The 144,179-nt window shown below is 43.8% G+C and overlaps 2 protein-coding genes across 3 annotated transcripts; both read right to left on the bottom strand.

The window, feature by feature from the left end:
* Positions 1 to 40,984: 40,984 nt before the first annotated feature.
* On the bottom strand, positions 40,985 to 61,511 carry ROPN1L (rhophilin associated tail protein 1 like). The gene is made up of 6 exons (XM_079916297.1): positions 61,444 to 61,511; positions 60,960 to 61,134; positions 56,759 to 56,882; positions 55,411 to 55,572; positions 45,010 to 45,185; positions 40,985 to 41,096 (listed from the first exon to the last, which is right to left on the bottom strand). Exons 2-6 carry the CDS (start codon positions 61,088 to 61,090, stop codon positions 41,000 to 41,002), a joined length of 690 nt encoding a protein of 229 aa, XP_079772423.1. The 5' UTR covers positions 61,091 to 61,134; positions 61,444 to 61,511; the 3' UTR covers positions 40,985 to 40,999.
* Positions 61,512 to 66,186: 4,675 nt separating this feature from the next.
* Positions 66,187 to 142,510, bottom strand: MARCHF6 (membrane associated ring-CH-type finger 6). 2 transcript variants are annotated; one of them, XM_079917105.1, is made up of 27 exons: positions 142,275 to 142,510; positions 123,621 to 123,717; positions 122,725 to 122,798; positions 119,571 to 119,714; positions 115,203 to 115,275; positions 111,041 to 111,209; positions 109,345 to 109,534; positions 107,675 to 107,736; positions 107,023 to 107,055; positions 104,043 to 104,094; positions 99,531 to 99,589; positions 98,162 to 98,242; positions 97,644 to 97,712; positions 97,491 to 97,565; positions 96,037 to 96,171; positions 93,945 to 94,064; positions 93,357 to 93,446; positions 93,085 to 93,185; positions 90,510 to 90,647; positions 88,757 to 88,961; positions 86,520 to 86,589; positions 83,005 to 83,186; positions 81,373 to 81,507; positions 75,964 to 76,053; positions 73,900 to 74,032; positions 72,782 to 72,917; positions 66,187 to 69,992 (listed from the first exon to the last, which is right to left on the bottom strand). In XM_079917105.1, exons 1-27 carry the CDS (start codon positions 142,291 to 142,293, stop codon positions 69,902 to 69,904), a joined length of 2,823 nt encoding a protein of 940 aa, XP_079773231.1. In that variant the 5' UTR covers positions 142,294 to 142,510; the 3' UTR covers positions 66,187 to 69,901. The 2 variants fall into 2 exon arrangements, with proteins under 2 accessions (XP_079773231.1, XP_079773232.1); XM_079917106.1 differs by lacking the exon at positions 93,357 to 93,446.
* Between the last annotated feature and the right edge of the window lie 1,669 nt (positions 142,511 to 144,179).

The raw sequence follows: 144,179 nt of genomic DNA, 5'->3' as shown, positions 1-144,179 counted from the left end.
GAACTCCTCTATTTCATTCACTCAATAATCATGTGAGATGTGGTGTGTGCCTAGCCTTTTGGCACCGGTTGGCGATGCAGAAAGGATGAAATATGGTCTTTATTTGAGTGAAGACTTTTGGCTGAATGTAAAAGAAACCTGAGGGAAGGCTTATGTCACCCATGGAAGGCATAGGGCCTCCGAGGTGTCTGGGACTAAGCTGACTCTCTCCAGGGTTGATCTCAGCCTCTGACTTCACTTTCTCCTACCCCAAGGCAGGCTCTTCCTCCAGCAAGGATGCTGGATGCTCACCACCAGAGGGTGACTGCATCTGCTGCTCCCTCCCAAGTTCAGGAATCTCAGGGAAGGGCTCTGATTGGCCCAGCTGGGTCGGGTGCCCAACTCCAACCAATCAGTGGTGGTCATGTGGGTGGGGTCTGTAAGATCATGGCACCTTGTGGTTATAGTGGAGAGAAAGCACACATCCCAGAAGAAGGTTGGATCCTACCCTCAGCAGACCAAGAGCAATGCCCACCAGAGCCCTGCGCCAGGAACCTCTCAGCCTACCTGGGGAGAGAGTTGGATGCAATGCGAGGAGTGCCATGACAGCCACGTGCACAAGGCCCTCTGTTGATGGGAAGCATGAGCGCTTCTCTCTCCCGAGTGGCTACCCAGAAGGTTTCATCCAGGATTTGACTTCCCAGCTGAGTACTGAAGAGAGATGAAGAGCTGGTCCTCCAAGAAGAGCCTGGGGAAGTGGGGGTACTAGCTTGTAGGAAGATTTGGTGTGTGTGAGAGGGGTGGGATGGGGGCTACTGAAGACCGTTTTATCCTGGTCAAGCACCCATCCCTTCTCCAGAATATTCAGGACATGAACACCTCCAAGCCTATGGAGCTAACCCTCTACTGTGCAGGGGAAAAACCAGGTGAAATTCAAATAAGTCTGTAGCTTAGCTAATAGTCTTGTACCAAGGTTGATTTCCTTGGAGTTGAGCACTGTACCATAGTATGTAAACTAACATTACATGAAGTAGTGAAGGGTATTATTTTTTGCAAATTTCACTGTCTAAAATTATTTTGAAATAAAATGTTAAAAATATCCATGGGAGGCTTCCCTGGTGGCGCAGTGGTTGCGAGTCCGCCTGCCGATGCAGGGGACACGGGTTCGTGCCCCGGTCTGGGAAGATCCCACATGCCGCGGAGCGGCTAGGTCCGTGAGCCATGGCCGCTGAGCCTGCGCGTCTGGAGCCTGTGCTCCGCAGCGGGAGGGGCCGTGACGGTGAGAGGCCCGCGTACCGCAAAAAAAAAAAAAAAAAAAAAAAAAAAAAATATATATATATATATATATCCATGGGAATGTAGATTTCTTGGCACAAATAATGAAAGAAATCAGAAAATATGTTACCTGTGTGTATCCAGCTCTTTCACCTCATATTCCCATGCAGAGGGACCCAACCAATTATTGATACCAACTCAGGTGTTTACAGCATAATTCAGCATTTATTGTGCATCTGTTGTATATTGAGGACTCTGATGGCTTTCTTGAGGAACCGCTAAATAAGCAGACAACCAAACAATCAGGTACTCTTTCTGAGCCTCGGTTTCCCCTTCTTACAAATGGGAATGAAGACTTTTTTTTTAATAAATTTATTTATTTATTATTTATTTATTTTTGGCTGCATTGGGTCTTCACTGCTGCTTCAACGCAGCAGTGCCAGGAGTGAAGTCTTCTTGGTTGCTGAAGGCCTGAACTGGTGAAAGATGTGCTGCTGCCGTACATCCTGATTTAAACGCATGTGCCATGTAGCATGCGACGGAGTTCGGACATTTTACCCAAAAGACAACCCAAGAGCCTTTGGGAGCCACTTGGAAGTTACTTTCCTCTCATTATGGACTGAATTGTGTGCCCCCAAAATTCATGTGTTGAAGCCCTAAAACCAATGGGACTGCATTTGAAGATGGGGCCTTTAAAGAAGTAATTAAGATTAAATGCGGTCTTAAAGATGGGGCCCTAATCCAACATGACTGGAATCTTTTTAAGAAGAGGAAGAGACACCAGGGGTACACATGCACAGTGGAAAGGTCACTGGAGGACACAGAGAGAAGGTGGCCATCTGCAAGTGAAGGAGAGAGTCCTTTGGAGAAACCAACCCTGCCGACACCTTGACCTTGGACTTCCAGCCTCCAGACTGTGCGAAATAAATTTCTGTTGTTTAAACGCCCCAGTCTACGGTATTCTGTTTTGGCAGCCCAAGCAAACTAAAATGCCTCCTGAAATGGATAGAAAGACAGTTCCCAACTATCACTTGGCCCCGTAGCCTCACTCTTTGCTCTCCTCCTGCTCCGTGAGGATCTAGGGACCTGGCTTTGCAGCAACGCTGCCCACAGGATGTGAGAAGCCATCTGCATCCAGACACGGGGCCTCCTGTTGCACAGGCTTCTCAGGAAGTGAGGTCATGGGCAGAGTTCTTTGCACTCAGGCTCTGCTCCCATCTGAGGGTAGATGAGGCTGAGGCTGGGGGACAGTCACAGCCAGAACGGGGGTGTCACCCCCAGTGAGCAGTCAGGGAGAGCTGATTCCCCTGCAACCTCAGCCCAGTCTGGGCCCCTCTGACCTGCCCACTCCCCTCAGAGACAAGTGTGTCCACTGACGCCCCACATTCTGGGGACTCTGGACCCCAAACCCACCCACGAGCTCTGGAGCTGTGGTTCTGCTGCAGCTGAGTCCAGCTGGGCCCTTGGGCTAGGAGAAAACCTGCTCCGGCTGGGGTGGGGAGAAGATGGGGGCCCAGGGTCCAGCACCTTGGAGCATCCCTTCCCTGGCATGCAGGCTCAGGGCGCATGCAGGAGGGTCCTTGATTTCTCCTCCTCTGACCCAGCCTCTGCCCCCACCTGCCCTGAGGACCAGAGTGTAATCTTTGCGGTGATACTCTTTCCAGGTCAACTGGGGAGGCAGCCCTCTCAAGACAGGAGTACCCCCTGGGGTGTTTCCACGGGTACAACAGGGAGCAGAAGAAAGTTCTCTAACTAGCTCCGACCTTATTATTTTTATTATTACATAATTGCGTATGTTATTAAAGTTATCTTTTTATCCCATGTTCATTTCATGCCCAGTATGTGTCGGGCACTGTGCAAGGGGTAAATGATTGCGTTTTGTGGATGAAATCAAAACAAGTCATGGGGTCTATAATGGATATGGGTAATTCCTATGCAAAGTGCTGTGCTAAAATACGGCATGAGCACCTTCTGTCATTAAGATGATGTAGAAGGATGGTTTGGTGCAAGCCTGTGTTGGACCAGGGCCAGGAGGGGCCAGTCTGAGTGGAAGCATCTCTCTGGGCAAGGCTTCTTCCCGACCGCCACCAGTAACCGTGGATGAAGCATTTCCACTCCAACTTAATACACCCTGCTTGTGTGTTCAGAGCAAATGTTCCAGCGCCCCCAGGGCGGTGTGATGCAACCCTCTGCTTGCTCTCTGTTTACAGATTCTGAGAAACAAAGATGTAATTGCCTCTTGCAGTTTGGTCTAATGACTTGTCTGACTCCTGTGGAGGGACTCAACTCTCCTGTCCCCTGGAGGGGCAGGGGGTGGCCATGTGGGTGGGAGGCGGGGTCTTCTGCAGCTGCGTTTGTGTCATAATCTTTTTCTTAGAGGCAGTGTGGATTTCAGGTGATGGGTACGGAGTAGAGCTGGGGATTCCTGGGTCTCTAATCTTTCAAAGCCTGTAATAAAGTGTTTATTGGCAACCATGCTCATCATTATCTTTCCTTCTAGGAGTCACTGCTGAGTCTTCCCCTAAGGGGCAGAAGGGAGGCCCCCCTCCTCCCAATTCTCCATCCGGTTCCTCTGATGATGAAAAGTCAGGTTTCCCAACAGGGCGGCAGGGACCCTCTGCCCTCCTGCCCCAGCAGCCGTAGTTTCAAATGCCTCACGGCGAGGGAGGTCTAACCTCACACCTCCAGGGCCCTCTTAGAGTGGCTTTCTGGCAGTTTCTAGCCAGTATCTCACACTGTCTTCCACCAGCTTGTCCATCTGACTATATTTAAGGATGCCTTAAAGCATTTAGAACAAAATTAACAGTAAGATAATTAAAATTTGTTCATTACCACGTGCCAACCACTGTATCAGGCATTTTTATGTACGGCAACTCATTCGGGCAAGGTGCTTGGCCTGTCTGTGCCGCAGTTTCCTTGTCTGCACCAGTAGACCTCACTGAACTAGTACTTAATCAGAGGACAGTTGTACAGAAGGGCTGAGGTTACACACGTAAGATGCCCAGAACAAGGCCTGGGACGGGAAGCACTCAATAGACGGGAGCAGTTATTTCACCACCTCCCCCTCCTCATTGAGGTAGTTATTTAGCCCATTTTACAGATGAGAAGATGGAGACTCGGGGAAATGAAGTAACCTTCACAAGCACCTCTGGGGGGGGCGCGGTCCTGCCACAATTCAGACTAGGCCAGGCTCTTCCTTCACATCACGCCACCCCTCCTGCCGGGCCACACAAAGCATTTCTAAAGTCTACAAAATCATTATTACATCCCTGGTGTGTGTTTTCATCATCTACTTTCAAATTCTTCTACACAGACCCCGGGCTTTCAAATGGTTTTGATTGCAACACCTGGTAAGAAATGTTTTACATCACGACCTGGAACGGATATGTATAGAAGTTTCCTGAAACAATGCTTTCTTGTACTATGTTCTATGCACCCTAGTATTTTTCTATTCGGTTCTATTTTGTTCCATTTTTTTTTTTTTTTTTTTTGTGGTACACAGGCCTCTCACTGCTGCGGCCTCTCCCGCTGCGGAGCACAGGCTCCGGACACGCAGGCTCAGCAGCTGTGGCTCACGGGCCCAGCCGCTCTGCGGCATGTGGGATCCTCCCGGACCGGGTCACGAACCCGTGTCCCCGGCATCGGCAGGCGGACTCTCAACCACTGCGCCACCAGGGAAGCCCCTGTTTTGTTCCATTTTTAAGGGCTGGTTGCACCTTGGCCTTGCGTGGCAGTTTGAAGTCCACCAGCAAGGCAAGTGAGAGAGTGAGTTTACTCAGAGCAGCCGTGCCCAGGTGTGGCCCCGAGCACTCTGTCTGGGTTACCTGGGCCCCGGCTCCCTCACACCAGCTTCTCCCTGAAACACCGGAGGCGCAGGGTCCTGGAACTCCCAGTGGGCACTGGTGGCAGAGTTACCATGAAGCACATGAAGCTCTCCAGGCCCACAGGTGCCTGCTGGTCCGGGCTGTCCAGAGCCACTCAGGCCGTGTCCAGAACACGTTCCTTTAGGGTTTGATCCATTCAGAGCCCCCTTTACAAGGGAGGTGCTCCTTTGCTCTTTGCACGTTGGTGTCCGAGGGGCTAGTACCACAGAGTAGGGAGACTCGAACTCTGACTAGAGACCAGCCGGTGCTTCAAAAAACGGAGAGAAGAACGAAGAAGCGGAAGGAGAATTCCGTCTGGGAGGACCTGCCCTCAGGAGCCACCCTGAGTTGCCAGTCCAGCTGTGGTCCTCCCCTGCACTCCCCTCCTCCTCACAGCCCATGGCCACATGACACTTCCCGGCTTCCTTTGCTCCTCCGTGTGGCCTGTGCCCGCAGGATGGGCAGGGACGTGGTGGGCAACGCGCCCAGGCCTGGCCCAGTGTAACAGCCCCCATGTCCCCATGCCCTTCCCTCCGCGGCTGGAAGCAGACGAGCAAGGGGACCTTGGAACCGAAGTGGAAACGGAAGGACCTGGGGTCCCCAAATCCTTCTCAGGCAGACACCACCTGTTCATCAGGGTCATTCATTCTGAACTTCACATGAGTGAGAAATAGACTCACATGACGTAAAGCCACTAGCAGACAGCGGTCACTCTGATACGCAAATGTTCTCTGAATTTCTAAACTATCCAAGTTCAAGGCACTGGAGCAAGAGATTCCTAAATGTAGCAGATATAGGGAATTCCCTTGGTGCTTTCACTGTGGCCCGGGTTCAACCCCTGGTCAGGGAACTGAAAGATTCTGCAAGCCGTGTGGTTTGGCCATAAAAAAAAAAAGCACATTTAACAGAGCAAAAAGTTTACTTCAAAGCAGGGAGTATTCTGTGTACAGGGTTGAATGGTGTCTCCCCAGATTCAGGCCTACTCGGAACCTTGAATGGGACCTTATTTGGAAATAGGGTCTTTGCAGATGGGATCCAGTTAGTTGATGTCATCCTGGGTGAGGGTGGTGTCCTTATGAAAAGAGGAAAAATTTGGACACAGAGACACACACACAGAGGAGAAGGCCTTGTGAAAACAAAAGCAGAGATTGCAGTGATGTGGCTTAAATCAAGGAGCACCAAGGACTGCTGGCAGCCACCAGGATTCGCAGAGGGAAGGGAGGACCCTTCCCAGGAGACTGCAGAGGGAGTGTGTCTCTGTCAGTTTGGGACTTCTCACCTCCAGAACTGTGTCAGAAAAAAAAACGTCTGCTGTTTTAAGACCCCCAGACTGTGGCACTTCGTTACGGCAGCCACAGGAAACTAACACACCCTGTAATCACAGGGTTGCGTGATTTTAAGAAATTGCACTATTTTTAGCTCAGTTCTGGGCCATGCACTCTGAGGAAGAGAGCATCCCAAGTCTGTGCTTCCAGAGGGAGGATGTGAGCTCGGACCCCAGGGAAGAGATCCCTCCTCCTCTCAACCTTCCAGAGAAACCCCCCTGGGGTCAGGTTGCTGGGAGACTTCAGGGCAGACAAGCTCTCCGCTAAGGGAAAACACGGCTACCAGCCGAGGCCTAATCACCCTTGAAGATGGCCATCCTCCGAGGGGTCTGTGCCGAGGGGTGAGAGGGAGAAGGCGGCCTGGTAGATGAGCACCCTGAAAGGCCAGACACACTCATCTGCTAATCCTAGAGCCTGGCCCAGAGGGTGGGTGCCCACTTATCAGCCCAGGCCACGTGTATCGAGGCTTGCTGACCAGAATCAGCTCACTTTCCATTATCATCCTAGTCATGTCTTACATTCACTTCAAGCATTCAGAAATATAACAAATTATGCATTACATGGCTTCCTGAATCAAATTAAAAGGCAAAACATATTGTAAGCACAATAGCTAATCAGGCTACCTCAAGGAGGCTGTGATGAGCATTCTTTACCAAACAGGCATCTTTCTAAAAGGGACTAATCACTCCATGTACTAGTTTGCTAGGGCTGCAGTAATAAAGTACTATAGACTGAGTGGCTGAAACAACAGAAATTTAGTGTCTCACAGTTCTTGAGGCTAGAAGGCCAAGATCAAGGTGTCGGCGGTGTTGATTCCTCCTGAGAATCTGCTCCAGGCCTCTCTTCTGGCTTCGGGGGGTTTACTGGCGATCTTTGGCGTTCCTGGGCTTGTGGATGCATCACCCCAAACTTCTCATGGCCTGGGTACCTGTGTCCAAGTTTCCACTTTGTATAAGGACACCAGCCGTATTGCATTAAGGCCCACTCTATCCAGTGTGAACTCAGATTCACTCATTACATCTGCAGCGACCCTATTGATTACGCCACACTCTGAGGTACTGGGGGTTAGGATTTCAACATATGAATTCGGCAGCAAGGTGGAGGGAACACAGTGCAACCCAAAGCACCCCACATGAATTATTTTTGTTAAAACCTGTACCTTAACATATTGGGTTTGCATTGAGGGGGTGTAATATAGGTAACGGTAAAACGTTATAAAAGTATAACGGTATAAAAGTATACTTGGTACCATTTTGGAAAACTGTTTTGAAAGTTTTTAAAAGGCTAAATACAGACTCACTCTGTGATTCCCAAACCCACTCCAAGATCATGCTGAACAGAAATGTGTGCGTGTGTTCACCAGACACAGGTGCCGGGGTTTAGACAGCAGCACTATTGCTAATTGCCAAGACTTGACAACATCCCCAGTAACCACCAGTGGGGGTGGGTGACTAAATGGTGGTGGCCTCAATCCATGGAATTCTCAGCAGTAAAAAGCAGTACACACCAGCCTCACACAGCAATACAGAGAGACCTCATGAACTTAATGTCAGCAGGAAAACTCAGACACCGAAGAGAACATACAGTTTCATTCCATTTATATACAGTTCAAAGCCAGGCAAAGGTGTCAGGGTCAGGAGAGTGGTTACCCTTGGTGGGAGCGCCAGGGGCCCGTGGGACTGGGGGAGCTATTTCTGTTTCTGATGATGTTCTGTTTCTCCGTCTCGGTGCTGGTTGCAAGGGTGTGGTCAGTTTGTGAAATTCATTGAGCTGAATTCACAAGATACACACTTTTCTAAAGACATACATTTTTTGTAAAAATATTATGCTCCACGGAAAGTTTAATTAAGCAAAATGTACCCCATCTCTATTAACTACTAGCACAATTATTTAGGGACAAACATCTCTGAGCTCTGGTTTCTTTTCACTTGCAGAATGAAATTATCGGAGTTACTCTCACTCTGATAGAATCAATGTGAGAACCAGTATAAGTATAGTTCCTGGCTCATAGTAATTGCTCAATAAATAACAGCATTTTTTTAAACTTGACAAATGAATCTTTGATGGTGGATGGATAGCTGTCACCTTTGTTGGGTTATAACCGCGGTGGGGCATGGGGGGGCTCTGGGGGGCAGGTGATGGATGTAGCTGAGCGGTGGTTTCACAGGCATGTGCTCACTTTGTAATAATTCTTCCAGCTGTGCACTTGATTGTGTTTTTCGTGCAGACATTATACTTTAATTTTTTTTAAAGTTTGCCAAAAATGAAAATAAATGTATCCATTTCGGGGATGGTAGGGATTAGATGAGAGAGGACGTATAAAGCGTTTAGCACGGTGCTCCCACAATCTGAGCGCTCAGAATATATCTGCTGTTACAGTTGTACAATCTCTTACCCAACGATGTACTTTGGGGTTTTTGGCATTCACTTTGGGGGGCCTCAGGTAGATGGGGCATACCCTGAACCTCATTTATCACCCTCAGAGGGATGGGATCATGCCTGACGATAAACAGGTGGCACTATTCACACCACAGGGGATAAAGAAAAGCTAAACGTAACCCCACACTGGTTCAGATCAGTTTTGCCTCCAAATATGGGTTGTGTCTCCAAACTCACCAAAAACATCTTTTTAGGGCTTTGTGGATTTCAGAATGGTGGACAAGTGATTAGACACCTGTGTCATCACCATCATGTGTCTTTTTCTGCAGCTGGAAATCAGATCGTTTGTGTTCCAGGCTTGTCCTCTTCAGGATGAAGCCATGTTTCCCATTCGACAGAGACTGGAAAACTGGAAGGGAAATAGCAAGCACCTCCCAGCCCTGAACTAAACAGATGCTGTGGTTCCCACCAGACCACAGGCCACTCCCGCGCCTGTGGCTTCAGTGGGCAGACCTGACACAGCTGCTATGCCAGGGCCCCCGGCGACTGCCCAGCCACCAGCCGCTCGTCCAGGCACCATTCTTCCCTCTTGCCTTGTTGGCGTGTCTGGGGCTTGGGCAGCCTGGCGGGGAGGCCTTGTGGGTAAGGCGGGTGGAGGAGATTTAGCAGCGAGAAATACAGGACGCCCTGTTAAACGGGAATTTCAGATCAACAATGAATAACTTTTGTGTATGCCCCATACAATATTTGAGATATACTTATATTAAGCATAATATCGTTTATCTAGAATTCAAATTTGACTGGATGTCCTGTACTCTATCTAGCAACCTTCCGGTGGGTGTGTCTTCAAGACGGGGGCATCAGTTAACAAAATCAACCTTCACCGATCTGCTTAGACAAAGAGGGGAGAACGCCGGCCTGGAGCAGGATGCAGGACCATCTCCTGACCTGCTGGGTTGGACTGACAGGCAGAGGCTGTCATCATGGAGGCATCCTTCTCTTTCTCTCTCCCTCTCTCTCTCTCTCTCTGTCGCACACGTACTCTGAGCGCAGATTCACCTCCACTTCCTGTCCACCTGTGACTTGTTTCCAAGTCCCTCCTCCATCTCTGGAGTCACCTGCCGTTCCAGTTTCCCGGGCACCCTGGGAAGGACACACTCTGCTGCTCCCCCCCCCACTGCTTGCTCAGCGGGAGCCCCACAGGCCCCGTCCTGCACCTCACTTCCCCCGCCAACAAGGCCTCCTGGGGCTCCTCTGAGCTGGTCCGTTTGGAGCAGCCTCCTTGTCTTGAATGCTTAGGGGGACAGCGTTGGGCAGGAGGGGGTGGGAGAGCCTAGAGCTTGTTCGAACCCTAATCAAAGAAACTTCTAATATTTTCCTTCTATACCATGACTGTTGCCCAGCCTCTAGGGTGTGTGCACCCTTTCTGAAGACCACTGCCTGAGAGCACGAGCTGTTGGTCACCCAGGGCATTGCTGGGGCCCTCCCACGTGGTCAGTCGACATCCCCGTGCATCTCTGTTAAGCTTTCACGGGCCTGTGGAGTCTCAGAGATCCGTCCTGACTGAATAATTCCTGACTGAATGGCTACAAGAGCAGATATAAACAAACAAATATAAGCACTTTGCCCTGGGTCTAAAGTAGGGTTCTCAGCACTGTCGACCTTTTGGGCTGGAAAATGCTTCGCGGTGGGGCTGTCCTGTGCCTTGTAGCATCCCTGCCTCCACCCACCACCTGCCAGTACTGCTTCTCCTTCCAGTGAGGCAACCAGAAATGTCTCCAGACAAACCCACATCACCCGGGTTGAGTACCACTGCCCTCAAAGTTTCCAGACTCGTCTCGCTCAGTAGCTCTATAACATAGTAAGGAAAGCATTCACTGTGGACCCGCAAAGGTTTTGCTTGGAAACAGTGGTTATAACACCAGAAATTAAACTCTTCAAAAAAAAAAAAAGATGCTATAGGTTGACGCAGTCTTCTGAATTAAGACACTCCCATCCTCAAAGTTCATTCCCATGATTAATGTGTTTGCTGCTGGGACTCAATCTAGCCCTTGTTTCTCTCTCAGAAAAATGGTTTCAGCAAACCTTGTTTCCTGCCAGGACACCTGCTTCCGGTGCTCTGAAGCCAGAACAAGTCTAAAGCAGTGATGGGGACTGAAGGAAGCAGATATTCCTAAGGACCTACTATCCGCTCAGTCCCTCCCCCGCAAAGCCATGAGGTTGGCATTATTCACAAGGACACTGACTCTTGCTGGGTTGATGTGACATACTCAGGACCACTTAACTCGTCATCATCTGAGCTGTGAATCCCACCTGGATTCCAGAGCCCACTTGCCCCAGTCTGCCCTCCTTCATTCTGCAATTAGAGACAATAAAATGCGGACGCCCCAGAAGAGAGAAAACTACTGACTTACTTTCACTCTGGTGTAAATAAATAGATGATGTGAGAGCCTCTCCTTCTAGGGGGTTTCATGAGGTCAGGCTGGAGCACAGGGTAAGGGTTCCTGGACCCCTGAAGGTTGAAGGGAAGCACAGACAGAGGAAACGGGGGAGTTTGAGTGCATGTGTATCTCATTATGCTGCCAAGGGTTGGCCCTTTATCTGCTATCAGCCAGGTCGCATTTTGAGGGAGCCGGGACAATTCAGGAGCAGCTTCCCATAGACACTTCTGCGCTGCTCAGGTGCCTTTCCTGGCCTCATGTGGCTCAGCAGAATCACTTGAATAAAATCGATGGCATCGTGGTTGGAACCTAAGGACTTTCCAATCCAGTGGTCCTCAAGCAGTACTGTGCATCAGAGTCACCTGGGAGCTGGGACAGTTCCTGATGACCAGGCCACTCCCACCAATTAAATCAGGACCCCAGGATTTTCAGCGATGCCCGTGTGCAGCCAGCTCCCCGCTCTGAGATGAAGCACAGTGCCCCACGTTCGCATGTGCATTCAGATGGTCCAGGGATCTGGGGGAAATGCAAGTTCTGAGTCAGGAGGTTGGGGTGTGCCTGAGATTCTGCATATTCGGCAAGTTCCAGGGCTTGGAGCAAAGTGTGGTCCTTGGATGGTTATGCCCTGGGAGCCGGTTAGACCTTCAGAATCTCGGGCCCCGCCCGGGACCTATGAATCAGAATCTGCATTTTAACCAGGCCCAGGTGAGTCAAGTACATGTTCAAGTTTGAGACTGTTTGCTCCAACCTAAAGCCTTTATTTGCTGATGGGGAAATGAGGTCCAGAGAGGACAGGGGCAGGACACAGGAACTTAATACAAAAAGTCCTAGGAACTCGTGCTGGGCTGCCATCCAAATGTCTTCTTTCCATCATTTGATGACCTCAGTAAAGACCATTTATTTATTTTTTTCATTTATTATGATTTCAGGCAACGTATAAAATGTCCCTGTCCTCTTACACTTAATTCAGGTACAAAACCCAACAAAACCCAACAATGGAGAAAGAAGAGAGCAGAAGTAGGGATTAGTAAAATACAAAAATAGGACAGAAACAGGCGCATTTTTCACCGGCTCTTTGATGAAAAAGATCTAATAACTGGGCGCCTGCAGGTGTGGCGACTCAAGAAACACAGCGGAGGGGAAGCTCGGTGGGAAAGTTTGGATCATTTCTGCTGGAAGAAGAACCAGGAATTTAGCCCATGCCTGGGGATAAAACTTCCTTTCCTCTCTCAGGATGAGCTACTTTCAGGTGAGACCATAAAATAAGAGAAAGGCATTAACCAAAAGGAAATGCCATTTCCTCCATTTCTAAGCCGCAGACTGCGCAGGACAAAGCTGGTAAGTCAGAAGCGGTAGCCCTGAGGTGAGCCATCAGGGGAATGTGACTGCTGTCTACACGTCTTCATAAAGGAAAGCCTTCACCTTCCCAGTCTGGAGTTGATTTTTGGAAACAGCCAAAAGTCAATCAGAACCGAGTCAGGTGATTGAGGTGGTGACCAAACTCAGTTGCATTTTAGGAGGTAAATCCACACTGTGGCCACCACGTGACATTCCTGGCTTCCTCGTGCGCATTGCCGCATGGTTCTAAGACAGCTCCTTAGGTCGGTCCCAGCACAGGTTCAAGCAAGGACAGCAGCACAGGGGAGAGCCTGGAGCTGCTCCAAAGTGCTTCTGTCAGACCTACTGAATGGGAGAAAATACTTGCGAATGAAATGACCCGTAAGTGGTTAAAATCCAAAATATATAAATAGCTCTTACAATTCAACATAAAAAAAAAACCCAACCTGATTAAAGGATGGGCAGAAGAACTAAATAGATATTCTTCCAAAGAAGACATACAGATGGCCAACAGGCACATGAAAAGATGTTCAGCATTGCTAATCATCAGGGGAATGCAAATCAAAACCACAATGGGACATCATCTCACACCTGTCAGAATGGCCATTATCAAAAAGACCACAGATAACAAATGCTGGTGAGGATGTAGAGAAAGGAAACACTCCTACACCATTGGTGGGAAAGTAACTGGTGCAGCCACTGTGGAAAACAGTATGGAGGGTGCTCAAAAAACTAAAAACAGAACTACCATATGATCCAGCAATTTCACTCCCAGGTATTTATCTGAAAAAAACAAAAACACTAATTTGAAAAGATATATGCACCCCAATAGTCATAGCAGCATTATCTACAATTTCCAAAATATGGAAGCAACCTATGTGTTCATCAATAGATGAATGGATAAAGAAGATGTGGGGGCTTCCCTGGTGGCACGGTGGTTGAGAGTCCGTCTGCCGATGCAGGGGACACGGGTTCGTGCCCCAGTCCGGGAAGATACCACATGCCGCAGAGCGGCTGGGCCCATGAGCCGTGGCCACTGAGCCTGCGCGTCTGGAGCCTGTGCTCCGCAACGGGAGAGGCCACAACAGTGAGAGGCCTGCGTACCGCAAAAAAAAAAAAAAAAAAAAAAAAAAAAAGAAGATGTGGTATATAGATATGCAATGGAATATTACTCAGCCATGAAAAAAGGAAATTTCACCATTTGAAACAACATGGATGGACTTGGGGGGGTATTATGCGTAGTGACATAAAACAGACAGAGAAAGACAAACACTATATGATATCACTTACATGTGGAATCTACAAAATACAACAAACTAATGAATATAACAAAAAGAAGCAGACTCACAGATATAGAGAACAAACTAGGGGTTACCAGTGGGGAGGGCAAGATAGGGGTAGGGGATTAAGAGGTACGAACTATTATGTATCAAATAAATAAGCTATAAGGATACATTGTATTATATTGTATTCTGTATATATTGCACAGCACTGGGAATATAGCCGATATTTTTTAATAACTATAACTGGAGTATAACTTTTGAAAATTATGAATCACTATGTTGTACACCTGAAACATATAATATTGTAAATCAACTATACCTCCATAAAATCAAATAATAAAATCAAAAGCTTCATGCAAAAAAATAGTGGTTCTGTCAAAAAGCAGGTTCCTAGTCACCACGTTCCCTTTGTCTAATGCCTGCCTTCACCTCATTTCCAACAGTGGTCACCCATTTTCAGACACAGGATAGGAAGGGTGTTGTGAGTGTCAAGGATGAAAGAGCGTCACCACCTGGGGGCCTGGCCATGGCAGATGACAGGTGGCAGAGGGCCAGGCCAACAGGAAGCAGGGGGCCACCTGAAGCTGGAGCAGGCAAGGACAGGCTCTCCCCCAGAGCCTCTGGAGAGAGATCGGCCCGCGGACACTTTATTTCAGATTTCTGGCCTCCAGAACAGTGAGAGAACTTGTATCTGCTGTCATGAGCCACCCAGTTTGTGGTGTTGGTGCAGCAGCCGTGGGAAATGAACACAGCCTCCCTGGGGCTGGTAAAGCCCTCCCTCCTCTCCGCCACCGTCTCTTCCGAGCCAAGGCTCACCTTCATGCTGTTGGGAAGAGGCTCTGGGGTGTCCTGACTTGTGGCTGGACAGGGGGTTCCCCCCGAGGCTCTACTCCTCCTTCCCTGCTGGCTCTCCCAAGTTCTCCGTCTGTCCAGGAGCGGGTCTGAGTGGCCCGGGGAGCTCAGACTGGTGCAGGCAGAGAAGGTCAGTCCATCCGCATGGCCGCAGCACCTCAACTCTGCCTGTCTGAGATGAGCCACCAGCTGGCCGGCTTGGTGGTTTCCATGACAGCCTGCTCACAGCTTCATCCAATTCTCATCCCGTCCCGAAGAGTCTACGCTTTTGGTCCTCACGGCTCTAAGCGGGGTGTGGGAGCCAGAGCATCACCATCACCTGGGAGCTCGTTGGAGAAGCAGGATCTCGGTCCCTGCCCCAGACCTCCTGGATCAGAATCTGCATTTTAACGTGATCCCCAGGGGATTCCTGGGCTCATTACGGTGAGAGAAGCACGGGTCTAAACACCTTTGGGATGGTCCCTTCTCACCAACACAAAAGCTCGTCCCCATTCAAGTTCCTGCCTTTTCCTTCCTAGCAGGACAGTGTGGCTGCCTGACTCCCTAGGGAAGGGGAGTGGCTGGGAAGCAAAACAGTGGGCACTTGGTTTATTTATCTTCCTGAGAATCTATTTTGAATTTCAAATAACATCCTACAGCTTGGCTTGGGTTGTTATTCTTTTTAAATTTATTTATTTATTTATTTATGGCTGTGTTGGGTCTTCGTTCCTGTGCGAGGGCTTTCTCTAGTTGTGGCGAGCGGGGGGCCACTCTTCATCGCGGTGCGCGGGCCTCTCACTATCGCAGCCTCTCTTGCTGCGGAGCACAGGCTCCAGACGCGCAGGCTCAGTAGTTGTGGCTCACGGGTCTAGTTGCTCCATGGCATGTGGGATCCTCCCAGACCAGGGCTCGAACCCGTGTCCCCTGCATTGGCAGGCAGATTCTCAACCACTGCGCCACCAGGGAAGCCCGGGTTGTTATTCTTATAGAGAGGTGGGGCAGGTGCTCTTGTGTTTAACCAAGCTGAAAGACACTTCTCCTGACGAGCCCACATCCAGGCTCTCAGAGCAGCAGGCTCCACCTCCCCATGGCCACGTGCCCAGTAATCTCTAAAACCAATCAGATTCAGGACCTGCCTGCCGAGAACATCTGTTGTCTGTCCACCAGCATCTTCTCCCTTTCCTTCAGCAAAGGTCTCCTCCTGTGGCAGAGGGCAGCCAATCATGGCAGGCTCACTTCCCTCCCTTCACGTGTCACATGACCCAAGTTAAATGGTAATCACATGACTCATATCTGCCTCCGTAAAGTACTCTGTGCCTCTGGCCACAAGGATTGGTCCAATGTTGGTCATGTGACTGAAACTAGACCAGACCTGAGTTCTTCCCAGGGGCTTTTCATACTGAAGCTGGGAAACAGTCTCTCTCTGTTCTTGAGGGATTTCTAAACTGGAATGACGTCAGTGAGTACGACTGCACCAGGATACTTCCTTACAGCTCGCTGCCACGCGGAGGTACAGTCATCCCTCTGTATCCGCAGGGGACTGGTTCCAGGACCCACAGCAGATACCGACATCAGGGGATGCTCAAGTCCTTCGTATAAAATGATGTAGTATTTGCATGTAGCCTACACACATCCTCCTGTATACTTTAAATCCCCTCTAGATTACTTATAACACTTAACTCAATGTACATGCTATGAATTGACAAATAGTTGCCAGTGCACAGCAAATTCAAGTTTTGCTTTTTGGAACTTTCTGGAATTAAAAAAAAATATTTTGGGGGGTCTTCCCTGGTGGCGCAGTGGTTGAGAGTCCGCCTGCTGATGCAGGGGACACGGGTTCGTGCCCCGGTCCAGGAAGATCCCACATGCCACGGAGCGGCTGGGCCCGTGAGCCATGGCCACTGAGCCTGCGCGCCCGGAGCCTGTGCTCCGCAACAGGAGAGGCCACAACAGTGAGAGGCCCACGTACCGCAAAAAAAAAAAAAAATATATATATATATGTATATATATATATACATATATATATATTTTTTTCTTTTTTGGGAGGGGACTTACCTGGCGGTCCAGTGGTTAGGACTCGGTGCTTTCACTGCTGGGGGCCCGAGTTCAATCCCTGGTCAGGGAACTAAGATCCTGCAAGCTGCGCAGCATCGCCAAAACCAAATTAATTAATTAATTAAAAAATAATTTTAAAAAGTTTTTGATCCAAGGTTGGCTGAATCCGTGGATGCAGAACCCATGTATACAGAGGGCTGACTGTACCTGTCGCATGACGCAACCACATGGATACACCTGCCTCGTGGTGCCCTGCCCTACAGAGGTTCCCTGCCACGTGGAGAATGTCCATCCGCAGTGGAAGGAATTGCGCCAGGCACAGAGAAGCCTAGATCAGAGTCAAACTGAAGAGGGGTTCCTGGCTCCACGCCAAAGCCCCCTTCTAGTTCTGAGGACATTAGAGCCATGTCCCCCTGGTTCCTTTTCCCACCTAAACTAGTTTGAATTTGGTTTCTGTCCTTTGCAGCTGAAAAGTCCTAACTAGTGCATTCCCATCCTGAAAGCTTTCCATGGCTGCCATGCCAGGGGACAGGGTCGCACACCTCACGTTGGCATGGAGAGACCCTCCCCGTCTAATCCGGGTCTGTCACTCACTCCCATAGATACTCAGCCCCTGCACTCGGACCTCTTCAAAGGTGTGGGCACCTGCAGGGAAATTCCAGGCCCTTTGCTTCCTCCCAATATTTCCGTTGTCTGCACCTGGACAACAGCAGCATCCCATTGCACTACAATAATTTGCATCTGTGTTTCCCCTCGTTAGGCTGTGAGCATCCTAGAGGTACACTCGGCCTTGCAGGCCTGGGGTAAGTGGATTCCAGAATCATAGAACATACTTAGCAAGTACTGTGGACAGACATCCAAACTCCACTCCACTCCATGTGGCTTTTCGACTCTGTGTCAGTGAACGTTCATAAACAGAGTTAGTTCCCCCTTAGCCGAGGTTTCACTTTTCATAGTTTCAGTTACCTGTGGTCAACCACAGTCCAAAAACATTAAATATAAAATTCCAGAAATAATCAATTCATAAGTTTTAAACTGTGAGCCAACCTGAGTAGCATGTTGAAATCTCGAGCCATCCCACTCTGTCCTGCCCGGAACATGAAGTGCCCCTTTGTCCACTGTGTCCCGCCTGTTAGTCACTTAGTAGCCGTCTCAGTTATCAGATCAACTGTCGTGGTATCGCAGTGCTTGTGTTCAGAGTAGCCCTTATTTGACTTCATAATGGCCCCAGAGTACAAGGGTAGTGATGCTGCCATTTGGATAAGCCAAAGAGACGCCATAAAGTGCTTCCTTTAAGTGAAAAGGTGAAAGTTCTTGACTTAATTAGGAAAGAAAAAATATCATATGCTGAGGTTGCTGAGATCTATGATAAGAGCGTATCTTCCATCTGTGAAATTGTGAAGGAAAAAAAAAAATTCCTGCTAGTTTTGCTGTGGAATCTCAAGCTACAAAAGTTACAGCCACAGTGCAACATAAATGCTTAGTTAATGTGGAAAAAGCATTAAATCTGTATGATCAGGTATTTTGAGAGAGAGGGAGAGAAGGAAAAACCATATTCACATAACTTTCACTATAGCATATTATTTTAATTGTTCTATTTTATTATTACTTGTTGTTGTTAATCTCTTACTGTGCCTAATTTACAAATTAAACTCTATGATAGATACATATGTATAGGAAAAAACTTAGTACCTATAGGATTTGGGATTGTCCACAGTTTCAGGCATCCACTGGGGGTCTTGGAACTTACCCCGGTGGATAAGGGGACACAACCGTACAGTCAGAAAGGCCACAAACCCCCTCTGTGCTGCAGACTCCGCATCTGTAAAAAGGAGTAAATCATGGCTCCTACATCATGGGCCTGTCAGGAGCTCCTATATCCTGGTGCCCATGAAGCATTTAGGATGGTGTCTGGCCTCCAGGAAGCATCTCAGAGGATTAAATTGTGTTATTTACATCTTCTCCCCAACCACTTCCTCTTCCTTTCTCTCACCTCTCCTCGTCTTCTCCTGTCATTTCTTCACCCCCTGTTCCCTGTCTCTCAGCAGAGGGGTTACTGGGTACCACTGGCACCCACCCCTGACATGGGAAATGCCTGGGGCTGGCTGTCCAGCAGCTGAGATCTGCTGAGATGTCCCCTAAATAGAAAAAAGTACCCCTCTGACTCCATTCTGTTTGCTTCATTCCATCCGCCCTCACCACCCCCAATTTAGAGCCTACTTCCGGCCAGGTGACCCAGGGCACCGAAGTCCTCATTCTCCAGACATAATCCTCGGTTTATCTCCTGGGCTCAGCAGGCCTAAGACCTGCGGCAGTCGCGATGTCCAAAGCCATCGGCATTGGTTCCAGGATGCTCTCCCGGCCCCAGAGGAAGATCCTTTGAAAAGTGAAAAGATGCATTTTCTTCTGCACAATAACTTTTCTCTCCGATGATTGTATCCCTCAAGCCAGAGTCACTTAGTAAATTTAACGTCTGAGTAGTCAGTGTCGACCATCTGGCTTTACTCTCTGAGAGGCCAGGCAGATCATTAAATTGTCATCTGAGTGGACAGCGCTGGACCCCAGAATCAGTGCATCAGACAGGGAGGGGGCCTTCCCTGGTGGACCCCCGAAGTCAGCAACAGACAGCACATCTAGAATGTTGCTTCTTCACAGCTGGGTCATTCAGCCGAATCCCGCCGCACTGAGCACACTCAAAACCACACCCTGTGCTGTCACTCCTGGATGAAAGAGCTGCCATCAGGAGGGACACAGTGGCAGAGAGGCAGAGGACCTCTGGGTCGCACGTGTCTGTTATTTTTGCCTGTCTGTATCCCTCTCTGCACCCCAACTTCCTTGGGGAGGCCCCCTGTTCCTGTGTGGGTCCAAGGGTTGAGTGGGACCCCGGCCTGGGCACTCAGAAGGCCCACCTCCCCGCTGCTGTGATCAGCCTGGATGGGCAGGTCCCCTGAGCTTGCCAAAATCTCCAGCCAAGTCAAGAGATGGAGAAAGGAAGGTTCTAGGTGACTTTTTCTGAATGACCCGATCCAGCCGCTTCTGAAGCTGACACCTGCTGGTTGTTTCAAGTACAGGAACCAATAAATTCTTTTTTCTTGCACAACGGGTTAGGCTGGAATTTCCTAACAAGGAGACCGTAACTACATCCCTTCCCCTCTTCATTCCTTCCTATTCCCCCAGGATCCCAGCCTGCCTACGTGTCTGTGTTAGCCTCCTAGGGCTGCATAGCAGCCGGTGGCTTAAAACAGCAGGAATCTATTCTCTCACAGTTCTGGAGGCCAGAAGTGCAAAATCCAAGTGTCGGCAGGGCCACGCTCCCTCTGAAGGCTCCAGGGAGGATCCTTCCTGCCTCTTCCTGGTGGCTCCAGGCGTTCCTTGGCTTGTGACCACATCACTCCAATCTCTGTGTCTGTCTTCACATCACCTTCTCCCCTGTGTGTCTCTCTGTGTTCTCTCCTCTTCTTAGAGGAACATGAGTTCAAATCCAGATCCTTCACTAATTATATCTGCAAAGACCCTATTTCCAAATAATGGCACATTCACAGCTTCCAGGTGAACCTGAATTCTGAGGGGAAACAATTCAAACCACTACAATGCCCCATTCCTTCCTGTGCCCTCCTGGACCCACCGTCCCCAGCCTTTTTCATGCCCTGAGGGCCCCGGCAGTCAAACTGGTAAGGTCCAGGGCCCCTGTGCTTCAAAAATCTTATCTCCTATTCCAAGGGCTCCTATAAACTACTTAAAAATTCCCAGAGTTTATGGGAAAGAGGTGTACATAATGCTGATATTATCCAAAGGTCCAGGAAGTGACACCTGCTGCTTTTTTTTTCCCCTTTGAAGCGGGTCTTTAATGTAGCAGAAAGAGTAACTGTTTATAGTAAAGAAAAGAAGCATTTGAAAAGGTCTGCCTTTTAGGGGGTTTGTTTTGTTTTGATTTTTAATTGTGGTAAAATACTCATAAAATTGACCATTTTAACCATTTTTAAGTGTCCAGTTTACGCAGTAGCATTAAGTCTACTCACACTGCTTTACAGCCATCACCACTATCCAAAACCGAAATTGGTTTTCATCATCCCAAACCGAAATTCTATACCCATTAAACAATAACTTCCCATTCCCCCAACCCCGCCCAACCTCTGGCAACCATATTATATTTTCTGTTTCTATGAACTCCTCTAGGGGGCCTTATGTAAGTAGAACCATGTCTCATTTGCCCTTTTGTCACTGGCTCATTTCACTTAGTATAATGTCCTCAAGGTTCATCCATGTTGTACCCTGTGTCAAAATGTCCTTTTTTTTTTTTTTTTTTAAGGCTGACATTCCATCGTATGGAGAGACCACATTTTGTTTAACCATTCATCCATTGATGGACACTTGGGTTGTTTCCACCTGCTGGCTGTCGTGAATAACGCTGCAAAGAACATGGGTGCATAAATATCTCTTTGAGATCCTGCTTTCTGTATTTCTGGGTATATACCCAGATGTGGGGCTGCTGGATCATATAGTAATTCTATGTTTGTTTTTTTGAGAAACAACGAAACTATTTTCCACGGTGGTTGCACCATTTTACATTCCCACCAATAGTGCCCAAGGATTCCAATTTCTCTACATGCTCGTCATCACTTATTTTCTGCTTTTTTCACAGTGGTCATCTTCACAGGTGTGAGGGGCACCCACTTCTTCTGTGTGCCTCGAGCTCTGGGGATGCCAGCACGGTGAATCCTGCACCCCAAGCTCCAGGTCCGCATGGGGCAGCCTGCACTGAGAACAAACTGGTCTCTGGGTGCCCTGGGGAGCTGGCAGTGACCTCTCACCAGGATTCAGGGAAGGTGGCATTTCACAGAACCCACAGGGAACTGAGCGTTTGGACATGCAGGTACATGAGAGGATGGTCCCCCTGAGCAGAGGTTTAAGTAACAGACAACCCCAGGAAGTCAGGGCTGCCCAGTCGTGGAGCCAGGAGACCAGCACCTGGGAGGAGGACATCATGATGGGGGCGGGGAACCACAGCCACTATTCACCAGCCGCTGCTGGGTGGCAGGTTCTGCGGAGCCCCCATTATCTAGTCAGTCCTCACAACAACCCTGTAGCAGGTATTCCTATTTCTCTGTTTTGTAGACATAGGAACAGCATTCAGAGAATTAAACCGTGAATTCTCGCCAGGATCCTGGATTCACATCCAGCTCTAACCTTCTAAAACCTGTGCTCTTGACTACCACACCAGGCTGACCTTCGTGGGCAGGGAATTCTAGAACTTTTAATTTTAATATCTAAAGGAAAGGTGAAGCATCAGTTTCAAATCTTACAAAAGGAAAAAACCCCTACACATAGCAAATGTGCAATTTACAGAATGACTGGCAAAAGCAATGAAGGAGACGTTGAAAGGCAAAACTTCGACTGACTTCAGGGGTAACTGGAAGCTCACGGGAAGAGCTCTTAAGCCTTTTTTGGTGCAGAAGAGTCGACAGCTGCGAGCAGTGCTCGTTTCCACGGGAGGCTGTCGAGCACAGGAGGAGTCTGGGTGCCGCGTGGCCCTGGTGGGTCCCCGGCCAGAACCACAGCAGGCTGGACAGGCCAGCCACCCATGCCCCTGCGCTTCCGGTGAAGCCCAGCTTTCTGGAGGAAAGGGAGGCCCCGTCTCCCCCGAGCAGAGCCCAAGAACTGCTGAATGAGCAGACAAAATATTTTTGGCAACCAAGTCTTTCCGGAACTGTGCAAACGTTGAGCACAATCTCAGTTTTGTGTCAGTTTACCACAAGGATGAATAACACAACTTTCATCGCTGGCGTTTCTGTTCGCCTCCCCCAGCGCCCTCCGACCCACGCTCCCGGGGGGCCTCAGTGACCCCCGCCTCCTTGCTCTGACTCTCTGCTTCTACATCTAAAGACCGAGGAGGCGCTGGATGTGCTTGAAACCCACCTGCTAGTTCTGCGGGGGTGAGGTCTACTCTGAGGGCTCAGAACGGAGGGACGGTTCCTTTCATCTTGGAAGGAGGGACCAGAAGTGTGATGAAGAGGCGTGGCTCCAAATACACTTCCTCGTCCGCGGAGCAGGGACACTGCCAGACGGCGCTTTCTGGCCAGGTGCTGCATTTCCCAGCAACCCTTGCAGAGGGGTGGGGCCTGTGGAATGCGGGCGGAAGTGACGTGGGTCCCCCCTCAGGGAGGAAGTGGGTATCCCTGTTCTTCCATCCCTACCCTCACTCCCCTAGAGGACTCCAAGGCCCAGGACAGGGGACAGCAAACTTTTTCTGTAAAGATAGCAAATATTTTTGGCTGCCAGAACCATACCATTTCTGTCACAGCCACTGCAGGAAAGCCGCCAGAGGACGATGTGAATGAGTGGCTGTGACTGTGTGTCAATAAAACTTTATTCATAACAGCAGATGGTGGGCAGGATTTGGTCCTCCTGCCCCAGAGAGCAGGGGTTGGTACTCGGCCCTCAACTCACCCACGTTCGCTGTGTTCACCTGGAGACTCAGAGCGTCTGAATTGCTCACGGATGAAGGATGTGGGCGTCACAGGGAGGATGAAACATTCATTTGTTCCTGTATCAAATCTGAGGGGCTGACTTGTGTGCTGGAGACATCTGACACACCCTGTCGGAGACGGCCAATGAGATAGTACTTGGGAAGTACACAGGCAAGCCTGAGGCCTGGCAACTGATGCACAGGGTACAGGCAGGACAGTCATGTGGACAGTGCCTGGGGGGCGGTGGGGTCCAAGGTAGATGGGGTCGGGGTGGGCCTCTCTGGGAGAGACATTTGAGCTGAAGCCCAAAGGGTCGGAAAGATCTGGCTGCAGAGACGGAGCATCCCTGGGGGGGAGTGACGGCAGAGGCTGAGGCATACTTCCTGGAGCACAGGAAGGGCCAGCCCAGCAGGAAGGAGGCCTGAAGGGTGGGCAGGAGCCAGAGCGGGTCAGGCCTGGCCGCCGGCTCAATGAGGCCTTTAAACCGTCCCCAGGCTGCTGTGTGGAGGAAGGCTCGTATCAGTGGTTCTCAACTTGAGCGCGAACCGCAATGCCTGGAGGGCATGTAAACACAGAGCGCTGGCCTCACCCCCAGAGCCTCCCATTCAGTAGGTCTGGGGCAGCCCAGGAACTTACCTTTTGAGAGTATTTCCAGGTGATGCCAATGCTGCGGGTCCAGGGACCACTCTCTGAGAATCCTTGGACTTCAGGAAAGCTCGCAGTCACCAGCGAGGCCTTCCCCACCACCCAATCTAGACTGTACCCCCGACCACTCCATCCCATCACCCGTCATGTTTCCTTCACAGCACGAATCACTCTCCGCATGCTCTGTGTCTCCTGTTCACTTGTTTCCCTCATCTTCCTTCACGTAAACCCCTGAGAGCAGAGACCTCATCTGTCTTGTCAACAACAGTGTTTCCAACAGTAAGAAAGCGCACCGCATACCGTAGGTGCTCAGTGGGTATTTCCTGACAAGAAATGAACTGAAGGAGGGTGAGAGCATAAGCTGATAGAGGGTATTTCTCACGTACCTGCATTCTGTGAGCAGAGGCACAAACTGCTTTTTTGTTGCAGGCTATCCGTCAAGGATGTTTGTACAGCAAACGGCCTTGCAGGAGGGGTAGGAGGATGGAGGCGTCTCCCTGCAGAAGAAAGGGTGGCTTGGTTATTGTCTGGTAAAATAATGTCACCCCTGGGGCACAGGCTGGGTGTGTTTCTTTACTGCCGATTATAAAACATGCACGTTCCCTGAGCACAGGGCCCCCAGCTGTGGTGCAGACCCACTGCATGGCAGCATCCCCTGAGCCCTCCATGTCGCCCCTGTGGGACCCACGAAGAACCAGTGCCACACTAAGCTTGTACTAACGGTGCCTTATATTTTCAGGAGTCTGATGCTTTGACATCTGGGGCCTTGCTGACCCCGGAGGGACTGTGTCCTCCCAGGCAGAGCCAATTCCTAGATGTGGTAAGTGACTGTCCTGTGAGTGTGGTTTTCGAATACAAACCAACCAATCCAGAATCCACACCCTGACCACCTCTTTTATGGGACCCTCACGCACCAGGCCACTGTCCCCTGCCCTAATCACCCAGGCCCAGGCACCAGACCACTAGGGTCACCCCTACACCCAGAGCCCATGGAAGTTATTCAAGCCAGCCAATCCTAAGCTGCTGCCTTGCCTCACTCGTTCCTGCCTCTGGAGGAAAGGCTTCTGCCCATGTTCCTCTCACTCCCTCTGCCCCAATCAACCCTGGTGCCTCCCCGTGTGGCCCCCAAGGTGTGGTGTGTGCCCCCTCCTCTTGGGAACTGTACGTAACAGTCTTTTCAATGGCCGTGGTTTCCCCATCGGTGGGCCTTGCTCTGTCTCAGATATTCTATGAATACCCTCTATTTTTCAATCTCGTGCTCCTTGCTACGCGACGAGTAATAAAGGCCTCTGTCCCTGACGCAGGAATCTTGTGTCATCTGGCATCTGTCATCTGGCAGCCTCCATGAAACTGACAGGCTGCCTTGTGAGCCTGGAAGCAGGCAAAATCTCAGACCCTTCACAGTCCTGACAAGACCCAGGCCTGCACTGCGTGCGATGGGTTTCCTAAGAGCTGTGGTGTTGGAAGGAAGAACTAGAAGATCTGGAGGCAAAGGAGACGGCTTCTGCAGCTCCTCCAGAAGGTGGAGGGAGGTTTGAGGCCAGAGGGGATTTGCCAGTCCCAGCTGTGGAGTTCCAGAGCAAGTCCTCTCAGGCTCTAATCCCCCAGGGGGCTTGTGACAATGCAGCTCTGGTCCCAGAGGTCTGGGCAAAGGCACGAGATTCTGCAAGCTCCCAGGGATGCCAAGGCTGGGACCACACTTGGAGGCAAGGCTGTACGGACACACCCAACACGAAGACCACGTTTACAGGTGCGCCTGGAGGATGCGGCGCGGAGGACTTTCTCAGGCCCACCGCCTACACCACCCTGTCCCATGTTGAGTCCTGCTATCCCCCAGCCCACCTCAGCACACACAGTCTCAATTCCAAAGTGTGAATTAGTTCAGCAACCACAGTGGGGTGCTGGAGGCTGGGACTCCCAGAGGATCTTAGGAATTTTCTGGAACAGAGGAGGGGGTTCTCAGCATGGCCCTGACCTCCATCCTCTCCTAACGTCCCCAGGAGGATTTGCCTCAGGCAACCTCCAACCTCTCAGAAATCCGGCTGCTGCATCACCCTGCACATAGATGGGGTCCAAGAAATGTTTTTTGAATTAATGAAAACAAACCTATCAATCTGTGTTTGTGTAGCTCCAGGGAACAATTGAAAGAAAAGAAAACTTCCGGCAGAAATAACCATATTTGTTTATGGCCTATTTATTCATTGATCTGCTCTTCAGGAAGCTAGGAATTTCCTATTTTTAGCACCTCCCGGGCACAAGCGTGGATTTTTCTTTTTCCCTAGAGCTCTCTTAAAAAGTTGACAGCTCTCAGCCTGTAAACTGCAGAGTCATGGCTTGCATTCAACAGGGGGAAACAGTGGGGCAGCAGCTCAGGATGAGGTCCACCCCAGCCCCCAGGAAATATTCACAAGGCATCTGAAAACTGTAAAGCACTGTAGAATTTAAAGAAGCTTTCATTCAATTAAAAAAAAAAAATTTAAACCATTCACAAGGCAAGAAAGGCGGGCAAAATGGCCGGGAAGTGTCACAGGGCTGTCCCCAAAGCAGCCTTCCAGCAAAAGTGCCTGCTCCTCTGCCTTTGTGGACTCTCTGCTCTCTGAAGCTTCCAGGGAGTCAGGTATGAAGGGCCCTCCTCCGCCCCGCCTGTTCTCTTCCGCTTCCAGAGAGAAGGTGTTAATTCTGGAGGCTCCTCCCTGCATTTGCATCTCTGCCAAGCGCACTGGACCGAATGGCTGTTTAGAAGCCACTCCCTGAAAAATTTGGGGCGTGTGAGCCGCGGTGAACCCCCATTCTTTTTCTAATACTTTTTTAATTCCTTTTTTTTTTAACTTTTCTCCTGTTTATTTTCTTCTATTTATTTATTTTTTTGGCCACACCACGCAGCATGCGGGATCTTAGTTCCTCAACCAATGCCCCCTGCATTGGGAGCGTGGAGTCTTAACCACTGGACCACCAGGGAAGTCCCTGAACCCCCATTCTACGCCTATAAAAATATTTGAAAGAGGATGGTCATTGCAACGGGGGTGCTGGGCTCCAGAGTTGTCTAACACTGACCACGCCAAGGACTTGGGCAAGTCTTTGAACTCTGTGGGTCTCGATTTCTCTGTGAATGACATGGGAGTAACAATTATAGATCCCTCACCACCACCCAGTTATACTCCTGGAACTTGGAAGAGCTACTGCATAGTCCAAGTGACTAATGTATAGCTTAATCATTCGTGATATCTTTCTAAAATATCCAAACCGGTTACCATAATTACAGCAGCCGCCTCAAAAATGGGAACAGTGGGATAATCATAATAATAACAGTAATAATACAGCACTAGAACACAGGAGCTTTCCAAGGCATTCATCTTCTTAACGCCTCTGTGAGGACGGGAGGCTGCTAATATATGAAAACATCATCACCGCCATCATCACACATCTTTCCAATGCACTGCATATTCTTTCCAAAATTGACAGTCATTTTACCATCTTTCCTCACTCCTGCGAGAAGGGGAAAAACTATTCTTATTTTCTCCAACTAATACTTTTTTTAGACATGAGAATCTAGCAATATGGGGGTAAGGAAATGTAGTGAATTGAATAATGTCCCCTCCCAAAATGCATGTCCAGCCAGAACCTCTGAATGTGACCTTATTTGGAAATAGGGTCTTGGCAGAAATGATTAGTTAAGATGAGGTCATCCTTGAGTAGAGTGACCAATGACTGCTGTCCTAACGAGAACAGAAGGAGACACACTAATACACACGGAGGGGAAGGCCGTGTGCAGAGGGGTGCACAGCCACAAAGCCAGTGAACCCTAGGGACTGCCAGCAGCCACCAGACCCTGGAAGAGACAAAGAAAGATTCTTCCCTAGAGTCTTGGGAGCACAAGATTGATTAGAACTTCCTGCCTCCAGAACCGTGAGAAAACACATTTTGTTTGTATTTGTACATTTGCTTGTATTTGTTTTAAGCCCTCCAGACTGTGGTACTGGTTACATCAGCCCTAGGAAACTAATAAGGAAGGGGGACCAGGACCTGGGAGCCAGAAAGCCCAGAAGGGAGCTCATGGAGGCTTCGAGGATGCTCTGGGGCTGCCACTCAGGCACCTGGAGGAGGCTCAGGGCCCCTCTGGTCCCCGCTGATCCATCTAGGAAACAAATGCTATGGGGACCAAGACAAGGCAGCCACGAAGCCAGCTTGATGCCCGTCCTCTCTGCCGGCCCATCCCGTCCGGCCAGCCCACCCTCGCACACACATCTCTGCTTGTACCTGTGGCAGGAGGAGCTTCATCTGAGCAGTCAGTGAAAGGCCCATGTGTCCTCCAGCGCTCACGTCAGACCACCGCCTCCTTCAGCTGTACCTTCCTCCCATGGGAGATGATGGAGACGATTAGGCACGTGTCCCTTCTGCCCATTCTTCTGCATGTATGCTCTCCCTTTCCTCCCATTCCAACAAGACTGATGAAGAGAACTTTTCACCATTGTTTTCAGATCCTGTGAGTGCCTTGATTGCCAGTCCAAGCCCTTCCTGCCGCTCCGTGACCAGGTCTCCATGCTGGTCCTCAGAGGCTTCGCATCCTCTTCTGCCTTATCTAGGGACTCTTCGCCTTCTTCATGTATAAAGTATGAAAGACGGTAATGGGTCCTTCCTCACTGCTGCCCTGAAGGCAGCAAGTTCGTGGAACAGGGCACAGAAAGCCCTTTGCGCAGTGCCTGGCGCTGCCAGCACTCGGGAAATGCTTCACGTCTTTACGATTCAGTGGGTCAAGGTCAATTGCACGGGCCAGTGGGGGGCAAAACAGCGCCTGAGCTAAGAATCCTTGCTACATTTATAAATAGCTGAAAGCAAATTAAAGAAGAAGAATATTTCGTGACATGTGAAAATTACATGAAATTCAACAGTGTCCGCAGGTGAATTCTTATTGGAACACGGCCACGCTTATGTGTCTCTACGTGTCTGGGGCAGCTTTCACTCGTCAGCAGCAGACTTGAGTAGTTGTGACAGAGACCACGTGACTGGCAGGGCTTAAAATATTTACTAGCTGGGGGCTTCCCCGGTGGCGCAGTGGTTGAGAGTCCGCCTGCCGATGCAGGGGACACAGGTTCGTGCCCCGGTCCGGGAAGATCCCACATGCCGCGGAGCGGCTGGGCCCGTGAGCCGTGGCCGCTGGGCCTGCACGTCCGGAGCCTGTGCTCCACAACGGGAGAGGCCACAACACTGAGAGGCCCGCGTACCGCAAAAAAAAAAAAAAAATTTAGTAGCTGATGCTTTACAGAAGAAGTTTGCTGGTCCCTGGCATGGACTCTGGAGCCAAATTATCTAACTTTAAATCCTAGCTCCACTGTTTCCTAGCTGTGTGATTTGGGGCGAGTTATTTCTCCTCTCTCTGCGCTCATTTCCAAATCTCTAAAATGGGCAACAAGTTCTCATTTCAAAATATTATTGTGAGGATTAGATGAACTATCACTCTAAGGTCTTAGAACAGTGCCTGGCACAGAGAAGTGCTAGAGATGGGTTAAGTTACTTTCAGGTCTCCATTTTAACCCTCAGTCTCCCTAAATCCTATACCATCCTACCCCAGAGTAAAATGAATAAAAATTCCCAAGCCTTCGTTTTACTTGACACACGGGGGTTCTTTAAGCTCATCATTTTCTTCCCTTTTCTTCATTTCCTTCACTTTTCATTATTGCTCCATATGCAGACAGATCCAGGAAGCCTTAGCTCAGACTTCTCAAATACCAGCTGGGTTCTAATTTGTTACATTGGAGGAAAAAAGTCAGTATTCCCCAGCAGACGCACGGGAGTGTTTCGTTAGGCACACCTGCCACTTCCTTACTCTTCAGTAGCAAAGGACATTCTTGCAGTCTCTACAGATCTTGACTTTATTAGCAACACAGGATGATGAGACATGGATTTCCCGTGTGGACAGGATGTTTTCCCTCTTTCACTGTCAGTGGCTGGGTGACATGTGGAGGAGTCTGGAAGAGCTGGAACAGAGGAGGTGGGCATTGATGGTCATCCCCCATCTTCCATGTAATCGGGCTGTGGCTGGACCCACGGCCGCTCCATTGGAAAGCTCCACTTCCCAACCTCCTGTGCAGGTCAGCATGGTCATGTGAGCGAGCACACCCCACTGGGATGCAAAGGGAGGTGACAGCACACTTCTGAGTCTGCTCCCCCACGCTCTCCACCATCCCAGGAACTGCACACACGCAGATGAGGATGGTTCCCTAAGTGATGATGAAGCAACAAGATGGACAGAACCCAAGTTCCTGAGCAGCTCTACTCCCGTGGAGCAGAGCAGCCCTATCACCCTGGACCCCTCATGGAAGGACTTATTTGAGAGAGAATAAATGTCTGCGTTCTTTAAGTCGCTTTGTCACGGCAGCTTAGCTTTTACCCTAACACAGAGGCCCTGCAGCCCACTACCTTCAGGCCACAGAGACAGAGGAGGAAACTGAGAGATTGGATGATTCCCCACCTTCTCCAATCCCACACTTAGCTGCAGAGCCAGGTCTGGAACCAATCTCTTAATTTGTAGCCCTGTGCTCTGTCCACTTAACACGGGCATTAGGTTTGCTCTTTGGAGACAGGACCATGTCACCTCAGGCCTCTGAATTAATCCACCCAGTTGTTAGCACATGGTGCCCACGTGCTGCTGGGGGACGGTGCGTCAGTCTGGGTCCAATCAGGAGAGAGAAACGACAGGGTCAGTCAATGTAAGAATCTACAAACTACAGGTAAACTGCAATGTAAGAATCAGGCACTATGACAGGGTTGGGTATGAGCAACTGGCTGGAGAGAAGTAAAGAGAACTCCAAAGAATATGTGAATAGCAAGTGTAAGGAGCATTCGTGACCCCCAGCACTGGGACGGGGCGCTCAAGGACAAGCGTTCCCCTTCCCACCGCCAGGGCTGAGATCGGGTCTCGGCGGCTGGGGCTGATGGAATGGCAGAAAAGTGGCTGCGGTTCTGTGCTGGAAGAACCTGCCAGAAACGAGCCGTCTGGGGAATCGGGGAAAGCTGTTCATGGGAGACATCTCCCTGCTCTGAAACCACCCGAGGGGTTTTGCGGGAAGCTGCCGGCCACACAGAGGGTGATGAGCAGGCAACTGCCGTGGACATTTCGAGCACATTTATGAGTAAGCAAGGATCATCTTCTGCTCATCTTTTTTCTGTTTTCTTTAGAGACTTTCAATTTTTTTTTTAACGAATGTGTGATTCATCTATAAATACAGCTTAAAAATATACATCCATTTTTAATATGGGATCATTTAAAAAACCCACAAAATCAAGGCTCAGCAGCGTTCATTCATTTATAATTGGGAGGAACTTTGGTCAGGAACTGCATTCGTTTTCTATTGCGCATCACCCATGGTGGCAAAGTCGTGGCTTCAAACGGTCCACGTTCATTATCTTGCTGGTTTCGAGGGTGGGGAGTCCCAGCACAGGCTGGCTGAGTCTCTGCTCACCTGGCAGAGACACCTCGTCGAGGTGTGGGCTGAGGCCGCTGTCTCGTCTGACGCGCGGGGCTCCCTTCGGGGCTCACTTCCAAACCATCAGGGTCATTGACAGAATTCAGTTCCTTGCGGTCATAGGGCTGAGGTCCCCAGTTCTTTACTGGCTGTCAACAGGAGGTCGCTCTCAACTCCCAGAGGCCACCCTCAGGTCCTGAACACCTGGTCCTCTCGTAATGACAGCTAACATCTGAAAGCCAGCAGGGGAATCTCTCTCTAGTCAGCTACCTCTGAGTCTTATATAATGTAAGAGAACCAAGGGAATAAGTATCCGATTGTATTCACAGGTCTACCCACACTCAAGGACATGAGACTATACAGAGATTATAGATTATACGGCGAGTACATACGGGGGTGGGGGTGGGAATCTTGGAAGCCGTCTCAGAATTCTGCCTGCCATGGAGACTCATAGAAAGTCTGAGAAAATCAGAAAATTATCTAGAGCAAATCTAGCTTCTCCCCATTCTAGAAACCTCTCTGATCTTCTAAATGAGCCAAGATTCCCTCACTACTCTTCAACTTCCCTTATCCTCAACCCCTCCCCACCTCTGGAATCCTTAAAGGGCTTTCTTCAGCAGAAAAAAAGGGGTCTACTGACCGCTTTCTTCAGGGGTCAGTAGAAAACCAAATCCAGATCTCGCTTTGGACCATTCCAGAGCTCTGCTCCATTTCTGACACCCCCTCTGGACACAGTTGGCAAGAAAAGAGGTCATGGGGCACATTAGCTTCCCAAGGCTGTTGTATCAAATAACCGTACCCTGGGGGGCTTAATACAACAATAACTTATTCTCTCACAGTTCTGGAAGCTGGAGGTCTACAGTTAAAGTGCTGGCAGGACCGTGCTCCCTCTAAAGGCTCTGGGGGGGTTCCTTCCTCACCTCTCCCAGCTCCTGGTGGCCCCAGGCGTTCTTGGCTTGTGGCTGCATCACTCCAGTCTCTGCCTCCACCTTCACAGGTCTTTCTCTCCTGTGTCTCAAATCTCCCTCTGTCTTTCTCTTATAAAAACCCCAGTCATTGGATTTAGGGCCCACCCTAAACCGGGGATGATCTCATCTCAAGATTCTTAGCTACATGTGCAAAGGCCCTTTTGCCAAACAAGGCCACATTCACACCTTCCAGGGTTAAGACATGCACATATCTTTTTGGAGGGCCACTATTCAACCGATTGCATGGGGAAACTGATTTAGAAGTCCGGCTATGTCAATTGCAAAGACCAGATATCCCCCTTGGTCTTGCTGGAGCATGGCAGGTGCCTTGATTGGTGAGTTTAATGGAGCTGAGAGCCTAGCCGAGGTGGTGTGCCCCTGGAGAGGCATAGGGCCAGGATCCGAACCGCTTGGGACGCTGCCGCTCTGCCTGTCCTCTGCACCCCAGCCCCCAGTGCAGAGAGGCTCCTCCACACTGGGGCCCGGCAGAGAAGCACCAGAGTCCTCTGCAGCCTCGCACGAACTGTCCAGCCTCTCTCCTCCTCAGCCGTCGCACCCATAGGAGGAGGTTAATAACGGTAACACCCACTTTATGCGGGTGTTGTTATGAAGATTAAATGAGTCAGTGTAGGTAAAGTGGGCAGAATTCTAATCGGCTCCAAAATTCCCACTATGCTGGTGAACCTGCCCTGCAGAGCCCCCTCTCCTGAAGGGCCTGGCGTGTACTAGTTTAAACTAGCTGAAACTGCCATTCGGGGATGAAAAATGGAGTCTATCATCTGTAACTTGCAGGTTTCAACGGAATGTAAGTATCATGTAACTGTTAGCTACTATTACCACCTACAGCTCTAGAACCACCTCCTGATGACTCTGCAACCACAGGAAAGGAAAAGGACCTCTCCCGCCCAGCTCCAGGATGAAAAGCTCATGGGAGGCTCTGATTGGCTGAGCTTGGGTCATGTGCCAACGCCTTCCACGAGTCACCGTAGCCTGGTGAGGTGTTATGATTGGTCTAGCATAGGTCCAGGCATGCCCTTACTGGCTGCATCCCAAGCCCCAAAACATCAATTCTTGTTAATGATTGGTGGATGGATGGATTGAATATATAATACACACACGGGATAAAAACCAAACCGTACATAAAGTTACACCATGGAAAGTAGGCCACTTCTTCTCAGAAGTTGCTACCAATGCCTTTTGTGTGTGTTAACATTCCAAAAATAATTCATGCATCTATAAGCAAGCATATGAATGCATAGAGACATAGATACAAGTCTCTCGCATCTGCTTTTCACACGAATGATCGTGTGCTGGATGTTTTCCACTTCTTCGACCCTGCGCATTCCTCTCCTCGCTTTGCCCTTTTCCGGAGCCAGAGACACTGATTTCTGTGGCCTGGGGCCTTTCTTGCCCCTGCTTCTGGTTGTGCTTGGCCAACTTAAGGCCCTGGCAGAAGATCAGAGGGTGGGAGGCAAATAGAGAAGGGGATATGTATTCCCCCAGCTGCCCCTCTACCACATAAAGCCGCCACCATGGCTGGCCCAGGGCCCTGCACCCTTCCCTGTGGGTTCCCCTAAACCCTCCCCGCACTGGTAAACAGTCTTCTGTGAAGCCTTCCTCTCCAGCCCTCTTTGCGTGACCCTATCAGATGACACGCTCTACACACTTTTCCAATAGAAAATCAAGAAACGAATTCTCCCCCCATTACTGTCCCCTCCCCAAGAGCCACATTCCCCTTCACCTTTTATTTAGAGTAGGGGCTCCCCAGACTCTGAAGTCAGACTGCCAGGGTTTAGCCACAGCTCTGCCACTTTCTACCTGAGTCACCCTGGGCAAGGTACTGTCCTCACCTGTAAAACACGGGCAATGGTAAGTACCCACTTCCTGCAGCTGGTGTGAGAATTCACTGAGCTGTGAAAACAACCCGTTAGCACAGTGTCCAGCACTTAGTAGGTGCTGGTTAAATGCTTTCTCATCTAAGCCAGGTTTTACCCCAACTCAAATGTCCCTGAGGCCCCACTGGACAACATTTGCCAGGGTTCTTCATGTCCTGTCTGGCCATCCTGGTCACGTTGATTCAAACCCGGGTTGGGTTTGGGATGGTAACTGAGTGGAACGTGTGCCCAGAGGGGAGACATTCTCCATCCCGGGTCAGTGCGTCCATCTCAGCGCAGGAAAGTAAGGGACCCCTGCCCCATCTCAATGGGGTTACATACCAGCTGTCCACGAGGCTTCTGGGAGGACCCAACCATTCTGGGGAAAACTTTTCAGTTACTTTTCCTGTTGGGTCTTCTGACCTCATGGAAAGCCAGCACCAGAGAAATGGGGCAGATATTAGAAATGCTGGCTGATGTGGGAAAAGTTGAGAGAGACAGGGGCCTGAGAGAGAGGGACAGGAGGAGGACCTGGGATGACCCTGGCCTCTGAGTCCTAGGGCTCAGTCCCCTAGAAAAGGGGTTATTTAAGTTTTTGCAGCCCACCTCATGGGCTTCTGGAGAGAATCCACTTTGATCGCCAAGGGGAATGAATTCTGCAGAGTGACATAATGGAGTTGGGATGTTCCTTAGGGAGTGTCTGAACCGCTTTCATTCCAGACGCTGAGGCACAGAGCCTCAGGTAACCAGGGTTTCAAGGACCTTTGAAAACATTTAAGTCTTGAGAAAAGTTAGAGGCTGCAATTATGGAAATAGAAAAATCAAACTCAGCAAATGATTAATTTATATATTCACTCTTCATTAATTGTTAAATTGAGTATACATCAAATTCTCGCTACATTTGAAAACCATTTGTAAAGCTAGATCTTCTCACGTTACAAGAATTCACAAGTATGTCAGTGACTGCCAGGAAGTAAACAGCTAATCTTAAGTAAGTTAAATGAGTGAGCTGTAGTTAAATCTTTTTTTTGGCCACGCTGCACAGCTTGCAGAATCTCAGTTCTGAGACCAGGGATTGAACCCAGGCCATGGCAGTGAAAGCCCAGAGTCCTAACCACTAGGCAACCAGGGAACTCCTGAAGCTAAATCATTTTAAGAACAAAATCACTGGTCCTGCCCAACAGCCTGGAAACTCCGTCCTGCCAGGTGATGGCCTATTTCCAGAATCATCTCTACTTCCACCTTTTCTCTTTCTTATACATCATGAATACCACCCGAAAGAAAACCAAACCAAAGCAAACCCAGTTTCTTTAAAGGTGAAAAATACAGAAGCCGACAAATAGATTGAAAACCAAGTGGTTCGCCGGTTGCACTACAGGGACATGCACTGCAGTGGGACACTTTGGAAGTCCTAAGGCCAGAGTCACCTTGGGCTGATTTGAATCTGAGGCTTTTCCAATCCTGTTTTCCCCCAAGCCACTCCGTTGAAATCCAGGGAGAGCAGATTTTTTGCAAACCCACAGCTCACAAATGCCAGGGATTGTTGTTCTTTTCTGAATGCTGCGTCTCCATCATTGTCAAAGTCTCTTTTCTAAGTGACTTTAATTGGAAACATCTTCTCTGTCTCTCGAGGGGCTGAATGCAGGCGGGGCCATCTGCCTCCTCAGCCCTCAGCCCTCAGCCCTCAGGATCCGGGCCCTCCTGGACCCCAGCCCAGGCTCCTTCTCTGTCTAGAGCTCCTTAGTTCAGAAATTGCAGTCGCTTGAAGAGTTAATTGTATCCAACACGTAAGGGTACTTGCAACGAAGCTTGTGGTTATTAATTAAACCATCTGAGTGAACCCTCCAAAGACTGTTAACAATCTGATTGAAAGCCAACCTTCCTATGGCTGTTTTAAAAAAAGAAATAACTGCAGGGCATGAAGGAGAATAACGCTGATTCAGCTGTACCATAGTTAAGAGTCCACATGAGCTGAGGCCTGCCGTCTGGACTCCAGGAAGCTGGGCGCCGAGGAGTAGACCGTCCAGAGTGGATGCCCAGCAGCACGTGGCTGGATGAGGTGCTGGAACGTGGTACTTGAGGCTCTCAGCAAAAATGGGACAGAAAAGTGGCTTCCCCTTATGCTTTGTTAATGGCAAAGTTAGTTCACCCTCCACCTTGATGGGGCCCAGCCTTTCTGGGCACTTGGGACCCCAGCGGCGGCAGGCAACCGAGGGGCCCAGCCTCTGAGGGGCTGGAGCCAGGCTGAGAGTGACCCAGAGGAAGACCCTACAGCCTGATGGCGGAGGGACAGGGACACAGCACCATCGTCCGGGTGTGGGATCGGCTTCAGTATCCTCTGCTGGGACATCCTATGGACCATCGTTAGAGGGATATCCACCTTCAACTCTGCTGATCCAGAGTCAACTCTAAAGAACATTCTGGAAACCCAGCTTGGGTCTGGCTATTGAGACGTGCCTTTACCCTCAGAAACAGAACTTGCATTTTGGTCGCAAACCCCCCCCCCAACCCCTGCCCCCAGCAGATGACCTATGTGTTCAGGTGGCATCAACTAGACAAAGGCAAGTTCATATTTCTGGGTCAAGTTCTTTTTGTTTGAACTTTAGGGCCCTGACAGAGCCTTAACTGACCAAAACGATTTCGGGGACTGAAAATTTTTTGAGGGAACGCCATTTCCAGTTCCACGACAAAGTCATTCTTAAGAAAGATCTGCTTTTTAAGACCAGGGACAAACCCCAGAGCCTGTTCGCCAGCAGGATGGTTTATGGGCACCCACGCTGCAGCAGGAGTCAGTACTTCATTCCGTGTGCGCCCTGCACAGACGCACGCCTCCTCCACCACTGACGTCCCCACCAAGGTCCGTTTGTTCCACTGACACATCCTTATCTCCCAGAGGCTACAGCTTACCTTAGAGCCAGTCTTGGTGGTGTACAGTCTATGTCTATAGTAACATACAGAGGATTCTCACTGCCCTACAAATCCTCTGTGCTCCACCGGTTCATCGCCGCCCCCCTGCTCCCCGCCCCGCCGGCAGCCACTGATGTTTTGTGTCTCCGTAGTTTGCCTCTTCCAGAATGTCCCACATACAGCATGCAGCCTTTGCAGATAGGCTTCTCTCACTTAGTGATATGCACTTAATGTTCCTTCATGTCTTTTCATGGCTTAATAGCTCATTTCTTTTTAGAGCTGAATAATATTCCATTGTCTGGATGTACCATAGTTTATCCATTTACCCACTTCATTCTCTTTCATTACTGAAACACATGATTTTTTTTTTAACATCTTTATTGGAGTATAATTGCTTTACAGTGTTGTGTTAACACGTGATTTTTTGGTAAGGTGAAACAGTATCCCCTGATTTATGTCTTTTGAGTTCAGATGTCCCCATTAGCAAGTTTATTTACGGCAATATTCATCTATTCTCAGTCTTATAAAATTCCACCCAAATGTATCTTCTTGACCTAAGCCAGTTTGGCTGGTCAGCAATCTGATGAGGCTCTCTTGGTGAAGGGGGGTGGCCTCCAGCGACAAGAGGAGGTACAGGCTCTATGCCCCCCCATAGCCCCCCCCGACTAGACAGTTACAGTGAAAGCAAGTCTCACCCCCAATTCTGCCCAATGGACAGACACTTGTTAGCAAACAGGCCCCAAAGTAGTCATGGGCCCTGCCCCTGTAAGCTTGGGAGGGGGCCGCTCTTGGTCCTCAGGCCCCTAGAAGAGCACCTTGTTTAAGCAGCTCTGAGAGGCCAACTTGGTGACTTTCTGATGGCTGAGCACCTGCCTTCCCGCTGGGCCAGGCGGCAGGGTCCTCTGGGAAGCAGCAGGCCTGGCTCCTGGGGAGCGACCGCACAGGAGGGGCCCTCTCCTCTCTGACGTGGAGTCTGTTTAGAGATTCATGGCCCACTCCAGAGAGCACATTTTTAGAGGGAAATGGAGAAAACGGTGTAACCCCGGGGGGCCAGCCAGAGTGGCAAGGAATCTTCTGTATTGCTGGAGGACGGTCATAGCGGTGGATCCCTGAAGAGCTGGGCAAGCGGAAGTTCATTCAACCTGACTTTTGACACGAACCCGAAAGTCCATTACAGCTTGTTGCTAGTACGACACTTTGTTCTGGGCCTCACCTTGAACATTCCCTACCCAAGACCCGGATCAGTTCTGCTTCAAGGAGCCCCAGCTCCTTTCCATGGATAGAGGGATTTAAGGACCACACCTGGCTGTTAGGTGTACTCCCCGATGACTGGATGCATCGCTGCTTCTAGGCCTTTCCAGTGGACAGGGATGGTGATTTCATACAGATGCTCCAGTTCTAACTCAGGACCACAGGATTTTGACTTAACCTTATCTTTCTTTCTTCATTCCTCCATTCCTGGACAAAAATCTGGGTTCTTACTGACACCGAAATACTCACTTATCTCATTACTACCAACGCTGATCACTGAAAACAATTTGGGATTTTTAACTGTTTTGTAACTTTTGTTTGTTACTGTATATCCCACTAGGAAGGTTCAAGTGACTTGTCGTAAAGTCACTTGGAATAGTTCCTGTGGTTACACCACCGACTTGATACACAGCCAAGTTCATCGGTTTCAATTTTCAGGGATTTTTTAAAATGTAATTTTGTTTTATAATTATGTAAAATACGTACAGGATTCCAAAATCAACAAAAAGGGACTTTCAGAGAAGACTAGCTTCCAGCCTCCTCCATCTGTTCCCTCCCAGCCTCCCTCCTAGACGTAAACATTTTTTATTTTTTGGTTCAGCTTTCAGAGGTTCTCTCTTTTTACCTACCCACCTGTCTATTTATACTGGTGTTTAAGAAGGCTTGTATTTCTGCTGTAATGATTACCGTACGTATCTCTAGATAATATCCTTAGTCTTTTCTTTTCAGGCTATGTGTGTTGGTTCTCTACAATAATCAGTATTGAAATTGGCTAGAAAACTCTTCTTCCCTCTCCATCCCCCAGATATCTGATATGAATGTTGGTTTACTTCTGGTTAATAATTATATGACAATCAGACAGTAAGCTGATTCTTGTCATATAGACCCCCCAGTCTCCGATATTCGATAGATGTTATGTCCCTGTGTTGTCAGCACGCACAGCCATTATACACGATAGCACATCCTTTATCACCATCATTTAGTCTCCGTTCTATGGAGAAATATACATTCCGCATACACTGGTCCTTACGTTGACCTCCCCAATCTCTTTGTCTGAAACTCTCTAGCAGCTTCCTCAGAAAGGGTTCATTGGAACAATATTCCCTGAGGATGCTACTTTGTGGCCTTTATACCTCAACGTTCCTTGTCAGTTCCACACCCAACTTGGACGGCAGTCTAGCAGTCTGTTCACCCAGGTACCCTGCCGACCTCCAGTGGGTCCAGTGATACTCCAGGCAGCTCAGTCCCTGCAAACCCCGCAGGCAGGTCACTCTCCAGAGCCGCCCCCCGCCCCCAGTTCGGGTGGGGAGCCTCTCCCAAGTCCTCCCTCCGTTCGTGGTGCCCTCTGAAGAGCGGCTATGAATCCATCCATCATATTAAGTTGTCCCTTTTCTGTCCCCTGATAGCAGGCCAACATCTCTTCTCTTTGTCACATGCAAGTGTCCTGTGCTCTCTGCCTCACATGTGCCTCCTGAGGTGGTTGACTGTCTGGCTTAAAAAAACACAAAACCCTCTGTGCCTTTGTCGGGTCTGTGTCAGGTGCACGGGATGGCCAAGTACCGTTTCTGTGTCTTCCTTTGCACACCCCTTCCTGCTGCAGTGCTTCCCCTGCACACATCTGGTCACTCCACATGACTTACCACTGCACTCATACAAAACCTAAGGTGTCTTTCCACTTACCCACGTGCATGGAGGCTTTATGATTAGAAGGAGAAAAATACTTAAATTCTTTGGGGAAATCAAACTTTGAGAAGGTTTAAAGCAACTCAAAAATTGCAAAAGCTCTTAAAACTCCAACTCTGAAAAGTTTCTTGTAATTTTATGAATAGTCTCTCTATATCATCTGTTCACTGCAAGGGTGACTGTAAGTCCAGGAAAACGATCATCTCAAATACAGTAGCTTAGTGTCCAGATGAAAAATATACTTCACACCTTTCAGTGCAAAAAATGACACACTTCTTTAGATAACAACTGCATCTCCTAACTTTGGGTTTTCACAAGTCTTTGAACACCGATAAAATTTACTAGCATGGTAACAAATCTGCAGAGAGAAAACATTCCCAAGTTCTCAGAAAACTAACCTGAGATGTATTCATTGACACTGTCATTTTGAGGACTTGGTATCAAGAGAGCAAATAAAGGATCTCAAGGCTTATCTCTGTCCAGTGGACCAAGTGCTGGTCCAAGTTGATGGTCCAGTTTGCTTCCCAGCCACGGATGCGCTTCCAGCCAGTGAGTCCTTCAGGCCCTCCTGTCACAGAGAAGACCCAGCTTCAGCGGAAGACTTTTCTCCCAGGGAGCCTTAGGTGTGGCTGCCAGGGAGCAGGGGGCATCTGCCTTCCTGACGCTCAGGAGTTTTGAAAGAAGAAGAGATACAGCTGATTTTAAACTGCCCATTCCCCTTCCTACTCTGCAGCATCCAAACATTGTTTTACTCAGATCATTTCACTGCTGTGAATGTTTTGCATTAAGGTTCTTAGGAGAACACGGTGAAGAATAATCATTAAATAGGGCCCCATGATGCACTGGTCACATTCCATTAAAAGAAAAACTCACACTACATATGCATGTGGTTAATGACAAGTTGTATTTGATGCCAAGATTTTAAAAAACACTATTTTGACATTAAAATGTGTTCTTCTCTGTATTAATGGCCTATGTCTTCTGAGTTTTCTTTTCGAGGTTTTCTACATTTTCCTTTTTAGAACGAAGAAAATCTGAAAGTCCTATCATGCCATCCTTTCTAGAGTCTCTAAATTGGAAACAGATAAAGACACTTATTAGTAATTTCTTACTGCACACAATACAATTTTTATGGAATACAGTATAATTTATAAGTTTTACCTTAAAAAATTGATAATTTATGGTCTCAAATCAGTAATTCTTACCTCTAAAAATAAAGCACTCTATTCTCTTTTACAAAAAACGCACATATCTTTCTAGGTGAAAAACTCAGTACTATGTTTGCAGTTTTTTCTTTATTGACAACTCAAATTTTAGTCACTAGTATAACAAAAGTATCTTTCTATTTTAAGCATTGGTCCAGTAAAACTCAAAGGACTGTCTTAAGTCTATGAAACTTTGGCACTGATGAGTATATCTTCTGATTTTTTATCTATAGATAAAAGATGGTGAACATTAGTAAATTTCTACTAGCAACTTAGTAGATGTAAAAACACTGAACTGTAACAATGCTGATTTCCCACATCAGTGGGAAAATTAGAGCTGTCTTGAGGGCTCATATTTAAAAGTAAAAGGAACACAAGTTAGCGGTTCTAAAATATATTTTACCATAAAAAGGAACCATCTCTTACGGGCCCAGGGGAACCACACCTGTGGGAGAGCCTCCCACTGTGGCCACTTGGCAACGGGCCGAGAGGATGGGGATTGGACCATCCTCTGCTCCGGAGCAGGGGAATCCCGTTATTGTCTGTATTTCAAACACCAGGTTATAAACCCCGACCTCCCAGCCGGCAGTTAAATGCCCTTCTTTTTACCTTCAGCCCCTCCCTGTGGAGGTCAAGCCTACCTCCCCGTTCCTGGGAGTGTGAGCTGTACCCGCGTGGGTAGCTGGAGGCCACACTTCAGCTCCTCTGTCCCCATCACTCCTCGGAAATCACCGGTGCCAGGGGCACAGTGACCTCTGTGGCCAGCGTAAGGGACAGCTTTGGGGTCTGCCGCTCTGGACAAGGCCCCTCACTGCCCGCCCCCTCCCCCAAGCCCTTCCTGGCGTCACTTCCCCCGCTTCACTCTTCCTGCTTCAGGTCCTCCTTACTCACTGCCCCCACCTCAAAAAGGCTGGACTCCCGCTGCCCCACCCTTGGTGCTCTCCTCATACTGGGATGCCCGGCGTCCCCCTGGGAGGATCCCAGCCTGGGTCTGAGCTCCCTGACACGTCCTGCAGCACCCCCCGCCCCGACCCCGCCACAGGCCCATCAACTCACAAGTACTGCCGCCCCCAGGTCCTTCCTGGGAGAGACACAAACATCCACCCGGGCGGGAGCCACTTGGGCATCCTGGAAGGCTCTCTCCCCTCACTCCTCACCTCCAGTCAGCCACCCAAATCCAAGCAGCACTAAAAAGCCTCTCGCTTCTTTGTCAGCTCTTTTCCAGACCTTCGCAGAAACCTCCTAGCTAGTCCCCTACATCTGCTGCTCAAGGGGTCTTCTAACCAAAATTCACCACCACGCTCCCTAAGACCTTCTGTGGATCCCTAGTGCCACCAGACATAACCCGAACTCCTTAGAGGCTCCCGTGTCCCGCCATCTCCACCACCCGTGGGGTGCATTCACCGATGTCCCCCCAGCACCGCTCCGCGTGCAGACGCCACCCCAGGCTGCTGAACCCGCCGCATGGCTGTGCTCCACGAACAGCACGGAAGACGGCTTCACGGTGGGACCCAGGGCGGAAGGTGCTGCCTCATGGGCAGAGCCCCTTAGGGGAGGCCTTGCTGAGCTGAGGACCCTCGGCAGCTGTGCAGATGGGCGGGGTGTCTGAGGCCAGGGCAGAGGCCTGGAGTCGGGGCAAGCTTTGTCTTCTCCAAACCCAGGGCGGCGTGTGGCTGAAGCGCCGCGGGCGGGAGAGACGCACAGGCAGCGCTCACCAGGCAAACGGTGGCGGGTCGGGCAGGAATCAGCCCCTGGGCGCGAGAGGCCGGGAAGGCGTGGCGGGGACGTGACTCGAGTCATCATTCCCGGGGACGGTGGCCGCCGTGTGGGGAACGGCCGAGCTGGGGAGGTGCAGGCGGGAGAACCGGTGGGGCCAGAACCAGGGGCAGCGGCGGGTCCCGGGGGGAGGGGTCGGGGGGAAGGGGCTTCCGTCGAGAGTCACCCACGTCTTGTCCTGACCTAGTGGGGGGACGGTGACGCGGTCCACAAGCGGGGAAGCAGAACTGCGGAGGGGAAGGTCCGGGGGATATGGAGTTCTGTTGGGACGTGTTAATAAGCCTGACGTGTGCACCGGACCCACCTACACGGCCGAGGAGAGGGCGAGCGGGCGCTGTGACATCCGAGTGCGGAGGTCAGCGGCCAGACAGGGGCCGCGTGCCAGGAGGGGCTGGGGTCCCCGCGGGAGGGGACAGGAGAGGGGAACGGAGGGCCGGGCTCGGAGGCTGGCCACAGGGAGGGGGACAGGAGGGCTCTGGTCAGTGCGTGAGTGTGAGCCGCTCTGGGGCCTGGTCGGGGACGGCAGCAGGGGCAGGGGGCGGTCCCCAGGTCAGACGGCTTTAGCAGGACGCCAGGCCCCCCCTCGGGCTCGTCCTCGGTGAGCGGGCGGCACGAGCGGGCGGCACGGGGCGGCGGGGCTCAGGAAAGAGGAGGATCAGGGAGGGGCGACCGCTGGCAGCGGGCAGATTCCCCTGGGACGCGCGAGGAGAGGGCCAGGGAGTCGTGGTGTCTGGGGAGACGGGGAGGCCCAGGAGGATGAAGGAACCGCGGCCGCCAGACGGAGGTCTGAGAGGTCAGAGTGCGGGGCCGGCCGCAGGTGTGTGGAGAGGCGGAGAGAGACCGAGGCGCCGCAGCTTCGAGGGGGAGGGGAGAGGTTGCCACGTCGGTGGATGACGGACCAGAGGGAGGAAAAATGGGAGGACGGGGTCTGGAGGCCCAGTCCGGTGGCGGGTCCTCAAGGGGGTGCGCTTCTGAAGGGAGGAGGGGAGGAAGGGACAGGGAGGGCTGAGAGGTCAGCTCCGGGGCACCCCAGACGTGGGCGGTTGGGGACGGTGGAGGGCACCGAGCCTGGGAGGTTGTGATGGGCCTGCCGGGCGTGGGCTCTCAGGGGCCAGGCGGCGGAGCTGTCACCGTCACCAGCTCCCAGCGCTGGCTCTCTCGTGATCTGAACCCCCGACTACATCCCGGCACAGAGGCGGCACTGGGAGGCCTGGCGGCACTGGGAGGCCTGGCAGCCTGGGGCGCTGCCCTTTCATCACAGGGCCTCCTCCTCCCTCTTGGCTTGCCTGAAGCAGCACCGTCACCACCCTTAGAGGGGCGGCCCTCCCCCCGCGTCCCCCCCCCCGTTAGAGGGGCGGCTCTTCCCCCGCCCAGAGGGATGGCCCTCCCCCCGCGTCCCCCCCCCCCGTTAGAGGGGCGGCCCTTCCCCCGCCCAGAGGGGCGGCCCTCCCCCCGCGTCTCCCCCATTAGAGGGGCGGCCCTTTCCCCTGCGTCGCCCCCCTTAGAGGGGAGGCCCTCCCCCCGAGTCCCCCCGCCGTAGAGGGGTGGCCCTTCCCCCGCGTCCCCCTCCCCCACACACAGGCAGCACAGCACGGGGCGGGGGAGGGCAGAGGGCACGGGGTCTCTCCTCACTCACGCCCTCCACCTGCAGGGACCCATTCGGTGTTTCATTGTTGAGAAATGTATTTACTTTTGAACATGCCCCGGTTTTAAACCATGTGACATCCCGTGTTTAAGAATCAAGATGCGTTTTGGATACATGTTTCTTAAGGACGAGATAAGTTGTCTCCCTCTGAAGTCTGCAGAGACCGGCACAGCCTCCCGAGGCCCGGGTATCCTCAGCATCACTGAGTGACACCTCGGGGCACAGCGTGTGCCGCCTTCCCTTCTACAAAAGGCCGGATTCGCGGGTACCACGTTATCTGAGAGCAGAGAAGAATGGGAAGAAAGAAGTCGTCCCGCCACCGAGGCACCTGCGTTCCTGGGCCCTCGAGCACTTACATGCTGTTCTTCAGAGAGGAGAGGTAGGACTCCGTGTCTGATGCAGATATATCCCAGTCGAGTCCCGACAGGTAACGGTAGACGTAGGAGAAAGTCTCAAAGGGAATGCGCGCAGGCCCCCCCTCGGGGTCAGCAGTCAGGATCTCACACAGGTGCTTCATGGCAGTGTTCAATGACTAGAAACACCACAAACCAGGTGGAGAAACGGTTACTACCGGGATTCACTAAACTGAAAGGAAAGACAGCAGCAGAATAAACACCTGAGTACATTTTACAGAAGTTCTCTCAAAAGTACATCCTCTCGGTGTGAATTAAGAACTAGGGGAATTTATAATTGCCTTAAGAAAGAAAAAGAAAAGGGTTGATCGAGATGTATTGTAATTGGCCTGAAAAAAATTTGATTCCCAGATTTTATTTATTTATTTTTTAAATAGAGTTAATTATTTTATTTATTTTTGGCTGCATTGGGTCTTCGTTGCTGCACGCAGGCCTTCTCTAGTTGTGGCGAGTGGGGGCTACTCTTCATTGCAGTGTGCAGGCTTCTCATTGCAGTGGCTTCTCTCATTGCGGAGCATGGGCTCTTGGCATGCGGGCTTCAGTAGTTGTGGCACATGGGCTCAGTAGTTGTGGCTCACGGGCTCTAGAGCGCAGGCTTAGTACTTGTGGTGCACGGGCTTAGTTGCTCCGTGGCATGTGGGATCTTCTTGGACCAAGGATTGAACCCGTGTCTCCTGCATTGGCAGGCGGATTCTCAACCACTGTGCCACCAGGGAAGCCCCCAGATTTGATCTTACGTTAAATGGGAATGACTCTTATAGCAGAAATTAACACAACACTGTAAATCAACTATACCTTAATAGAAAAAAATCTAATGAGGAAAAAAATAAAAGAATTAAAAATTTTTTTTAAAAAATGGGAATGACTTGGGACATCCCTGGTGGCACTAACATCGAGCAGCTGCCACTGTAGGGAGGACAGAGCTCAGACAGCAAGCCTAGGAGACAGACTAGAACCCTCCAGAGAAGCTCCCGTGGGAATGAATCTGGGCTGCACTCACAAGGAGAAACAGCAAGAAAAAACCGGTGGGATGGCTACAGAGGACAGTCCCCAGGGGAAAGGTGCAGGTTTAGGGAAAGTCGCACGCAGACCTGCTTGACCAGAACAGTGACTGTGGGGGAAGTACATCCCATGGCCTCAGGGACACGCAAAGGGCCGGAGCCAGTCTGTGTAAATTTTAAACCACACATTCATTCTCTCTGTGTCTGTGGGTCAGGAGCCTCGGCACTGCTTCGCCGGGCCCTCTGTGAGGCTCCAATCGGGTGGCAGCAAGGGTTTGGTTCTCATCCAGAGGCTCGACTGGTGAGGGATCCACTTGCAGCCGCCCTTAGGGAAGGGCAGAACTCACTCCCTGGGGCTGTAGGACTGGAACGGGGCTGGACTCTTACTGGCTGTTGGCCGGAGACCCCCCTGAGCTCTGAAAGGCTGCCTGCAGTTCCCGACACGGGGGTCTCCCTGAGGTCCTCTTACAACACAGCAGCTTGCTTCTTCGAGCACCAGGAGCTGGACCAGGTTCTCATGGTCAATATCAGAGAAAAATCACCTGTGCTTCCGGCAGCAGGAGAGGAAAGGCAGGGGGACTGAAATGAGGTTCTTGCACAGAAGTTGCGAATGGCTGGCACCCTCCATGTCCCAGGGACCCTCTGAGAGCCTGACTTGGCATCTCATTTACTCGTTACGGTAACCTCATGAGATGAGGCCAAGGGGGCCCAGAGAGGCTAACTTGTCCCAGGTAAGCCAGCTGGGACGGGACGCAGGCAGCCAACCTCCTGAGCTTGGCCGTGACCACCACATTCCACCACCGCCAACAGTCACTGGGCTGGCTCAGGGAGCGAGTGACAGGGCTTACACGTGCCTGGGTTCCAGGCATTCGGCTGGACCATAGGAGCACATCTCCCCCATCGCCATCAGCTGGGACTCGGGGCGTCTGCAAAGCTACCAGCCATGCCCCACCCCGACCGACAGCCCTGCTGAGACAGAATGCACTGGGGCGGGGCTGGGGCAATGGCGCAGTCCTGACGTTAGCCCAACTCTGCAGGCAGAACGATGCTCTAGTTAGAAAAATGACGGCATTCATTTCTCCAAGGAAAACTGCCCACGCCGGGCCCCCGATAGGCTGTCCTGAGGGAGGACTTGGTGAAAACAAAATTGTGTATTTTACTGGCTCCTTGCTTGAAACGTCTCAGGGACGCATTGCTACATTAGATGCTGCTGTTTTAGCCCACACAGCGGAGGGCAGTCGTCGCGAGGGTGGGACCTGGGGCGGTGGGGGGAGGTAGCTGGCGAGGAGCCTGCACAGGAGCGCTGGGTGACTGATGTTCCAGCGCTTCCGAGGAAGAGCTATTTAAGGAAAAAACACATCAAAGTGTTCTGGCATCACTTCCCTCTGCAAAGGCGAGATGACATTACCAGTGTTGATGTTTCTGGCAAAAAGATTTGCAGCAATTTTTACACCCTAAAGGATTCATGAGGCACCTTGCCTGGTTTGGGGACTTTGTTTCCTACAACAGATTTCTCACTTCCAAGGGTTGTGCGCTGTCAGGCTACTGGCTCACCAGCCACAAGGACGGACCCCTCCCTGGCCAGCGCCCCCTTCTCCAACCGCCTGCCCATTATTCCCTGGTTGGAAATTCGTCCAGGAGGAGGTGGCTGAACTGTCTGCAGCCCAGAGTGCACGCCTGAGCCGGATCTCAAATCCAAGTGGAGACGCGTGAGAAACACGGGCGCTGCGGCCTCCTGAGCATCTCCAGCGCCAGTTCCGTGGGTTTTTCCAGTTTCAGAATTACAGCTGCTCTCGTGACGACACCATGAGCCACCTCACAGCTCCCACCATGTCCCTTTTACCTGCAGGAAAATAGCAATGTGGACAATATCCTGACTGACCCTTTGAACAGAGTCAGGACCATGGGGGTCTCTCTCCTGCCCTGTGGCCTGAGCTCAGGGTCACACAGCGGCACTGATTCCAAATCTCAGTTTTAAAAAGCCTACAACACAGAATTAAAATGAAAAAGGGGAAGTAACTGACACTGCAGAAATACAAAGGATCATGAGAGATTACCACAAGCAACTCTATGCCAATAAAATGGACAACCTGGAAGAAATGGACAAATTCTTAGAAAAGCACAACCTTCCGAGACTGAACCAGGAAGAAATAGAAAATATAAACAGACTAATCACAAGCATTGAAATTGAAACTGTGATTAAAAATCTTCCAACAAACAAAAGCCCAGGACCAGATGGCTTCACAGGAGAATTCTATCAAACATTTAGAGAAGAGCTAACACCTATCCTTCTCAAAATCTTCCAAAATATAGCAGAGGGAGAGACACTCCCAAACTCATTCTATGAGGCCACCATCACCCTGATACCAAAACCAGACAAAGATGTTACAAAAAAAGAAAACTACAGGCCAATATCACTGATGAACATAGATGTAAAAATCCTCAATAAAATACTAGCAAACAGAATCCAGCAGCACATTAAAAGGATCAAACACCATGATCAAGTGGGGTTTACCCCAGGAATGCAAGGATTCTTCAGTATACACAAATCAATCAACGTGATACACCATATTAACAAATTGAAGGAGAAAAACCATATGATCATCTCAATAGATGCAGAAAAAGCTTTCAACACCCATTTATGATAAAAACTCTCCAGAAAGGAGGCATAGAAGCAACTTACCTCAACATAATAAAGGCCTTTTATGACAAACCCAGGGCCAACATCGTTCTCAATGGTGAAAAACTGAAACCATTTACACTAAGATCGGGAACAAGACAAGGTTGCCCACTCTCACCACTCTTATTCAACATAGTTTTGGAAGATTTAGCCACGGCAATCAGAGAAGAAAAAGAAATAAAAGGAATCCAAACTAGAAAAGAAGAAGTAAAGCTGTCACTGTTTGCAGATGACATGATACTATACATAGAGAACCCTAAAGATACTACCAGAAAACTACTAGAGCTAATCAGTGAATTTGGTAAAGTTGCAGGATACAAGATTAATGGACAGAAATCTCCTGCATTCCTATACACTAATGATGAAAAATCTGAAAGAGAAATTAAGGAAACACTCCCATTTACCACTGCAACAAAAAGAATAAAATACCTAGGAATAAACCTACCTAGGGAGACAAAAGACCTATATGCAGAAAACTATAAGACACTGATGAAAGAAATTAAAGATGATACAAACAGATGGAGAGATATACCATGTTCTTGGACTGGAAGAATCAATACTGTGAAAATGACTCTACTACCAAAAGCAATCTACAGATTCAATGCAATCCCTATCAAACTACCACTGGCATTTTTCACAGAACTAGAACAAAAAAATTCACAACTTGTATGGAAACGCAAAAGACCCCAAATAGCCAAATCAATCGTGAGAAAGAAAAACAGAGCTCGAGGAATCAGGCTCCCTGACTTCAAACTATGCTACAAAGCTACAGTAATCAAGACAGTATGGTACTGGCACAGAAACAGAAATACAGATCGATGGAACAGGATAGAAAGCCCAGAGGTAAACCCACACACATATGGTCACCTTACCTTTGATAAAGGAGGCAAGAATATACAATGGAGAAAAGACAGCCTCTTCAATAAGTGGTGCTGGGAAAACTGGACAGCTACATATAAAAGAATGAAATTAGAACACTCCCTAACACCACAGACAAAAATAAACTCAAAATGGATTAAACACCTAAATGTAAGGCCAGACACTATAAAGCTCTCAGAGGAAAACATAGGCAGAACACTATGACATAAATCACAGCAAGACCCTTTTTGACCCACCTCCTAGAGAAATGGAAATAAAAACAAAAATAAACAAATGGGACCTAATGAAACTTAAAAGCTTTTGCACAGCAAAGGAAACCATAAACAAGACGAAAAGACAGCCCTCAGAATGGGAGAAAATATTTGCAAATGAAGCAACTGACAAAGGATTAATCTCCAAAATATACAAGCAGCTCATGAGCTCAATATCAAAAAAAAAAAAAAACAACCCAATCCAAAAATGGGCAGAAGACCTAAATAGACATTTTTCTAAAGAAGATATACAGATTGCCAAGAAACACATGAAAGGACACTCAACATCACTAATCATTAGAGAAATGCAAACCAAAACTACCACGAGGTATCACCTCACACCAATCAGAAAGGCCATCATCAAAAAATCTACAAACAATAAATGCTGGAGAGGGTGTGGAGAAAAGTGAACCCTCTTGCACTGTCAGTGGGAATGTAAATTGACACAGCCACTATGGAAAACAGTATGGAGTTTCCTTAAAAAACTAAAAATAGAACTACCCTATGACCCAGCAATCCCACTACTGGGCATATACCCTGAGAAAACCATAATTCCAAAAGAGTCATGTACCACAATGTTCATTGCAGCTGTCTTTACAATAGCCAGGACATGGAAGCAACATGAGTGTCCATCGACAGATGAATGGATAAAGAAGATGTGGCACGTATATACAATGGAATATTACTCCCCATAAAAAGAAACGAAATTGAGTTATTTGTAGTGAGGTGGATGGACCTAGAGTCTGTCATACAGAGTGAAGTAAGTCAGAAAGAGAAAAACAAATACTATAAGCTAACACATATACATGGAATCTGAAAAAAAAAAAAAAAGGTTCTGAAGAACCTAGGGGCATGACAGGAATAAAGACTCAGATGTAGAGAATGGACCTGAGGACACGGGGAGGGGGAAGGGTAAGCTGGGACGAAGTGAGAGAGTGGCATGGACTTATATATACTACCAAACGTAAAACAGATGACTAGTGGGAAGCAGCCGCATAGCACAGGGAGATCAGCTCGGTGCTTTGTAACCACCTAGAGGGGTGGGATAGGGAGGGTGGGAGGGAGACGTAAGATGAAGGATATATGGTGATATATGTATACGTATAGCTGATTCACTTTGTTATACAGCAGAAACTAACACAAAAATGTAAAGCAATTATACTCCAATCAAGATGTTAAAAACAAAAACTAAAAAGCCTGCGACCCTTTTTGTTTCCTTATCCTCGCAGCTTTCCTAATTTACAACGTGGTCCTGGGGATTACGGCCGGTGCCGCAGGGAGACACACATTCTCCAGTTGGCCGGACATGGTGCTGGAGTGAAGCCAGTCCATCAGGCTGAAGGGACGGAGGGGCTACCAGGCCCAGCATCCGCCAACCCCACCCCTGCTTCCCCACAGAGGAGACGCTCAGCCTGTGGGGCAGCGAGCCCGGGGGCCCACGACCAGCTGCTTGGTCAGCAGAGGCAGTTCCTAAACGTGCCTGCGGCTGGACGCCTGCACTCACATCAGGGCCACATCTCTGCACTGGCCGCAGGGGTGGGCGTCTCAGAATGGACTTGAGAGGCCCAGCGGGACCCTGAACTGGGGGCCCTGGGGAGAGCGGCCGAGAGCGAGCCAGGTGCTGCCTGCAGCGCACAGGGCATCTCGACGAGTCACAGACAGCTGACCCAACAGGCGGAGTGGACGCCGTGGAGTGGACGGGGCAGCAGAAGTCTCTGTGGCGCGTGCGGGCAGAGCAGCCAGACTGCAGCTGGTCCAGAGCCAGAGCTGTTGGGAGGCTGACACAAAGATTTCTGGGGTGCGGATCACGTGAGGACATAAAACGGTATCAGTGGGAAGGCCTAGGAGATGTTACTCTCTGACACGGTGTCCCAACCTGAGGGCGGCGCACTCCCTGGGCTACAGGGGTATCCTCAGGGGCCCCTCCATCCCCCGCGTCTACCGGTGGCGGCACCTCCGGAGCCCGTGGTCTGAGTCCGAATCCTGCCCGACCACCTCCACCTGAGGCGCCGAGCCTCTGCCCACAGCTCGCCACCCTGCGATTCGGAGAACAGGACTCTCCTCCAAGGGCTGCTGGGAGGACAAAAGAGAAAACAGACAAAGGGCTCCGAACATTCCCGCACCTGGTAAGAACCCTAGAAACGCTGGCCGTTCGTAAGCAGTACGTTCTGATGGGAAATTACGTGACACGCGCATATGTTGGCAGCTGTACACACGGAGGGATGCTCTCGTGAATGAAGTGCAAAGGCTTTTCAAACCCGAACCAGAGGCAGGTGGGTAGTTTGTCATTACGGGCTTTGTCAGTCGTGTGTGGGTGCAATAGGGACTTGGGCCACAAGTTTTTACATTACAAAAAAGATGTCCATACTTAAAAAAACAGATGACAAATGTTGATCCACCTCTTAAATGCTTAGGACCCCTGATGGGGCTGCAGAAACCTAAGGTGAAGGTCACAACACAGACTTGTTTTCGCTTCGCCCGGCAAGGGAGAGGTGCCCACAGACACGGCCGGCCCCTGACGCTCCCCCACCCCGTCTGAAGCGTCGATGTGAGAACCAGAGCAGCGCTCGGGGCTTCGATGATGTACCAGACGTCCCTCCACGGGCAGGGGCTGTCGGGACGCTCGGCACTCAGGGCGAGGCCCACAAAAAGCCACACTGACAGACGTCCCTGGAAGGAACAGAGGGTGAACGACGCGCGTGGCTCAGACATCTGAGGTTCCAATCTTTGCAGAGAACTCGGTTCATCTGACTAGAGTGGCTCCGAAGAGCAACTGAAGAGCCACAAGCCGTGAGACGCCGTGGAGTGGGCGGGGCAGCAGGAGTCGCTACGACACGTCCAGGCAGAGCGACCAGCGTCCAATTTCACAGAAGTCCTGTGTGCGACGAGGTGGACAGCAGTGACCCACGAAAGCGTCCTCCTCACCTCGCTTCACTTCTTCATCTGCTCCTTTGTGAAGGTTTTCTTTTTTAAGCGTAAAGACAAATGCTAAGATGCCAAATTAGATGAAGAAGCGTCTCCCAGAAGTCACAGCACTGTGCTCCGGGGGCATCTCCAAGCTACCCCGCCAATGCGGGCACTCGGTGCATCAACAAAACAAGTGCCGCCTTGGGCCTGGCTCCTCCTGGCCCCCGTGGACCCAGAGCACGGCTGTCAGCCCTGCACTCGGGGTACGGGGGTGGGCAGGCCAGGGCAGAGCTGGCATCTCAGGCTGCGAACTTCGCCTGGATATGAAAGTATGAAAGGTTTCCCGCTTTCCACAGTGAGAAGGGGGCCACTGGCACCAGGAGAGAGTCAAAGGCCAACAGCAAAGACTCCTGACAGAGGTGGCTTCCTCAGGGGACAGGCCAGGGTCCCACACTGGCTGACGGGGATAAGTGACATGTTATAGGAAGAATAGAGAAGCGTGTGTGTGCTGTTTCCCTGTCCCTTCCCCAGCAGTCACTTCAGAAAGGAAGCTCCATCCTTAACAAATGTCTCCATCTAGTGTCACACCCCACACACAGTAAGATGTCTTATCTTACAAAACAGGCTTGGTTTGGTTTGAAATCTAATGGCTGATTCTCCTGAGTAGGGAGGTAGAAATTACAAAGATGGATCCCCAAATATGAAATAGTCTAATTTCTCATCATTATAAAAATCTAAATTTCACAACTAAGTTTAGAGGAGCAAACCATAAAATCAAATATTAGTTATTTATTTTATATTATTAAAATCTTGCTTCCAGAGTTCCAGATGAACAAAGCAACATAAAATTTCCTCCAATAGGGCTTCCCTGGTGGCACAGTGGTTGAGAATCTGCCTGCCAGTGCAGGGGACACGGGTTCAAGCCCTGGTCCGGGAACATCCTACATGCTGCAGAGCAACTAAGCCCGTGCGTCACAACTACTGAGCCCGTGTGCCACAACTACTGAAGCCCGCGCACCTAGAGCCCATGCTCCACAACAAGAGAAGCCACCGCTATGAGAAGCCCGCGCACCACAACGAAGAGTAGCCCCCGACCGCTGCAACTAGAGAAAGCCCGTGCGCAGCAACGAAGACCCAATGCAGCCAAAAATAAATAAATTTATTTAAAAAAAAATTTCCTCCAATGAAACCCCGCTGGGATTCTCCCTGGTGGCCTCTGAGCCTAGAGGAGGGAACTTGGTCTGAGGTGTCCAGCCCAGGGCTGACCGCTTTCTCTATGGCTGACCGGAAACACCACGTGTGGGCAGGTACACAGCAAAAGGAAGCGACTAGCCTAACACCCGACTTTACTGGGGTTTCAGAGGTTCTCGCTGGGACCACTAACAGAACCAGTAAATTGCACTATATTCACACAGCAGAGGAGATGAATGAACCACAGCGTCTGTAATGATACAGATGAATAAAGAGAAATCTACTTGGCAGTGAAAAAAAGTTCCAGAAGATTAGTAACAACATAAAGTTAAAACCAACTAAATGATGTATTTCTTGGGGTCCATATGGGATCAATGGGAAGCGTGAGATCAGGGGAGCTGATGCTTCAGGTGTGGGCGGCAGGGGGACGGGTTGGAGGTTAGTTGTGTTAGTGGTTTAGTTGTGTTAGTGGTCACGCAAGGTAGTGTTACATAAAGTAATTCTTAAAAGTTAAAACAGAATTAAGGAGGCTGATGCGTGGACCCGAGACGAGGGCACCCCATGAAGTGAGGACTAAGAGTTAGCCAGTTACGTGCTCTGGGGTCCAAAGACTGAAGGGAGAGGGTAGCAAACTTTGCTCGTCTCTGCAGTAAAGGGAGCTAGCTCTCTTTTCTCAACCCCTTTCTTCACAAACTTAAAGTGGTAACTTTCCCTGCACTTGACCCGTGTGTCTCACAGGGTGACTCAAATACTAAGGCTAAGGAGAGATTCTAGACTTCCACCCCCTCCCTACCACACCCACCTCCCTTAAGGGACGTCTGTGTCTTCATTCCTTTTTCTTCTTCGTCTTTTTTTTTTTTTTTTTTGGCCGAGCCACCTGGCTTGTGGGATGATCATAGCTCCCCAACCAGGGATCAAACCCATGCACCCTGCAGTGGAAGCGCGGAGTCTTAACCACTGGACCACCAGGGAATTCCCTGTGTCTTCATTCCTAAGTTGTATGAGTTATACTTTTTAACATCAGCAAGGTATCTACAGTATTAGTTACTAATAACAGATTTTAACTAAAATAGAAAATAATCTTATGCCTCTTTGCACAGATGAGGGCAACATAGTATCATTTACCAAGTGACATGTAGTTTAATAAAAGTCACTGATGCATTCTCTTCTAAAAACTAAACACATTTTAACAGTATCTGTATGGTTTGTCTACTGTTAACATCTTTTAAATTGAGGCATTCATAAGTACTTAACTTCTGTAAACTAAAGTAACTATAAGCCTAAAATACAATAAACATCTGAAAAAAATTGCTTTTCTAAGACAAGATTACTAAAGTAATGAAAGTGTTGCTTCGGTTACTGAAACACCTAAATCATTTTTAAGCCAGGCCTATGAGCACACAGAATTATTAATATGCTACTTATAGGTACGTACCCCACCAAGCATGCTGCATCCAAGCGCTAAAAATTTTATCTCCTCGATTTTGTCTTCGCAAGGATCCAACTGCAAGAGAGCTCTGAATTTTTCTACCGGCAGGCACAGATTTTTCCATTTCCGCTCAAGATCTGCTAATTCCACATATTCCTTGTGGCTACACTGTTTAGAAAACACAGCATGACACAATCTACGTTAAGTTTAAAAGCCCCAAGAAGTAATAGAACGTTCTTGAAGACTTAAACAGAGCACCCATCCCCTTTCAAATATGAACTCTGAATTCACTGCACCATTAGCCCTGGGGAGGGGAGGGGGGGATGTGTGTGTCTGGGGACAGGGGATGCACAGGCAGAGAAGGGGGCTGGGAACTAGAGACTGGCAACAAGTTACTTCTCAAGAGAAAAAAGGACTGGGAAACAAACATGGCATAATGTTATGACTTAATAAAATGGGCAAACAGACATGGCGTACATGATTCTCTATTGTCTGCCTGAAATACTTCACAATACAAATAAAACTCCAATAAATCAAATAAAATCCAACCCTGAAACATGCTAACAGTTAAATGGGGTAAATCTCAACACTGAAAATAAATTTATTCCTTCTACTCTTTTAGACAACTTCATGAAAACTGGTAACTCCTGTGATCTGCTAGCAATATTCTGCGTGAAAGAGGTTTGAGCAACTTTAGCATGTCTTTTCCCAAACTACCCCTTGCAGTGATTATTCGTTTTCCCTTAAACTAGACATGGGAAAAATCTAGAAAAACTAGAAATGGGAAAATCTCGTTTCCAGAAGTCACTGCACCCCGAACAGGAACACAGGACTTCGAGATGTAGAATGGGGACGAGTCGCTTTAAAACTCAGGGTTATACCACTGAGGTTGTTTTTAGCAACACAGCCCAATCATTCAGATAAAATATACTTTCTATGAACTTTCCAAGTGAGATGGTGGGTCTCGAGGGCTCTCAGGAGGGCTGGAAGCCAGACGCCCGAGGGCAATCTGTCTTTCAGATGAAGAAGGTGGCGGATTATCATGTTAGCATAGTTTTTACAAACACATATTTCAAGAAGGATCTTGCAACTCCCATGTCTAAAATTTCATATTTTCAGATATTTTTCTTAGTCTAGCAGCCTCTTGCATCTGAATTCGGTAGTTAAAAGAAATTATATTTCTATATAATCATGAGTAGCTATCTTGGGTTCTTTAAACCAGAGAAAGGCCCTGAATCCAAGATTCCTTCTTTGAATAAACCTTGAAGGTTTACTGCAGGGAAGGCGGGGCTTGCACGGAGCTTTCTGTGGCGTTTTATCTCAAGTTCAGCTGACTGATAGCAAACTCTTATACCTGCTTGTGCAAAACTTTAAGGAGTCCTTGAGTCAGGCCTGTGTCTGTTTTCTGAGTAGCCATGGGTATTTCGATTCTGTCTTTTACAGGAAGTGGATCTCCTCTTGACAAAGCTGAAAAATACCTAACAACGACAGACATCTCTGAAGGCTCATCAGCACACAACCAGCCCCTGAATTCATGTACTTCTGTCAATGAACCCAGAGGGCGACAGTGATGAGGGAGGACAGTGCTCGGTGCCCTGGCCCAGCTCCTGTCCTGGCTCCTCCACTCAGCTCTCCGACTTCACCTCCACCCGTGCCTCAGTTTCTCTATCTGCACCACATGGACAATGGCAGCCCCGGTCTCAGGGCCCTGGTAACAGGTGCTACACTTATCCAGCGAACGCCATCAGAGTCCTGAGACTGCCAGGGGATGTGGAGGTCGGGGCCCCGCATGACCCGAGTGCAAGGTCATGGTCCGTCATGCCACTTTGACAGTTGAGGGTCTTGGCCTTGCTTTTTGAGGGGCTTGATTTCAAGCATCTCTGCGCCTATTCAGCTCTAAGGCACCCGGAGCAGGGAAATCACTGTTTGGCTAAGTCAGGTGCGGACCTCCCCCTACCCTTCACTTTTCCTGCCTGTTTTTTTTTTGTTTGTTTGTTTTTTAGTATTTTTTTCCCTTAATTGTTCCTTTCTGGGACACGGATATTACTGCTTAAACTGGGAATAAGCTGGGGCACAGAGACAGTTTGGGGCAACAAGTCAGGAGGGGGTGTACACCTGGGCTCTGGCTGGAGGGGGGCAGGGTGCCAGGCAGGGTCCTTCTGTGAAACTCACTCCCCTTGGGCACGTGTCAGCCGGGGCCGGCGGCTGAAGCCACATCATTTGCTGCCCCCATGACTTTACCTCCATCAAAGAAATGACATATCCAGGAAAACAAAACACTAAATCATCCACGGCCACAGGTAATAACTTAAAAGATATGAGTAGGGCTTCCCTGGTGGCGCAGTGGTTGACAGTCCGCCTGCCGATGCAGCGGACACGGGTTCGTGCCCCGGTCTGGGAAAATCCCACATGCCGCGGAGCGGCTGGGCCCGTGAGCCACGGCCGCTGAGCCTGCACGTCCGGAGCCTGTGCTCCACAACGGGAGAGGCCACAGCAGTGAGAGGCCTGTGTACCGAAAAAGAAATAAAAATAAAAGATATGAGTAATGATGGCTACCAAAGGGGAAATGGTGGGTGGGGAGATAAACTAGGAGCTTGGGATTAACATACACACTACTCTATGTAAAACAGATAACCAACAAGGACCTACTGTAGAGCACAGGGAACTCGGCTCAATATTCTGTAATAACCTATATGGGTAAAGAATCTGAAAAAGAATGGATAGAATCACTTTGCTGTACAGCCGAAACTAACGCAACACTGTAAATCAGTTCTACTCCAATAAAATTTTTAAAAAAGATATGAGTAAATAGAGACATCTCTGATGTAACAAGATGTAGATAAATAGGTATTTGTTAGGCTAACAGAAATGTTATATCTCATCCCCTTCTTCTCTCTCCACCCCTCAAATTTGACTTTGTTTTCACGCTTTTAGGACAAGTCCAGTCATATTTTGTGAATTTAATAGTCTGAGAGAAAGCTAAAAGGCAGGCAGTTAGACAAACGTGGACCTCAAGACCTACAGGGCCAGGTTGAGGGGGTGCTTCACTTTGCCATGTTCCGAATTAGGGTTTTCAACGATTTCGCGGACTTTACTCCTCACCACGCGCCAAACCAATCACCAGGCTCGGCCCAGCCTCTAGCGCAGCGCCCCTTCCCCAGGAAGGCACTGGCAGCGTCTGGAGACACTTCTGGTTGCCACAAGTTGGGGTGGATGGTGCTTCTGGCACCTGGTGGGGGCAGGTCAGCAGGCCGCCAAGAACCCTCTAATCCACAGGACAGCCCCACGCCCCCCAAAGAGATGTCACTCCAAAGCAGCCATAGAGCTGAGGTGGAGGAAGCCTGCCTGAGTGGCCAGGCCAACTTGTGTCACATGCCCTCGAATATAAGGCGCACGTGAGCACAAGCCTTCAGGACTCAATGACATCATCATGTACAGCCAATTAGCCGCTGCGTCGTGGCAGAGGCTGGGGGTGAGGCTCGTCTGAGAAGAACCCTCCCCTGAATGCGTGCTGGAACCTTCCACAGCAGTCTCTTCCAGACGCACCCTGGCTTTCTGCTTTGCTTTCCGGTGCTTTTCCCTTCCTGTCGTGGCCCTCATGTTATACGCTGTTTCCTCTTCTGCCTTGTCTTAACCCCAATCACTACGAAATCTTTCAAAGACCAATTCACCCTCTTCTGGATGACATCTCTCCCTAACAGATTCTGTTCTGAGAGAGTTGGGACACATGACTAATGCTTGCTTTTTCTCCTAAACTCCAAAACTGCTCTTAAGAGTAATTAGCTGCATGGAACATTCAGAAATTTCTCGATTAAGCCTTTTAAATTAAAGTGAAGCTTAAAATAGTTGTCTCTAAAGTGTTACCAAATGTAATGTTCCAAGAAAAAAAAAGATTAAATCTTGGAATGTTTGGTAGAGAACAAATAAACTCTTATGAATCAGTTGTATCTCTTATTTAGGCTTGAATAATGGTTAATACTAGAGGCCACAATTTTGGGCAAGAACCTTGAGAGAGTCTTTCAGAAGCAATAGACAGAAGCATTTGTCAGAAGGCAAAGTGCTGGATTAACCAGTAGCCTCTGGTGGCAGGTGCAGTAAGGGCCCCAAAGACATCCTCATCCTAATCCTGGAAGCTGTGGATCTTCTTTTACACGGTAACAGGGAGTTTGCAGATATTGAGTGAGGATTTTTTTTTTGCGGTACGCGGGCCTCTCACTGTTGTGGCCTCCTCTCCCGTTGTGGAGCACAGGCTCCGGACACGCAGGCTCAGCGGCCATGGCTCACGGGCCCAGCCGCTCCGCGGCATGTGGGATCTTCCCGGACCGGGGCACGAACCCGTGTTCCCTGCATCGGCAGGCAGACTCTCAACCACTGCACCACCAGGGAAGCCCGAGTGAGGATTTTGAGATGGGAAAATCATCCTGGCTTATCAGGATGGTTCCTAAATGCAATCACAAGTGTCCCTAGAAGAGGGAGGCAGAGGTAGATGTGAGGATGCCAGTATTGGCGATGGAGGTATGCCAGGAGCCAAACAATGCAAGGAATGCAGCTCTAGAAGCTGGAAAAGGCAAGGGGAGGGATCAGACTCTCCCTAGAACCTCCAGAGAGAGCAAAGTCCCACCAATATCTTGACTGTAGCCTGGGGAAACTGATTTTGGACTTTTGGCTTCCAGAACTGTAAGAGAATAAACGTTTCTTGTTTTAAGCCAACATGTTTGGTGGTTATCTGTTAACAGCAGTCATAGGAAACTAATTCACTTTGGTCACACGGTTTAGGGAAGGTCAGCAAAATTTGACGGGCTAGTTACTAAAAAATATTAAGTTAAATTTATACTGATTCTTGGGACCACAAAATTGAGTTTCCGAGTCTGAATTTGTTTACTGAAAAAGGACAAAGAGCCTTCCTATAAAATCAACAGGGTTTATTTTAATGGTTCTAAGGTCTGTTGAGTTGTGACTTTTAAAGTATTAATGTCTGTTCCTGGAAATGGTTAGAATGTTTGCTGCAAGAAACTGCAAAGATTCATGTGTTGTGAACTAAGCTGGGCAGAGTTTGACCTTATAGCAGCCTTGGGATGGTTACCCCAACGTGAACCAGACCTTCTGGTTCCAATAAACTCAACAGGTACCTAATCCTGGAGGGTTCTCTGAAGACAAGGAACATAATCATAAGATTCCTCCTTGTAAAAATCATTTCACAAATAAAGAAACTGTGATAGTTTGACTTTGTAACACAATGCAGAAACTTTTTACCCAGTGTAACTGTTTTATAAATTTTAGTCTACCTGCATAAATACCACTCTCCAACAATGGAGCTGTCATTGCTTTGTAGATAAATGAGCACTTTGCAGTAATTTCTGGTCTCGTGGTCAATAAAACCATGATGTTTCCTAGATGATACTTTAAGGTGTAGATACCACCAATGCTAAAGTGAAAGTTTTGCCGGTACCCTAAGTGTCCCGAGCGTTGGACCACTGGTCCAGGAAGGATTCACTAGGCACGACTGGGCACGGGGACGGGCCGGCTCTCCCAGGCGCTGGCCCTGGGGCGCTTACCCCGCGGACCACTGCAGCACGTCGGCGGGCTGGGTGCGGATCGCAGCCTTGGTGAACTGCTTCAGGATGTCCGGCAGTTCCGGGGGAATGTGGATCTGCTGCGCGCAGAACATGGTGTCGGGAAGAGGCATCGCTCTCCGCAGACCAGGACCAAGCTGGGAAGAATCAAGGTGTGCTGCGGGTCGAGAAAGGGAGGGTTGGTCAGCCTGGGGCGCGGGGGAGACGCGACGGCCACGGGGCTCAGGGCCCGGGGTCCCGGGTCCGGAGTTTGGAGCCTGGGGGAGGACGGGGGTTTAGGGCGGGACCGAGGTCCGGGATCCTGAACCAGGTCGGGGTTCCAGGTTTAAACTGGGCCAGGCCTGGCCGCCCGCCTTTCCCCGGGTTTGGGGTGGGGCCGGGGCCAGGGCCCGGCCGGAATCCTAGGTTTGGGGGCGGGCCGAGAGGCCGGCTTCGTGAGGCGCGGACGGCCGACGAGGGCTCTTACCCGCTCCTTCTCGGGCTCCTCGTAAAATAAGGACCGACCGCCAGTTCTAGCAACAGCCGCGACACGGCAACTGGAGCGCAAGCCGCAGCTACTGCTTCGCAGCGGTATCCAGGCAACCGAGACACGCGCGGGCCCTGCTCCTCTGGCGTCGCGCACGCGCACAGGACCCGAGCCGAAGCCGGCCTCAGGCCGGTGCTGGAGGAGGGGGCGGAACGCGCCTGAGCAGTGTGGCTTCGGCGCCCCCTCTGCTTTAACAGATAGCTCACAGCTGCACGAGCGGAACATTTCCCTTAGGAAAGGGCCTTTTGATATATTTCCCACTGCCAAATGTGAGCGGCGAATTCCCAAAGGACCCCCCCCCCCCCTTTCCTTGGCATGGCCTCCGTGAAGCTCTGGAGCGAGATGCCTCGTAGACTCCAAGGTAGGAAGCCATTAAAGTCCTGGAGGCTGGTGTGTGCGCGCAGCACGGGCCTCCCTGAAGGAATCTGGCCCCTGCCTTCCCAGACTGACGTGTCTGTCCTAGACGTGTCTGACCTCGACGCCTTCGCAAGCGCTGTTCCCGTGGCCCAATCGGCACCACTTAGTGAACTCACTGGCAGTTCAAAAGCCGCTTAAGAGTTTAGACAGTGGGCAGTTTCCAGCTAAAAGAAGATTCTATTTAACTTGTTTTCCTAAGTAAGATAGGACGGTTGAGCCAATCTAATCGGGTCTAGGAGAAAATAAGCTACCTTTTCCGATACAATAGTTTTGGGTCCAGGGGTAGGAGAAACTGTTCCATTCTGGTGGATGCTGACCAGGGCAGCGTACAAGGTGTGAATCCTACCTAGTTTAGGGGTCTCCTGGCTGGCTGCTGCAGCTGCCCTTAACACCCACACTGAATGAAACAGGCCCTGAGACCCACCTCCCCTCTCGACACGAAGGTGAAGAACTAGAATGAGCTGTCTTCAGGAGGGGCCAGTGACAAGCCCTCCTTCCTTCCCTAGAGGTATCAACCCCCAAACACAACTTCTCTACTGGGCAACTTACCTACCAAATGAAGACACACACGTTTCCAAGTTAACAGCATTAGCAAAACTGAAAATAGGCACTATTTAATGTTGATGACGATATGGGGAAACGAGGAATCTCATACACTGATGAGAGGAGTGTTAATTATTACATTTGGGGGCAATTTGGCACTTTAAATATGTTTGATGATTTAGCAGTCTTACTTCTAGGAATTTATCCTACAGAAATACTAGTAAAGTAATATGGACAAAAATGTTTACTATAGCATGTAATAAAATGGGTTAACCAATTGCCTTTCATAAAAGTTAAATCATAATCTTATCCACACAATGGAATACAATACAGCTAAAAGTTTTAAATGGGATAGCTACTTATGTACTGACATAAAAAGATGCTCAGAAATATAAAGTGAAAGAAGCCACCTGCAGAGCAGCCCAGGGCACGTACCACCCGTGTTGATAAGAGCATCAGTGAACGAATGCTTATGCAGAGCACAGTCTGGAAGCAAACACCAAGCTACTGACAGTGCTCACCTCTGGAGGATGGCTTTCAGGTTTTATTTTAACCATATATACATTATTCTGATTCATTTATTTACTTACCCAACAATATTTATAGAACGCCCAATATGTCCCAGGACTGTCCTGGAATACAGTAGTAATCCCCAAATAGTTTTTTTTTTTTTTTCAATCTCTGGAGCTTACATTCAAGTGAGGGAAAAACATGCAAATACAAACAAGATAGGTAAACTGTACAGTAAGTTAATACGAAAGAGAAAAATACAGCAGGAGACAGGAATGCCCAAGTAGCTACAATTTCAGATAAGCCTCCCTAAGAAAGACATTTTAGTATAGAAACGAGGAGGTTGGGGAGAGCTTGGAGGAAGAATATTAAGGCATGGCAAACAGCAAATGCAAAGGCCCTGAGGTTTGACCTGTTGTGGAAAAGGGGAGGCTGCCTGGAGCACAATAAACACAGGGGGTGATGGGGCAGAGGGTGTGAACTTGTGAAAAGTTCTGTTCTGATTGCTTCTATCTTCTAAGTGAAATAGGAATAAAAATCATCAGCCAAAAGTCAGGAAGGCGGAGAAGGTGGCACTTTGAGGAAGAGGAAGGTGTGAAATGGTCAAAGACAGTATATGAACATAATACTTTTTAAAATTGAGGTGTAATTAACATTCAGTAAATTGCACAAATTTAAACTGTACAGTTTGGTACACCCTGACATGTCAAACCAGAACTCCATCAAGATAGTGAACACATCCGTCACACACATGCGTCCTCTCCGCCCCGTCTCTTCACATGCCTGTGAAATCCCCCCCACGTCCCTCCTTGCCAACCCCTACCTGCAATGATCTGCTTTCTAGATTGCTGTAGGTTACTCTGTATTTTCTAGAATTCTATATACATGAAAAGCACACAGTACACTTTTTGTCTACTTCCACTCAGCATCATCATTTTGAGATTTGCCCAAGCTGTATATACGGATAGTGAACTGCTTTCTGTTGCTGAGCAGTATCTCATTATATGGATAATCATTTATCCATTCATCAGTTGATGGGCACGAGGATTGTTTCCAGCTTTGGGTTAGTACAAATAAAGCTACTATGAACACGCACGTGTTTAAGTCTTCATACGGACTTACACGTTTTCTTTTGGTGAAGACCTAGGAGTGGTAAGTAAACAGATTTTAACCTTTTAAGAACTGCCCAGCTATTTCCCAAAGCAGCTGTACCATTTTACATTCCCTCCAGCGGGGCGAGTTCCGGTTTCTCCACATCCTCCCCACCACGTGGTATGGTATTTTTAGTGTTAGCTATTCTCATAGGTATGAACGGGCATCTCATTGTGGTTTTAATTTGCATTTTACTTATGGCTAATTCTGTTGAACATCTTCTCATGTAATTTGCCATATATATATATATATATATATATATATATATATATATATATATCTCCTCTTCAGTGAAGTGTGTTAAATATTTTGCCCATTTTTAAAATGGGCAAATAGGTTTTCTTACTACTGAGTTTAGAGACTTCTTTATTCCGAACGCATTTTATCAGAAATGTTCTGTAAATATTTTCTGCCACTCCATGGCTTGTCTTTGTTTCTCTAAACACTGTATTTCAAAGAGCAGACGGTCTCAATTTTGATAAAGCCCAATTCATCAAATTTTTCTTCTATGGATTGTGCTTTTGGGGTTACAACCCAAGGTTGAATATTTTCCCCTTGGTCTTCTTCTAGGAGTTATATAGTTTGGGGTTTTAACATTTAGGACTGTAATCCATGAGTTAATTTTTACAACTGTTGAGATATGGATCAGTTTTTAATCTTGTATCTGGACGTCCAATTACTCCAGCACTATTTGTTTGACTTCTGCACCTTTGTCAAAAAGCAGCTATCTGTATACATGTAGGTCTATTTCTGGACTCTCTATTCTGCTCCATCACACCTTTGGATTTGTGCAGCTAGCAGAAGGGATTGCTCCATTTAAGCAAAGAAAGGAGTGAATGAGTGGGGTTCTCGTGTATGAAGCTTCTTGTCCTAAAGAAAAGTTACTGAACAAACATGGAGAAGCAGAAAGACATGGCACTGTTACATATGTAAAGGAAGAAATTTCAAAATGACGATTAGACAACGTAAAGTGGGTTACTGCTGTTGACATACAGACAGGTGTATGCCATGTGGGACTGAGCAGAAGTGGACTTGCAAGAGGGTGAAAGAGGAACTGTGGTGTGGGTGTGTGGGAGGGGTGCCTGTATACACAAAACAGGACTTGAGCGCCACCAGGTCATCACAGCCTCGCCCAAGGTGAGTCCTTTCTGTGTTCCTTGTGGCATTTGACTCCTACCTACAATGGAAACTTCTGCTCATTTTTTTGTTCTTTTCCATTCTAACTGGGCTCCTTGAAGGCAGACCCTATACCTCATTCTACTACAGTACTAAGTACAGTGCTGGAAACAAAAGAGACACCAAAAAAAAATGAGAGTGGGGCTGGGGAGAATTCACCTCCTCAGACCCTCATTTCACTCGTGATGTTGGCTCTGTTCGCAACAAGAGTGGCTGCAAACTGCACAGTAGGAGGAGGGAATTCATGGCCACTTTCTGAGATTTCACTGTACAATTTCCTTTGCAATAAAGTTCAACTTCACAGATTACACATGCCCTATGGATCAAATAGCATTTCACCTACCACCACTGCATTTGAAATAAATAAAAATGCATAAATGATTTTAAAAAAATCATAGAAAAAGTTTTGAACCTAGAAACAAAAATTAGAAACAAAAGGATCTCTTCACAAAGGGCACTTTAAAAACCTCAAGCAACCCTTTCCTTTTTCTCTGATACATATGATCAGTATGTGAAGTGGACTTTTACTCTATCCAAATCTCCACCTAAAAGACAACCTGGTGAAACTTTACACTCAGATCTTGCAGTGGAGGCGCAGAGCTGGGTGGCATCCTGCCTGTGGCACAAGAAGAAGGGCTTCGCTCTTCCCAGTGAGGATGGGCTGTAACCACAGTGGAGGGAGAGAGGGGGAAGGTGTGTCTTCTGCAACTATACTTTCAAGTTCCTACTTAGAACGGAGGGGCTATAATCATATGTAACTTGAGTTTTTTCTTCCATAATTATTATACTTTTAACGATCTGGATTATCTGCCTGTGCCAACTAATAATGCACATTTCATAATTCTGAAGCAATCTTGCAACAAAGCAAAAATAAACCAAAAAAACTAGGCTACAACTAACGTTTTTATTCAATTTTTCTCTCAACTCAGAAGGCAACAAACAACCACATAAAAAAGGGAGCACTTTAGAATATATACACATAAAGTTGGTCTGGGTATCTAAGGTATTTAATAGAAAACTAACATCCCAACTAAGTAAATGTTCTATTCATTGAGCTTCTACAACAGTCATTTCTAGGCCTTATGGTCATTACATTTTCATTTAAGGTACTATATTAATTTCATGACTACAAAATGAGGCACTCATACAAAATAGATGGGAATGAAAACAGATGTATCCTGTCTTATCTTTATGTTGTATTAAATGCCAAAGATATTGTTGGGGATTACCTGAAAGAAGCCCTTACTCGTGATGGCTGTTTTACTGATTAAAAAAATGACACAGGGCAGTAATGGACTGAAAGGAAAACATCTGATTGAGGGGCACGTTAATTAAATAGATACAAGGAAGTTAGAGAATCTCCACAAGTGAGGCTTCAGTAATACCTTTGTAGTAAGACATTTGTTTTCTTCTTGATGGCAACTGAATAGGTAACATTCTAAAGGAGTATTTTAAACATAATCATTTAATTTTACAATATAAAAAACTTATCACAGTAAGTAGAGAGCTTTAAAATACTCAATCCTGAAAATGAGAGTAAGTAGCTCACTTGCAACGTTTAAAAAAGTGCCAGTGTCCTTATACTGGTGCAACATTCTTCAGAGTGAGTGAGTGTGTGTGTGTGTGTGTGTGTGTGTGTTTGCAAATGCAATACAATGTAGCAATGTCCAGTGCTTCACTGTTTTGTTTTAAAAAGTCATCAATTCAACCTAAATTCAAGAATTACACTTTAATAGTAGCATTTTGCCAATACAGAAAGGACATATCATCTAAGATCAAATCATCTGAGAAAAAGTTCTTCTCTATTACTTGAATAAGGGAAAGAAAAAACACAAGACAAGAATCCACAGTAATAACAGTTATATTAAATGCTGAAATAAAAATTACTTTTCATTTACATCTGGAATTGAGATGTCCAATCTCCACTGTTTCTCCAGAGAACAGGAAAAAAATCACCTAAAAACATGGAGGTTTTTAAGGCTAGCTATACACAAACTTCACATTGGCATTTTTCTTCAGTGTTCATCTCAACTATTAGTACTTAATAGTTTAAAAATCAAACAGAATTTGCTAATAATGAACAACTGCATACTTCATACTATGACCATTTGATAACTGGTCATGTAAAACTAACCCCAAATGTTGATTTGTCTTCAATTTATAAATAGTAAAAATAAAGCAAAAAGGTCTTCTTTCCTAATTAAATTCCTTGAAGACAGTCTTAGCCCAATGTAAAATGAAGCAAAACTACACTATTATTATTTTTTTAATTCTACATGAAGAAGGGCAGCAATACTAGCACTTTCTGAACTACAAGTTTTAAATATTTATAAGACTATTGGTTAATAATAAAATCTTGATGCTACCCAAGTAAATAGTATGCCAGCAAATGCTTTCCTTATGAAAGTATTCACCTTATTGAAAAAAACAGGACAAAGCACAACTGAAAAACCAGGGGAAATCCTTAAGTAAGACAAGATAAAGTTATCTGCCAGTGAAATGGAGGGCAACTTTTTGGCCATTCATATATATATATATATATATATATATATATATATATATATATATTCACACACACACATATATATATGTATATTATATGTTGTTTTTTGGTGTTTTTTTTTTTTTTTTACAAAATATCTGATAAGATTCACTTAAAATTTTGTAGAATAACAATTTTTAATCTTTTGTGATATCTGCCTAGATCTCTTTCTGGTAAAACAGATAAGTGTGTTCCAATAACTTTATATCAAGATCTACAAATTCTCTGAAAAATTAAAAAAGAAACTTAAATTAACACGATCAAGTTATATGCCCAATTTGATAATATTTTTCTCCCAAAGAGAACAATTGATATAGACATACACCATGACAGGTGGCATTATGTTTAAAATGCTCCTAATTTTTACAGTAGGACTAAATTTCTAAGTAAAGGTAGGGCTAGCAAAGGCCTTATTTCAAATATGAGAAAGGGCTACTACAAACTGCGAAAAACTGTAACACTGAATCCTATGTCGAGTTTTTTTTTTTTTTTTTTTTTTTTGATACTGATGTTTTAAAGTAATCACTTACCACTTCAGGAAAAACTGTTGAAATATAAAACAACCAGAACGTGTTGCTTTTGGTAACTTCTGTTTGGCTGACTCTCATATTTTAAAAATTCTCAGATTTAAGCCTATGGGTTTTAATACTATATGGAAATTCTTTTATGGTTTCTTAAGATCTATGCTGTCCATTTTCTCTGAGAACTAAGTTATCATTCAAAAACAAACACTACCCTTACCATATACCATCACCATTAAAAACCTGGATCACATGCCCAACCATTCTATTTCTCTAAACTTCTAACTTGAAGCTTTGGTTATGAAGGAAAACCAAGTTTCTAAGTGTTCTGCTTTCTGAGATTTTTACAGCACGTTTCCAATGAAATACATTCTGTACTCCTATGTTAAAAGGCCAGCTCAGTCAGCTTCCTTCTGGTCAAATAAAATCAAGTTGGTTTTATTTATAGTTTTATTCTGTAAACAAAAAGCTCTGGAAACTTTGGAGAAATGCACTGCCCCTAATCCTCACCCAATGATGCACTAACCAGCAGGACCAGGGGTTCTAACCCGTCTTCTCTAACGCTGTCAATCTAAGACCACAAATCCCATCTACATTTGACAAAACACTTCAGTATGTCCTTATTCCAGGAAGATGCAGTATCACTGGTGATGTTATCCTGTAAGATTTATGATCTTCCATGACTTTGGCCACTGCTGACGAAAAGACAGCTGTGTGTGGGAAAAGGGGGCTGGAGGATCTAAGGAAAAATCTTCTTTTGGACTTCTTCTTTTCTCTAAGTATAGACACGTCCCTAACAAACACAAAACCCAACTCCTGATGCTGATCACTAGGAATATTAAATTATCAAAATTAAAAATAATTTCCTCACCTAGCACAAGATACTATACAATATTACAAACACAGACACATGAAAAAAAATCAGGCAGTAGAAAATGTACAACAGCTTTGGTGTTATACAAAATAACTTCCAAAAACGATTGACAGTGAAGCACAAGTTCATGTTTTCTTACCACAGACACTCCACTGTTGATTTCTACTTATTTCCTTTTATGTTCTTGGTAAGGTCTGAACAGCCAAGACAGAATGTACAGTTCACTTAATAAGAACTGCTAGGAACACCAGGACATTGCATTCCAAAAGACGTCATTAAGAAGTCTTGCCTCTGCACTATGGCTCTGTGGCACATTTCCTGTCAAGATCACAGCAGGTCCAAAATAAAGTGACAACTAGATTTAATAAATTAATATACATTTTGTTTAAAGATGTACAATGCACATTCTGTTTAATCCAAGGTTTTAGGGTATCCCGGAACTTCTATTTACACATATACAGACCTCAGACAGCAATGATGTCAGAAGATGCAGGAAGGGCAGCAGAGCCTCGCACTGCTGCTTGCTGAATGCTGAAAACCCAAGTCAAATACCCTTAACTTAAAAACAACGCTGAGAGATCACTGGGGAAAATCTCCAGAGAGAAGTCCACAAAAAAGGACACGTAAAGGCGGGGGAAGGTCAACGTAGTTGAGACAACCACTTTATTCTTGGGATGACTGTGAAGGCGGCGGAGATGTGCCTTGTTTGCCAGATTTCCGTTCATAGTTCACGAGGCGTTGGCCCACAAGGTACCTAGGTTGTTAAAAACAGGGTGGTTACTCTCTTATGTGATCTTACTTACTAAAACATTCTTCCTTAGAGCAGCCAGTGATACATTTTTTAAAATGTAAATCAGATCACTTCACTCCCACTTAAAACCCTTCAGTAGTTAGGTAGGTAGAAGGGGAGTCTAGAATGAATACTGGCAAACAGCACAAAAGCAGGCATCTCATAGCAAAGGTATGGATTTATGGGAAGACATGAGAGCAGCACATGTCAGAAGGCCTCAGATGCTATGCAGTGGAGTACAGGCTCTGGTCCATAGGTGAGGGGCCCTCATAAACTGACTCTTGGAGGCCAGAGGTAGGTAAGGTAGAAGAAACTTATTCAGGGGATTTATCTGTTATGGATCGTATTTTACAAAACAGGTAAGTGGACAGATCTGAAGAAATGGACTGGAAATATGATAATCAGAAAGCTGGGTAGGGAGGAGAGTAAAACCTGAAAAGCTCTAGTTCTAAAGAAAAGGAGAAATCAAAGGACAAAGATTTCAAGGAGGTCAAAGGAAGAGGGCACAGAAATGACTGTATGCAAGTGACTGACAGAAGGTACGAGGTTATGGTCCAAGAAAGAGTATTAAGTGCTCCTAACCTATGAGAGGTGATGGCAAAGGGAGCAGGACTGCAGAAACGGAGACAGAAGTGCCTGTGGATGGGATGACAGGGCTGGAGGTCCTCCACCAGGACACAGCGTCCCCATGATGCCAGCAGGAGCTGGGGGGAGCAGTAGTGGTGGGCTGCAGTGACCGTGGGCGAAGGGCCTGGAGGCTGACCCGGGAGAACAGTGGGTGACAACGCTGATGGCAACAAGCTGCGGGGGGCGGGGGCGGTGTGGGTGATGGTTTCAAGCGGGCACGGGGACCCACTTGGAGGCAGCAGTGCAGACCAAGACGTGCCCGGCAGGACTTTACACATTTGTGTAAGAGGAGGAGAGTGAGGCCAGCACGTGACAGGGCTGCCAGGGAGCTGGGGTCTCTGAGGCTCAGTTTGCTCTTCAATAAAATGAGAACAATAGTCCTATGATTGCTGTAAGAAACAGAAAGCAGGCAAAAGCCTCGGTAACAAAGGCCTGGCATGTGTGGAGGGCTCCGTGTGGCAACTTTTATTTTTCCCCGTGACTTCCTCCACCCTGACTTTCATCTATCACTTTTCTGTTGACAAACAGGTCTCATGAGGTACTCTGGCAATTTACGCCAAGAAGCTTAACATTTCACTTTTTAAAACATTCCACTAACCCTACTGCTTCTTCATCACAAGCTCACTGTTTCACCCCTTTTCTTTTTGTCTTCTTGATTCTCTTCCCGAAGTTAATCATTCCTTATCCCACTGTCCCTCAACCAACCGGTGTTTTTTCAACTTGTGAGGAATTTGTAAACTCTTTGAACAATGACAACTGAGCAATATCTGACATGATAATACACATGGCACTACCTGACACACATGTAATCACAAACCACATCAAGATAGCAAGCACAGAGAGAAAAGGAAGGTAAACTTGCCCCAAACCGAAAAGTAACTCAGGGGCAGAAAAATGAGACTCTGAACCCATAGCCAGTTCTATTACCCCAGCAGCCTCTCATGCCCACAGCGCACACGCACACACGCACACTTGGCACCTCCTCGGGATCAAGCCCTGTGGCAGATACACTGTGGATGTATAATGGTGAACAAGACACGCCCTCTGTCGAGCCCGAGTTCAACGGTTTTCTGCACGAAGCAACGGTGGGGAAAGATAATAGAGTGCACTGGGCTGCAGGCAGCTCCCGAGGGTGTGTCTCTTTTGCGCTGGTGCCGGACTGACTGTGCCGCCAAAACAAGCGAAGTGAGGGAAAAGGGCTTTCATCGCTGAAAGCCCCTCCCCATTCTTTCGTGGTTGACAGAACTTAATACTCAGCCTGCCTAAGCCTTCTAGTGTTTATTACCATCAGTAAGTGCTTTGGAGAAGCCCTGAACACTCTCTAAATTTCATTCTTAAACATATTACTCTTAAAGAGCCCCCAGAGTAAATGAGGTGACCATATAATCTGTCGCCCAAAGCCGGCACTCACGAGTAAAAGGGGGCGCTGTTAGTAATGACACGCAGGCAGCCTGTGTAAACTGGGACTCTCCCGGGCAAACCAGGATGGGTAGTTACAAACTTACTTCCTCTGTGAGGCGCCATTAAAGCAGAAGAGGACTCAGCCTTCCATTAGGACATGGAGGGTCAAATGGCTGCTACCCCAGAAGGTGTTTTCCTTGGCTGTTCTCAATTTCTCAGAGGTCAGGTCGCAGAGTTTCCTCAAAACAGAGGGCGCCACAACGCTTCTGCAATAACCTCACAGCTTCTCTCAGCAATGGTCAGAGTAACCCAATGGCCCTTGGCTGCAAGAAGGGCTTAGGCAGGCACTGCTAATTCCTAAAGCAGGCTTCTTATTCTTATCTAAAACTATTTAATATATTGTCAGACCAAAACATTTGAAAACAGACTGAAAATTATTCCAAATGGACATTAAGAACTCTTCCTCCCCAAACCAGTTTCTCCCAGTCTTTTTCATCTCCGTAGATGACAACTCTGTATTTCCAGTTGCTTGACCCAACCAAGTCCTGATAACCCCCTTTTTCACATTCTACATCCAATCTGTTAGCAAATCCTGTCAATTCTACCTCAAAATACGTCCAGAATCTGAGCACTTTTCCCTCCTGTGATTTATCACAATAGACACAATAATTAAGAAATGAGACATCTTAACAAAAAGCAGCTAGACAAATGAAGTCTACACTTACTTGTCATTTTTAATATGTTCATAAAGGCGCTTAAACTGGCGGACCTGGAAGGACAAGATTCCCATCAACACCACGACCATCAGTAAAAATGGATAAATCCGCCGGTGGACCAAATTTTGCATTTCCGCAGTAACACCTGGAAAACCAAAAAAGAAAAACTCTAAGTGTATAAAGGCTGACAGTGAAATGAAAGTATGTCCTTTTCCTAAGAAGAGGGGAGGGGCGCTTAACTGAAACTCATCCTGTATGAAATGGAGTGAGGCAAGGAGTGCCGTCAAGCTGGAGCCAGCCCCAGCTAGAGGAAGAGCCTCGTGAACTATCCCGAGGAGCTGGACTGTGTTCTAAAGGCACAGAGGAACCAACAAAAGGATGTTCACCAAAAAGGTATGAACGAGATTTATTCTTCTGAAAGGTCATCGTGGCCGCAGTGTGGAGAATGAATTAGCGATGGAGAGTTCAAAACAAGGCAACCAGACGAGAGGCGGCTGAGGTTGAGGTTAAGGTGAGAGCTGATGTTCATCTCAACGTGAGCTGCAGGCAAGGGCTCCAAAGATGAGAGAATGGGTTCCAGAGGTCAGATCAGAGGCACTTGGAACCCAGCTGAGTATGAAGAGCAGAGAGCCTCAGGTGACACGGATGACCTTCAAGGTTTCTGACTTATACACCTTGTTGGATGATAATGCTAGTAACTGACAGAGGGAATTCAATAGAAGCAAAAGATTTGGAGGGGAAAGCTTTGTGCTTATAATTCTGAACACATTGCTGGCTTTAAGGTCATGTGAGGATTCTTCAGTACATAGCTGATAATATCTAGATGTTAAAGTGTCACAAATTAGCTTCTCCTCTTTGGTTTTTCTTTTACGCTAAAGGATATTTTTTTAAATGTCAATACTTTCTCACCTGCCTAGGGAAAAAAACTGTACCAAAGCGTTTTATGATCCTCATCTTGCCCTAACTAGTGAAATCTAAGAAAAACAGTCTTTTAAAATCACTGTTTTAGCTGGATTTATATTTACAATAAAGCATTTGGAGCCAGGCAACCTTTGATACCATAAGTGACAAGAATGTAATGATGTGAATAAAGGTGCTCTCTGAAGCCCTCAGCCAGCATTACCCACCAAGTAAAGGAACGACGCCGGACGCGATGACATAAGGTACACACAGGGAAAGCAAGAGCACAGAGATCACTGGCGCTGCCAGTTTCCGAATGATATACTGAAGGTCAATGTTCCGGATGCCATTTGCATAAACCTGAAACATAGAGGTAAAAAATGAGAATAAGGATACAAGACAAATTCCTCCAGGTTAACAGAGCAATCTGCTGAATTCAAGCACAGGGAGCTGGATCTACCAGCCCAAAAGATTCAAACTTGTTATTTTTTCAGAAGTCAAGGCAAATTCTGGAACACAAACATAAGTATGGTATCCATAAGTTTTTAAAGAAATGCATTTACTTCCTTACACTTTGCAGTTAACTCTGCTAAGAGATAAAATAATAAGATGATAATCTAGAATAATAATTACACTAGCCTTGTGCTATACGATACCAGATGGCATCCAATAATATTAGTTGAAGACTACACAACTTGAAGTAACTTCATACATAAATTGTTTAAGAGTGACCTGTGTTACTACTCAAGATTGCATTCATTTTATCTGAATACATTATAAACAGGAAGCATGTTTCTAAAAAGCCTGTATAAATTAAATTTCAACAAATCGAAGGTATTTTATGGAACAATTTAGTATGAAAGAATTCTACAGTGAATTTTTTTTAAATTCAAGAATTTCTAAAATATTTCATCTCATCTAGAAAGTTCTACGGGATAGTATTGCAGAGGAAAGAATGGATGGAAGTGGGGAAATCTTGGGAATAATGGAAAATAAAGATGGTATACAGAAAGGGACGAAACAGCAGAGCGTTGTTTGTGTTTTTCCCCCAGCACTTCAACCTCTCCTGGCCCATAGTCACACAGTGTGGTGCAACTCCAATCCCCAGGTCCCTCGGAAGTGGGCCAGAGCATTTCAAGGTGAATGACAACAGGCTTACTGCTCCACAGGTCCCCTCTGGCCCACCAAAATCCTTTTAACCCAAATGCATTTAAATTAATGCAGCAAGGCATCCCGGTGTTTCTCAATCATTTTACTTAAACTTAGACACATGTATGAGAAAGAATGCATCAGAGAGCAAAATATTATAGAGATCAACAGTGTTTCACAGCCCCCAGGTGTAACTTCATGCTTATTCTCCACAAGGGTCAGAGTCTCATCTGGAAACTCTAGAGTGGACTGGTCTGTACTCCTATCGTGAATGGACATGCTGCCACGCAGCCCGCAATCCATCTCACTTCAGAATCAGCCCGCACTTGAGAGATGCATGCAAACACACACCAATTCCCTGGCTCTCCCCACCCTCACAAATCTCCAAGTACAGAAATTGTTGGGTGAGTTTCTTGTGCATACTGGGCTGAGAACTACTGTATTTCCTATACATCAAAAGGAGGTATACCTTCAGTGCTACAAAACTGTAACACCTTATTAAGTTGATGCTGCCCTAAGGACAAGAGGGTTGTCCATAAGTCCATTCTTTAGGTAACTAAAACTTAAAAGAAATAAGTACCAAAATCTACTATGTTGGTTACTTTGGAAGAAATCTTCCTAAAATGAATTATCCTACTTCCTAGCCTTATTACCAAAGTACAGAAGTACCATCTATTTTTTTCAAGGTGATCACCTCAATGACCACATTATATGACAGCTCCATAACACAAAACTGTCTTAGGTGTTACACAGCTAAAATATTCCCAAAGAGCTCTGCTTTTTTAAATCTATTTTTTTCCTGCCATTTTCTTTATTTATTGCCTTGAACAATAACCTCTTTTCCTTACTACAGGCTTACAAAACTGACTACCAAGCCTTCATCAGAACTCCTGCTCTAAAAAAAAGCACATATGCTAAATTTTGCCTTTACTTTAGTCAGGGTTCTAGGCACTTTAAGCTACTGGTTAACTTTCAGATAAGGGAAGTGTTAAGAGTAGCTGATGAAAATTCATGGTGTAAGAGTAAACTGCCTTTCTCCTTAAAGAAAAAAAAAAGTTATATATGCTCATTAAAGAAAATGTATAAAACTTAGAAAAGTGGGAACGTGGAAAATAAGAGTCCCATAAGCCGAACTTGCTTACCTGCTCAATTACAGTTTTCAGCCACCACTGAGGACCCATCAATGTTATAGCTGCAATGATTTTGGCATGCAGGACTCCAAGTGCCCAATCCTAGGATAATAAAAATCATTTAACAGATTTTTGTTTGTTTTTAACAATAAACCCAGCACAGAGGCTATTTCTTGCATTATTAACTTCAAAACAAAAACTCTGTTGGATTAGTAACGATTTCACAGAAGAATAAATACGCTGGAAAATCCAGGGAATTTTTTCCCCAACAGCTCAAGTTCAATGTTTCTATCAAAACTCATTCTTGTGTCTTTCAAAAAAAAAAAAAAAAAACACAACTACATTATTTTCCCAAGAGAACTAAGAAAAGTGTTTAATGGAGATCTGAACAAGCAAGTAAATAAAACAGTGCCCTGACTTTATTTCATCAAACCATCCTTGGGCTGTTTTTCCAGTTGGGCTCCTGAAGGCTCAGAGCGCTTCCAGCCGGGTGTGCTCGCAGTTCTGCTGAGCTGTTACTAGGACCTCCCCAGTCACGCCAAGCTCCCCGCTGTGCCTCTGGCCTGCCCACCTCACTATCCACCAGGCAGCCAAAGGGATCACCACTCCCACTGCCTAAGTGATCTCTTAAAGTGCAAGTCAGATCATTTAAGGAGACCTCCGTGCTTACAACCCTGAACACAGCACACAACGTCCTTCATAACTGGTTCTGTTTATCTTAAAAATATATATATACATGTATGTTTTAAAAGTATCAAGTAACATTTAAATCTATTCTTACATTAAACTGAAACCTTTCCAGAGAAGGCTGGAGTCCTCTGTGACCACCAGCCCAAATCCTGATCCCTCCCCAGCAATAACCACTGCTAACATTTGGTATGTACCTTCCACGTTTGTTTCCTTATGCACCGATCTATGTCTATACATGTATGTCCCATAGGAAATATGTGTATCAGTTTTATATGGATTTTGCTCATACTGTTCTGTTCCGATTTTCTGGTTTGGTTGGTTGGTCTTCCAAAACATCTTCAAATAGGGTGGGAGGCTGATGCATGCACTGAATTCTTGCATAATCTCAAATATCACTCTTCATCCTGACAGACGAATGGGTGAATGACGTTTTTTCTAGGTATAGGAAGGTTGGGTTTTGTCCCTTTTATCTCAATGGTCTCTAAATGCCCTTCTACCTTATGGTTTCAGTGCTGCAAAGTCCACTGCTAGTATGCTTTTTTTTGAAGCTTGTGATTTAATTCAGAAATTTTACCAAGATGTGCCCAAATATGCATTTTTCTCATCAATTTTCTTTTCACCAAACCTGATGAGGTCCTTCAACCTACAGATCAGTTCTTTCTTCAATTTAGTTAAAAATGTCTATTTTTGTTTCAATGCTGTCTCCTATTTTTGTTTCAATGTTGCCTCATATTTTTGCATTGCAGAACCCTTATTATGGCTATATTAAGTCTCCTGGGTGTATCCTCCAAGACTCTTCCTCTCCCCTCAATTTCCTATTCTTCAGTTTTGCTCTGTGCATCAGTCTTCCAGGCCTCCAATCTGACTAGCCACATCTTTAATTCATTTACTGAATTTGTTTGAAATCCACGCTATGTAACATCACGACGATTTCACTCTGTTTTATGGCTGCTATTGTGTGTGCATGCCCACATACCCCTGTGTTTTTATTCTTCTATTTGGATGCTCACGGCTCTGCAAGCAGTTCTCCATCACCGGGCATGTGTTCTGATGGCTCTGCCTGGCCTTCCTTTCTGTGGCTGCTGGGCCCCCCTTACATAAAACATGTGTTATTTTTCTCTGTTGGCTCAATGTGGTTCAGAGGCTCGGATTGAGAATATCCTAAAGGGCTGCAAAAGGATCTTTAGCCTGTTAGACCTCTGGGATAGCAAGCCAACAATTCCCAAATAAGAACATGGAGAAATCCTCCTTGCTTTTTTCTCTATCTTTCCAGGCTCACAAGCAGGGAAGATTCAACCACCAACTCAGCTTTCTCTTGGCCTTTGGGAGTCCAGAAGGCACCCAAGTGAGGTTAATGTTCACCTGAGGAGGTCCACAGATCACTGAGGTTCCAGCTCTTTCAAGATCCACTGCTTTCCAGTCCTTTCCCACAAAAAAAGACATACCACACTAGCTCCTCTGCTAGAATTAAAAAAGAGTCCAGCCTCCCATAGGTCTGTAGTCACTTGACGCAGGAAAGGCAAGCAGCTTCGAGTCAGGGATGGACAAAAAGCAAGCTGTTCTCTCAAACTTTGGGATTTTATCCAGAATATTAAGGATACCATGCTGCACACTCTGTTTGCAAGTTGTGTTTTTCCCCTACTCAAAAACACGTGAGGGCTTCCCTGGTGGCGCAGTGGTTGAGAGTCTGCCTGCTGATGCAGGGGACACGGGTTCGTGCCCCGGTCCGGGAAGATCCCACATGCCTGGGAGCGGCTGGGCCCGTGAGCCATGGCCGCTGAGCCTGTGCGTCCGGAGCCTGTGCTTCCCAATGGGAGAGGCCATAACAGTGAGAGGCTCGCGTACCGCAAAAAAAAAAAAAAAAAAAAAACCACGTCTGAGAGCTATCTATATCAAAACATATAGCAAAACAAAAATACAAACAAGCGAAGAAATACACAGCTCTACTTCCTTCTTTTTAACTGCGGCACTGGATTCAAAAGCAAAGATATATCACATTTTATTTAGTCATTCTCTATTGATGGACATCTGGGTTGCTTCTAATATTTTTGACATGGTAAAAAATTATATAATAGCAGAACCCTGTTCATGTCTCCTGCACACATGTAAATGTTTCTTTGCAGGATATTCTGAAAAGTGAAAACTGATGAGTCATAACATATAAGCATTCTTAAAATTGAATAATTTCAAATAATTCTCCAAGGTCACAATGTTGGGCACTGTCAAGACCACCAGGAACACAGGTGTAAGTGAACAAGCTGCATCACTACTCAATGCAGTGAGGGAGAACAAACAGTATGGGGAAGTTGGAGCCCTTAGTAAGAGTGTTAGAAAAGGCTTATTACAGTTTCCTGGCTTGTGTGAGGTGATTTGGGGAGGATTTAAGGAAGCAGGGCTTTGCTCTATTCCAGATGCTAAGTAGAAAGTACAGGTAATCTGTAATTGGGTATCTTAATAAATCTTATCCAGAAGAAGGGACAGGCTGAGGCTAATCAAACTGTAGTAGCAAACAAAGGAGCAGCCAATCATGTCAGCCAGGGTACTGGCATGTTGGGGCATTTTTGTGGTTTGAACAATACTCATGTTTTGCCTGCGTTCAGACATGATTATGGAGGGGTCTTGAGTTTGTCTTGATCCATCTTGGTCACAGAGTGGCCTTGTGTGATGCTGATGTTCTGTCAATTGTTCACATTCAGCAGGAGGCCTAGCTCCTGGACCCCAGGGGCTGTTTTGCTCGTTTTCAGTGCCGCGTACTGAACAACCTCAGGAGGCGTATACCATCTGTTTGCCACATCTGCAGTGATCTCTTGGGTTACGGTAGCATCTGCCTGACCCCTCCCCTATAAAGTTGTGTTTCCCTCTGAGGTAGCAAGTAGTCTGTAAGGTGACACTTTGTCACCATGCAAACAACCACTTCTGCACTGTAGTGGCATCAAAACATGACTGCAAATCCTTCTCCCGTGGAGTGGTAGGGGTCTATATCCCCTTCCCTTAAATCCAGGCCAAACTGTGACTTGCTCATACCCAGCAGAACGTAGTGAAGAGCAACGCTGCAGGACTTCTGAGAAAAGGTCATAAAAAGTGATGCAAGTCTGCCTTGTTTGTAAGAAGCCCAAGTGCCTTGAGGCTACCAAGCTGTAAAAAAGCTCAAGTACATCCAGGGGCTCCAGCCAATAGCCCAGATACGGTGCAACCAATAACCAGCACCAACTCTCACACATGAGTGATGACGTCTCCAAATGATACCAGCTAATAAGGCTGTCAGATCACACTCAGCCACTGAGCCTTCCCAGATGAGACTCCAGATAACATGAAACAGACACAAGCCAATATACCCTGTCTTAATATCTGATCCACAGATTCTGTGGACAAAATAAATGGTTGTTTTATGCCGGTAAGCTGGAGCTGCAAGGTAACTTGCTATTGCAGCACAGTAGCTAAAGAACCATCGACTTTCACCTGATAGGTTCAGAATCCACTGACAATCCTTAGAATCAATTATTTTGTTAACTATTGCAAAACAGTAACTTTCCTAATTAATTGTTAATTCTTCTACCTTTATTGCGGGCATTATTCTGTGAAAAACAGCCTTACTTCAATCACTGATGCTATTAGACTACACTGCAATGCAGCTCCTACAGAAAGGCGTCATATATGCTTAACGATTCCCCTTTCTTGCTCCCTTTCACTCTGATTCTAATCTATGAGCACACCGGATGAGAGGAGGTCCCCTATGTCGTATGCTCTGTCTCACTTCAAAGTCTGCCCACTCGCTCCCTCCTGGAATACACTTCTTCCTTTCTCACCCACTCCTCCGCACTCTATCGTGCTGTCCTAGACATTATCTCCTGCAGAAGACCGCACCTGAAGCCCCCAAGCTGGGTAGATGCCTCTCCCACACGATGCAGTGCTTCTTGTGCTTGCCCCAATCACAGCACAGTAACCATCTTTCCCACCAGCCTTTAAGGTCCCCAAGAAGTTCCTGCATTAGTCTCATTTCCATCTCAGTTATACAGTATAGGGTTTGGATGTACATTAAAGAATTCAAGTAAATATTTGCTGTTAGATGAAGTTTATGGGGGTTCTTCATCTGGAAAGTAGAGGACAATTTTCATTTCTGAAAAATTCATCATAATCTACTAAAAGGAGATTTTTAAAACAAGGCTGAAAAGCCTTTGAATGACTGAAGTCAATACCTAGCTCTTTCTCCTAACATCTCTTAAAAACTTGAGGTCTATGACATTAACTTCAGGCTCTAAGTATGACAGAAAAGTTAAATTTCTTTTTCTGTGAGCATTTTAAGGCCTTTGCTGTGACCTGTATAGGTTCCCTCAGAATGCTCTTTTTAATAAGGCCTGTGACTTTGTGGGAAAAAATGCTGCAATTTTTCAAAAGGGTAAGTTATTACTTCGAGTCTCAAAGCCAAAAGGAGCAAGGTATCTCACCCTAACTAAAAGTGAAAAGTTCAACACATTAGTTTGTATCTTTAAACACTGGTGAAGCCTATAGTGACATTTTAAACCTATAAAGTAAGGTATTTTAAAGGTGTTGCATGACCTGCATATTTCAAAAGCTAAAATGCATTATCTAATCGATTTTATAAGAGTTCCTACAATAGAAAAAATTAAGGAATCTTCCTAAACAAACTGCTTAAAATCACTTTAAACAATTAAGAATTTTTCTGATTCCAAATACATAAAGAAATATCATGAGCAAAAGATACACACTTACCTGCCATGGGTAAAAAAGAGGAGTCTGATCCAAAGGAACCCTCAGGGGGGCAACAATAACCAGCTCAAACAGAAGCCCCAGAAGAAGCGGGACGACTCCAGCCAGCAGCACTGCAACTATCACGGTCTTCATTATCTATCAGGGAATGAAAAGCCTTGTCATTAGAGACTCTATGACTTTTAAGCCAAGCTCTTTATCTCATGTGGAAATTTACTATTCTTTGACCTGATGCCTAACAGAACGAATATATACCTTAAACAACTTACATTTTATGTTACACGTTTAAATGAAATCTGAATGTGTAACTATAAAAACTCAAGCTATAACAAAAACATGAAATTACTATGCATTACTGCTACAAAATTATAGGAAATTCATTTTATTACATATATTAATCAGGTGGCTTTGCTGCTTTTCTCAATCTCAGTCTCAGGAGTAGGCTTTTGTTTGTCCATGAAAAGCTACTGGTTGTCCCAGGCCCCTGATCCAGTGGTGGTCCACCCACAGGCTGACCTGTGACCCCTGAGATGGACTGGTATAGTTGAAGGGCTCTGCATAACCCCAGTTAAGGTAATTACCAAGTTGATCAAATTAGCTCCCCTGAAAACAGTACAGTCCAACAGAACTTACTATGATGACAGAAATGTCCTGTATCTGTGTTGTGCAATATGGTAGCCATTAGCCACAGGGCTATTCTATTAACACAGCTCTAGAATTTGGACAAAGTGGCAAAATGAAAATAAAGTAGACACAAAGAGAAGAGATAACATGCAAGAGCCACTATGAAATCCTGACAAAGAAATCAGTTTTTAAAGTGGCCTTGATGTCCCTTTTTCTTAAGGGAGCCTCAGTAAGTACATTCATTTCAACAGCAAGAGATTAAAAATGGTGTGCATTGAGGCAGTACCTACTTCTTCACATGGCAACATGATATGGAAGAATATCAAATGAAAAGTGGTACTAGCTAGTTTCTGTATTTTAAATATAGGTAAGTGTCTCATCTTATGGATTACACAGCAATCAACTCCCTCCATTCTTAATATACAATGAATCTCCTATGTTTTTCTTTCAACATTAATATTAAACAGCTATTAAACTTTCAGTGAAATCAAGATATAAATTCAGATACAAAACCAGAGTTAATTATACAAATGAAAAGGCATAAAGCAGTGACCTAAACATATTTACCAGTCATAGCCAACATTATGATCAATCAGTAAATTACCACACAATTTCCCATTTATGTGAAAAACACTGACTTAATCCTGAAGTCAACATTTGATGTATTAAAAAATCTTTTTTCAATCAGATTTTAGAAAAAATATCATTAAAGGAAATTTCTACTTAAACAAATTGATTTTAATTTCTACAGAATATCTTATTACTCAAGGGCCTTACCGGATCATTTAATAGCATGATTTTCTTTTAACCCTCAAATACATCTGACTATATTTCTCAGAATGAACCAGAAAACTACTGTCTTAAAGGAACACTCTTTCTAATTCAAAAAAATCAACTCTCTTGACTCTATCAACACAGTGAAGAAACAAAAGTGAAAAGATTAAAAGAAATTACTGGAAAAATATTCACTACTCCTGTCAGACAAGATCAGTCTGTATTAGGAAAACCTACCATAAGGGACCACTCCTTAACCTTCTGGAAGATCACTCTGCGTCCCTGTGGCATCCATGCCACCAGCACTGTCACCGCCCTGATGGTTAGCCAACAAACATAGAGACCACAAGCAGCTGTGTAGAGCTCATGGATTTTGGCAGTCCCCGTCCAAAATGACATTAACCAACGGCCAGCAAATACTGAAAATAGAAAAGCTGATATATTACACATGTAGTCATGTAAAGAGAACTCTAATCTTGATGTCAATGTTGTACTACTAGTATTTTCAAAAATTTTAGTCATTTTAAGTCATTATTAAAGAGACATCACATTTTGATATATCAGTGTCTTTGTTAAAAGCAAACCAACAAAATAAAAACAAAACCCCCCAAATTCAAAAGAATGTAATTATTTGACTAAGATACAACCAGACCACAGTAAGTCACTGGGGATGAGCTCTCCTGTGACATGCATTCTGACTTGCCAGGCCAATTACTTGTTCTTTGGGGACTGAAACCACTTGAGGGGGGTGTTATTTTTATTGTCTGTATTATCAAATGAAATCATTATGCACATAACAGGCCAAAAATGGAAAATTTACTTTCTATTATTTGTGTTGTCAATACTTTTAACATTTAGGAACATTACAAATAATTTAGAGTAACTTTCTTTCAATTGGGTCATTCATTAAGATAGAAAACTAAGCTTATTTTAATCAGAAGTGGGCACATTAACAAAATACCACACTAGTTTTTCTTAGGAAAAAAATTAAGATCTAAATATAATGAAACTTAGGAAACATGTGAAAGTTGTCTAAGGAACTGCCTCACACAAAGAGTTATTACAAATAAACTCCACAATGTACCCACAAAAATCTAACTACCAGTCAAGATCATTTATATAGTAACTTTCTTTACATGGTTACTTATCTTAATAAGGCTGGAGAAAAAAGGAAGACTCCATTTCCAGTGTCTTTTTCTCCTTAATACAGTACTTACCTGTTACCTTTCAATGTCTAAAAGGAGCTAGTGGCTGTGCTGAACATGTTCCATACATTTTCTCATTAATCCTCCCAACAACCCTGCAAGCAGCAATGACCTCCACTCTGAAGACTAAGAAACCGAGGCTCAGCAACAGAACCTTGCCCAAGCAAGGTCACACAAGGGCGGAGGCTGAATGTGAACTCCTGTCTACAGGACAGAGCTCATGCTCTTGACCGCGGACGCACACTGCCTCCAGTCAAGCTAAACCACCCCAACAGTCAGGTTTACAAGCCGCAGTGCTGATAACGTTACACACTTCTTTGCAATCTCACAGACAGCCTGGATATGAAGATAACTCATTTTTTGAAGACAAATACATGTTAAGTATTTATCTACATGAAATAAACACACGTGCATGTTAAAGATATAAAAATACCACTGATAATTCAGTAAAAATGTCTAGCATTCTATATATACATATTTCTACTCCAAGATTCTTTGTTGTTCTTTTTCGGTTGGTTTTTAAAAATTTAAGGCTTCCCTGGTGGCACAGTGGTTGGGAATCCGCCTGCCAATGCAGGGGACACAGGTTCGAGCCCTGGTCCGGGAAGATCCCACATGCCGCAGAGCAACTAAGCCTATGCACCACAACTACTGAGCCTGTGCTCTAGAGCCCATGTGGCACAACTACTGGAACCCGTGCTCTGCAACAAGAGAGGCCACCACAATGAGAAGCCTGCGCACCGCAACGAAGAGTAGCCCCCCACTCGCCACAACTAGAGAAAAGCCTGTGCGTAACAATGAAGATGCAACGCAGCCAAAAATAAAATAGAAAAAAAAAAATTTAAAGGCTGCTTTTCATTCCATACTTCACATACTTCTAAAGTGTTTTTGAGAGGTCAGGGTTAGTTTCTAGTTTGCAGTAACTTAACATTAGCTAAAATGCAGCTACAATAAAGTAACCTATGGGGAAAACAGCATCCTCACCACCTTAAATGTGTACTATGACAAAAGCATTTCTATGATTAAACATAACTGCATTCCTTCCACTAGATGGTGGGACTGGATTAACAGGGAAATATTTACTTAACAATCTTTAACGAAATTAATGTACCTGTATTGCCAAATTCAAGCACTAAAACTAGGTTTCCTTCTTTTGTTAACTTTTTAATATTTCTGATAAAAACATGAAAATGGAACATAAAAATCACAAATGTAAAGCTGTCCAAAGTTCAAAAACTGAGTTTTCTCAACAATGTTTACTACACTGCACCCAATAGTTAACTAGACTTTGTCTTTTTAACAGCTGAGGTCTGAGTAGTGAACTTAAGAGCAAAGTTCTCACGGTCAAAAATCATTGTGCAGAAACAGTGAAAAACAACACAACTTTATTTTTACCAGTTTAAGGTGAATCACAACTCTTACAAATTAGAAACTATTCTTTTTTTTTTAAGAAACCTCACTTGAAATTAACTAGCTGCTCTTCCCCAGCCTTAGCCCTCATGGGAAAACTCAAGTATTTAATACAAATTTGATTTATAAAGTTATACTGAGTTAGTGCTATAATCAAGACACTAACTCAATAACATGTACAGGCTTGATAAGACCTGAAAATTATCTTCACTTGATTATTTAAGTGGCTAACACATATCAGTATGATTCAGAATCTTCTGGCTTGCTATAACACTAACTAGGAGGCGGCGGGGGGAGGGGGCAGCAAGTTGTTTCTGACACTTTGTCACTGGCTTTGGACTCCACCCCCATCTACCCCTGACCTCTGCAGAAGATGACAAACTACTATATTCATCGACAGCTTCTTACTTGTTAGATGAAGAAACCCTGTTTAGCTGAAATTTAGCGATTAGTATTTATGATTACCAGGTGATAAAGGGAAATAGCCTGGCTTCATAAAGGTCTCTAGCAATAGCATGCAGTGGATTGGAAAGATAATTACATAATGAAGGCAAACATAATTAACATCAAAACACTAGCTTGAAAAAAATGACTTAAGCCACACAGATGACTTTTTTTTTATGCATACATTTTTATTTTAAGATGCTGAAAAATTTTTTATAAAAAAAAGTTTATGAAAAATTTCAACATATACCCAGGCAGAGAAAATCCTATAATAAAATCCTTTGTACTCAATCACCCAGTTTCAAAAATTATCAATTCACAGCCAATCTTAACATCTTCTATAGTTTTGCCTACTTCCCCACCCCCAGAACGCTTTGAGGCAAATCCCAGACAACTTTTTGAGAACCCACACTGCAATAAGAAAATGTCTATATAAAATGAGTGACCACAAGTACTTTACTTCCAAAAATTAATCATAAATTGTATATTGACTCTGTCCCCCTCTGCTCCGATACAAATGAGTCCAATGAAACGCAGAGCCCTATAGAGAACAGTATCCCATATTCAATAAAAATGGGGATAACTACTTCAAGTTTATATGTGATGAAAGATCACATGTCAGCAAGACATACCCTTTTAAAACAAAGCATCTTTTCATGATGTCATTAGCAGAGAGCTAGGATAACCTCATACCTGGTAGAGTAAGGCAGATGAGGCTGGCGATCAGTAAGGTTATACACATGAAGACAATCAACAAAAATATCTGCAAGGCAAAACACAGCAGTGCATAAACAGAATTCATCTGTGCTCAATGCATTTTATGACACTCCTCAAAGAATCAACACAATTCTCCCAGTAAAAAACGATCTGCCTATATTTGTATTTCCAGGATTCCTTCCATCTCACATAAAAAGGAAATTTTCATTTTAGGTAATATTAACTATAATTTTGGCCGAAAGGAAACTGTGCCCACTTTCATATAATCAGATACATCAGCAAGTACCAATATATTTTGAATCAGAGAGCACAAAAATAAAACATAATCAGCTTAGGGCTTCCCTGGTGGCACAGTGGTTGAGAGTCCGCCTGCCGATGCAGGGGACACGGGTTCGTGCCCCGGTCTGGGAAGATCCCACATGCCGCAGAGCGGCTGGGCCTGTGAGCCATGGCCGCTGAGCCTGTGCGTCCGGAGCCTGTGCTCCGCAACGGGAGAGGCCACAACAGTGAGAGGCCCGCGTACCGCCAAAAAAACCAAAACAAACAAACAAAAAAACATAATCAGCTTAAATTTTCCCCCACTATTAATTAAAACTAACAATATTTGCTTATTTTTATCAAATTCTCAAAAACAACTTCTCATGAAAGGAAAGCTTATTCCCTAACAGTGCTATCCAATTAGAACCTTCTGTGATAATGGACATGTCTACTCCTGCACTGCCCGACACAGGAACCACTGGCACAAGTGGCCACTAAGCACTTGACATGGGGTCACCATGAATGAGTAACGGAATTTTAAATTCTACTTACTTTGAGTGTGTGTGTGGTCTACAAGAAATGTACCTTCTTTTCTTTTTTCAGTTTCATTGAGGTATAAATGACAAATAAAACTGTAATATATTTAAAGTGTTCAATGTGACTTGATATATGTATACACCGTGAAGGGATTCCCACCATCAAGGTAATTAACACATCCATCACACCACATATTTACAAACTGTATTTATTTTTAATTAAGTTTAAAAGTAAACGGCCGTTGTAGCTATAGCTGGTGGCTCCTATACTGAGAAGTGCAGATAAAAAGGAAATACACTGAGACAAGAGGGAAGTGGCTACCCCGGACAGAAAGACAGGGTGCTGCTTGCCTTGACCTGACTAAGCCCAAATGGCAGAGCTCCAGCAGGAAGACTGGAAAGCACTGACGATGATAACACTCCGAGAGGGGGCTGGAGCCTTGGTCAGCTTTCGCAGCCAGGGAAATCCCTTAGTGATTCTCTCTCTAATCTAGGCCAGAAGTACCTTCTGCTTAGAAAATACCTTTTGTCAATCCGAAAGCCTCAAGTCTCACAGCTCCACCCCCATCTCTGAGAGCTCCCTCCCCAGCTCTTGCAACTCGCCTGCACCTCCCACCCCCCACTCCACACATTCACCTCCCCGCAGGTTCCATACCTACCATGGCTAACCTGCCTCTTGTCCTGACACAGGGCTGGAATGCCCTTCCCACTTCCCATTTTTTAATCTGCCTGACCCCAAACTTTAAAGACTTAAAGGTATCAACTCCTCCTCCACGAAGCTTCCTGAACAAATTTCAAAAAAGTGTTTTGCGGAGCAAGAAGTGAGCAATCATATGACACGCTACTAATATAGCAGGTGACGTGAGGACTAACACCTGGCCATTGAATCTAACCCCATGAAGGTCACTAGTGACCCTTGACAGGAACAGTTTTGGTGGAGTTTGGGGGTAAGTCTTGCTGAGCCAAGTACTTCCTTAACTAATCTGGTCTTCAGTTTTATCAGATGTAAACAAGAGATTACTACTCATACCTTGCAGCATTGGGATTAATACTACAAGGATTAAAGAGAGGAAAACACTGAAATACCCCCTCCAGTTCCTGACACACAGGTGAAATGAATCAGGAATGGCAACTTCTTATTTGATCTAGGGTCTTCTATCTTGTTCCCTTCCAACAGCAGGGACCAACAGCACATGGACTCCCAACTCCACGGCTTACATCTAAAATTCCATCAGCTTATCTGACATTTACATATATTATGTGTTGCAGAATGAGAGGCCTAAAATGTGGGTTCTTGTCAGGAAGACTGCAAGATGCGTCTACACAGAGGACCACATACTAACAGCGCCGATAACAGCAGAAAAACTCCTCAACAGAAGCTGGAAAGCTCGATCCCTGCTAAGTCGGGGCAGCACCTACCCTGAGTGGGAAATGCGGGGGCCGGCGGTAAGGCTGGAAGCCAACAGGTCCGCCCTGCTGGAGGATGGCTTGGTGGGCTGCATGCAGGCCCTCCCCCACCACGGGGAGGGCGTTGTTATTTCGAGCGTGCTGGTTATTGTTAGCTTGTTGGTTTGCACTGTTCTCATTTTCTTCCTGGTCTCCCAACAAATAGGAATGAAGATCCCTGTGTAAAAATTGCATCAGTGAAAATGCTCACCTCAGATCAGAATAAAACAGAAGACGTGAGACGCGAGACTTACTTTCTTGATAATTATTACTTAGGGGAGAAAATGTATGAGTAGAATCTATGCACAGCACTGCTATTATCTCAATCAGCTCTAAATGTTGCTGCGTGCTTTAAATTAGACCTTCCCAAACATAAAGTTAATTAGCCTACAAAATACCCATTCAATCTATTTTATGTTTTCTTCAGCCAGTATCTGAGAAGAATCAGTAACTGAAAAAAAAAAAATGTGCAATGCCCAAGATACTCTATGTGAAGAATTTTAGGGAAAAAACTATCAACTTCTTTTTTTCTCTGTAGATGACTACTGTGTCTGCTGTGACACGCAGCTCGACTAAAACATCAAGCCACAAATCAGTTAAGGCACAAATGAGATGGGGGGAAGGAGAGGGCTCACGGTAGGGCACTGAGCTGTTAGAGAAGGATAAATGTTCAATTACAACCAAGTGCATATAGGCATCCCTTGGAGATACTGTGGGTCTAGTTGCAGACCACTGCAATAAAGCCAGTATTGCATTGCAATCAAGTTTTGTGGTTTCGAGTGCATACAAAAGTTATGTTTATACTATACTGTCATCTATTAAGTGTGCAGTAGCATTATGTCTTTAAAAACAATGTATATGCCTTAATTTAAAAATACTTTATTGCTGGGTCTTCCCTGGTGGCGCAGTGGTTGAGAGTCCGCCTGCCAATGCAGGGGACACGGGTTCGTGCCCCGGTCTGGGAGGCTCCAATGTGCCGCGGAGCGGCTGGGCCCCGTGAGCCATGGCCGCTGAGCCTGTGCGTCCGGAGCCTGTGCTCTGCAGCGGGAGGGGCCACAACAGTGAGAGGCCCACATACCACAAAAAAAAAAAAAAAAAAAAAAAATACTTTATTGCTAAAAAATGCTAACAATTATCTGACAATGCAAGGTTGCCACAAACCTTCAATTTGTAAAAAATACAGTATCTGTGAAGCACAATAAAAGAAAGTATGCCTATATTTCACATTAAGGTATCTACAGGATGCCACATATTTTCTGAAAAAATGTTTAAACTACCGAGATTAAACTTCTAAATAAGTATATAATATATGAAGCTTGAAAAAACTTAAATGCATCCTGCTGACTAAATGACTGAGAAACCAAATCTGAGAAGAGCTAGCTCACTTATCAGGTTAGGACTTCTAAAATAAGGGTAACTTGGTTTGTTTTTAATGCACTGAAAAGTATTTTATTTTTACCCTGTGTAATGAAATGAAAGAACCTGGGCCAGCAGCAACCCTCTGTGAGAGGGTAAAAACATGTACACATTTCTCCATAAAAGGATACACAATGATTAGAAAAATAAGAAAAATTTAAAACTTTAATAAGCTTTAAACAATACACCTGCAGATAACACTAAATTGTCTCTTATTAAAACTAACTTTTCCTGAGTGGGGCATACTTTTTCAGAAAGGTTATTAAACTGACACAAATGACACACGTACGAGTCACCTGCCTGTACTTACAGCAAGTATCCAGCAGTAACAGTCCACGCTCGCACCAGTCCCTTCAGCCACTGCCGCGTGTGTCCCTGTTCAAGTAACGCTGGTAAGACAACTTGAAGCAGAAGCAGCTCAAGGGACAGTTCACTCACTGGAGCATCACTGAGAGTTACGAAAAGCCATATTTTACAATGTGAATTCGATTTTCCCTTATAACTGTTAGACATCATATTAGACATTTAATGGAATGACAGCAAAACTTCTTGAAGAGTCAAATGAACTCACTGTCTTTATCACCTCATATCCATTCTTCCTTGAAGAACAAGGAACATCCCTCAACCAAAAACTGCTCCCGACAAGGGTTGCAATGGCCTTCGTGTTGTTAAAGTGGCGGTCAGGTCTTGGTCCTCACCTCATGTGCCGGCTTAGTAGCGTGTTACACAACTGGTCGCTCACTGCTCCTCAGAACACTTTCTCCATGAACACCTTTCCGAGACACGCTGAATGCGACCTCCTGGGGCTTCGAATAGCACCTTTCTGTAAATTTCTATATACTGCTCAGACATCTTCCCTAATTCCTAACTTATACATCCAAAGTGCCAACTCAACGTTTCACAGTACACACGAGACATCTTAAGTTGATCATGTTCAATATCAAATTCCCACTCTTCCCCTTAAATCCTGCTCTTCCGCAATCTTCCTCATCCTAGTAAATGGCAACTCCATCCTTCCAGGTGCTCAGGACAGATACTTAGATCCCTGACTGTCTTTCTTCACCTGACATTCAAACAAGCCAGAGAATCCTATTGACTGTACCCTGATACCCTGAATCTAACCACTTCTCATGACTCCACTGCCACTTCCTCCCTCTCAGCCACCGTCGCCTCCCACGGGGATCACGGCATTACCCCTAGCTGCCCTCCTGCTCCGGCCCTGGCCGTCCCAACCCTGGCTCTTGTCACAGCCTCCAGAGTGATTCCTGTGAAACTTCTGTCAGACCACTCTTCAGCTCAACCTTTCCAAGAACCCCCCAAATCACTCAAGTTAAAGCCAAAATGCTTACTTACAATGGCTTACAAGGCTCTCTAGGACCTGGCTTTCCATGACCTCTCTGACCTCACAGCCAACTACTTTTCTCCTCCTTTTACTGTAGCCAAACTGGTCTCCCTGCTGCTCCTCAAACAGACCTCAGGCCACTGCATGTGCCCACCTCCCCTGCAAGGACACTCTGCCTTCAGGGGTTCACATGGCTCCCTCCCTCATCCCCTCCTCCTTCAGGGCCTTCCTCACCTGTCACCTCCTCAGGTCCTCACTAGTCACTTCCTTGCTTCGTATTTTCCCATAGCACTTACGACCCTTTGACATATTATGTATTTTATCTATTTTATTGGCTGTCTCCCCAAGTGAAATATAAGCTCCACAAGGGCACAGATTTTTCTTGATTCTGTTTTGTTCACTGTTACATCCCTTGTACATAGAAAAGAACCTGTTATATAATGGGCCCTCAATTTTGCTGAGTGGAAGAACAGACTAAACACTGTTACAAAAACTTAGCTAAAATTCTAGGTATAAAGAACTACCAAAAAATGGGTCTACGCCAACAATATATAAAGCCAGAAACCGTGCTTCCTGGTTCTCACTGTGACGACCCAAATACATAAGGAGGGAGAACCGACTTTCTCTAGGTAGGGAAAAACTCAGAATAAAACCTCGATTTGGATTTTGACGAAAAGACAGCAGAAGCATGCCAGGCAAACATGGGGAAGAAGGTCATTCCAAACAGAGAGGGAAAGACCAGGAGCAGCTAGGCATTTATGGGGAGACTCAATGGAGGCTGAGCATGGCTGGAGAGGAGAATTCAAGTCAGACAATGCTGGACAAGATGCTCGAAAGGCAGTGTGAGATGCCGAGCCTTGGATGTCATTCTAAATGACCCAGATATTATCGTGTACATTATGGAGGAAGAGGCAGGTGTGTTAAGGATGGATTATAAATGGGAAAAAAACAGGAAGGCCTAAACTAAGGTATTAAGTGGTAAATCACATTGAATTAGACAAGAGACTGTAAAAAGAATTAGAACTGACAAGATTTAAAGACTAATTACAAGTAAATTTGAGGAAGAAATCCAATTTGCCTGGCATATTTAGGTGATGGAAGGGATGAGGCAAATCACTGAAAAAGGGATTATAGGAGGAATGGTGGAGACTAGGTTTCCAGGTTACTTAAGTCTTTAAATCAAAAAAAGATTTTCCATTTATAAGCCATACAGCCTATTTTAATCTACAATTAAATGTATATCTATGGCTACATTACTTATGATGTGCTTTTCATACAAAGATGATGCTACTAGGTATCTCTCATTAGGAATGTTAAACATTTCAATGCTAATCAAAGGCACACTTCATTTGCAGAAAAGTCAGTCCTTCTTTGGAACATGTAACTGCTAAACTAACAATTATGTGATTTAGAACATGGCAAAATTTAGTTATCAGATGATTTCTAATATCTGTAAGAAATGAATGTTTTAAATAAAGGTACTCTGAATATCAAATCCCTACCAGAGTTAAATTAGTAAAGCTTCCGAATTTCAACAACTTACCTATAGAGCATGACATTGTACGGAAGAAAATTAGGCAGCAGACTCTTAATTATCCGTATAGGTAGCCAAAGCATCAGGAGTACAATGGAGCCAAAGACAATCTGCAGCAAGAAAAAGGGCAGGGGACCGCTGTAATCACTGTAAATCTGAGAGACAGGCAGACTTCTGAACGTACACATCCAACACACCATCCAAGTCTATACGCGCCCAGGCCACTGAGTGTTCTCATTCAGCACACTATACTTGGCTCACTCTATGTGGAGACTGCATACCTGGGACAGCTGCTCCTCTCTCTCTCTAGGACACGAAGGCTCAAACAGGAGCCACAAAGGATAATCACTGCATGGTATGTGAAAAGAGAGCTAGAAACTCATAATGAAGGATCAAAATTGCCTGCATCTTAATAAACCACCTGTAACAATAAGACATGACCCATACTAATGGCTACAAAAGTTTCCAAAGAACACACATCATTGCTTTTAGAATTTTATCTTGGAAAAACTTAGATTTAACTAGGTAATTTCTTTTTCCAGGCAGGGAAGAAACTTTGAGTTGCTTCTGTTAAGAGTTTAATTTAGAAGCTATTAACAAGTCTCCACTGCTTCAATGCAAATTAAATGTAATTCAGAGACCCATAATTTGGCAATCAATTATACTACTAAAGAACCAAAAGGCATTTTTCTTTACTTACATTTTATTTTTATCAAAGTAACCAATAAAACAGCTATTTGATAACCAACTTCCACAGGCTTAGATAAACTTAATTCAATCTACTCTACCAGTCCTCCTGACCAAAAAAAAAAAAAAAAAATCTAAAGGGTAGCCCATTTTACTTCAAAAACAAAAAAAAGTATGCTTACCACTGACAAAATAAATCTTCGGAGATGCCTATAAATAGGCAAGTGAATCATTTCTTGTACTGGATTAAAATCTGGATCATTCAAATTCCTTAGAAACCATAAGACACCAGGTCGAAGTACCTGCAAATATATTTTAAATGCTATAAATACTTACCAATGTCTTCAGGCTCTGCATATGAGCTAAAACATTAATAGAGAAATAAGCTCTTAAAATTATTTTGGCATCTTATAAAATGGGCCCTAGAAAATTCATATAGTTTTCCTGGGAAAAGAAGTTCCTAAATCAGAATCTTTATTAAAACTATCCTGTGTTTGATGTCCTTTGATGCTTTTAACCATTCAGTGGAAAAATTTAAGTACAATTTGTCAAGAAATCTAGATCTCCAAGATGAAAAATAAGTTTTGTTTGTTTGGTTTTTTGGCCTCGCCACGTGGCAAGAGGGATCTTAGTTCCCTCATCAGGGATAGAACCTATGCCTCCTGCAGTGGCGGCACAGAGTCTTAACCACTGGACCGCCAGGGAAGTCTCGAAAAATAAGTATTTTTATAAAAATTATCACTATATTGTATAATCTGGAAAGGATTAGGTTACAATTTATAAGTGTCCTAAACGGAAGATGTGATTTCAGTCTCACACTTCCTGAAAAGAGTTACATTAATTAAAAAACTTTCAGTTTCTCAGTATCTTCATTTTACCATCTACATCTTTCCCCCTTGCTCAGTAGGAAGCATCAACCCTAAAGGCTATGGGCGATGGGCAATGAATGGGTCTGGGGATTAGTTCTGGGTGGCTCACACTCACTGAGCTACCCTGTATAAAAAGCATCTCATCTGCCCAAATTCTATTTCTCCACCTTCCAAACAAAGGGGTTATGATATGTGAGCTTTAAGGTTCAATCTAACTCTAAAATACTAGAATTCTGTATCAACAAAAAACCACCACATTGATAAAATGAAAAAATTCAGTATAAAATAATCACTGAACAACGCAATTTAAAGGTCAGGTATAATTACAATTAAAAAACACATTATTAATGTAGTCTCAATCACTAATTTCAAAACAAGGATACAAGCTTTGTTTGCAAACAGAATTTACTGAACTTATACTATATGATTCAGGAGAATATTTTGGCCCCCAGGCTCATCCCCAGCTCCTCAAATCTCTCAAAGAGCAAAGTAACCAAGAACTGCATTAAGCGTTTGTGCTTCTGTGTTCCATTCACACTGGATTAGTCGTCAGCCTGCTCCTTTGGGCCCTGCATATCTCCATCACCACTCTCAATGGAGTAAGCTAACTTGTTCCATGGCTGTATCCCTTCCCAGGATGCAAAAATCAAGGAGAGTGGAGACTGTGTCTCTGTTTCTCACTATTACCCCAGCATACATCACAGTGTCTGGCACAGAGTGAGCATGCAGTACTATTTGGGGAAAGAATGCACAGAGGAAAGTACACTTATCAGAATTACTCAAGTTTTATACTTCATTTTGTAGCAGATGACTAAGCATGAGATGTATACTAGTCAAATGCTGACCCTATTTTCACTGCCCCCAAATCAGTAAGGACTGCATTCTGAAAACAGGATTAGTAAAAGTACCCATCTGGTGAGTGAACCAGAATCATAAAGGACCCTCACTATACTTCTATACTTTAGGTGTCTGCTTCAAGACCACTTTACATATTTGATCCTGCAAAACCATACCCTTTGGGTATTTCCAGCATTAAATGTCCCTGGATGAAGTCCAAGACAGGCTCACATCACATAAAGTTCCAAGAATATGTATTTGAGGATGGTTAAAATACCAAGTAAAACAAGTGTTTTAATTTAATTTTTATCCCTCAGTCTATTCATCTTTCAAACTCAAAACTACTTAGACAGAAATAATAAAACTTGTCAATTTTTGAGACAAATTACTAAAAAACAGTTTAAAGCAATTGAGCCAAACTAGGCTATTAGCTGTTCCCTCTTAGAATAAAATAACAGAGAAAATGATTTAGCTAGGAAACCATCATAGCCTTTAAGGCATGACTTATGGTTAAGGCAAAAGTCCTTTTCGTAAATGTACAGTGTTGGAACTTCCCTGTAGAACTTACCTCTCTCAGTAACAGAATGAAGGAGGCAAAGTAGAACACATATACCATTCCCACCAGCCAATGCAGAAACATGGTAGTACCTGGAGCCGACTGAAAGCTCAGTTCTCGATCTTTCAGAGTAGCATCAAACATTTCCTAAATCAAAACAGTACACGAGAGAGATTTGTACTGCTTACATCTGATGAATTAATATCTTCATATTCTACGAAGTGAATGAATCACTATGCATGTAGGTTCTGATGTTTCTAGAATTACAGTTCTCTTAAAGCCATTTCATCGTATCACAGAAATACAAATGATATAGGTTGGATACCATTTCAAAGACGTATATGACACTTCAGAAATTTTACAGAGGCAATACTGATAAACCAGTTGGTGAATAAGAACTTTACCAATATTGCTATTGTGAAAGAACCATTTTTGGTTAGCATAATACTTTCCTTTCTTGGTTACAGGTATGAATTCATGACAAGTTTTAATAGTAAGGTATGGGAGAAAATGTTATTTCAGAATCAAAGGCAGCTTTTCTACATTTAAATTTTTTTGAAAAGTAAAGAAGTGGACTTCCCTGGTGGCACAGTGGTTAAGAAACCGCCTGCCAATGCAGGGGACATGGGTTCGATCCCTGGTCCGGGAACATCCCACATGCCACAGAGTAACTAAACCCGTGCGCCACAACTATGGATGGAGACTGCGCTCTGCAACTACTGAGCCCACGTGCCACAACTACTGAAGCCCACCCTCTTGTGCTCTGCAACAAGAGAAGCCACCGCAATGAGAAGCCCACGCACCACAACCAAGAGTAGCACTGCTCTCTGCAACTAGAGAAAGCCCACGTGCAGCAACGAAGACCCAATGCAGCCAAAAGTAAATTAATTAATTAAAAAAGAAAAGAAAAAACTGATGATCACTGACAGTCATTAAAGATTTTAATCAAGACTAAACACTTTAGTTAAAACAAATGGTTAGGTTGAATTAATTATTACAAAGGCAGTCTTCTTTTCAGATTACTCTTTTTAGGTTTTTTTTTTTTGCACTGCATGGTGCTGCCTGTGGGAGTTCCCCAACCAAGGACTGAACTCAGGCCACAGCAGTGAAAGCACCCAGTCCTAACCAATAGACCACCAGGACCTCCCTAGAATTACTCTTTTTATACACAACGCCTTGGCATCTTCATAAAACTCAAAAGAGTTAAACGAGGAAAAGAACTCTCCACTGGTTATCAGAAAGGTTCCAGTCAAAATACTCTAACATCAGAAATGTGCACAGAGCCTCACAAAAATCAGGTACTCAGGAAAAATTAGCAACATTAAGACTCTACAATGACTCTACATTCTCCGAAAAAACAAACTATTATCAAATATTGACTTTACATTAAAGGAACACACCCTAAAGACCACTTTTTAAAAAGCCTTTAAATTATCAGATTGTATGACAATGAATAATAAACTCACCAGGGAACAAATATCCAGCCACCAGCCACAAATGAGAGGGAACACTCCAATTTCTACCACCACTAGCAAAGAGACCTTAAGTAAAAACAAAGGTCATCAACATCACTCAAATGGGAGAAATCATTTCCAGTCTTAAGTTATAACAGGAATTACCTTCACAACAATATAGCAGACTCCCAGCAAGCGACGAGACCTATGAAATTTAACAAGAGTTGCCAAGCCCTACAGCATGTAGTCAAGGAAAACCTGAACATTTAAAGAAAGATACAGAAAAACAAGGTCCTACTGTATATAGCACAGAGAAACATATTCAATATCCTATGATAAACCATAATGGAAAAGAATATTTAAAAAAAGAATGTATACATATGTATAACTGAATCACTGCTGTACAGCAGAAATGAACACATTGTAAATCAACTATACTTCAATAAAAAATTTTTTTTAATTAAAAAAAGGATACAGTGAAACAGGTAACTATTTAGGTTAAGTTAATATTATTTGACAGAGAGAATTTATTCCATATTTTTTCTGCTCTCATCCTCACTACAAATACCTACAACTTCTACTAAAAAGACAAGTAGAGAGAAATAGTTTTGTCATTAATAAGAACAACCCTTGGGTAAGCACAATAACATTACTGAACACTAAGCTGGTTCATTAAAGGATACATGACAAATTATCAGTGTTATTGCTAGAAGTATATACCCAACTATGGTCGTGATTAGGCCTTCAAAATGGGATGCTTGGACCTAGAAATAAGAAAATAAATAAACAAAATGTAATTTCACCACATGGCCTACACCCCAGTTTAACAATGTTTATTAAACAATCCAAGTAGACTAAATGTGAACTATCTCAGGAATTTGTAACTAAAAAACAACTATAAAATCCCCTCTGGATGACACCTCTGCAAACCAGATTCTCCCATGGACTGCTATTTATTACGAAAACATGAGGTAAAATGAAAAAATAACACTTTACTCAAACAGACAAAATAATAATAGTAGAGTGAATTAAATTTTACAAAAATAAGAAAAAAGTTGTAACCATCTGCACTTCAGTCCATTCTGAAGTGGACCTGCTAAAGGCTGAGCACTGAAAAGAGCAGCACAGAGTCCAAGCCGTCCTCTGGCCAAGGTACATCTTAGCCACCCTATCTCCTAACCACAATGTTTCAGTTTCCCTTGCTCGCCAAATCTGTTTCATTATCAACTTACAAAGAGTTAAGAGTTTGGATAGTGACATATACTGCCCAAGATACCATCACCTTTTGGTTCCTGAATTTCAGGTAGCAAGTGATGATAGTTTATAAAGTCAAAATTTATCAAAGCATTTATCTGAACTTTCCAAGTTCTTGCATTTAACTAGTGAGAATTTGGAGATCTCTATTAAATATCAGAACATGTCTCTTTGCCATTTCAGAAACTTCAGAATGTGATCTCTCAGGATTCACATATACAAATTGACCAGAATATTCCAGCTATGTCAGCTTTTCTTAAAAGACTAAATATTTCTGGGGACCCCCCAAAATAGTAGTAGTTGTCCATCCAAATATTTATCTAATTCTGAAAACCCGCAATAAAATGTCAAAATTAAAGCAAATTTCTTTAGAAAACACCACAGTCCATCATTCCAACACAGATCAACATTTTAAAAAATTAATATATCATTACCTTTCTGAATTCACTATGGGGCAACTAGGGAAAAGGGAGAGAAAGGAGCACATAGGCTAACAGAGCAGGTCAAAAATCAGCCTGTAAGAAAACTTTCCCACAGTATGTCTCTGGCCTGCCCAACGGGAAGGAAGACAGTGCATCATGGGGCTCAGAGAACATCTTCCACAGCTGGCAACATGTCCTACTATGTCTTAGGCCACTTCTGGCTTAGAAGAGGTGAACGAGATGATGCTGGATAACTATTCCTTTGTATAAGGCAGACTGAGAAATGAAGTAACTCTTTACAATATTATTACTTAGTCAACATATATCAAATTTGGGGTAATTAATAAAATTAAGTTTGCAAAAGTATCATACTCACGTGTTCTTCAAATCCCAAACCAACAAGGGAGAAGTGGCCAATGTGGTACGGGCAAAATGCTAAAAGGGGGGGAAAGCTCAATGAAAACTTCAAAATCAAAACAACGAACACTCTTACTACCAACCCCACTAAAAGGAACAACGGCTTCTTGGAGAAATGCAAGCTCTCAGAACCAAAAATGTACTGTCGGGCTTCCCTGGTGGCGCAGTGGTTGGGAGTCCACCTGCCAATGCAGGGGACGCGGGTTCGTGCCCCGGTCCGGGAGGATCCCACATGCCGTGGAGCGGCTGGGCCCGTGAGCCATGGCCGCTGAGCCTGCACGTCCGGAGCCTGTGCTCCGCAACGGGAGAGGCCGCAGCAGTGAGAGGCCCGCGTACCACTAAAAAAAAAAAAAAAAAAAAAGTACTGTCTGTGACATTCTCTACAACCGGAGAACAAAAAAGTTACCAAGCTCCTAATAAACTCATGGTGAAAGGACACAAGAACTATTGTGAAAACAGTCTCACAGGCCTGTGGGAAGAGAAGAAGATATGAGCATCCAAAAAAAAAACCACAAAAAAATCCCAAAACTGATGAAAACACACTGAATACATACAGTGAAGAAGATATGAGCATCCAAAAAACAAACAAACAAACAAAAAACTGATGAAAACACACTGAATACATACAAATTCATGAGTTCATAATACTCAAAAAAGGGAAAGCCAAAAACAAAAGCCACAAAAGGAAAAAAGCAACATAATAGAAAACACTTTTATCACTAAGGAAAGTTGTTAGAACATCAATTCCTTATCCTGAAAACTAATAATTTAAGGAAAAAAACTGCACATCTGTCCTGCTTCTTCCAACAAACAAATTCAGGTTAAGTAAATAGTTCTAGCTGATAAGATCAAGCTCTTCTTTACAGAAAAGCCAGCCAATAAATGCATAAAAATGACAGAATTTGAAAATCACCATTTTGTAATGCCTAATAAAAATAAATTAATTCAGGCAAGTATCAATGGATAATAAACATATTCGGTAAAATGTTGATGGAACACTAGATATCTGCATAATACTAAAATACCACCTCCCACAGATTACTTTCTGATGTTTAAAGGGAAAAATGAAACCTAACAATAGAGGCTTCAAGATACTATCACCTGAACCACAGACATCATGTACCTCCTGATATGTCATAATAATAGGCAAAGCATGACCAGTGAAAATTCTGTCCCAGAAGTACTGAACCTGAATCTAATCAGGCCTCAGATTTAACTTCCAGTTTAAAAGAAATATGGAGACAAAGGAACAAGGTAACAGAATCAACAGGACGTCATCGGAAGAAAGTAGAAAGTGAGACATGTAGAAGACAGCTGACCTAGTGTCATCAACAAATCAATGGCAAAATAGGGTAGGGGTAGATGAGGGGAGCAAATAAAAAATATTCTAGATCAGAAAAACTTAAGATTTAACAACCAAAAGTAACAGTAAACTACCAGGTGTAAGACAGGCTCAAGGATGTACTACTGTACAACAAGGGGAATACAGCCAATATTTTGTAGTAACTGTAAATGGAAAGTAACCTTTAAAAATTGTAAAACAATAAAAAAAATTTTTTTTAATTACTGTAGGTTTAAAACAATTTCAATATCTGGGTAAGGTAAACCTCCCTCAATATACTTCTTTCAAAATCTCCTTGACTATTCTCAGCTCTGTTTTAAAAACAGATGAACTTTAGTGCAATTTAATGAATTTTTTTTTCCAAAACTGAAAAAAAAAGGTAACAGGTAGACCTTATTTGAATTCTCATTCAAACAAAGCAACTATAAAATGATATTTAAGGAGACAATCTAGAATTTTTAATATGATCTATTATTAGGTAATATTAAATTCTGGTAATTTTGTAAAGTGTCATGATATTCTGGTTAAATAAGAAAATAGCCTTAAGACAGGAATAAAGACGCAGATGTAGAGAATAGACTTGAGGAACCGGGGAGGGGGAAGGGTAAGCTGGGATGAAGTGAGAGAGTGGCATGGACATATATACACTACCAAATGTAAAATAGATAGCTAGTGGGAAGTAGCCGCATAGCACAGGGAAATCAGCTCGGTGCTTTGTGTCCACCTAGAAGGTGGGATAGGGAGGGTGGGAGGGAGATGCAAGAGAGAGGAGATATGGGGATATATGTATATGTATAGCTGATTCACTTTGTTATAAAGTAGAAACTAACACAACAATGTAAACCAATTATATTCCAATAAAGATGTTTAAAAGAAAAAGAAAATAGCCTTAAAATGTTCATATTAAGAATTTTGATAGTCTCTTTTCCTCAAGTCTTTCTTTCCATGTTAATATAACTGTAATTCATTCTCAGTTAATAAAATTTAATTACCTTTTTTATGGCAAAAATAACGGAACAGTATAGATTATTAGGAAAGGTGAAAGGGAGACTCAATCATAAAGACAAAAGTCAGAGTGAATCTACAGGGATCTGGCTGCCAAACCTTTTTGACCAAGTATTCATAAATAGAAAATTTTTTAACAGGTATTCCCAATACACTTGAATTTCTTTATAAATTATACACATATACTATTTTATTAATATATTATGTGTATTATGAAGCACAGGCAAATTTTAAAGCGTGCGAAATAACTATATGCAGAATTTTTCCTATTTTATTCTCACACCCAACTCTGAGGACAACTCAAGCAGGCCCTTGGGAAAGGCAAACTTTCAAATTTCAACTCTATTTATATATATAAATATTAACCTAAAGCACCAATTTTAACAATCAATTTCTATCCCATTACACAGAAACTACTAGATAGGTACCCTGAAATTAAGATCAGTTTCTTAGGATTGTTCCCTTCTACTGAGACAGCAGCACTGTAAGATTTTATTTCTGCAAAGTATAATACATGACCACAAAGGTCCAGGAATGCCAGTGGAAACTGCAGTAAAGCAACCCAAGTACGAAAGAAACATGAGTGTTGCTTAATCCCAATGACTATGTTCATCTATCTAAAAGGAAAAGTATATTCCTGAAAAAAAGAGGAAGTTTTCCTAAAAAGAGGAAAACTTCATGTTTCATTTCAAAAGATCCTAAGTATAATGTGCATACTAAGACAAAAAAAATTTTTTTCATAGTATAAGCTTAGGAAGTTGGATTAGAAAAATTTACTTAGTTGAGATTTGCTTTATATAAACAGGAGTTCTTATTTCTATAATTCATGCTTTAAAGGTGACTTATTCCTTTAAACATTAATTTAGCACTAAGTTTTTCTTGCAAGAACAAAGACTAAAGTCTATATAGATCATTTTTTCCTCTCAAAGAAAATTTGGTCAAAATCAAGAGTTTCACACTCTATATATCAATTATTTTACATAATGAGAAACAAATGCAGAATAATCTGCAGACACATTTTCACCCCCATATGCAAGGGAAAACAACAAAGAATGGGCTTCCTGTTAATTTGCACCATCTTAAATATCTACTAAAAATTAAGAATGAATGGAACTTTTAAAAGATATTGTGTTTCAACAAGATACAGATAAATTTCTTTTGCTCTTTTATAGATAATATTCAGAAAACAATTTTTTTGTCTCATCCTTGATCTATTTTATTCAGTCTCTTCTTTGACCATATGGCTTCCTATTGAAGACAACTGTTTCCTGATGAAAACACTGCTTTCTAGTCCCTAACACAGAGCAAATAACTTGGAATTTGGTGGAAGAAACTTGGAAAATAGTCCTCCTTCTTAGGAGTAATTCATATGCACTAAGGAAGGAATTGCTCAGAGATATTCCCTATACAGAGATCTGCAGCCTGAGGTCTCTCTATGAGACACCAATAGTACAGTCTAACAATAACCCAATTCTATCAGACTCCACCTTGAGGAACTGAATTCTAAAATCTTGGTTTACTCAACTGTTTCCCTTACCTTTCCCCAAAGCAGAAAAACCTGTCAGCTACATCTCAACCCTGCCTTCCTTACTCTCATGACTCCCAATGGGAGGGACTCTTAGTGTTGTCACAGAATCCGCATAGCTACAGTTGTTAAAGTGTTTGGAAGTAAACTTTGCTGGAATCTGGTTCTGAGGGGAATTACACTTTCCTCAAGCCTATATCCATCTCTGCGACAGATCCCAAGCCAAGGTCTCTGGTAAGGCCTTGGTCAGGATTTTAACAGATGAAAACAAGATCTTCTGCCATAGGGAAGAACACACAGATAATCAGCACGAAATTAATTCCAGATGTGGAATATTATATAGTCTCAAGTCAGTCTAAAATTGGCTTGTACAAAGAGAGACAGAAGTGCGCAACAGAAGCAAAGTTGGTAAATAACCGTAGTCAATGTTGCTTAGGAAAGAAAGTAACTGTATACCTGGTGTCTTCCTATACCAGATGACTGTCTAAAACTGTTTCATATATTCCTAAGTTTAAAAACAAAACAAAACCTGTAACGAGACTCCTAGAAAACTAAACTCCTACCATAATACCATAAATAAAAGCATAAACGCCACTTACCAAAAACAAGAATGAACAGTGTGTTTAAAGACACCACCCAGAAGACATGTTCCTAAAGGAAAAGAGCATTAATAAAACATATTCATCTCCTATTTATGTTTAATCCATTTATTTAGTTATAAGACTGATATTTTTACTATAATTTTGAGATTTTGTTCAGAAATTATGTGTAACTTCATTTTTCATTAGACAGCTCATAAAACTAAACCTAATGAAACTTAAAGTTCATAATGTCCACATGAAAAAAAAATCAAAGAAATCAATCCATAAACATTTCCTCTTCAGAAATTAATAATCTATCACAAACTACACAGATTCTCATAAATAATCGCCAGGTTTAAGTCATATGACACTAAAAAATTCTAAGTAAAGAAAAATTTGAAAACCACATTATTTCTGAACAACACATCAATGTAAACTGCACAGCACTTCTTTCAGTGTCCAGTGTGTTCTCATGCCTTAAGGTCACTTGATCTTCTCTGGTACCTTCTGTCCCCATGGCTTTCTTTGTTCAAGTCTCAGAATATGCGCTCTCACCTGTCCACACTCCACGCTTATGTACTACCGCCTCCAACATGAGGCCCACCCATCTATTCCTCCGCATGTGCTCAGTCACGCTCCACACTATCGGGACACCCAAGTCTGTTTGCCCAGGCCCACTACCTCCCCCTACAATCAAGTTAAATGATCCTTCCAAGGGGGCCATGGAGGAATATTTTCATGAATCTTAACACGGTAAGATTTTCTTTTTAGAAAGATTATTCTAATCAGGTTCCCAATTTGCCACAAATCCAAGTGGCAAGAGGATGATAAGTCTGTTTAAGAGAGGACTACTACTGTACATTCCTAGTTAGCATGTGGGCTCATATCACTTGAATTTTTCAGCTTCTCTGCCTTAAGGGCTCCCAAACTGTCCTTATCCTCAATATCTTTCGTGCCTCAACCTCTAGTTATCTTCTATAAAAATTCCCTGCTGACAACTCCCCTCTACTAAGAAAGGCCTGACTAAGCCCTCTTCTATGCCTCTCGTGTCCTATACACACTGTTTGTCAGAGTCTTTACCTAAAGTTCCTTGTTTACATGTTCATTTCTCTCTACTAAACTATAAAGAGTCTTTGAGAACAGGTACCCTATTTCATTCATTTCTGAATCATCCAGTAACTATCACAGCTGGCACATGGTACATATTAAATAATTTGTAACAAATGCATGAAGTCATCCTGTGGTTTTTTTCTAAAAATTAGAATGGATTTGAATTAACACCACTGCCTCAACGACTTCTATCACTCATCTATGAGGGACTGATAAAGTACAGAAATGAGTATACAGCCAAATAATACCCTCTACACTGACCATACTCAAGCCTTGAATAGGAGCTCACTAATATCACATTCTTACTAATCTGTGAATTATCATCAAATACATTCCTCAAAATCCTCACACTACTAACCTCAACTTCCTATTCTGGCCTGAGGAGCCAGCCTGAAGAGGAAGCCAACACTGTGGAAAGCAGAGGAGACAGATGGAAATTATCTGACTCTTCAATGACATTGCTGAGCCCCTGGATCAAGCACACCTGAAGCCCATCCTGCCTCTGGACTTCCTCCTGTGTTACTGGTTTGGTCAGCTGGGGTTTGGCTACCTGCAGCCAAAGTCATCTTGATACCTAAAGCTATTTAAAAATCCCAAATGGCAAGTGATTTTGTATTACAGAACCTGAGAAGAGCATCATTTCTCCTTAAAGAACAAGTTAATTAAAGAACTGTTCTTCACCTTACAGTTGTACTCTTTATTATTAAGGTAAAGATAGGAGAGGCGCAACAAACAGGGGGTTCTCTCTGTGAATAGTGTAAAACTGCGCTGTTTTCACCAGTTCTGGCATTAAACATTGCAAGGTGGGACTTTTTTTTTTAATCATTTTTTAAAAATTTTTATTATTTATTTTATTTATTTATTTTTGGCTGCATTGGGTCTTCGTTGCTGTGTGAGGGCTTTCTCTAGTTGTGGTGAGCGGGGGCTACTCTTCGTTGTGGTGCGCGGGCTTCTCTTGTTGCGGAGTATGGGCTCTAGGCATGCAGGCTTCAGTAGTTGTGGCACACGGGCTCAGTAGTTGTGGCTCATGGACTCTAGAGCACAGGCTCAGTAGTTGTGGCACACGGGCTCAGTAGTTGTGGCTCATGGACTCTAGAGCACAGGCTCAGTAGTTGTGGCGCACGGGCTTAGTTGCTCCACGGCACATGGGATCTTCCCGGACCAGGGATTGAACCTGTGTCCCCTGCAATGGCAGGTGGATTCTTAACCACGGCGCCACCAGGGAAGTCCCACAAGGTGGGACTTTAAAAGAAAGCCAAGTATTCTTAACTACCATCAACTTTGAATTTCATTTTCTAAAAATCAAATATGTTTAATAATTTCCTTTGTAAATAATATTACCTTTATGCTTTGCCAGTTATTTTCAATGCACAAAACAGACTTTCTTCAACATATTAAGTAATCAAAAATCACAGGGCATTCTGACCTTTAATATAAAAAGCCAGAACATACTGTAAACCTGAAATCACTGAATCACTAAGACAAATAATTAAGTTGCAATTCTGTTATTAAAAAAGATTAGCTTGCACTTCCCTGGTGGCGCAGTGGTTAAGAATCTGCCTGCCAATGCAGGGGACACAGGTTCGAGCCCTGGTCCGGGAAGATCCCACATGCCGCAGAGCAACTAAGCCCGTGTGCCACAACTACTGAGCCTGCGCTCTAGAGCCCATGAGCCACAACTACTGAGCCTGTGTGCCACAACTACTGAAGCCCTCAGGCCTAGAGCCCATGATCCGCAACCAGAGAAGCCACCGCAGTGAGAAGTCCACGCACCGCAACGAAGAGCAGCCCCTGCCGCCGCAACTAGAAAAAGCCCACGCACAGCAATGAAGATCCAATGCAGCAAAAAATAAATTAATTAAAAAAAAAAAAGATTAGCTTTACTTACCAGAAAAACGAGTGATCCATCAAGTCCTAGCATCTAAAATAAATAATATGCATTAATTTAAGATGCAACAGGATTTTTTATTCTATTTATGAAAAAAGCTCATTTTCCTTTTAATATTTTTAAACATAATATTTACCCACTACTTTCCAATACAGCCTATCATTTTCAGAGAGTGAAAAACTTCTGTTCTTGGGAGTTTTATATTTTGTATCTTCTTTTAATCCAAATTATATGATTATAAAGTTAAAATTTTCTATCTTGGGTTTCAACTCAGTAGATATGGAGCCAGTCAAGATTTCATGATACAACAGTATTACTTTGTCAACTGAAGCATCAGAATAATACTTAAATTTAAATTGTTACTTCATTTTCAGAAGTCCACAATTTCAAGTTAAAGATTTTGTAAGTGGAGCAAGGTTTGTATTAAAGGCCAGAAGATAGAAAAAGGTATCAATAGACCTTTATCATAATATTTTTAATATTTTCATCACAAATAATACATTACTTAATTTTCCCTAGAAATTAAAGTTCTGGTAATTGTTTTCATTAAATGTAACTGGAAAATTAATGTATACATCTAAATATGGTCAACTTTAAGATATACATTAGGATTAAAACACTAGGATACTTGATAGAAAGAAGTCTTACTCACTCTTTCCCATGTAAGCTCTTCTGCAGCTCGGTCCCACTCTAAAGCATTCCAGTTCATGTCGTCTGGAAATATAATTGTAGTTTAGAGATTACTGATAGAACTTGAATTATAAATAAATATACTCTTTTAATTTGGTGTTTTATAACTGTTGTTGAGAAGGTAAACCACACTTAAAATATTTCCAAACTGAGTATTTGCTTGTTAGGCAATTTTTAAAAAACATAAATAAATACAACATATAAAATAAGATGATTCTAGATTGTGATAAGTGCTAGAAAGAAAATAAGCAGGGTTATGTGAAACAGAGGCATTCAACAGCTCTAAATCAAGAATGAATATGGTGGATTTGAGAAAAGTGAAGAAGCCAGGGGACTAGAATTCTCTGGGTGAGGAGGAGAGGGTGGCAGAAGATGCAGTATGACAGACAGACAGGGATCAGATCATACAAGAGGAATGTGAAGCCTGAATTCTGTTTTGTTCTTTAACATAATGGGGAGATCACTGACAGATTTTAAGGGCAGAGAGCAGTACAAACACTATGTGGAGCAAGAATGGAAGAAGGAAGACCAGGCAGGGCCTACTGCATTAGACAAACAGAAGGAAACAAGGGTCAGCACTAGGGTACAGGAGCCACAGTCCCAGAGCCTTTGAACATATACCCACCTCTCCCTGCAAAGGCCCCCTGCTCCCATTACACAACTGGCTTCTTTTCATCCTTCACGTCTCAGCTCCAATATCACTTACTCTGAGCTACCTGCGGAACCTTATTTAAAATAGGTCTCTCCTCAGTAGCATCCTCAGAGCAACGTGCACATTTACCACAATGTGTAATGACAAACTTGTTCACTTGGATATTTCTACTTCGTCACTAGACCAGAAACTCCATGAAGGCAGTGACCTGGTGTTTGAGTGCCTGGCACACAAGAAACACTCAGGTATCAGCAGTGATAAGTGGACCCAGAGACAGTGCAGCGCTTGACAGGAAAACTCTGGGGCCAGAGGAAAGAAAAGAAGGTGGTGAAACTACTGACAGCTGACTGGCAGGCTGGTCTCAGAAGTTCTTTACCACTCTGGAGTTATACTGCCAGAAAATGAGAAACTGGTTTCTTTGGGTGCTATCTGGCCTGCAGAGTACACTTCAAGAATTCTTCTTTGATAATAAAAGTTGTACTGACTCAATAAAAATGGCAAAGGAATAAGATAAAACTGTATCAAGTTCCATTTTAAAAAAACAGGATCTATTCCAACTTACAAATAATTTCTTCCCATCCATCCTATAAAAAGTCCTGTGTAAAGTAGAATTTTATTTTATCTCATCTAATCTTATTTTATTTTATGGCCGCACCATGCGGCACTGTGGGATCTTAGTTCCCCAAAGAGGGATTGAACCCATGCCCCCTGCAGTGGAAGCTCGGAGTCTTAACCACTGAACCACTAGGGGAGTCCCTAAAGTACAACTGTAAAACTCAAAATGTGCCCTGCTTCATAGAAAAAAAAAAAAGTATGCATATGTATATCCATAAATGCAAGTCTGCCAAAATAAAGTAAAAACAGGTTAGAAACAGAACTTCAAACCCATTAAATTTTGAAAACTCCAATGCTCCCCAAGGTGAGCTGGGAATGGACTCATGGTCGTGAAGGAAGGCTGAGCACAGGCCGGCGGCCATTACCCTGTGCCCCATTGTTGGCATCAGCTGCATCTTCCCCGCCCGCGTCGTCCTCCTCCTCATTCTCCTCCTCCTCCTCTTCTGCCTGGTCATCCTGGGCTGCAGGGTTTTCCCCCACCACTGCGTTCTCAGCTGGTGGGTTAGCAGGCTGGTCGGGGGCAACATTTTCAGCACCATTTCCTCCTGCTGGAGCCTAAAATAACAGAGGAGACCAGAAATTTGGCTAACTTGCCTCAGTTTTGCTCTATTTTCAAATAGCACCCTCCCTTCTAAAAAAAAACAAAACTAGCAAACAGACACAAACTCTATTAAAATTCCAGAAAAACCCCACCTCTCAAGGGCATTTCTTCTAAATGTATCTGAATTTGGATCAACTTGGTATATAAGAACATAAACTCATTTAACAGTGTACATATTCATTCAATATAATTTAGAGATGAACATTTCACAAAGCATTACAGGAAACAGGTTAACAAATCTGGCTATCTTGAATACATCATTCCGTAATCCTTCTTTATAAGGCATCTCTTGTCTTTACTGACCACTTCAGGGATGAAAATATATTTATGTATCTGTTTACACACATACTGATTTATAACTTAATTCTCAGTTCACACTTGAGGAAAGGTTTCTCATTTCTGCTCAGGAGGGTAAGCCTGTCCATATGAACTTTATCAGTTTCCACAAGCACCCTTCTCTGGCTCTTCCTGAATTCTGCTACCTACCAAATGCAAAGACCTAGTTGTAGTTAATTAAAACACTGAACTCCTATGGAGTTAATGAAGATTCTAAAAGAACTGTATTAAAATGCTTCAAAATATGAGGTACAATGATGAAAGTATTAACACTAGGTAAAAACTTGCTTAATAGTCCCATTTTTCATATGTGTGGTTTTCAAAGGCGAAGTTGTACTCTTAATTCTGTAGAAAAAAGGGTATGGCAGAATTTGATGAAATCAATCTTCACACTAAAAAAAGCCAAAGGTCCTTAATTGAAAAATTAAGTCGTTAAGTATCGTTAAGTATTATTTTGAATTTTATAGTCAATTTTTTCATAATAAAATTTTACAAAGGGCAAATTGTTTTTGTATTGTGAGTAGCCAGTTTGGGTTCTTTTTTACATTTTCAGCCCTATAATTTCTCAGTAAACAAGATAATAAAAACCATTTATCATATCTTCCTCTTCTTAATGTCTCTAGCAGACACTCTTGTATCTAAGCATGTCATCTCATAAATAAAAAGTAAAACTGTACAAGACTGTTATCAACAGTACTCCAATTTTTCTACTTTTGGTAATGTTTCTACTAAAAGCAACAAAGGTGAGGCATTTTACACATGAAGAAACTAATGAACAAAGAGGGTAAGGGGGCTTCCTTAATGTTATGCAGCACGTCAGAAGCCCACGCAGGAGGTTTGTATATTAACTGCCAGGCCGGCGGTAAGCTGTTAACCCAGGCAAAGGGAATGAAAGAGCATGCAGTATACCCCCAGTACTGTTCCCAGTCTTGCTAGAAAACTAAGAGGCAAAGTAACAACAGCACTCTTTTGATTTTTCACATCTCCTTTAATCTTCTCCCAAACGTTGTCACTGTCCTGCTTTGCAATGAGGGACACGGGAGTCAAGGGTTTGGGTCTTAGAGGGTGACAATAATTCTTATGTCCTACCCAAATAAAATGAATTTGGGGATAGAGGGAGCTACCTCATTTTGGTGATGCCCAGCAGCGTTGAAGGGCGGAGCAGCATGCTCCAGCCAGATCGGGGCTCCCCCGTGGACTATCTGCTCTCGCAGCCACACCAGGCTGATGAACGCACACAATGTGCACGTCACCACAAAACAACCCTGCAAACAATCCGCCAACAAATTGTCCCTATTAAAAAAAAAAAAAAAGTACATAGAATTACTCCAAAGAATACTTAAAATTAAGAAACCAAAGGTAACAACATTCACTTTACATAAAAATCTCAGAAAGAACAAGAAAAGTCAGTCATAACTTTCTGGTGAAAAATCAGTCTCTCAAAAAGAATTATTTCTGAGGATGGTGGCAATTTATCTATCTTATAAGCTGGCCAAACATGTTTATTTATATATTTGTATTATATGTGTTCATATTATAGAAAGCAAAGAATAACATCAGAACTACATAAATTGGCTATCCAGCCTCTCTTTGAACATAGCTGAGAAAAAGGAAGGCAGCAAGCAAAAAACTGAAAGTAGCCAAATACTTGACAAAGGTCAAGTATTAAATACATGTAATTTCCTAAAGATACATGACTCTGTCCAACCCTTACTAAGAATATCCTCATCCTTATTTTATACACAAGTTGAACCAACTTAGTTAGCTGATACTTAAACCCATGTAAATGAACAGAATCAGCAAATCAGAAAGGTGGAGAAGGGCCTCTAGAAAGGCCTAAAGACAACATAAAGGAAGGCTGAGAAATACACAGTACACAATGCGTAAGGCAAAGGAGCCTGTGGTACATTTTACAAATGCCTCATTTAGAACGCAGATTAAATTTTGATGCCAACTGCAAATACACCAAAAGTATATTAGTTTCTCAACAAATCCAGACAGATCAAGTATGGTTCACATGAAAATACACGCAGTATAATAATACTGAAGACCTCTTTGTTCTTTTCCTCTCTGAAGGAGCATATCCTTCCCTGGTCTATGTCTGATTTCAGAGTAATTCAAAGGTAACTCAAGAATCTTGGTAGCCTTTGGAAAATTCACCACCATAATAGACATTTTTCCCTCCATGGAGAACTTAAGGAAGGGTCAATTTGGGAGACCTCGGCCTGGTAGCTCCAAACTGAACTAATGTGGCCCTCAGATGTTATCTGGAATATACCTTAATCAAAAGAGGAATACTAATCACCCCCTTGCTAAGGACCCCTCCAGACCATTAAAATTTTGATAGGTTGGGACTAAAATACCCCCTTCTCTACTCCTTCCTTGTCATCAGCAATAAGAACAGCAACTGCTTATTGTAGAGTTTATTGTAGATTTTTAAATGGTGACAAACTGTAGAATCCTTTCCTTTTCCCTCACACCTTGAATCTGGGCTGATTTGTGAACTGTCTGGACCAGAAGCGAATTTCCTGAGTTCTAAAGCCTAGAAGAGAGCTTTCAGGTAAGCTTCCACTCTCACCCCTTTAGAATGCTGCCCTGAGGCCACCATGTAAAGAAGCCCCACTAGCCTTCTGAAGATGAGAAGCCATATGGAAGAGCCAAGGTACCTCATCTTAGACTACCCAACCCCAGTGATACATATGCATAATGGAGGCGAGCCCAACAGATAAATGGATCAGCTGAGCCCAGCCCAAACTGCTAACTCCCAGAATTATGAGCAAATAAAATGTTTGTTGTTTCAAGCCACTAAGTTTTAGGGACAGCATGTTTTGCAGCAATAGTTAACTGATAGACTGTGCCTAGAGATGCTGAGGAACTGAGCTACAGAATATGTAGCAGCTGCTAAGATATTAAGAAATTTTAAGTAAAATTTCAGAAAATGGATTCTATAGAGAAAAATGAAACATTACTCAGAAAAAATAAGTGATTTACTTATAAGTGCTTTCAGAAAAACTGGCTCAATTCTTCAAATTCTAAAAGGCAGCATGAGATTATAAAAGCAACCCACGCTTACAATTTCTTTCCACTATTCCCACCAAGCTTTCAGCATTCTTCCCATGTCAATGAGGAAGCTCATGAAGGCAACTCAGGTGTGGCCCACTAACCAATCAGGTCACAGAGAAAAGGAGAGCCTGCCAACATAAGGCAAGCAACAGCTCTGAGTTTTGGTGATAATTTTGCTATGTATTAACATAGTGCTCAAAATTCACATATAGTTTTTACATGTATTTGTGAATTTAATCTTTGAACAGCCCGCCCAAATCCCTGAGGCATGATCTTCCTCATTTTACAGATGAGGAAACAGGGGTTCAGAACTGTCCAGTGATTTGCCCAAGGTCACCAAAAAGTTGCAGATGCAGCAACTTTTAAATTCCAATGTCAGGGTTCCTTCTGTTACAACCAGCTACATCTTTGCATCACCTAAGTGATCACACTTGCCAAAAAACCAGATGTTTAATGGTTCCGCCAACAAGAAGTAAAGGTGGTAGGCAAGTAAAATACTGCCTTACTTGAGACTAAAATACTAAATTTTCACTGACATGGCTTCCATAAACATCTGTTTTTCACAAAGCCAAAGCCTACCAATTTAAGCTTTGGTAAACATTAACATATTTAGCCACTTAAAACAGAAACCATTAAAGAAGTAACACACCCCCACTTTACTGAACAGCACAGATGGGACCTCAAGTCACCTCTTCTAAACAACTGAGATACTGACTGGCTGCTACACTGCTCTCTCAAAAATTACAATGATAAATACAACTCTAGCCTCACACTAAATGGAACAAGACTGCCCTGTTTAGAACGGTTCTTTTATTCGTTCATAGATATTAAAATATAACTTCCATCACTCTTAGCAGTCACCCCTTGCTTTTTTCTGATCTCCCTCGCTACTTCTAATATGTGCGTTTATTTCGTATACGATTCCTAAATGAAAGCCGGAGGTGAGCTACATCATATACATGGAGACATATGAATGACACTTCAGCCAAGACTGATTTTTCTTGCCTCTATACTAAGACTGTGTTCTGGATGGCTGATATAAAAATCTGATGTCCAAAAATAGTAACGCTGTCCTATTTGTTTCACTGAATCATTTCACAGAAAGTCAATATTTTCATACAAAGGGCTACCTTATTACACTATTTCTAAATTCTCAAGTGTGTCAAATTACTGCTTCTCCTTTTTATGAGGGCCACAGCCATTAGTGCCCTATTTTCAAGATCCTTGTCTACTTATAAACATTACTTCGAAAGCTGTTGTAATGTAAATAAAGTTCAAGTTCAAAACCTTTTATCTTATCTATTCCCTATACTGCCAAAGAAACACATAAATTAAATAACTTGCCTGTTCTATCCAAAAAAGGTAAAACTAGCAAGCAGGAAAAACAAGTTGCAAACACATCTAATATTTCTAAGTATTTTCAGCCACGATTCAAAATAATGATGCAGACAAAAGAGACTTAAAAGACCTCCTCGATTTCTTTTCTATCAGAAATGTAACATGCTCTCCTGCTCTCTTCTATTGCCATTTGGCTTATTTTTATAATATATTCCGCATGCTTCTGTCCTAAAAGACAGTCTTATATTGTTCTTTGCCCTTACTGACATAGGGATCAGAAACCTAAGGTCAATTGGGTACAAAAGAAGATTTTAGCAAACAGAGGTGCAATCTTTTGCAAGCTTAATATTCTAATGATCTTGATACAGCTTATCATTTACAGCATTTCTAACATCAATAATTTTGAAAACACATATATGTCTTTCCCAAGAAACCGCAATTACAAAGCTTTATGTCAAATTAAAACACAGTAAAACCACCACAGTGAACAAGTTTTTACAGTCCATCTCCTAACAATCACAAAAAACATTTTAAAAAGAAATTTGACTTCAAATGTCTGTGTTGTTAAAAACACATGTTTAAATGAACGCCCAGCGTATCACTATATGGAACAGTACATTTCTTGCACTACACGACAGCTTATTTAACTAGCTGTCCCACCGTTACCAAACTGTCCTTTAAGATGGGTATGTTTTAAAACATCATTTATATATGTCAGCTACTTCCACTGTAGCTGTAACTTTAGAATAGGTAACAAACATAAGGTATTATTTGTCCTTGGAATAGAAGGACTTTTCAAATTACAACAAACACAAGTATGCAGAAGAAAAAATGAGCACCATTCACAATGTGCAGCCTTCCACCACCACGAGGTTCAATACTTACGTGGACAGCATGTCTAGTGGCAGTGTCAGCAGGGAGCTCACAGAGCCAGTAAACAAGCACTTGTAGATGCGACCTACCAAGAAAGGGCATGAAGGCATACAGTCACAACTCTCATCGTAACTCATACAGTCGCTCAACTAAACAGATAAAGTGGAACACTGCGAATGCCACTGAAATAAACATTTAGTCTTTGCAAGGTTGAGCCTCATAATACTAAAGTTAAAAAAAAAAAAGTCAAGCATTAAAACTAGTGACAGTAAAGAATAAATGTTACACAATGTTTAAAGTTTTGATTCTCTCTAGATTTACTTACTTGTTTTTATTAAATGAGCTTAGATGTTTGAAGGGGGCGGGGGGGCCAATCTCAAGAAAAGATCTCCAAAATTATAATACAGAGTATTTTCTTTAACCTAGAATTCTAAAATTCATTGAGTCTGCTCATGAAAATAAAGTTTTGGGGATACACATTTTTGACATTGAGGACTTTTCAGTAGAGTACATGCTTCAATGCTATGAAGCAAACTAACAACCAATTTTTGACAAACAGATTCAAGGGTCCTCAAAAGGACAAAATCTTAAATCTGGCCATGAAGGGAAAGATGAAGTAAGGGCAAATACACAGCCATCCCCTCATCCTCTTAGTCAGAAAAGGCAGAAACAGATTTGGAAATGAGGCCCAAAAGCTGAGGTTTTCTTTCAAACCAGTACTTGTGTATTAGTTTAAGCATTTCCTATATAGCCTTGTACCAAAAATTTAGTGACTTCAATGGCTGTTCTCAAATGCCAAGTCAAAATGGAAAGACAGGAAAAGATTTTCTGTGACAGAAATTACTTACATATATGTATAAAACATTCAAAGCAAGTATGCTTGTAACAAGTAAAAGTGACAAACAGCCAATTGTCTGTAGATAAGAAAACAGACTCATAAATTAAAGTCCTCCTTACTAGCGTGCTTAAAAATAAGGTAGCTCAACACATTGCTACAGGAAAAGACAGCCACGGGTACATTGCTAACTTAAAGAAAGAAGTTACAGAATGTGTAGTGGGTGACATAATTTAGACTTTAATTGTGTGTGTGTGTAAACAATTCAGAACAGAAATCAAGCTTGTTACCTGTTACTTAAATCCTCAAAGTCCTTACTTAATTTTTGACTACTTGATCTACTGATTTCAGAGAAGTGTTAGTCTTCCACTATAACTATGAATGTTTTACATATTTCTAAGTCCTGTTTGCTGGTGCATAGAAATTCTTAAGTTTTCTTAGTGGACTATGCCTTTTATTAATATGAAATAAAATGCTGTTCCTCATTTAAAGTGTTTCATCTTGAATAATATCTGGCTGGCGAATACTGTTCCTGCGTTTTGTCAGCCTTTGTTAACAAATCCCTCTAGCATTAACCTGGGCTGTTTCGTACTTATCTCTTGTAGCGGAACACTTTTATACATACACAGTTATGAGGCTCTATCTACACCCTATGATCACAGATATTGCAATCTTATCTTTTCTTCTCTTTTACTCCCCTTCCTCAGCCCTCCCTTCTTGTCTTTCCTGTCTTTTGTCAGACTTTACAAATTTTACTCACTGCTTCCTATTCCCGCTCCCTAGGATGAAAACTCATCATCTTATTTCTATTCTCCTAACAGTTACTTAAATTTAAGTTTTGTTACTTTTTTATTAAGATAAAATTTACATAAATATTAAGTGTGTCTGGGTGAATTTTTATATTCGTATATATCCGAGTAACTGTCAGCCAGATAAGATTCTCAACATTCCTAGCTCCCCAGAAGGCTCCTTCAAGACCCTTTTCAGTCAATATCTCCAGCAAAAGGTAACCACTATTCTGATCTCTATCATCATAGATCAATTTGGCCTATTTTAAAATTTCACATAAATGCAATCCCACAATCCATACTCTTTTGTGCCTGGCTTCTTTTTCTCAAAGAAGTGAAGTTTATCCATGTTATTCTATGTTGCGTCAGCCAGCTCCTTTTTCACCACTATGTAGTATTCCATTATAGGGATAAGCCACACTGTATCCATTCTACTGCTGATAGTTGTTTGGTTGGTTCCAGTTTTAAACTACTATTATCAAAGCTGCAGTGACGACACCATTACACACGTCTTTTAGTGGACACAAGGTCCTTATTCCTGTTAGCAACATCCCCAGAAACAGAACTACTGGATCATAAGGTATTTATAATATTTACCACTGATAGATAACATCAAACAGCTTCCCAAAGTGGCTATACTATAATACTCTTACTATCAATGTATGCATGTTGCAGATGCTCCACATCCTAAGGAGGATTTGGCACTGTCTTTTCTTTTAATTTCAGCCATTCTTCTGAGTACATAGCAGCATCTTCTTGTGCATTTCCCTGGTGACTAATGATACTGAGCACCTTTTCACGTATGTATTGGCTATTTAATCTTCTTTCCAGAAACACCTGTTCAAATCTGCTGTTCTACTTTTTAATTGGCCTGTCTTCCTTTTTCTTACTGATTTATATAGTTCTTTATATATCCTGGATACAAGTCCTTTGCTGGATATGTGTATTGCAAATACCGTCTCTCACTCTGTAGCTTGCCTTTCTCTCTCAAAGCTATCTGAGCATGAATTAAAGTTCTTAATTTTAATTAAGTCAAATTTCTCAGTATTTTCTTTTATGGTTGTTCGCCTATACTTTCTTTTAGCAGTTTTTTGGTTTTAATGTTCACATTCAGGTTTACAACCATCTAAAGTTAACTTGTGTCAGGTGGGCGGTAATGGTATGGGTCACTTGCTCCACATGCCCGTCCAGCTGATGCTGTACCATTTATTGAAAAGACCATCTTTCCTCCCCTGAACAGCAACAATGGCACCTTTGCTGTTTATCACCTTTGCCAGTTCTGGACTCTACTTGGTTACTCCTGTATTTTTAATGCATAATTACACTGTATTTTCCTGTTTTATCTAAAGCATCTATAATTTCACCACAAATAAGACAACCTAAAAAGCTCTCAATTCTATCCTCCCCTCACAATTTCTCTCGTTAAGATCATCTAGAATTTTAGTTTCCAACTGATACCTAAAAAATTATTAATTATTGTAGACTAACAACAATTATGATGTAGCTATAAGAAGCACTTGTTTCTTTTTCTCTGGAGCTCACACCTTTCCCTGTCTTTGATTCCTTGCTCGTTTTAGTAAAATATATTCTCAAACACTTTTTTCATAAATGATTTGAGGTAGTAAGCTTTCCAAGTCCTTGCATCTATTGAAGTGTCTGTATTTTGTCCTTCTATCTGAGAATAATAAGATTTTGGGTTCAAAAATTTTGCCATGTGTTGACTATTCTGCTGTCTTCTAACATTCAATGTTGCTGACTTTAAGTCTGATGCCAGTCTGATTTTCATGATTTTGTAGGATAATCTGAAAGCATAACATCTATATACCGCCCTATTCAGCATTGGAAAACTTCACAATGTGTCTAGGATTGTCTTTTTCCTTTATCACAGTCAGCTCTCTCTCTTTCAATCTCTTTTACCCTCTGGAACTACTTACTAGACAGATACTGAAACAATCGGATGTAGCCTCCATCTCTCAAATTTTTTCCCTCATACTTGCAACTTCCTGTCTCTGAGTTACATCCTGGAGAACTCCTTGCTCAATCTTCTAGCTCACTAATTCACTCTTCAAGTGAATAGTACCTATTCTGCTACTTTCGTAAGATTTTCATTTTTATAACTGATCGAGTTTATTTTACTTTATTTTAAGGAGACATGAGGATATTATTATACTTATTTAAAAATATTGTTTGTGGCTAACTTTAAAGAATCCTATCTATATACTCTGGCACCATATACTATCGACCCCTTTCCATGTCTTTAAGAACACAAAGAACCTAAAAAGAATCAACTAAGAGTTAGTATACCAATCTCCCAAAGAGCCTCCTATATTTGAAAGACACGCTTCCCAATTATTCAGCACCATTAGATATGTGTTTTTTAAAAGGGGATAAAAAAAAATCTCAAAAGAACCCATCTTTTGTCATCCTTGAAAGCTCTAATAAACTTCAAGGAATAAAATTCAATTTCCTTCTAATTATGGTTTGATTTTGCTTTTTCAATTCTTTCATGAACTTTCATTATTAGCCTCTGTATGCTGTGTTTTTCTTTCCCACATTCATTCAAGAAACTGACCTGTTAAAAAATGGTTTTTATTCAGCTGAATAATATTTCTTAAATGAGGTTTTCCTAATACATGACATTATAATATCAAATAATTAAGTATCATTCGAACAAAACTATGATGCCATATTACTTTATAATATTAAATAGTTGTGCAATGTTTAAATAACTCCAGCCACAGAAGAATGAATACTCACATGCTGTAAGAGGAACAACTCCCAACCATGCAAAGGCCACAAGTGTATAATGAAACCAATATCGTATTGCAGTGCCAATACTTGTAACCAGTCCAGCAAATATGTCTTGGATTGGAAGCCGCGAAGGCATATCTGGGGAATAAACTATAAGGGGAAAACGTTCACATAATTTCATGAAGATTCAAATAGGTTATATTCTAGGCAGGTAGCACTATCTTAACTTTCAACATTTGCAATTGCACTTAAATATTTTTTCCTATAAGAAAAATGAATCAAATAATTGCAATAAAATACTACATTTACCCAGAAGTCATTTATGAGAGCAAATCACATAAGAAATGTAGAAGCCAATGAAACAGGCCTCTGAGCAGGAAAAAATATTCAAGAGAAGTACACATCCCTCACTCATAGCCAGGAACTTTATGTAATGCTAATTTACACATATTTCAGCATTCAAACACTATTAATTATCTGGTTTCTCAAATTATAAAAGATCACATAAAGCAAAAAGGAGCAAAAGGTGAAGCTGACAGATGTCATCAAGAAAGAACCCTCCCCCATGCCAGCCTCAGAAATAGCACTCAAAATGCACAACAATCTGCAGCAGAGCCACTTCCTGTAAGAGCCAACAGCCCGCTGACGTCTGTTAGCCACTCCCCACCCCATTTTAGCACAATAATCAACATCCCAAATGGTAAATTAAGGTCTTCCCACTTCTCTGCAAAGTGTGGTTCAATACTCAGAAAAAGAGGTTCTGCCACAGGTAATATTGTGATTTATAAGAAATACATATCTGGTCATTCAAATGACCAAAATATATTTCTCATATACATTTGGTCTTCGTCCACAGTTCCTGGCTCACAGCTCCTGAAACTCTAGGAATTTTCTATGCAACGTAAGCCATAAAGGTGTCTTTTGTTATGTTAATGAGATGACTTTTGAACCTGTCTGGGGCAGGGGTGGGGAGAAAGAGTATGGCACGGGTTTTCCAAGGGAGCCAACCAAGTAATTAGAGGGTTGGAATTTTCAGTTCCACCCTTCAGACCTCTGGGGAGGAGCGAGGGACTGAAGGTAGAACCAATGGCCAACAGTCAACGATTTAATCAATCAAGCCTATGTAATGAGGCCTTCATAAAAACCCATAAGGCCTCAGGTTCAGAGAGCTTCCCTCTGGTGAAAACAAGTAGATCTGGGGAAAATGGTGCAGTTTCCCTTCCCACATACCCTACCTTATGCATCTCTTCAATCTGGCTGTTCCTGATAATAAACTGACGATCTAATAAGTAAAATGTTTCTCTGAGTTCTATGAGCCACTCTAGCAAATTAATCAAATCAATGAAGGGGTCACTGGGAACCCCTGATTTAAAGTCAGTTGGTCAGAAAGGCAAAAGCAAAAGTAACAGCCTGGGTTTGCGACTAGCATCTGCAGGGGGTTGAGGGACGCCAGTCCTTTAAGGACGGAGCCCTCAACCTGTGGAATGGAATGCTATCTTGGAGCAGACAGTATGAGAAGTGGGTTAAACTGTAGGACGCCCAGCTGGTGTCCTGCAGAACTGCTCACTGATGTAGGGAAAAGCACCCCACACACATGTTGGAATTGGTACCAGAACCTATGTACACACATTTTAGAAAGATTTCTTTTGTAATCGGTTCCAGTGAAAACCACTGCTCTACCACAGGTTTCTCCGAAAAAACATACAGAAGGAACAAAGGCCTCTTTCTCCACTAAGGCCAAAACAAAGAGCTATGATAAATAAAGTTTTAAAATCAGTGATGTGAAATTTATGAGAGCACTATTACAAAACTGTTCACAGCTACAGACACAAAGGAGTGAACAAGTAACAAACAGCAACTTTTTACAACATACCCACAAAGATCAGTACTTTAGAGGATTTTTGATATACAGGAGCAAGTCATTAAACCAGTAAACAGAGTTTTTGAAAAAGATAAACAGAGCACATGATGTCAAATGAAAACTAAAAGGTACAAACACAAGCTTTTATTGGCCTCAGAATAAAGAAGCTCACATGAGTATTTCTTATCAATCAAACTTCATGAAGATATTCAATTATTTAGTCTTGCAGTTTGCAATAAACCTTAAGCTGTACAGTTTTTATGCCCTACAGAAAATTAAAGACTACAAAATAACAGAATTGACATTTTTTGAGCACTATGAATACAAAGCTTCAAAAGTGAAACTGTAATGATTTTAATTATATACACTCATCACATAAAGACAAGGTAAAACTAACAATAATTTACAGAATTTACACTCAGCAGCTCAAGATGCTTAAAACAAACAAAAACTAAAGCATAAAAAAATCTCTGGGAGGGGAGAGCAATATACTAGGATCTGAGAATGAAAATGTGCTTCAAATTATTGATAACCTGCCAGTATAAACCTCTACTTATTTAAGATGAACAATATTAAGTATCAATCAATAGGTAAAGGAGTTATAAATACAATTAGAATTTTAAAGATCTGCAAAACATTTACCAAAGCCTACAAAATACTGAGCTTAAAAAGTCTTATTTTAAAAAAGTGAGTTGTCTTTATTATTTGTCTTTAGTATTTGTCTTTATTATTATTCCAACCAACATAATTTAAACTCAAAAGATGTCCCAAATTTGAACACGGATGGGATATTTGACAAATTCAAGGCATCAATAATTTTTCTGGGTAAATAATGATATTATAGCTGTATTTTTTTTAAAAAACCATTACTCTTTAGAGATACATGCTAAAATATGTACAGATGAAATCATAAATGATGGGATTTGCTTTAATAAGGATGGAGAGGTGAGAACAAGAGCATAGGGAATGACATGTAAAGGCTATGAGTTGAAAATGGATGAAACTGAGTGATGGATACATACAGGCTCATTATACCTTTGTACACGTTTGAACTTGTCTAAAAAAAAAAGAAATATCCCACAAATTAAATCACGTGCGTGTGGTGTGTTAAAAGCTGACGTGTGGTGTATTAAAAGCTGACGTGTAGTTTTTAAAAATATTTTCCAAAATGTTATAGCAATACTTTCTATTACCATAAAAGACAAATTAAGCTGAACACAGTTGCTTTAAAACTGTTTAAACACCTTTATGTGGCCAGTTATAACCTAGAAATGCAGTGAAAACTTCGAAAGAACTTACTTGGTGTGAAAGCAAATCTGTGCTTGCATAATTCACAGTATTCTTTTCGACTGTGTTTCAGCCACTGAACTAAGCTGCAATTACAAATACATTCATAAGTATAGTGTTTATAACAAAAAAACTTTTAAGGTTTCATTGAAAACTAATATTGCTTTACTAAAATTTTACATATCACAGAACTTTTACAATTTTAAATTTAGAAAGTCCTAAACTTTTTATCATTAATGCCCTCTAAGAGTACAGAATTATAACAGATAAAGATAAAAATGACATGTATTTCCTCTATTAAAAAGCAGTTTCAATTAACTGAACAATTAACTAATCAAAGTAAATTGTAACATCCTCAAAGATAACTGAATATAGAAGAACCTCCAAGCATCAACATCAGTTCTAATATTGGTCTAAGGATACTGCTACCTGGTGGCTAGGTCTATCACTAATTGGCTGGCTGTGTGACATAGAACAAGTTACTTAACCTTTCAATGCTTCAGTTCCCTCATCTGAATAATCATAAAATCATAATCATACTCCACCTTGCAGTTTTGTTGTAAGGATTAAATGAGTTAAAATGTATACAAGCACTGAGTTATTACCTTACACAAAGCATTTCCTAAATGTAAACTATAATCATGCCAAGCAAAACTACAACACCATAACACTTCCCACAAACAAAAGCTCTCCATGGTAGAAATAAACAAATGGGTACTCACGTGCATCTGAAAGACAATATACCAAAATGACGTGGCATGGTAATAAGAAATATGGGTAATTTCCAAATTTTCACAAAAAAAATTTTAAAGAAATAACTAGTTACAGAGAAAGTTCACTGAAACAGTATCCCTTATATAGATGACAGAAAAGCTCAGACATAAAAATTTTCTAAAAGGATGACTCACCATTCTTGATGGATAAACTTAATACTGCCAGTACACACACAAGGATGATAAAGAGGTTTCTCAGGTGTTCCTTCTGACCGACACACTCTACATATGTCTATTAATGAAAAAGAAAAATTGAATTATCTTTGGTTATAACTTTTAAAAAAATAATAGGCCACCAAAAACTAAAATACTGCATGCTAAAGCAAGACTCTATCACTAGGTAAAACATTAATCAACATCATGGAAAACTAAAAAGTGTGAACAGGATGATAATCTAGTATATCTGAAACTTAAAAATTTTCTATTATATAAAAGGTCAACTGTCCCTTTGTATGAGAGCTCTGTAAATAAATCAAAATTGAAAATAACGGAAACTGTGGTTTACTTGAAACTGTACTTTCTCATAACTAACAGATTATAGATAGAAATATGCAAAATCACTTCACCATTCCTGTCCTAACAGTTTAAAGTCTAAAGTCCTAAGTCTGGTCCTTTTTGTGAAGTTTAAATTTCACAAAAACACATCGAAACAGCAGAGCAGCCCTAGAGGGAGAGACAGACAGGAACAGACACACACACAATAGCGTGTGGAGGGGGCACCCCAAGACCACGAAGGCCAGAGAGAGGCGAGCCAGAGACCACCTTAAGCAGAAACTACGGAAGCTCAGGGCTACGGGTCGGCCACCAAAGGGCAGCAGCTCTTCCTTCACTCCCTCCACCCCCGCCCCAAGTGATTCTCATGGCACTAGCGTCAGTCTTGCCTGGGGTGGCGGGTGAGATACAGATGGCCGAAAGTTATCCCTCAAGCTCGCTTGCTGGATCCTTAACGCGGTCTTTCTGCAGCACCACCTACCGAAACCTGGTTGCGATTTTCATTTAGACCATCTTCTCAGCAATCCACCAAGACCAAATGCCAACCCCAAGTGGGCAATCTGAGGGGCGATGGGCAGTATGAACAACGGGCAGGGACTTAATGCAAGCTTCTGATCTACTCTCTTACAGGGAATTCCTCATTAATGAGGAATAACTGCAACCCAGAGCCCAGCACTAATGGATTTAATAATGAATCCCCAGCACCTGTCAGACTGGGATACGCACATGCTGAGAAGCGTGGCGCAGTTACAGCCCCTTAAGAGCGTCACAGACTTGTGATTGCTCAATCCTGGGTGGCTAAGCAATATTTGTTGTCGAAGTTAGGGATATCAAGCACTGGGGGTAACCTAAGTGGTGAGCACACTAGTCTCCCCGGTTATCAAGGAGCCAGACAAATCACTCCAGCACCACAGAAAGGCCATGCACCACCACCCACGTAAGAGCTATCAAAGTGCCAATCCTGTCTGTGATGGAGTCGCGTAGGGTTGTCCAGCTTGAGTCAAATTAAGCGCAGACCACACCGCTGTGCCTTCAAATTTCAGCTCTGGAACCAGACACTCCAGCTACCACCATCCGAAGGACTTCAGTTTCCCGTAAGCTGCCAGCAATAAGCTGCCGGCACATTACCGGAAATAACGAGGGCAGTCGGCATTGTTTATGGTCAGACAACATGGGATCAGAATCTCTTCAAACCTCCCATTTTCACCTTCATCCTTAAGTAATGAAAACATCCATGGCAAAAGCTTTCACTCTGGTCAGTCTTACATCAATCTAAGACTTTGAGCTCTAGCGGTGCAGTATGAGCATCCCAGCCATCCCGTCTAATGGGCCTCCACAATCAAATTCCAACACAAACAAAACAGAACCATGCTCCCATTCCAGGATTTCCAGCAGCAGTGTGCAGGCAGCTCGCGCCTGCTTGGAGTACTTTAATTTCTTCAAGTGCACACTTCAGCCCACGGAGACTCGGCTAGAAGCCAGGAGGGCACTGAGAAGTAGGGGGTACGGATAGGAACGGCGGCTCCCCATCCGCAGACCCGCACGGCAGATCACACAGCATTTTAACTGCACCGAATTCAATACCCTGCCACTGAAGCTGGGGATTACCTCAGCTGCCAGTACCAGATTTGCCACACAACAGATCTGCCTTAAAGGATTTTAAGTGGACTCATTCCGATTACCAGACCTCGAAAGTGTCCAGTGTTGTTTTTCATCACTGCCTCCCCACCCTCAGGTCGCGAGTGGCAAATCTGCTACCTTCCTAGGTTGGAGTAGTCGATTACCAGGCTTCCTGTATGGAATCGAATCCAGATTTCCCATCACCCGAATTCCCAGTCACGGTGGTTGCCATGGTACGCAAAACGGCTCCTTAATAGGGCCACAGAACGTGCAATCCTGGTCATCTAGAATCATCAGAGCAGAGCTGCTGATGCCCATGGGCATGGATTAGTTCTAGAATTACCACAGTTCTGCAGGTAGGAGCCAAATAAGCGCTCAAAGTCATTCTCAACATCAGGGTGTCTAAGCCAGAAGTGCTTAGACGGCCGTGGATTAACTTTAGCGACAGGCATGTGCTACGGCAGGATCAACCACTCAGGGTGGGTTTGAGTGCGAGTGTGGGGAGGCAGCTGCAGTCATAGGGCAAAGTGGTTTCCCCCTCATCCTGTCTCCCCGGCCAGCTCTCAGGCAGCTGCGGGAGTAGAAACTAGGGCGCAGTAGCCAAAGCGCGGCAAGAGGTGTCCCGTAAGCAAGACACAGTGCAGAGGAAAGCGGCAAGAGACACCACTGGGCTTACACGAATGAGGGTCACCACGTCACCCTCCACCAACATGATGACTGGTCAGCCACAAGTTATGCGGCGATGGACTGGGGTGGGGCAGGGACAGCCTTTGTGGGCACACCTGGGCTAGCGGGATGCAGGAACAAACACCGGAAACAGTATCAACATGGGTGTGAACGGCTGATCGGCCGATGCCAGCCGGGTGCCTCATAGACAGGGACCAGCCCCACAAGGTGACCTAGCCCTGTGTGGCGCAGGGAGCCGCGGCAAGGACATCACAGCGGGAGGCTGAGGGATGTGCCCACCCGCAAGAGACACAACGTCTCCCCACACTCCCATAGCACGGCCGCGAGGGGCAGGTGGGGTTGGGTGGGACTGGAGAGACAGCACTTCCACTAGCAGGACAGAGAAACACGTGAATACGACCAGACACTGATCTTCAGAAGACTCCATCCTTCTGAAGGACGAACCAATAAACAGAAAACTAAGCAAACACAACAAATCTAAATCAAGGCCCAGAGCTCTGCTCGACAGTCTAAAGTACAGGACTGGACTCACCTTGCCCTGCAAGGTCAAAACTATTTTCACCATAACACTAATAGTGTTTTACTCTCATTGTCTTGCCAGTGTACAGTGGAGTTTTCCAGAGGCTACATGAGACACCTGTTTGAATGCAGCTGCCTCCCATTAAACGAGACATTTAAGAGGTATGTAAATATAAAACAAATCCACTCTTCTCACCAATATTTTGGGTTTGGAATATACAGTTATTTTCATGAAAAAAATTTTATATTAACACATAATGAGTGTGTTAAGTGAATAAATATTTCTAAATTTTTTTATTCTCTTATACGGCAATTAAAAGCTCTTCTGAATCTTTTAGAAGAATTTACAGGGATCCTGAGACCAAAAGAGTTTGAGAACCACTGCTCTATCGTAGTGGTATGTTTAGGTATGCTGAGAGATAGATACACAGATAGATTTTGCTCACAGAACATCTGAAAAAAATCAGAGAATAACTATGGCTCTCTCAAAATACACATATGCATACAATTATCATTATTGTATCAGGGACTTCACAAGCTCCACTGATTATAAAAGGAAAAGGGAAGGGAACATTAGACTTCTGAATCACTTTGTTTTACATGGATATCTTTTACATAATAATAAAAGTGGAAATCATATAATAATCAAAATGCAAAATAAACCAAAAACAAATCAAATGAACCTGTGTGTATCAAGCTTAATCACAGAAAATAATTACTTTAGACTTTAAAACATGGTAATATATCCTCAAGTAGGCTATATCCAAAGACAGAAGGAACTATAAAGAAATCCTAAAGAGAATTCAGTAATCATCATGTTAATAGTAATAATATTAATTGTTACTTTAAAACTTGGAGGATAAAGACAGTATGATACTGGTATTGTGGTTATTTGTTTAAAAAAAATTATCTCTTAGAATACGTAAGTATTCATGGATGAAAAGATATCGTATCTGGGATTTCCTTTAAAACAATCCAGCAGAAGTGTGGGGAGGCAAGAGATAAAAGAATTGAGATAAAAGAATTATCAACCATATGCTTGTATCTGTTGAATCCAGATGCTGGTTATATGGAAGTTTATTACATTAATCTATTTGTGAGAGTTTGAAATTTTGTATAATGAAACTTTAAAAAAAACAATCAAAGGTTAACATGCAATTTGTAAATATCATAGCTGAACTTTCACTTTACTAACACTACCAAGTCCTATTTGTTTGTTTGTTTATTTATTTATTTATGGCTGCGTTGGGTCTTTGTTGCTGCACACTGTCTTTCTCTAGCTGCGGTGAGTGGGGGCTACTCTCTGTTGCAGCGCACGGGCTTCTCATTGCGGTGGCTTCTCTTGCTGGGGAGCACGGGCTCTAGAGCACAGCCTCAGTAGTTGTGGCGCACAGGCTTAGTTGCTTGGCAGCATGTGGGATCTTCCCAGACCAGGGCTCAAACCCGTGTCCCCTGCACTGGCAGGCGGATTCTTAACCACTGTGCCACCAGGGAAGCCCACCAAGTCCAATCTTATCAGTGAAGTTCTTTAGCAGAAGGTCTTTGCATGTGGTTTATTTAACATACACACACAAATGTGAAAACTCATGTTAGCAATTTTCCTATTTCACTGACCATGTTTTTCAAAATGTGTTAAAACTTTCACTGGCTATATCTTCATCAGGGAAAGAAAGCAAAATAAGATCTAAATAATCTGCCTCAACATTCCTAAAAGCCTACTGCTATGCAACCCACAACCCATTTCTATTAAAACCATTTCATCTAAATGACTCTAATACAGAATCTGGTCCGAGAAACAACATCACAAATCTCTTTTGCAGTACTGACTCTTTTGTTTCCCCACATGATGAAGTTGTGACTGAGTTTTGCTCAAGAGTACTTTATGTATAAATATTTCCCTAAATGGAAAGGCAAAGATTGTTGCTATAAATCAACCAGAATGGTGATAAGCCTCAGCTATAAAACTCTTCAAGGCAAACACTCAGCTGTTTAGCAGGCCCTGAGCCACACCTGATTCGGTGTGGCTTATCCACTCCTTATCAGGGAAATGGAGGTCAGGAGAAGCTACCTAAGAGATAGGCTGCAACTGCCATTGCTCTATATCCTCAACTCAATTTCCTTAGCTAGTCCGTGCGTATGGAGTAGAAGCAAAGGTTCTTCCCTGCCAATCTATATTCCAGGAGAAAAATGTGAAACAAGGCACAGGTATATAAAGGTCATAGTTAAACATTTATTCTGGAAGAATACATAAGAAACTATTAACAGTTGCTACGTTGTGGGGATCAGGGTTGGGGGAAAGAAGTTCTTTCCTTATTTTATAAGTGTATGTTGCCTATAGTGCAGGTGTACCTAGGCATCCATGGATGGATTGCTTCCAAGAGCCCCCATGTATCCCAAAACTCCAGGGCACTCAAGTCCCATAGTTGGCCCTCCACATCTGCAGGTTCTGTCCACATCCACGGATTCAAGCAAATTCAGATGAAAATTCTGATCTGCAGTTGGTTGAATTTACAGATGTGACACCCACGAATGGGACAGGGGCCAACACCATATAAGTACTGGAAAAGATCCGCATATAAGTGGACCCAAGTAGCTCAAACCAGTGTTGCTGAAGGATCAACTGTATATATTTGTGTAGTATTTTGCTAATATCTTACTTAAAATTAATAGTTTCCTATATACTTATGTTCAAAGACATGTACAAGAATGTTCATAGCAGCTCTATTCATAATAATGCCTCCAAAATGGAAACCACCCGAATTGCCTAAATTTGGCAAATAAATTTGGATAAATAAATTTTGGTATATTCACATAATTTAATACTTCATGGCAAAAACAATAAACCAACCAAAACCACAAACCACAATTTGGATTTATCTCACAAAATGATGTTGAGTGATAAAGAACCCCAGACACAAAGAGTACCTACTCCTATATAATTCCACATGTAAAAAAATTCAGAAACATGCAAAACACATATCATTTAGAAAATAAGGATAAAGGTTCGCTCTAGAGAAAGGCAGCAATAAAGACTAAAAGACGAATGAAGATTCTACACCAAGATGAAATAGTAGGAGTTTTCTGCCTACTCCTCCTGCCAAGGACAGCTAAAAACCCCGGATATTATAATACAAAACAAACATAAGAAGACTCTAAAAGGTGAAGAGAAGGCAGATCAGCAAAAGAAGCTGGGACGCCAAGGAACCACAAGGCAGTGAGTTCTCTGGATTTGTGTTTTGCCTCAAGTATCCTGGACTGGAGGCTGAGGTGGAGAAGCTGGCAAGGTAGAAACACCAATGAGAACAGACAAAAAAAATTCCCCCCAAAAGCTTGCTCTCTCTCTAGCCAAAGGACCAGGGAAGGACAACTCAGCAAGACAGAAAACTTGAGACAATAACTACTGCTGTACCCCAGCCAAACAGTACAAGAAAAAAATTCGACCCTACCATCACCTCTGACAGTCAAGAACAAGTGGGGAGTAGACTTAAGATTAGCAAACTCTATTTCTAATCCTAGCCCAACTATATTATCAAGCAAGTTAATAAGGAAATGAGGATTTAAAACCTAACCCCCAATTCCAAAAGACAACTTTTTGACGTTATCATACACAACCTGTTTATGTGATCAAGTTTCCTTGAATGTTTTATTTTTTCATAATTTAATGTCAATATCTTATATATATCTACTATCTACCGCTCCAAATTTATAATTTTCTTCCTTTTGAACAGTAGATTTGCTCCCTCTAATGAAACACATTACTGAAATATAAGGGTAAAACTAACTAGTACAACAGCTAAGTAAGAAGTAGTTTTATTACTAGTGAAGCTGGATATTTCCACATTTTGCCATGTTCTCTTTGTGAACTATCTATTCAAATTCTTCGTCCAGCTTACTAATTCGCTCTTAACAATAAGAAAATAGTCCAAAAAAATTTAGCAAAGGATTTGAACAGATACTTCAGCAAAGAAGGTCTACAAATGGAAACAATGCTGACTCATTAAGGAAATGCAAATTAAAAACAAAGTTAAGATGCTGATGACTGTACAACAATGTGCTTATATTTAATGCCACTGAATCAGACACTTAAAAATGGTTAGAATGGTAAATTTTGTTATGTAAATTTTACATTAACAACAAAGCTTAAACCGCAGTAAGTTTACCACTACATACCTATTAAAATAACAAAAATAAAAACATATATACTCTTACCATACATCCAGCAATCCTATTCCTAGGTATTAACCTAGTGAAATGAAAACTTATGTTTGCACAAAAACCTATGTGAATTTCATTCATAATTCTCCCAGACTGGAAACAACCAACCCAAGCATTCCACAACTGGGGAATGGATAACTGTGGCACATCCCTACAATAGAATACTACTCAGCAATAAAAATGAACAAACTGCTGATACAGGCAACAATGTGACTATATCTTAAATGCATTATGTTAAGCTGAAAGAAGCCAGACTCAAACAGCTACATACTGTTTAATTCCACTTATGACATTCTGGAAAAAACAAAACTATACAGACAGAAACAGATCAGTGGTTGCCAGGTCTGGGGGTGGAGCTGACCATAAAAAGACACGAAGTTATTTTGGGGAGTGAAAGAACTATTCTATATTTTGATTGTGGTGGCTACATGACTATATGCACTTGTCAAAAACTCAGAGACATTAAATAAGGAAGACTTTAAATACACTTTAATTTTAATAAAATCAGGTTTTCTACAGTACTAGTGTCTAAACAGACATAGAGAAAAAGAACAAATGAGAAAAGGTAACGACATGAAAAAAAATTAGTTCCCTCTCTATAATGTGTTCTAATGAAGTTGTAGATTGAAATATACCCCAATGAGCACATTTATTTCATCCGACCAGGTAGGAATTAATGTTGCTAGAGACTGTGGAAATCATCAGCATTGGTCATCAAATATTTTTGGCATTCTACTTTCTGGGTATGTGGCAGTACTGCACTTCCCTGTCACCTCTGAAATTATACCTGAACATGTGACCTGCTTTAGTCAATGAAATATGAGCTATAGTGATGTGCCATCACTTCTGGATAGAAGTCTTTGGGCACCAATAAACACAATCCATCACACTGCATTTTCTTGCCTGAACAATTGTGGAATCATGTGCTAAGCCATGGTCTCCAATCTAGATCTCCAAGTGACCAGCATTATTAGCAGGAGAATCTCTCCCCAGCCACACTGGACGTGATGTCAGTGAGAAACTTAAAGCAACCTTCTGTTGCTCAGGTTTGGGGGAATTTTGTGACTAAGACATAAATTAGCCTATCCTGTTTTATAAAAGATCTTAGCTGCTTCCCAAAACAAAAACTAAAACAAGCACAACCACCACCAACACAGAAAGTCAAAGAAAACTCTTTTCACCATCTTTCCGTGCTACCGCAATGGTGTGCATGAATGACCTGGCTGATGCTCTCAAGAGCATTAACAATGCTGAAAAGAGAGACAAATGCCAGGTTCTTGTCAGGCTATGCTTCAAAATCATCTGGTTTCTAATTGTAATGATGAAGCATGCTTACATTGCCAAATTTCAAATCACTGATGATCACAGAGCTGGGAAAATTATTGTGAACCTCAAAGGCAAGTTAAACAAGCATGGAGTGATCAGGCCCAGATTTGAAGTGCAACTCAAAAATCTAGGAAAATGTCAAAATAACCTACTTCCATTCTTCTAGCTTGGTTTCACTGTACTGACAACCTCAGCTGGCAGGACAACCATGAAGAAACAAGACAAAAACACATAGGAGAGAAATCCTGTAATTTTTTTTCCTAGGAGTATATAACAATGTGCAAATAAAATGGCTCAATGGAGAAAAGGGGGGGGAGTCAAAGAAAAAATAATCTATTTTGTTTACTAGGATCAATCCCACTACCCAAAACCTCAAGAGAATAACAAGGCCAAGGGTACAAAAGGAGAGTGCAGTCTACAAAAGGTGCAGCCTGAGGCCCTTCACTAAAAATGAAATAATGTTCTGTGGTGGAGTAAGGTTCCACCAAATTTACATGCAGTAAAATTACAAATCTTGCTCAGGCCAAAGTAAAATCAATGCACTCTGCTGGTTATGAATGCAAACTTACCTAGAATAAAGCAAAGCTCTTCCTGGTTTTCAAGGGTAAATTTCTTCTGTTAACTCCTATGGCAACTTTTGTTGCTTTATTTGAATACTTAATATCTTCACAAAGCATACCTTTTAGAAGTTCCTAGCACAGTACCTAGCTCAGTAAAGTTTTTTTTGAATGAAACCTTCAAGTCCTTAGTGACTGAATATGGAGACAGCCCATGAGATGAAAGGGAGGGGGAACACCCAATAGTGTGAGAGGTTATCAAGTTGGTGCCAGCTGTGGAAGTCAACACCCATTCAAGGCTAGCCCATCCCGTTAGTTTTCTTACCCAAAAATCCAGTTCACCAAATATATTCTAAGTATCTACTATGAGAAAAAATGCAAAACAACTCTTAAAGCTTTGGGTACATCTTAACTCTTAAGCCACTGTCTACCCTGAAAATTGTTTCACATAAGGTTTCAAAATGTTTCCACTTTCCTTCTGCTGATAAACTAGTGATAATTTAATAAACAAAGGGTTTAATACACTTTATTTTTTAGAACAGATTACACTTACAGAAAATGTGAGGAGACAGTACAATGCTCCCCCGTACACAGTACCCAGTATCCCCTCTTATTAACATCCTACATTAGGATGGTAGTTCTACTACACTTAATGAAGCCATAATGACACACTATCATTAACTAAAATCAACGGTTTATTCAGATTTCCTTGATCTTTACCTAATGTCATTTTCTGTTCCAGAATCCACATTACATTTATTTGTCACGTCTCCTTAGTCGTCTCTTGGCTCTGGCAGTGTCTCACACTTTCCTTGTTTTTGATGACTTTGATTTTTTTTTTAATTAATTTATTTTTTGTGTGCATTGCATCTTCGTTGCTGCACGAGGGCTTTCTCTAGTTGCGGTGAGCAGGGGTTACTCTTTGTTGTGGTGTGCAGGCTTCTCATTGCGGTGGTTTATCTTTGTTGCGGAGCACGGGCTCTAGGCACGCAGGCTTCAGTAGTTGTGGCTCGTGGGCTCAGTAGTTGTGGCACACGGGCATAGTTGCTCCGTGGTATATGGGATCCTTCCAGACCAGGGCTCGAACCCCTGTCCCCTGCATTGGCAGGCAGATTCTTAACCACTGCACCACCAGGGAAGTCCCCAGAATTGGTTTGATGTTTTTGCTCATGATTAGAGTGGGGCTATGGGTTCTGGGGAGGAAAATCACATAGGTAAAGTGCCATTTCATCACAGAATATGAACGGTACATTATCAACATGATTTTTATGACTGTTAATGTTGACCTTGATTCACCTGGTTGCAGTAACAAAGGATTTTTAATAGCTGATTAACAAAAATTTTATAATTAGTAGCTACGATTACAGTAAACAAATATTAAAAATACATTATTAAGAAGTATTATTCAAAATATCTGTGGATAACCTATATAGCTAAAACCAGAAGTGTGGCTACATAAATTGTGGTACATTCACTACACAAATGTCTATAATCCCTTAAAAATAGCAAATATTAACAGTTATATGACAATATGGAAATCTGCATAATGTTAAGTAAACAAAGCAGGAATAAAAAAAATGAATACACACTGTCCTTAGAACTAGGGAAAAAACCCAAAACAGCCTAAAAGAGAAAATACAAAAAATGATAGCCATTATATTGGTTAGATGAGAACATGCGTGATTTCCTTCCCGTTTTCCCAAAGTTTCTACTGTTTCATTGCTACTTTTACAGTTACAAGAAAATTTTAACTGCTAAAATTCTGTGAAAAACACTTCCATTTTGACTGTGAAAGTATACCTATTTTTTTTACCATGGATTTGGTAATTAGGCCTTGAAAGCATACATTTAAATTCCAATTCTCCATATATCCCAATTCTCCATATATCCCAAAGCTTAGTTATTTCTTATCTCTCCAGATTACTGATCATTACAAAACTAACATTCACCTATACTATTGCTCCTGGAAGCCTGAAAACTACATCTGCCTCGTTGACTAGGCTTGAGTTACATGCTTTCAATGAGAAGCTCTTCTGTGGGATCATAAGATGGTGGGAAGGTGTAAAGCCATTTCCTACTTCTGGCTCTAAAAACAGCAGTGGCAGCTAACTGCAGGTACTGTGGACTCCTGCAGTAGTTAGAGTTCGTGGTGAGGATTTTGCCAGCAGTGGGCAAATGCAAATTCAGCAGCACAGGCAATAACTCCCAAGTTTTAGCAGGAGTGTGCCAAGTATCAATGTACTGAATATTTCCTCTCAGCTCCAAATTTATCCTTCGGTACCACCTGTTCACTGATAAGAGATTGGACTCTTTTAAAGAGTTTTTAAAAATAAATTTGTCGGTAGAGGGTGCTGAAGGGACCACACAGGAGGACTGGAGCCCTCCTTGCTCCCGCTGCCCTGTCAGTAGGTTTGCTTTAGTATCCAACTTCTCACAGCCCTACTGATAACAGCTCAACACACTCCAGGCCTTGAGCCCACAGTGGTACCCTAACTCTGTCTGCATGCCTACCCATCAACCTTGAGTCTCCTGCATCCACCCTGGAGGGTTGTTTCCTGCTCACCCAGAAACTGTGAACTAGCTCTGGCTTGGACAACTCCATACTTCTCCAATGAGGTCTGAACCACAGCTGTGAGGAGGGGCCCTCACCCCTCCCCAGTCTGTCCTTACTTGGACATTTTCCCTCAGGCCCACAGTACACTTTACAGTAGTCCTTACATCTTTATAATTATTCTCTAATCATAGGTTAACAATTCTTTCAACTTCCTCTAGTTAAGTTACTGTGTTTTCTGTCTCCTCACTGGATCCAAAGTGCCAAGGAAAAAGAAGATTCAAAGAAGAACCAAGTGGAAATTTTAGGTGAAAAATACAGAGAGTGTGGACTCACTCCTGGACTCAGGCTCAACAGCAGTGTTTGTCTCAAGAAAAAGCACTTGTATTACTCTTTGGAGTTACCAGCTGAACTAACTGCTTCCCCACCCCCACCCCCCACGAAACACCATTTTTACTATGGAAAAAAACAAAACAACAACAAAATGACAAACAACAGTTATTCAGACAGATTTGGGTATTCGGCAGGCATTGTGTCACAAAAGAATGAAGTGAGTCTAAGAACCAAGGAAAACACTGACAATATTTGCTGCCACTGACAAAAATAAAACTTTCAAGCAAATATTAGGATTTTAGAAAACCTACATCCACCACAATAAGAACGACAGCTTCTCCAATACCTAAAGCCTTTTTGAGATACGTGGTGACGTTAATGAATGTGACTTTTATGTTACACAGGAAAATGTGTCAAGATTTGGAAGATTTGCATAACTTGATCCAACAGCTACCAAATAATCAATACATGAGGTTACAAAGCCATGCATGAGTAAAAGACAATGGATTTTAAAAAACAGTTTTACTGAGGAATAACGGACATGCAATAAAATACGCTTACTTAGAGGTTATCACTTGATACGCTTGACACTGGTAAAACTGTCACCACAATCAAGATAATGAACATATCCATCACCACCAAAATTAACTCATGCCCCTTTGTAATCCACCTTCATCTCATCCTTTTCTCACCCATCTTGTTCCCTCCCAACTAACTGTTCTCCACAGCACGTATAACCATCTCATCATGCCACATAATTTACTACATGTTTATTTTCTGTCCTCCCCTCCTCCTCTACCAAGCCAAAAACAAGAACGTAGGTTCTATGAAAGAAGGGAGTTTGTCTATTTTGTTACCAGCCTAGCCCAAGTGCATAAAATAGTGCCTAGCTAGTTAACAGGTGCTCAATAAACACTTGTCAAATAAGTGCATGTATGCTTGCCCGTAAGCATGCCAAAGCAGTGAAAGTTGATCTGTGGCAAGAAGAATGAAGCAGGCATTACTGGAAGCAGAGATGAAAGACCATGTGGTTCTAGAAAGACAGTAACTAGCTGTCTGGTTCTGACAACTTCCTATCCTTTTAACTCATTACTTCCAAATCTAAGTCACCTCAAGGTTTTACCATAATAGATATAGAACATGATCAACTATGATAAAGTTCAGCTTCATCCCTTCCCAATGAATATGACTCATAAAGCATAAAGAACAATTGTTTTGGCAGTCCATAAAAATAGGCTGCTAAGATTTTATACTACATTCTGCTAGTGTGAGCAGTAATTTAGAAAAATGAAAAACATCAGCTCTATATATCACTGGGCTGAAATGAGAGCACCCTACTATGGCAAAACGTTTAATATCTTAATGAGAGTTTCATACATCAATACTTGCAACATTTACTCCAATGTTGCAGTGCTTTTACTTTTAAAAAATGTATATCCTTGAGCAAAGAACAGATTTTTTTTTTAAACTGAAAAATATCAGTGCTTTGCAGGATCAGATTCCTAGTTGATAAAATGAGGAAGATCTAAGATCTCCTCAAGCTCTGAAGTTCAAATATTTGATGATAGAGAGCAGTTCACCTAACAGAACTTCTTTCAAAATCGGAGTCAATCCTCTTACACCCTGCCCCTGCCTTACCAACTAAGTTTACATCATATTCTAAATGCTTTGTTGTCATTTCAACAACTTTTCATTTCATCTTCACTAGGAGTAGATTCTGTCTCAAGAAACCACTTTCTTTGCTCATCCATAAAAAGCAACTCCTCATCTGTTAAAATTTTATCATGAGATTACAGAATTCAGTCACATCTCCAGGCTCCACTTCTATTTTTCTTGCTATTTGTACCACATCTGCAGTTACTTCCTCCACTGAAGTCCTGAACCCCTCAAAATCATCCATGACAGTTGGAATCAACTTCCAAACCCCTATTAATGTTGCCATTTTTGCCTCTTCCTATGAATTACAAATGTTCTTTTTTAAATTTTATTTTTTTTTATTAAAGTATAGTTGATTTACAATGTTGTGTTAGAATCACAAATGTTCTTAATGGCATCTAGCATGATGAATCCTTTCCAGAATGTTTTCAATTTACTTTGTCCAGATCCATCAGAGGAATCATTATCTATGGCAGCTATGGCCTTATGAAATGCATTTCCTAAATAATAAGACTTGAAAGTTGAAATTACTTCTTGATCCATGGGCTACAGAATGGGTGTTGTGTTTGCAGGCATGAAAACAACACTCATCTTGTTGTACATCTCCATCACAGCTCTTGGGTGACAGGTACATTGTCAATAAGCAATAATATTTTGAAAGGAACCTTCTTTTTTTCTGAGCAGTAGGTCTCAACAGTGGGTTTAAGATATTCAGTAAACCATGTTGTAAACAGATGTGCTGTCATCTAGGCTTTGTTGTTCCATCTACTGAACACAGGCAGAGTAGATTAAAAATAATTCTTAAGTGCCCTAGGATTTTTGGAATGGTAAATGAGCAATGGCTTCAGCTTCAAGTCACTAGCTACATTAGCCCCAGCAAGAATCAGCCTGTCCTTTGAAGGTCTGAAGCCAGGCATTGACGTCTCCTCTCTAGCTCTGAAAGTCCTAGGTGGCATCTGCTTCAAATATAAGGCTGTTTCATCTACACCGAAAATCTGTTTTTCAGTGTGACCACCAAGAATTATCTCAGCTGGATCTTCTGGATAACTTGCTGCAGCTTCTACGTCAGTATTTGCTGCTTCACTTTGCACTTTGGTGTTATGGAGACAACTTCTTTCCTTAAACCTCATGAACCAAGCTCTGCTAGCTTTAAACTTTTCTTGTGCAGGTTCCTCAACTTTCTCAGCCTTCTCAGAACTGAAGAGAGTTAGAGCCTTGCTCTGGATTAGGCTTTGGCTTTAGGGACTGTTGTGGCTGGTTTGATCTTCTCTCCAGACAACTAAAACTTTCTCTATATAAGCAATATGGCTGTTTCTTATCATCCATGTGTTCACTGCAGGAACACTTTTAACTTTCCTCAAGAACTTTTCCCTTACATTCACAACTTGGCTAACTGGTGCAAGAGGCCTAGCTTTCAGCCTATCTCGGATTTCAACATGCTTTCCTCACTAATCTTACTTATCTCTAACTTTTGATTTAAAGTGAGAGACATGAGACTCTTCCTTTCACTTGAATACTTAGAGATCATTACAGTTATTAAATGGCCTAATTTAAATATTGTTGAGCCTCAGGGAATAGGGAGGCCCCAAGGAGAAAAAAAGAGACGGGAACAGAAGTTGGTAGGGCAGTGAGAATACACACATTTATCTATTAAGTTCACTGTCTTTGTGGGCACAGTTCATGGTGTCCCAAAACAATTACAACAGTAAATCACAGATCACCATAACAAATATAATAATAATGAAAAAATCTGAAATATTTAAAAGAATTACTAAGATGTGACACAGAGACATGAAGTGAGCAAATGCTTCAGGAAAAATGGCACCTACAGACTTACTCAATGCAGGGTTGCCACAAACTCTCAATTTGTAAAAACAAATTAATATCTGCAAAGCTCAATAAAATGAACACAATAAAACAAGGCATGGCTGTATTATGAGAATGGATTATAAAACTGTTGATTTTACAAAAATAAAACAATACACTGAACACTTTAGAGATCTTTAATACCTAGCAAACACAAAATATGAAGGGTCAAAATCCATCTGGCAAACAACCAATTTTCTAATAGAATTCAGTCTTGTTTACTACAAATATGAAACATTCTGAGCATTGTAACATCATATATGGTAACATCATATATGGTACCATTAGAGGAAAGCAACAGGCAATTTTTAAGAGATGGAAGAGCTTAACAATCTCTTTGCAGGTTGGTGTTTCAGATTTCTGTTTGCTCAGATTAACATATTAAAAAACAGATAAGTAAACAACATCATCAGTGTTTTTAACGAGTGATAAAATTTAAAGATTTTTAAAATTTTTATTTTCTTTATGTTTAGCCATATTGTCCAAGTCTCCTACCAAAAAAAAAAAGTTTCTTTTATAATCAAAAACCCAATTGCATTTTTTAATTTAAGAAATAACCTGTAATAACTCATTTAGCAAACAGAAGTTTCCAAGCTTTTCGGTGTCTTCACTTTGTCATTTTATCCTGAAATCTTCTGTAATCCTTCCTTTCCTTCCAGCATTTTTTCAAGTTAAATTTACATTAACTTTGAAAATTTCAGAAGACTTCCAATTTGGAATTTTGCAAAATTAGGCATTAGCAGTATTAAAATTCACTTTCATTTCATGACTAACAGTGTCATAAAACAAATGCAAAGTAAAGCTTTTTCAAATTATGTAGAAGATTCATCTTATAAAGGGAGTGACAAAAATACAGTCATCTCAACACTGGACACTGGGTATCCACTTATAAATTTAACCACGGAGTCTGACAGATCTGAGTTGGAATCTTGCCTCTGACATCTGTTACCTGTATGACCTTGGGCAAGTTATTTAATCATACTAACCCTCAGTTTCCTCATGTGTAAAAAGGGAATGGTGCCTACCTAACAGTCTTAGGAGAGTTAAATGAGATGTGTATAAAATGTTTAGTGAAGTACATGTCGTCCATCAAGTCCTCAGTAAATGTCAGTTATTTCAATAGAGAACAGTGTTCAAGTCAGTAAATAAATATCATTTGTACCTCACCCTGACTGAGGGGGTGGGCAGTGCACTAGAAGCACTCAGAAAATATTTCTTTCATGATTCCAGCTTTGCGATTCTGCAATTCATGAATCTCCACTATCATACCATAAGTGTATGCAATTACTAAGTGCCTAAGCTCAAAGAATGGGAACTTAATAAAACATGCCAGTATATATCAATTGATAAATCAATAAACACATGCGTTACTAGACTGAGTCATTAAAATTTGAATCCAAAAGGATGTATGGATGTAGATGGAAATTTACACACTAGGACCACCTGTCAAAAGAAAGTAATTCCTAACCTCCTCAGCAGTTTCACTTTACTATTTTTTCCAAAGGAGTCTCCTGTGGTGATTACCTTTCACTCACAGCACATAATAAAAACAACTGAGCCATAATGAAAGGAAAACTGTGTAATCAGGATACCTAGGTTCAAATCTTTCTCTTACTAGGGTGTGAAACTTGGACAAACTATTAAAATAACTAAACTAACTTCCACACCTATAAAAGATAATAATACCTTCCTACTCCATAGGGATCTTAGATCAAATGTGAAGGCATGTAACTATGCTTTGTAAACTGTCAAGTATAACATGCAAATATCATTACAGTTGAGGTTCTTCCTATCCAAAGAAAGACTTCTTTAAAAAAAATGATAAATTGATCCCCTCCACGCATCACATATACAGACATCAAACTTTTCATCACCCATTACTGCACACCACGATAGTCCCCAACGATCTTCATCTAAAATCATCAAAATCACAACCTGTAAGGTTGCAAGACGCTTATCATATCCCCACATAATAAACCCAAAGCATAAATGTATCTTCACCGATAACCGCAACAACAGGAAAGCGATTAGGAACTTCCTCTATAGACTCACGAAATTATTCGATAAACTCCAAAAAGATAAAACTGCTTAAAAACAACCCAACTACCTTCGCGGGATCAGCAAATGCGTTTCAATAGTCACAGATGTTCAGTCATGTCTTCACTTCTGTATTCAGTTCACAAGAGTCAGCTTGTTCCAGAACAGCCACATCCAAAACACACGCACTCACAAAGCAAAACAGACACACAAAACTCTGCTTATTGGTGCCAGAGACTAAGCACAAAATAAACTACACCGAAACAAAGAGCCTTCCTGCTTCGAATAACCCCGGTGGCCCTGCCTCTGCCTCGCTTAGTAAACAAACAACTAGGGGCCACGCAAGCAGAGGGCAAGGTTTTTAAATACGGAGTCAGTTCACTCCACCAGGCCGTCACCTGGCGGGGTATTTTTCGCTAAGTTTCAGTCAACAAAGAAGTTTTATCGTGAAAGGGTCGGGCCCAGAGAGCGAGGGGCAAAGCGACATAAAGAAAGACAAAACCGAGTGGGGAAGGGCGTGGAAAACGCCCCCAGACTTCGTGCAGCGACCACGGCGCCGTCCCCCCCCCCACCCGGGACTGGTGGGACAGAGGGGGCGGGGAGCCACGCCGGCCGCGGCCACCGCAGCCCGACGCCCCCGGCCCGGGTAGGGGTCCTGGGCTCCGCGCGCGCGCGCGCGGGCGAGAAACGGCCGGGGGCGCCAAGGGGTCACCTCCTGTTCCCTGCCGCCCCTCGAGCCCGCCGCTCGGCGGGCAAACGGCCCGGGCGCCTCATCCCGCCCGCCGGGTCGCGCCGCCGTCCCCACGCGCCCGCCCCAAGCCGAGGCGCCCCCGCCGCTCCGCCCGCCGCCTGCCTCGAGCGCCGCGGACCGGGCGCGGGCCCGGCCCGAACCCGGTCGCCAGAGCAAGGGCGCGGGCGCCGCCGACTTACCTTCCTCGGCGGTGTCCATCTTGTCTGGGGCGGCGAGGGGGGGCGGCGGTGACGCAGCCGCCAAGCTCCCGCGGCGGAGGCCGGAGCCTTCCGGCCGGGGCGGGGGGAAGGGAGGAGGGAGCGGAGCCGGGCCCGGGCAGGTGCGTTGCTCAGGTGCGAAAGAGGAAGCTAGAGGAAGGAGAGAGGGGGACAGGGAGAGGGAGAAAGGCTGACAGAAAGCGGGCGAGGGAGGGGAGGGAGAGGGGCGGGGAGGGCGGAGGGGAGAGGCCTGGGCGGGGCGCGGAGGCGGAAGGGGCGGGGCGCGTCAACGACAGGTGCCGTCACTTCCGTCGGCGGCTGCGGCGGCCGTGGCTTCTTGGCTCGGTGTGTGGCGGCCGTGGGGACGTTGCGGCGCCCCTCGCGGACAGCGGGTGGCAACTCTCGCGGGTGGCGGGCCGCACGGGCTTTGTCCCGCGGGCTGCGCGGGGCAATGGGGCTGAAACCTTAGAAGGAGCTGAGTTCTAATGACCCCGAGGGAGGCAACAAAGAAGGCGCAGAGCTGAGGGAGGAGAACAGCGGGAGCGAGCGCCTGACGGCGAGGTGGCGAGCCCAGCGCCGGCCGGGCACGGTGCAGACAAAAGTGGGTCTCAGAGCTGAAGAGTTAGTTACCTGGGCGCCTGTGAAAATACAAGTTCGGCGTCCCCCTCCCTCCCGCCCCGAGATTCTGGTGCCGCGTGTTTGGAGTCGGCCCAGGGATACGCATTTTTGTTCCCCACGCGGGCACTTCTGATGCACGTTTTGAGGAAGTACTGAAATATCACTGAAATTAAAAAGGCAAGCTCTAACTCTACCACACTCCCTCCCGGGGAAACTTCTTCATTTGACTGGAAGGACTGCTTCAATAACCTGCTTAGGCTGGAGGCTGCAACACTCTCCTCTAAGGGAAATCGGTTCAGATACAGACAGGGCTTGATAACACTGCGTGTCGGACGCTTATCTGGCCAGAGCTAAATTGCTTCGGACTGAGCTCTGCTTCCATCAGTACAGCACCTTTCCTCACTGTAATCCCTGGCTTTTTGTCTAAATGAAGAACTATGTAGAAAATAACAAGTTAGAAAGGTCACCACTTTTAGAATCGCCTGAGTAGAACTAATGGTGTCTCTAATCCCAAGGAAATCTATTTTAAAGAATATGCAGATGACTTGCATATAGATTAGATACATGATACATTCAGGAATGCTAGCAGTCTCTTTTCCATCTGTGTGAGTGAAGGAGTTGGGAAGACGCCCTCCCCCAAGCCTCATCAACCAGAATGAGACTTAGAATAAAAATAACGAAGTGGAATCCTGTAGAGAGAGCAGCCCTTGAGGACTGATGTCACTGATTTGACCAGTGTCACTCATGTTACCCGAGGTAGGAGAGAATTCAAAGTCTTGACACAATAACGGAGGCCCGGGCTTCCCTCGTGGCGCAGTGTTTGAGAATCTGCCTGCCAATGCAGGGGACACGGGTTCGAGCCTTGGTCTGGGAAGATTTCACATGCCGCAGAGCAACTAGGCCCCGTGAGCCATAACTACTGAGCCTGCACGTCTGGACCCTGTGCTCCGCAACAAGAGAGGCCGCGATAGTGAGAGGCCCGCGCACCGCGATGAAGAGTGGCCCCTGCTTGCCGCAACTGGAGAAAGCCCTCACACAGAAATGAAGACCCAACACAGCCAAAATTAAAAAATAATAAAAAATAAATAAATAACCTGAGTTGCCAAAAGTCAGGTTAAGATAGTAAAAAAAAAAACAAAAATGGAGGCCCGCTGATTCCAAGGGCTGACCTTGAGAACTGAGCATATTTAAGCTTTTTCTTAAATATGTTTAGACTATATTATCTCCCAAGGAATGGAATCTGAAGGAGGCTCATACCCCAGTCCCCAC

The sequence above is a fragment of the Stenella coeruleoalba genome (assembly GCF_951394435.1).
Source record: "Stenella coeruleoalba genome assembly, chromosome: 3".
NCBI lineage: Eukaryota > Metazoa > Chordata > Mammalia > Artiodactyla > Delphinidae > Stenella > Stenella coeruleoalba.
Note: the sequence above shows the minus strand (reverse complement) of the source record. Positions and strands in the feature narration are given on the sequence as shown.

Excerpts from the sequence above, each read along its gene's own strand:
- MARCHF6 (XM_079917105.1), bottom strand. Across the intron at positions 122,799-123,620 it reads AAGTTTATCCATCAAGAATG|CTTAGTTCAGTGGCTGAAAC; the intron begins GTGAGTCATCCT and ends TTGTAATTGCAG. Across the intron at positions 107,737-109,344 it reads TGCCAACAATGGGGCACAGG|ACGACATGAACTGGAATGCT; the intron begins GTAATGGCCGCC and ends TTATATTTCCAG.
- ROPN1L (XM_079916297.1), bottom strand. The coding sequence starts at position 61,090 with ATGCCTCTTCCCGACACCATGTTCTGCGCGCAGCAGATCCACATTCCC. Across the intron at positions 55,573-56,758 it reads TTAAAGTTTTGCACAAGCAG|TGTAGCCACAAGGAATATGT; the intron begins GTATAAGAGTTT and ends TTTTCTAAACAG. Across the intron at positions 41,097-45,009 it reads TCCTCTCTGAAGAACAGCAT|AGACTCTAGAAAGGATGGCA; the intron begins GTAAGTGCTCGA and ends TTTCCAATTTAG.